Genomic DNA, 128,767 nt, shown 5'->3' with positions numbered 1-128,767 from the left:
CATACACATCTACACACACACACACACACCCACACACACATGCACATAAAGAGTGTTGTCAGTATCGAACTAGCACGTCACCACCTCAGTGATCGGTTGTCGTCTGCTCGGCTCCGTGAGGATTTGTGAGTTTCTTTCATTTTGTTCCGTACGAACATGTCGCTTCATCTGCAGCAACACTTTCAACTTCTGATTCTTCTTTTTATTGACTCATATTTGTTTGTTACTTCTTCACTTTTTCTTTTCAGGGCCGGTGACATTCAGCAGGTTTGCAAATGTGACTTTTATTAACAATTTGAACCCTCAACTTTTTGTCTGTTTTCGCCTGACGTCACCGGGCGTCACGAAGGGCGACTCAGTGCTGCCACCATCTGGCAGGTCTCTTACTTTACCAGTCTGTGTTAGGGGGAGTGTCAGACTAGCAGCCAATCAAACGTTATGAAGATAATGTGCAAAGATTTTTGTAATTATCATCCGTGTTAAATATCCTTGTCAGAACAGAAGTAAAACTACACTCACCATCAGTGTGTTTTTTAGTTTCTTAACTATAAAAGTTTTCTTATAGCGAGATAACCTCGACAGCAAAAATGTCAAACTGTTTCTATTATTCCTGCAGCGTCGTGCTCCCTGATAAGAACCTTTATTTCAGATAAACGCGAGCGACACAAAGCAACTTAAACTCCAGCCGCGACGATAAACACATTAGAAGACGGTGAAGAGTTGATAAGCTCGGCAGATTTGTGGGAGCTGAAGATAAGAGAAACTCCACATCACCGAGAGGCAAACAGATGAAAGCCAGCGGAGGAAGTACAGTCGTACGTTTGTTTACCTGCAGCTCAGAGTTGTCGTGTGCTGCTGATTAGACGATCACTGTTTCATTAGTCGGAGTCACAACAGATTAAACCAAGTGAGAGAACAACAAACTACATTTATTTACTCAGTTCAGGGGTTTGATGTTGTCGCACTAATTCAAAACATCAATGACATTAGGTGAATTGAGTGATCAGCTCCTGTTCTTTCAAAATAAAAGCATCTGAATTGACAGTGATCCGCTCCTGTCCTTTCAACATAAAAGCATCTGAATTGACAGTGATCCGCTCCTGTCCTTTCAACATAAAAGCATCTGAATTGACAGTGATCCGCTCCTGTTTGCAGTGAAGTCAGTGATGGACAGAAAAACGTTCATGGAAACATTGTGACACAGAAAGATAACATCAAGAATCAATATGAAGTTTGGTGGCTGGTAAAAAAACTTTTCTTTTTTTTGACTCATGAATAAATCTGAGCCCCAGTGATATTTGTTTCTATTTCATATTATAAAGGTTTGTTTGTCTTGGTTTAAAGATAAAGAACCGGGATTTGGATTCAGATCTGTTGTTTCGACCTTTTCTATGTTTTTAGTATAAAAAACTATTTATTTTGAGTCGCCCAGCAGAGTTTGTTTTTACGAACCACCTACAGAGGCATCATCTCTCTCCTCCACTTCACTGACTCACCAACGAAAATCCATGAAACCTTGCAAATCTGTATCTGAAGCAAAAAAAAGACCTGCAGAGAAATCCACATGCATGTTTGAACTCCGGAGGTTTGTCTGCACGCTCGTTAATCCTCTGAGAAGAAGAGCGTCGCGTCGCGGGAGCTGGAATCAATGGAGCGACAAATTAGCCCTTAATTAATAAATATTAGTATTCAGCCCGGCCGGTGCTGGAGGAGGAGAAACCTGTGAGCATACTAACACGACACTGGAGGAAACTGCTGGCTGGGGTGTTGCAGCAGAACAGAGAAGAGGAATGAAGTCAGGAGGTAAAATCAGCTGCATCCGTTTTTATTTGTATGATGCAACAGTTGCAGTGAAAGTTCTGAAAGTTTAAGGCCGAAAAACTCGGCCTTGAGGACAGAATAAGTTAAAACTGGTTCATTTAGGACAAAGTTGATTCACATGACAAATTACTGAGGATCAGCAGCAGACTGCTGGACGACAAAACTGAAGCCAAATCCTCTGGATCGCCCCCTGGCGGCTGGCTGTTGTAAAGATCATAAAAACACTGCCCCCTACAGGTCAATCTCATGAGTTCACCTGAAACAGGAAGTCACAGCTGAGCCTTCAGTACGGATTGGAATTTTCTTTTTAAATGATGAACGTTTGAACAGCGACTTCATCTGATCGAAGCTTCAAAGCCACAGAAATGTCTCAAGCTTCATTAATAATCAACATTACACATGTGAACAGACACAAGAAATAAATAAACCTTCTGTGGTTTGAGATGGTGAAGAAGTGAACATCTCATATAGTTTCCATCGAACGTATTTTTGCTCAGAGACGTGATGGACGGATCAGAAGAGAGACGACACAACCCAGAATAAATGTGGAAAGATGGACAGATTATGAAAATAGACGAGTGGAAGAAGAGAGAAAACAAAGCGAAAGTGGAACGGAGGAGGAGGATAAAAGTGAGAACATGTTGAGAAGTGAGTCAGCCGTCAGGGATAGATCTTCACCTCGACACTCAGGTAACTTCAAGTTATTTCTGAACACAACCAGTCTGAAGAAGAAACGACACAGGGCCAAACACCCACCGCACGCCGTGGGGGGGGGGGGCACGCCAGAGAGAGAGAGAGAGAGAGGGGGGGGGCAGGGGAAATAAAGACAGAGAGTGTGGGAGACGCAGAGAACAGGAGGCGTGGATGGATGGAGAATTGTATTTACTTGTATTATGGACATTTTACACGTCGCTCAGTGAACCTCTGTTTTCTTTCTTCTGTGGCTGTGGATCAGGGGGTACAGCGGTCATCCTGGAACCAGAAGGTCGGCAGTTTGATACCTGTCTTCCCCACTCGGCAGCTGAAGTGTCCGGGGGCAAGATACTGAAAGTGCTGGACATCGACACACGAACGTGCGTGTGAAGCTGTAAATAAATCTTCTGTAACCATTTAACTTCCTGAGTGAGTCTCTTGTTCTGCACATATGCTTCTCTGTGGTTTCCTCCCAGTGCCGGTGTGAAGAGGAGCAGATAATCTCCAGACTCTGGAACAGACTGAGGCTATTTACAGTCCGGCTCTGTGCTGCTGCTCCACATGAGTTTGTCTCTCTGTGTCCACAAGACACTGCCAGGCTCTGCTGCCAAGTCTGATCCATCTCATTAACAAACACGCCTCCCCCGCGACTCCCTCCTCCGCGCTGTGTCGTCCTCCTCCTGTGCGTCCCGCTAATTAGAGCTGCAGGGCATGTTGGGGGGGTAAAGAGGTAGAGGAATAGGAGGCTGAGTGTAAATCAAAGTCTCATTCAGGGGATTCACAGGAAGCGCTTGGTCGTCACACAACAGACGCTTTTTGCTGGCTGTCAACGCTTCGGCCTCAGGGAACCGGAGCTACGCATAAAGACGACGAGGCCGAGGTTCTGGGTTACTGTAAAAAACATGGCGGCCTCCGTAGAGAGGACCCCTCCCTGATGTAAATATAAAGTATTACACAATTTACACACACAAAACACACTAGTGAAAAGTCACTGGGATTATTTTATACTCAATTTCCATCAATAGATCCGTTCACCTGAGTCTTACACACTGGAGCTTCAAGCTGACGGACTCTAATAAAGATATTTGACATTTTAGCAAAACACAATAAATAAACTTTTGTACCATTCAGGAAGGATGGAACCACGAGGACCTGTTCAGACCTGGATCATGTGATTGTGTCTCACTTCCTGCTCCATATGCAAATAATCACAACCTTTATTATCAAGTGGAAGCAAAACGAACCAACGGAACAAAGACCTGAAGCTTGGTCCAGACCTTCAGGTGAGAAACGTCCTGAACGTCTGGACCGAGGGAACTTTCACACCTAAAGTTCACACACAGGTAGCAAGGTGAGGTTAACATTTAAATCAGAGTTCACAGTTTAAGGCAAATAAAAGATTTAAAAAAGGTAATTTAAATAAAATAAGGTGACAAATCTGTATGAAAAGATAACACATAGAACTGCGTAGAATTTGATTTTAAAGAACATTCACAGACTGAGGAGAACAGGTGACAATAATCCACCAGAATATTGTTCGCACAAATCACTTTTGTTAAAGTGTTAAGATCAAGAGAGAAAATAGAAAACGTCTCTGAACGTTTTTCTCATCATGTGAAAACGAGGCTCCATCGACATCACAGCGATTCAGAGAGAATCTCTAATCTGTTTAATCTGCAGGTGATCAGGACAACGCCTGTGTTCTACTGCCACCTGCTGGAGAGAAAATCTATCACACAAAATTCACATAAACCCAATTTGCTCACAAGTCCTTTCCTTTCTTTTTCATTTCCTTCCCTAATTTAATTTCTAACTTCCTTTTCCTTCCCTATCCTTTCCTATTCTTCCTGACTCCTTCTTTACTTTCTTTGCATATCCCTTATTTCCTTTCCTTACCCTCTTTCTTTCCTCCCATCTTTTCCTTTTCTTCCCTTGACTCAGACACAGAGTTTAGTGGCCAGTGAATAATTTTCTCTGTTTTATTCTTCAGTACATTTCAGATACAGCCGTTCTGCTTCGTATCAAAACAAATCGTGTTGAATCAACAGACTCGAGCCCGACACACTGACACAGGTGCAGGCTGAGCAATAACATCACTGGATCATGAGTTTTCATAATCAGATTTATATTTGATCATTTAAAGGAAAATTCAGTTCTTCTTTCAAGTTGAAACTTGTTGCAAACCCTGATTGACATAGCTGCTAAAAACTTAATAGATATTTATACAGTCCACTAACTCAGCGGCTCTTTGTGGTTAATAATCCCTGTGGACTGATGATTTGTCATGTCATCCCTCTTTAGTAACAGTCTGTTGATCACGTTACGTCTCTGGCTGCAACATCTGATCCACTCACCAGGGGAACATTGTTCTAAATGAATGAGGCTTAAATAGTTTTTTCTGTCGAGATGTAAAAAGACTGAATTTTCCTTTAACGAGTTTCCCTGTGAAGAAACATTCACGTTGGCACAGCTGATAAAATCCAGACCCGGCCGACGTTACAAAGTTAAACGAGAACCACACGCATGTTGAAATATTAAAAACACAAAACTGAACTAAATCTAAAATAGAACAGTGCATATTAAACGAGATTTTAAACATTAAGATGCATATTAATCAACAGATAAGGAGTCTATATTCGAATTTACCTATGGCCTGTACAGACTCGTCAAACCAAGGAGGTGACGCAAAGAGAGGAAACTGTGTCGTTGTGTGATCAAGTGACAGTTACGCCAACAACACACTGGATCTAAAGGAAATCGTATAAATTAGATTCTGCATCGTCATGCTCTATTTTCAAACTGTACACAATAAAGATGAAATACAACATTTACATTATTGCTTGACTTGTCATGGCTGAAGTTCAGTTATTTTTTGCCAAGTTGTATTTTGTACTTTGGACGTGCAGAGCTGTGTGAGGCTGACGGAGAAGAGAAAATGAAATCTGACGTAACGAGTCAATAAAATACCCAAAGAACTTTTACAACCAATAACTGGATCAATAGAGGAATATTACAGATATCGTTTTTAAAGTGTTATCACTTATCATGGATTGAAAGATGTTTGTGGTCGATGTGTGATTTGTTGTTTCATGTGTCTGCATAGTAGAGTCGGACATTAGCTGCATAGCAAACACAAAAATTAGGGGAACGTCCAACAATTGGGATACAGTTTAACCAAAAGTTGACAAAAGTTGGTGAGTAAAGAAATCGTTTGACGCTGAACGTGTCTGATAGATTTGTAAAGTTACAGCTGCTGAAGTAAATTCACTGGAAGTCTGGGTTCTGACGGTGCTGCAGCACCGCCTACTGGCAATGCCCTGTAACTGCAAAACCTTTAAATAACCAGAACATTGAACTAAACTTTCATCTGATTTTAAGCCTCACATTTTGATTTCTTTTCAGAAAAGATGCTTTTTAATCTTTTCATATTTCTCATCTCTATGATCATGTGGTTCTGTTATAAGACCTAATTGAGATGCTGCACATTCCTTCTGTAACACAAGCAACAGACAGATCTTCTGATATTTCTTCTTTGACACGACAGAGACTGAAATTATGACTTTAACAATCTGTAGTGTTCAGGAATCTTTTTTTTTACATTTTATATTTTTAGGATTCACGTCTCGAGGTGGAACCAGAGACTGAGATCGTTACTGTTTGAATGTTTTCACTGGATTTGGGAAATATAAAAAAACACAACTCTTGTACTACTAATATTTTGTTTCTTTAAATGTTAGCTCTGTGTTAATGTTTATAAATGTAAAGTAACCACCAGATGGGGCTACAGGCTACGTGGTCAGTGTGTCTGCTGGATGATAAAATCAAATACAATCAGATCATATGTCATTGTCATGTTTAGGACTCTGAATTCTACACTACCCATGATTCTCTGAGAGGTTTTGAGTTTGTTTGTAAAACTTAACTTTTTCGTTCATGATGTCGGACGTTAATCTTTTTTCAACAGGAGCTCAGAGAAGGAACCTTCATCCACTTTAAAAAAAATGATAAACCTCTCAAGAAAGTGAGGAAATAGAATGTATGTTCTTCAGTGAACAAACATCAGTGTGATAAGAGCTAACACGACGTGCTCCTTCTTTGACAAACATTAAGTTAACGTCATCACGTCGTCCAGGTTTATTTACAGTCTATGATTCAAATCCGTGTTGTCTGACCATCAATGATTCAAATTATCAGAACTTTATCTTAACTTCCACTCGACACTTTGAACATTTTATGTTTTAACTGGTTCAACAGATAAATGGACGGATTCTGATTCTCTGTCTTTTGACTGGTTTTCCAACGTTCGCCCTCGATCACAGTTTGTCCACGAGCTAGCTCAATAGCCATGTTAGCTCGCCAGTCGTTTCCAGAGGACATGTGAATGAAATCATCTTGTTGTAAGAAGAAGTTCTGAGACGAGCTGGTGACGGAAAAACAAACCCAGTTTCAGGGTGAAAACTGAAGTTTCAGGGTTAAGAGCTGAAACTGGTTCAGATACTCATGCAGGCGAAGCCAAACCGCCTGACTCCTCCCTGCATTCGAACCCGAGGCCGTGAGAGGAGACGAGTTCTGGTTTCTTCCTTCTCAAGGCCTCATCAGTCCAGGAAACGTGCAGCAGAGTCGTCACGTCCTCCATCACTGTTCAAACCGGCCTCCGTTCGCCTGAGTCCAGCAACTCGCCGCCGGTCGGCTCTGTGGAGCCATCGCCGCTCAGTCGTCGCTCTGCGGTGTAACTTCGAGGTCGGCACCAAACAGCTCCTTGTAAAGAGGAGGGAAGTGCGTCCGTACCACGTCGGGGTAGACGGTTCTGAACGCCGTCAGTTTCTCTGAGTGCCGACTGCACAGCGAACGCAGCGCTGCCACTTTACATCTGAGCTGAGGACAGGAAGTGACATGATGGTGAGTTCAGTCTCATTACTGTGTAATCTATTACATCTCAGCATATAATCTACTACATCTCAGTGATTGTTTGGCTGAGCTTGAGTGTGTTGTGCTGTAGTTCACAACTTCTCCACAGAGCGGCAGCGTGGAGCTATTTTAGATTCTGAGTTTCCACATTCTATAAATATTTAAAAAAAAGTTTCTAACAAAAAACGGATCAATGTTGAGGAACAATTCATTTAAATGATGCTGCTGAAACCTGTGTAGTTGGTGTGTGTTAATGTGTGTGTGTTGTTATTGTGTGTGTGTATTAATGTGTGTTTAATGTGTGTACCTTGTAAATAACTGTGTCTCCTCTGTGGTTCTTCTGCAGGACGTGTTGCAGAGCCAGCTCAGTTTTCTGCTGCAGCTTCTCCACCTGCAGCTTCTCCTGCAGCCAAGAGCGGTCTGCACACACACACACACAAACACACAGACACACACAGACACACACACACAGCTGTGAGACGGCTGCAGATAATGATAAACGGACTGGAGAGAAAAAAAGTGAAGAGGCGAACCTGCCGAGAGCAGAACGAACGCTGAGAAGAGAGCAAGCTCGTCCTCCATCAGGTGCAGTGAACACAAGCTCTTAGCAAAGTCAAACACCGACGTGATCAAATCATCACAACCTGGAGACACACACAAACACACACAAACACAAGAATGCTTAGAACCACAGAAACATGACATTATCCTCGGTGAAATGTTTGATTGAAGCCACAGAAAGAAACTAAACTTTGAATCTTTCGGCAAAAACCTCATAAACATAAGACGTCAAAAGTATCATAGTAAGTCATATTAATATTAGAGTTCTCTAATAAAATTATAGTATTTTAAGGCAGAACATTTGTGAAGTATAGCAAATAAAAGTCGAATAGAAATATCACAATATAGGAAGTCACAAAAATGTAATTGTACTGTCACATAGAATGAACCAGTGGAGTAACTGAGTTAGCTGGAGTATAACCTCTGTGAGTTAGAACCTCCTCCTCTCACCTAACGCTCTGAAGACGTCAGGACCTGCAAATTTCCCATCAAAGAAAACGGTGTTGTTCTGCGAGTCGAACACTCGACACATCCGGACGAGGACGACCTCCAGAGATCCTGACGGAAACAGAACCTTATGATTAATAATGAGTAAATGCTGATGGTTATTTAAAGACTAGCTGCTCAGACCTGGATCGATCAGTCATCACTAATTAAAGCACATTTGATTTTAAAAAGAGATTATTTCCACGTATGAAGTGAAAGATTTGTCAAAAAAAATAATGGGAAAGAAGAGGTTTGTAAAAACATCCACAAATGTTCAGAAGAAGAAAATTTAAATTCCAGTTAATGTCTCTTCATAGGTCTAACGCCTCTAACCATATATTTGATCATGTAAAGAAGTGACCGATGTTAAAGTTACTCTCACCAGCTTTCAACAGCACGATCTGATCATTCTGGCAGAGATCCATGAAGCCGTCGATGCGTTTGGCGAACTCCACCACGTACTGGATCGCCTCGGTGATCTTTACGGCGCAGAGCTGCCACATCACCTCCCTCGGCTGCACACAGGGAGAAATCAAAACGACGTACAGACAGTACAGTTAAAACACATCCTCCGTACGGCCACGCCACTTCTTCAGTGACGAGGCGGGCTGGATGGTTAGCATGCTAACTACAAGAGAAGAAAAGATGTCAGAGGAATAGGATTTGTCCTTCATCACTCAAGACGATAACTCTTGACGAGAAAAATCATTTTACGGAGCAGGTTTCTGATTGATCGACAAGAGACAAGAACACAGGACGTAAAACTGACTCCGCCTCCTCTCTCCTTACATGATTTGATTGGCTGTAGCTTGAAAAGTTGAGCTTTACTCAACTTCCATCGAGCGCAAAGCAAAAAAGGTGAATTATCAGAACCACAACACATGTTCTCACCACATTCAATTTGAATGAGCAGCGTTTCCATTGAAGCGTTCAACTCAAACATGAGAGTTCTGCGTTCAATTTAACACTGGCTATGTATCAATAGAAAAACGTACAAAAACCTTTAATATAATAAAGAACGATAAAAAGGAATACATTTCTCAGATGCACCATATGACTTTACAAACAGAAACAGTGACCACACCTTGCTCTGGTAACTCTGCACCTCGTCCTGCAGGAAGTTCTGCCAGCTCATCTGCTGCAGCTCCTCCCTCAGGTACTGACACGTCTCCAGGTGAGATTTGGAGATGATCTGGACCAGATGATCTGAAATAACAACATCACACTTTTATCGTACCGCCCTGATTTCACTTAATTCATATCAGGAGGTAATGCTTAAATGTTTGCCACACGTTTAGTCTTATTATTTTGTATTTATTCTTTAGTTTTATTTGTTTTTGATCCAGATGTGTTTGGTCTCACTTCTTTATTTACGGTCTGAGCCTGGTTTAAACCACATCCTGACTTTAATGATGCTTTTAACATCCAGTTCATCGTGACCCAGTAGACGAGTTTGATGCGTCACTGCTAAAGATTAAATACTGAATGAAACGTGTCTGTGCTGTTGTCAATTGTTTCTGCATGAATGAATGAATCGATATGAATACCAGCAGACAATCCAGATTGTTCGGACCAGGTCTCAGTGTGTGGACGATAATTTGAGAAAAGCTTTTGTCAAAGAAAAGAAAATTCTCTCGGGACAAAGAGAAGAAGATTTCCCACAGCGAGCGCCCGCCACGTCCCAATCGTCCCTAATTAACAGAGAGCTAATTACCACACAGAGATTTTAATGAGCTGTGAAGATGAGTTTCCAACCTCCTGCTATTTTGAACCACCTCTGTTTGCCCCACACACTCCTCTTCTCTTTGTCTCCTTCGTAATTCTATTCAAACAACTTTATTTATCCCAGAAGGGAGATTTTAGTTTCGCAGTCCAACAATCACAAAGAAACTGAACCAACACAATCAGCAGCAGCGTTCAGACGTCAGCATCCAGAGCATAGAAAACACAGGACCTGCTGTCGTCCAACTATCTATCTATCTATCTATCTATCTATCTATCTATCTATCTATCTATCTATCTATCTATCTATCTAACTATCTATCTATCTATCTATCTATCTATCTATCTATCTATCTATCCGTCTATCCATCTATCTGTTTTGAGGCCTGTGACCCCCCCGCTTAATTCCTGCTGCTCACCCAGTTCGGTCATGGACTCGCTGGGCGACGTGTCTCCATTGGTGAAGGAGCAGTATGGGAAGAAGCCGTTTCCGGACCCGTAGTCGCAAAGTGGCTCCGGTTTGATGCCGTTAATATCCAGTCCTGATTGGTCAGGTGAGGGCTGAATGTCCAGGTAGAACAATCCTCCTCCTCCCTCCCCTCCAGAGTCCGTCTGTTGGTGGAAGAAACACTCGATTTAAAAACTGGAATAACAATCAATTCATTTCAGGTCACGATTTGTTCTTTTCTGTAAAATGACAAAAACCTTGGATGAGACAGATCCTCCTTCGGGGGAGTTCTGCTCCATGTAGCCCCCGAGTTCATCAGGGAGCTCAGTGAGGCCGCCGGAGGAGAGGCCGTATTGGGGGGAGAGCGGCTCGGCGTCCCCGGGGCTCGGGCTGTTGAGGCTGGGGTGGGACATGAGGAGGGGCCCCTGCTGCTGCTGCTGCTGCTGCTGCTGCTGGAGCCGGTGTTTCTGAACCTCAGCGTACAAACTGTCCCGCTGCTTCTTCGACATGCGACCGAACTTCACCGCTGTGGATATAGATATATATATTAATATTCAAGTCATGACATGTCTCAATAGGACGCAGAGATTATGCAGATTGTTGACGTGATGCATGATTATCAGATCATCTCTCTGTTGTTTGTGGAGATTGTATTTTTCAATCCATAGTTTTGTTCTTCTTGACCTTTGAGCCAAAAAAGTTAATGAAATAACTAAATGTCACATGTTCATAAAGATGATAAAGAAGTGAATCAGCCACAGAGGGAAAAACTTCCTGGAACATTTGCTCCGACTACACGTTTCCCACACACCTGACACATCTGCTGTGTTTTGTTTGTGCGTCTGCAGACTTACATCTTGCAAACTGCTGACCACCAGATGTTTCTGCAGTTGAGTGTGTGTGTGTGTGTCTGTGTGTGTCTCACCGTCTCGGGACATGCCCACAGTCAGACATTTCTGCAGACGGCAGTGCTGGCAGCGGTTTCGGCTCGTTCGGTCGATCAGACAGTTTTTCTGGCGAGGACACGAGTAGGTGGCGTTACTCTGCTGACTGCGTCTGAAGAAACCCTGCGAGAGGAGGAACAGGGGTTTCAGTCAGTGACACCAGGGTCAGACCTTCACTCGTCTTTACACCAGGTTTTAAAGTCTAGTTTCTCCCAAAATCTCCTGCCTCCATCGATTAATCTTCAAATCTCATATGACGTCACTTTGACCTTTGACCACTGAAATATAATTAGTTCATATTTGAGTGGAGGATATGTGAAGAAGTTGAAGGCAGACTTGAGATAAAAGTTTCAAGTTTTTTACTTTTTACAATAACATTGTAATCTGCTAATCCTTGAGTTCAGGTGAATGTCAGCACCGAATTTGAAGAAATTCCCTCGGCGTTCTTGAGATATCGTGTTCACAAGAATGTGACAGACCGACGAACAACCTAAAAAAAGCTTTTGAATATTGATGATAGTAGGAGGAATTAGATGTAAATGGTTCATGAGAATGGAAATAAACTCCTGTTTCAAAGATTTAAAACATCAACAGATGTTAAACACCAATGTCCCTTTAAAGGTCAAAGTGTTTCTGAATGAAAACTACAAAATTTCTGTGTTTTTCACTAAGATGATAAAACAAATATTTTAACTAAATATGAAAATAAGTAACAAAGACTTTTTCCCCTCAAAATGAACACTTAGTGAATATCAAACCAATCTCCGTTACAACCTCTGAGAGGAAGCAGGAAGCTCAGTGTCAAACAGGAAGTGACATGGTGTCGAGGAAGGGGCGGGGCTTACCTTACAGCCCTCACAGGTGATAACCCCGTAGTGAATCCCTGAAGATTTGTCTCCACAGATTTTACAGGGAATGATTTCAATCTGAGCTACAGAGAGAAAAACAAGAGAAACTGTCAGAGATGAACAACAACAACAACAACAACAACAACAAAACATCTATCAGCAACTGCACCTCAAACTGTCAGGTCTGTCAAAACAACATCATTGCATCATCATCATCACTACCATCTGACATCAGACGTCATGTCACAGACGTCAAACATGTGTTCAGTCGTTTGTATGAAGAATTGAAGGATCGGATGAAATGTGAAATCAGAATCGGGTTAAGTTCATCAGAGGTAAAACTGCAGCGTCTCAACTTTCAACACATGGACAGTATTAATACACACAGACGGACGAGATCCACTCACACAGGCTATATTTAGAGGAGGCACGTTATGTAAGTGTGTAGCCACATGAACACACACAAACTGAAAACAAAGTGGTGGAGTCTGAAGCAACGTTCGTCTCACTGCTGCTTGAACAACACACAAGTTTCCCTCCATATGAGAACAATATTACTAATTCCACAAATGTCCGTCTGAATGTGGAACGAATATCTCACAAACCCTTCCTCTTATCGGCTTCACACTGGGCCAGTCCGGTGTCTATCGCCCTCCCCCCCACAGCGATGGATCGACAACCTGACCCAGTGAACGAGGATCTACATGTTTAAGTCAGTGAACAACAAGAGGAGTCGCGTTAACTGAGAGTTTTTCAGCTGAAACAGCAAAACACAGAACAAACAGAGACAGACGAGAGAAAAACCTCGACACAACTCGTAATGTTGAGGATATTCAGACTCGAATATCATGTTTGTTTACTTTAAAAAACTTTATTTTCCAGATCTACGCTGTCATACAGACATGTGACATAATGTGGCCAATCAGCACAGACGTAAAGGCTGTTGATCACTTTGAAGTAAATCGTGAACGTCTTTAATATCAATGACAACAAAAATCATCAGATCGTCAATGTGGATTTTAAGAGAAAACAGTGATGCTAAAACTTCCTGGATTTTCAACCATCGAACTTCAAGCCTCAATGAGACAAAAATCAGTGACTCACATTATCTGGTTCAGCTGCTTCACTTCCCCAGTCTTTCATATGCATCTATATGTCCACAGTTTATTATAGAAACTGAATGTAGCCTCGACGCTAACACAGTCTCCTGATGGTTGTAATGAATTTGGTCAAAAACGAGGGCAGAGGTTCAGAAATCTGGAACCAGGCTCTTAAATCTTCACACCAGCAGGGGCTCAACTCACAAATCCCAGAGGACACAAGGACACGGTGCGATAGATTTGGGACTGTGGTGTTCTTGCTGAAATCTCCAGCTGGTCTTTGGCAACTTCACTTCATCATAACTGTGCAGCTGCTCCATGAGAAAATAACCACAGACCCACGAACAGATGTTCACCAAGAAGAAAAAAGCTTCTTCTGGGACTTCGACCACTTTGACTGAGAGAAACACAAAAACCTGTATCATCATTATTTCAGCCTCTGTTTTCATTTGAACACGTTATCAGTTTTAGATCATCAGGAGCAAAAAGCCCAGGGGCGAGCACAGATCTCTGAAAAAAACACTGACTGTAAATAAAGATGGACGACATGACAGATCCCAAAAAGTGTCACGATCTCCCACTGGTGGTTGGCTGCGGTATAAATCCTGAGTTTTAAAGTCCTTCAAACGGACAACTTTGAAAACGCTACTAAACTCAACGTACAAAAACTGAGATGATTGGAAACAATAATATCGACACTTCCTGATTGGTTAACGATGTTAAGCCTTGATGTTACGATGACTGAGCCTTGGTCCCCATGACGTCAACTGGTCCTGACAAGTTCAGTGTTTATCCTGGAAAAAACTCCTTAAGAGGAAACAGCTATGACTCCACACACACACAAGTTTTTACTTCTGTCTTAGTTAGGATTCATTACATATAAAACGTACATTAACTGACCTAAACCATCACAACTTAATGCCTCAACCTACACTAAACCTAATTCTGAGTCTCAAACCAGGTCTTAAACCTGATACAGCTCATTAACGTGGGTCTGACAGTGAGGACAGGGCAAAATGTCCTCACTTTACTAAAATGTCTTCACTTTACCAAATTGTCCTCTCAGTAGGTCCTTGGCTCAAACTGGTCCTCACACAGATATCTGTACAAGTACACTCACACACTTCGCCTATGCTGCAGTAATTAGTTTCAACATCAAACGTTACATTGAACAAAGCAGGCGACTGAAATTAGCGCCAAGGTTATTTATAATATTTAAATTATTTATACAACTGCGAACAAAAACATCTGGATCTGGATCATATAGAGGTAGAAAAATAGAAAAATAAAAGACTGAACGAGGCAGAGAAAGTAAATGTGAGAACGAAGACTGAACCTAAACATCAGGTGTGAAAGGTTCCTCAGACCAGTAGAGGTGTTCTAGGTCCGGATCAAACTGAACCGGGGTTCTGTTGGTTTGCAGCGAAAACACTTTGCAGGAGAGTTTGGACTTTTGGACCAATCACAGGAAGTACAGACAGCATTAAACAGTAGAAGAAGAAAAAGAAGAGCTTCAGTCTGCACCTTGTCTGTGATTGGTCCGCTTCTAAGTGTTTTTGCATCCGATGATCGATCAACTTGCTTATTATTTATTTATTTCAGACTGTGAGGTCTTTAGTATTTTTATTGAGAATAATTTATGGATCTTGTGGAAATACTCAACATATTTAGAGGATATAAAATAGTGTGGGTGAGATTTGGTCCAGTTTGATTGGATTCAAGGGAGTTTATGGAGATATGAGCTTGACTGTGTGATAAACTATTTGGTTTCATTCATCATTTATCTATAATTCAGATAATCAGATAAATTCAATTTTTATTGCAGTTTGTCTTGAAAAATTCACAACTCATCCATCATTAAAATACTGAATGATTGACTTTACTAATTGTTACTAAAGTCACCCTTACCCTATACAAATTATGTTTCTGTGAAACCATCAAAATATTTTCCATGTTTCAATCACAATTACACAAGAAGAAAATAGAAGAACTGTTTATATCACAATAAAATTAATCTTGAGTAACAGACATTTGTTTTCTGAGAAAGGTGATCGACATATTTTCTGACGTTTTCTGACTAAACAAATATAGAAATCAGCATGTTGAGATTGTTATAGTGATAGATGTTGTGATATTGATTTTCCTGCAGCTCACACTGACCTTTGGTTTGATGAGTGAAATGTGACAACACGTCGTCTTCTCGTCCGCTCAGCGAGTCTTAACATCAGCGGAGCCGAGAGGAAATTGTTTTAATGACGCATCAGCTGTCAGAGCAGCAGCCGTCACACTCACAGAGCTTTCATGTTTGTCTCTCTGCGACGAGGCTGCTGTGTTTATCAGAGGAGCGTTGGACCAGCGGGTGACTCTCCCTCAGAGACCTCGTCCTCTCTCCTCCCTCAGATAAAACAACGTTCATTCTCTTATGTCTTCATTTCTTCTTCCTCAGCATGTTGCCGTCAAATTAAGAGTCGCATGCGACTGTTTGCCTTTGGCTGCAGATCCACGTCCTTTCTGACTGAGGCCTTCAAAGCTTGCTGGGAAACCTTTCCATTTATCTGTTTTTTCCTCCTGAACTTGTGTCCTTGGAGTCGAGCGGAAGGTTGAGAACCGCAGGACTCAATTTAACATCGCACTTGTACCTGCACCTGTATTACCCACAATGATACTTAACCTCAGACAGCTTGGTGGTTTGGGTTTGTGACTACGACACAGACTGTAAATAAAAATGGAAAACATAAAGGCTCCCCCTGGTGGTTGGCAGCTGTCAACTACTTTGTAGTTTCCATGTTAGCACGACTAGCAGGAAAATTAAAAGTTAGAGACACCTCAGTGTAGAAATAGTGACTTGATCAATATTATATCCGTAGTCTAATTAACATGTTGATCTAACAGCTAATGAATATTAGCCATACCCGCGTCTGCTGGTTCACTACCTGTCAAAGTGTTTTTGTTGAACTTTTTTAAATATTGGGTTCATATTTGTATCATGTAATAGCAACAAAACATGATTCATTTGCTAACTATGAGTAAAATGTTTCTTTAGAAATCACAGAGATGGTTTAGCATCAGTTCTGTTCTGCTGCAGTTCCATGATCTCTCTTTAAAACCAGCAGGACCTAATGTGTGTTATCCTTTGAACTCGTGGGGATTAAAGTCCAGTTTCGACAACTCCTGGTCAAGGTCTGTTTTTTCCCTTTATCTATTTTTAACTGTCTGATTATATTTCAGGTGCATTTATAGCTGCTTGCATCTTGATTGTTATTATTACAGCTCTACTCTACCCAGTTCATAATGCAGGTGTCTGTTTGAATTTCTTCTACAAAAGGAGGATGACATTTCTTCCTCGTGGTCTGGTCAGGCGAGACCAGACCACTCTTGTTTAATCTCCTTGGCTAGATTTCACATAATCTCAGTGTGGATGAAATAACGCCAGACATATGGCACATGGAGCGCAGACACCCTTATTAAGCCTATCGGCAGATGAAGCAGCAGCTTGTTCCTCAGCCACAGTTGGTGGTTCAGTTGGACACTTCTCACAGTAAGTGTCTGCTAGACATCCACATACATTTAATGTAAAGTTTCAATGTCCAATGACCTAATAGTCTCCTGCAGTGAAGTGTATTCCTTTACTTCAGAGTAGTGTACATTTGAGACATGTACAACGAAGTCGGAACAGAAGAGGTGTTCTGGGTCTGGATCAAACTGAACCATGGTTCTGTTGGTTTGCAGTGAAGACACTTAGTAGAAACAGAATTAAGCAGTAGAAGAAGAAGAAGAAGAAGAAGAAGAAGAAGAAGAAGAAGAAAGGAACAAGAAGCAGCTGCAGACCTCACCTCCGACGATATAATGCTAGGTGGAGGTCTGTAGTACTGTGGAGTACTGTACCTGAAGGTTCTAATGCTAATCCCATCTTGATGTTACAATGTGAACAAAATTAAGCTCTTCATTAATTTCCTCAATTCAAACAGAAAGACCCCCCAACTGACAACATGCCCAAGTCAGACGCCGTCTACAAACCAATCAGAGTCAAGTGTAGGTAGACGCCGCCCACTTGATGATGACAGGACGTACGATTGTCAGAAAAGTTGCTTTAGTCCCTAAATTACAAAGTGAAACCAAAACTAACAAATCAAATGAAACTATGGAACAAACATGAAGCTTCAGAATCTCTGGAGAGAAAACGTCCTGAACATGAACACGAAGCTTCTAATGAAACAAAGAACATCTCAGCCTCTCGACTCCAACACACTTCCCTCTCTTCTTATCTCCACCATCTTTGCTCTGAGGCTGTTTGTGAAATCCTCTGTCCCGCACCAACACAAACTAAAATGTTATTCTACAGTAATTACGCTCAGAGCTGCAGACGAACACTGGAACCGCCACTTTTCCCTGTGGATGCGGCAGATGCTCATGTATAGATTCCACTGAATAATGTGTAACGAGCAGTGTAGCAGTGCTAAAGTGAAGGCTAATGAGCTGCAAGGATTTTATAGGAGCCACCGCTGTTTACACCAAAAATGCTAAAGCCCGGGCAAAACAAGTCCCTGATGGATAAATTATCCAACGCACAGAAAATAAATAAAGTTTTTCAGAGACGATCAAAGAGGGACGAGAGAGGAGGCCGTGAAGACGCCTCTGTGCTTCCAAATGTGTCAAGGTTTACTGTGGAAACACAAAGTCAACCCCCACCACCCGCTGCAAGTTTACTTCAACTTTTACTTTCTGCTTTTTCTCGCTCCTCAGTTGAATTATCTACATTCAAATGTTCTGGTTTCCATTGATTTTTTTAATCAAACGTTGCTTCTTAACATAGAGATTTAAATTTGAACATGTGGCTTCAGTTTCTATTTCAGTTCACAGCATCTTCACGAGAAATATTATTATTAAATATTCAAAAACTATTTTTTTTTTTGAGTTGCTGATGTAGAAGAGATGTCATCACCACGATGCCCGCTCCGCCCCGCCCCCCTCCCTGCAGAGGACAGTTAAATAATCTCCTGACTGTTTGTAATCCTGTGACATAACAGCCTGACTGTGTTGTCACACACAGACACACACACACACAAAATTAGACACACACAGACACACAAACACTCACTCACAAATACACACACCAACACACACAAACACACTCGCGATCGTCATATTACACTGACTTAGATTCATTTCCTGGAGACTCTCAAGCCCCCAACATGAACCTTGCTTGTTTTACATTGTGGGGACTTTGGTTTTGAACTCATAAGGAAGACGTGTCCCCATAATGTCACTGTGTAAACACATGTTGATCCCCACAATATGATAATATCACATCTGCTATTATACATGGACCACACTCTCTCACACACACACACAAACACATACATACACATACAATATTAGGCTCTTTCCAGCTCTTCTTTTTTCATTAACTTTATTCCAGACTTGTCTTTGCATTGTTCACTAAAGTTCTCATTTCTGTCAAACTGACTGCAGCAGATGAGCTCAGGCGTCTTTAGGAAAGTTGGTGTAACAGTGAAGGAGGAAGAATCAGTTTGTGGACGGACCATGAAAATAAAACTGGGCGAGAAAAACACATTAGAAAGTTATATCCTGGGATCAGACCGGTTCTCTTCATCAGGTCTGAAATCAGGACTGAAAAACTCAGATCCGTGAATTTGAAGTTCAGGTCAGACAGTTTATTATTAAATGATGTTAACATAATAATCCACATCAGCGGCCACAAAAGTCAACCAAACTGAACTTATGACTTTTTCTTTTCGTGCAAAAAGAAATCATGTTTCATACCAGAACGGAGCTGGAGCTGACACTCCATGTCAGTAGGTGGCCGTAATGTACTACTTTCTTATTTACCAACTTCAATCTTAAATTCATATAAAGCCTAATTTCGTGCATTAGCTCCTCCCACATTCATGGACATCAGCGGTTCCATCTTTCAGTTCAATAATTTATTGGCGCTAAACTTTTTGGGGGGGTTAGTGGTAATTTACTGTTATAGAACAGGCACCAATACCTCATCAGTGGAAAAAAGATAAATGTGCGGGAGGATTAAATCAAGAGAAATTGATAAGCAAGACATTTCATCTCCGGTCCACCGTTCATTCTGCGCAACCTGGAGCCTCGAGTTTGGCTTTTATGTTGACATTGGACATCCTGTGCTTTATCTTAATAAACATAATTTACTAAATGAACATCAGCTGTTTGAAGAAGACTTGAAACTAGAGATACGGACATAAACTCCAGAGGAAGATGTTCACTGACGTTATAAAGTCATTTTCTCATAAACTTCTATTTCTATTTATCTATAGAAACAACACTTCATAAAACATCATGTTATATTGAACAAGAAAAACCAAGAGAACTCTCCTCAGGTTCATCGCTCTCCTCCTCGCTCCCCTTCTATCCTCCTCTCCTCTTCTCATCTCCTCTCTCCTTCTCTCACCTCCCCTCACCTCTTCTCTCCTTCTCTCACCTCCTCTTCCCTCCTCTCACCTCTTCTCTCCTTCCCTCTCCTCCTCACCTCTTCTCTCGCCTACTCTCACCTCCTCTTTCTTTCTCTCCCCTCTTTTCACCTCTTCTCTCCTTATCTCTCCTCCTCTTTCCTCTTCTCTCCTTCTTTCACCTCCTCTTTCCTGTCCTCAACTCCTCTCTCCTCCACTTTCCTCTTCTCTCCCCCTCTCACCCCCTCTCTCGTCCTCTCTACTCCTTACTCCTTCTCTCACCTCCCTTTTCCTCCTCTTTCCTTTCCTCACCTCCTCTAATATCCTCTCACCTGTTTTCAACTCCTCTTATCTCCTCTCACCTACTCTCACCTCCTCTTTCGTCCTCTCTCCTTCTCTCACCTCCCCTTTCCTCCTCTTTCTTTCTCTCACCTCCTTTCTCACACCTCTTCACAGTGGAATTATTTTTTCATTTTCCCAGAATAGAATTAAAAAAAGAGAGAAGGTTTCATGTTTCCAACCTGAGAAAACACGCGTGAAACTAAACAGTGAAAACAGTGAAGCTCCAAACAAAGACACAAACAGAATCTGGAATAAAAAGCTGCTCATCAACATCACCCTGTGACACAGAGTCAACAAAACATCTAAGATTGAGCTCAAGTTTAAAAAACTTCAGCAGTGACAAACACACACAGACACACACAGACAGACAAACACACTCTCTCTCTCTCTCTCTCTCGCTCTCTTACCTTTCATGGCAGAAATATAAAGTACATATTTGTCAGGCCTGAGTTTCAGGAGGATCCTTGTTGTGTCACCAGCAGCAGCTCCTCTCAGCTCTGACATCATCCTGAGCTGCTGCTGCACAGCATGAGCAGCCATGTGACCGTGACGTCGCCGCCCAGCCCCGCCCTCCCCCGGCCTACCCTCTCTGATTGACATATCTACCAGCCAATGAGAGGAGCCAGATCTGAAGGTTGTTTGTGTTTTAAAGAACATGTATTGAAAGAAGAATATTGATATTTGTATTTGAAGGATTAACGGTTGTTGTTTAAATTGGCTTTATTTACCAAATACCACAAAAATGTTTTCCCCTTCAGAAATTTTGAGGGACGTAGAAATGAATCAGCAAAGGAAACAGAGTCTTTGAATTGTTATCTATGGAAATCTATGACACAAGTTTTAATAATATTCTGTCCTGCATATTCGTCCAGATGTTACAAGCCTCATATACTAAGATGATTTTGATTTAATATGTTAACACGCACACATGATTACCATGTTTAGAATGTGTCCTTTGTAACCAATATGAATGCCGTTAATTCTTGCACAGTTAAACCTCTGCAAACCAAACACACCAATCAAGTCGCTCCGCCAACATGACGACTACGTGCTTCACCTCCACCACGACCAGTCAGGCTGTCACTGCAAATGTCTTTGTTTCTCAGCGTCACCATGAACCAGGAGCAATGATACCCATGTTTGTGACCCATTAAAACATCCATATATTTTTAACTGTACAGGCAGGATTCATCATACACTGAGTAGATTCAGACCAACCAGCTCCAAAAATATAATCCTCTGGAGATACTCTTTAAACGTAACACACAAGTTTGGTGAAAATCTGTCTGGGTTTTTTTCCAGGTCAAACAACCTCGATTATCTCATAAACATACCAGTGTTACACAGGTTTCATAGTGTAGTGGTCATCACGTCTGCTTTACACGCAGTAGGTCCTGGGTTCAATCCCCAGTGGAACCAAAGATATGTATTTTGGCTTGTCTGAAAGCCAGGTAAAGCCAGAGCGGACGCAGACACTTCCTACACATCCATGAAATTGTTAACTATTCACAACAGAGCTTGTCAGCTCTAGACTTATTAGGAGGGGGTTTGTGTTTGTGACAGAGGCTGAATGAAGAGTTGCAGCAATGGACAGTCCGAGGAAGAAGATGTTTAATTAAATTTATCAACCTGAATTTGAGCATAATCCATCTCCTTTAAGTAAACACATTGTGTGTTTTATCCAAACACGACAGGAACATGAAACTAGCAGCTTGTATATTTTTCTGGAACCATGTGAAACTTCTTGGCGACCAGTGGCCCCTGACTTCCTGTCGACCTTGTTGTGACAGTGACGCTGACACGAAAGAAACAAACTAACCACATTTACTCACAGATATCATCACTGAAGTCATTGGATTGTTTATGGTTTGTGTTTCTCACGTCAGGACAGAGAGCAACACCCTGATGAAAACAACATCACATAAACACACAAAACAACCACATGGCGTGAGCGCTGCCACCTCCCGCCTTCGCTGCGGTTCACATATAAAACAGTTTAGAGAAAAAAAGAGGGAGATGAGGTATAAAGGAAGAAAAGAGCGTGAAACAAGAAAGGAAACAAACCACAAAGAGACGAAGATAACAAGAGGACGACAAGGCGAGTAAATAAAGAGACGCTGTTTCAGCAAAAAAAAAAATCTCCACCAATCACATGCTGCCATTCTTCTATACAGCAACACAAAACTGAGTCAAACTCTAGATTCTTCATCAGTTCAATTGTTAAATAGCTGAAGTGAGTTTGTCTTTTTATTCATAGTTAATTAAAATAGATTTTGTGGTTAAACTGTAAAATATTTGTATAAAATATAAACAACAATTAAAATATGAATTTCATTTCTTTGTGATAAAGGTTTGATAACGTGATCTCATGAATCACTGACAAGTTTTAAAATGAATATCGGTCGAAATATTAGAATCAGCATCAGCCCCCCAAAAAAACCCAGTCAGGCTTTAAAGTTGACAATAAGTGTCCTTATCTAAACATGAAGTGACATCAGGATCTGAGGGATGTTGAAGGACTGGGACTCTAACTTGAGATAACAACTTAAGACCAGTTTTATTTTCTGTCGACCTGCTAATACAAAATATTTGAATTTGTGTGTCTCATCTGCCCCATGTTTTTCCTGTATCTGAGCCGTGGAGAACAACAGAACTTCCATTAAAGCTAAAGGTAAATAAGACGTAACTCAGCAGTAACCGAACGAGCTGAATGATCCCACACTGCGTCTGAGCTGTGAGCTTCGGTGAAAGTGATTAAACTCTGTGAAAACAGCCGGCCTCAGTTAACACCAGCGCCCGAAGACCGAGCGACTCCTGCTAGCAGAGAGAAGAAAGTGAGCAGCAGCAGCAACTTCATTCTTCCTGTAAATTGGCAGAACATGAGTAGGATTTACGCTTCGAAAGGCTCGACGTCTGGCGGCGGCGGAACCGTCCCCCCCCCCTCCCCGGGTCAATAGACTCCCAGCAACACGTTACGAGTTGTTTGGAAAAAGCCTCCATGGCTCCCGGAGGATCAATGATTCTCTCTGCGATCATCCCATCCTCACATTCATTATCCGTCTCTATCAGCTCTAATGAGAGCGACTCGACTGTGGCAGCGCTCCCCCGTCACACATTTATCCTTATCTCCCCTGAACACTCACCGCTCAACACGTCCTCCTTTAAAAACTACTTACAGACAGGAGGAAAGTGTCAGAGCCCCACAGAGACCAGAACAACTCCTCAACTGCGGTCACTCCCCCTGCCCTCAGATTCAGATTCACTCTGTACTCATTCACAAAGTAAGAGATTCAAATTATATCAATGGAAATGAGCTTATATTTTTGAAAAAATTTCAAACACTGTCAAACCCACCGAAGATTATCCACTTAAAGATGGACAACATGAAACAAAGAAACTTTCTCAGATATAAACGCTCTTGCCCTGTTGACCTCATCAGAGCTAAGGATTCTGGGAAATCAATGCATCTCCTGGACTCACAATCTGAAACATAAACAACTCTTTCTCACCCACGTCCGCAGGAAATAGTGACGGCCACATAAACCAGCAGCTTCAGAACAGATGAAACAGGAAACAAGGAACTCACATGTGTGCGTCTTCTTCACCGCCACCGACAAACCTGCAACACAGAAGAAGAAACAGTTGATCAGCGATTAACGATCAGAAATCTGCCAGAAAACTAAAATATACCATTAAAGTGAGTATCTGTTTATAAATCAAACAGCTCCAAAAACATAATTATCTAGAGATACTCTCCCAATATTCTTATATTAAAATCTGTCCTTGCTCAACTTTCTCATTAAACATGACTTTGATACAGAGGTTTCATAGTGTAGTGGTCATCACATCTGCTTTACACGCAGAAGGTCCTGGGTTCAATCCCCAGTGGAACCAAACAACTCTTCTTTTGATTGACATGGAGCCACAACTCTCTTTTAAAGTGAGAATAAACACTGATCATAACCAGACTATAAATACTTCAACCTGAGTCCACTTTACTTTTTTCATCCAAATCAAATACAACATGCAAGAGATTTTATGGGAAAATAACTAATGAGGGAAAAGTATAAATTACTAAATTCTATAAATAGGTTTCAGTATCTCATTAAACATAGCAGCTCCACAGAGGTTCCATAGTGTAGTGGTCATCACGTCTGCTTTACACGCAGAAGGTCCTGGGTTCAATCCCCAGTGGAACCAGAATTTATGTCTCAAACTCACAAATAACAAACAATCCAAAAGACTCAGGTTTTAACAAAAAATCTTGTCTACTCACTTTTGTTTTGTTTTGTATTTGTGAAACAAAAAGCATTAATTTGTTAATGTTGCTTTGTATTTGTGTTTTCAAGTGAATGTCAGGCAATTAGTAAAACAGGTTTTGTTTGTTTGCTGAGTTTTGGCATTCATTTAGTTTCGTATAGGCAGGGGGCCTCTTGTTTGGCTTCATCTCATTAAGGCTCTGATGGCCACTTGTGTATTTTTCCATTTAAACAACATGGACTGTAACTAACAAAGGAAGTTGTGTGATGACAAGAACACAATCTCTTTGTTGTTAAACATTAATGTTTTGTGACATCAGTAATCAGTGAGTATCAGACATATGGGGATTGAACCCAGGACCTTCTGCGTGTAAAGCAGATGTGATAACCACTACACTATGAAACCTATGTTGTGCTACCACGTTTAATGAGATAGTGACCCTGTTTATAGAATTTATTTGGTAGAGGAAACTCTGGACTGTCAATTTCAAAAAGGGAAATGACATCACACAATTTCACAACATTTAAAATGTTGCACCAATCCATGTAAATATAATATCCATGTAATATAATATAGTTTGATTCTAGTCTAGTAAGGGCGTTAACTTTGGGATGAGTACGCTCCCTGCACCACATACGTTAATCACAGGCTTTGTTGTAATAAACTGTTACATTTGTTTTCATCTAATAAATATCTTGGACGTCATGTTGGATAAAAGTGTTGAGGAGGAAATCACTGAACGTGAATCTGCTCCTGTTGGAGACGCCTGAAGCTTCACACTGATCGACCTGTGATACAGAGAAAACCTGAGCTGAGGGAAAAAGAAAAGGAGAAATAAACTACCCAGTTGATTTCATTGATCATCAAACGCTGACCTGGAAAATCTGATCTAATGTAAAAACTTCCTCAGCAGGAAAACACTTGTGTGTTTCTAGGTCCAGCGTTGTCGTCGTACATCTGCAGCGACCTTTGCCTCAGTAAATGAATGGTGCTCACAAACACACCCCCTGCACACGCTTCATATTTCAAAGAGGTGATAACAGCTGCTGTCTTCATGCACCTACACAGCTTTATCATGGGATCTAGGCCAGATTAGAATATTCATTATCTCTGACCTTTTCAACTCCAGGCTGCAGGAGGAGAAGCTGCAGAAAGAACATGTCAGTGAGAAAAAGGAGAATGAATGAACAAGACTGAGGAGGTGAAAACCGACTGATGAGCAGGGCTGCACCTGTGCATAAGTGGGGGGGGGGCCTGTTTACATGCTGGGCGAGGGGCCCCTTTTGTGGTTGTTCTGCAATCTCCAGTGAAGCAGCTTCTGTTTGTATGAAGCGTTAATCAGCTCTGGTTGATGTGAATAAATAATGATTAAATGTTTAGTTGAACCTTGATGCTTCTGTCTTTCGGAGTCTGTTTACTGAAGCTGTGTCAGGAGAAAGATGAGCGCTCAGTCCTGCAGGCGGTAGAAGCTTCAACCTGCGCCGTGAACAACTTGTGTCAGCGACTCTGACGTCTGTTAAAAGACATGAAACGCAGCAGGCTGACAACAGCGATGGAGAGAATCTGTCTGTCTCCCTCTGAGCCTCCGCACCGATTACAGCTCACGCTTCTTATAATTGTTCAGAGCGAGCGGCTCCTCGTACCAATTATAGTGTATTAGCAGCAGCCGCCAAAGTCATTTCACCGCCGCTCATCAGGGAGCTCGAAACAAAAAAGAGGAGAAGAGGCAGAAAAAAGAAACAGCCTTCGTCTCGCTGCATCAAATGAAGTGAGGATTTAAGATGGTGCAGATAAAATGAGATTTAAGGATTAATGACAGAAGGAAGTGAGTGAACTTTCAGTGACTTGTTTTAAAGTAACAAGAGGAAGTGAGTTAGCGCAGCGGCTGAGGACGACAGAATCTAATAACGAAGAAAAATGACCCGAGTTCACAATCTTTAAATTCATTATTTATGTTTAATAATACTTTGTATAAACCTGCGTTTAATAAAGATTTACGTAATTTCAGTCCATATTAATTCTCTGTATTAAAGACTCATGAAGAACTCACATCTGTCAAACGCACAAACAAATCGATCTGAAACTGTTTCCCCCAACGTCCCGAACGCGACAGGAGTTGTGGTAAACATTTCATTAGGAGAGAGTTCCTGAAACAAAAATTTCTGAGCCAGTTGCTTTGTATACTTTATACTGTCAGACAACAGCAGGAAAATGTTTGATGAGGTTTCAAACAGTTGACGGACGTAAAACTGGAAGAACAAAAATATCTCAGAATGAAGAAGAGGACCCGTACACATAGAAGACGAAGACTTAGAAAGATGAGGGAATTCCAGAGCTTTTGGTTTTTGAATTTATACTTCATGTCCTGAACTATTAGTTGAAGTTCAAATTAAATATAGAACATATGATGAGGTATAATCAGTGATTTAGGTGCCTTAAAAAACTGTAGAGGCCTCAACTGGAGCTGGAGTTCATGAGCTAATAAGACAAGCACACACACACACACACGCACACACACACACACACACACACAGCTCCTGGTTGTTTCCTGTCTAGCCACAGTAACGTTCACTGACACCACACAGAGCAACACTTTAAAGAGAAGACGCTTATCACCAGCAGCCAAACACAACTGACACACTGCTGCTTCAACTGAAGACGGTGCCAAACTGATCTCTGCAGGTACTTGAGCCGCCAAAAAGACGACACAGACACACTGCACTTTATCCAGAATGTTGATGTGACGACTGTTTACCCGAGTCCGGTTCCCCGTGTCAACACTGACACAATGTGACACAATAACACTGAGTGTATCAGGTTTGTGAACAGGAATCTGCAAATCAGCTCCTGAAACATAATCATCTACAGATTCACTCCAATATTCACACGATGTAAAAAAAAACTGTCCGTCGTTGTTCAAATATGGTCCAGTAAATATTTAAATATGATTTAAATACAGTTGTTTCATAGTGTAGTGGTGATCAGGTCTGCTTTAAACGCAGAACGCCTGGGTTCAAACCCCAGTGGAACCAAACTACTCTCCATTGATTAATTTATATCAATAATGGAACCACACCACTCACTGATCATAACCAGTAAATAAATACTTACACCATAATCCACTTTACTTTGCTTTCATCAAAATCAAGTTCAACATCAAAGAGATTTTATGGGAAATTAACTAATGAGGGGAAAGTTAAAACAATTGTAAAATAGACAAGATAAGATAAGAAGTCCATTATTAGTCCTACATTTGGGTAATGTGCAGTATTACAGCGGCAATTTATAAGTAACATGCAAGACTTAAGTGTAAGGAATATTACAAAAAGATAGATTTGAGTCTCTCAGTTAAGGAGGTTGCATAACATGGGTTTCATAGTGTAGTGGTCATCACATCTGCTTTACACGCAGAAGGTCCTGGGTTCAATCCCCAGTGGAACCAATGTTATGTTTTTGTCGTGTGGATAAAATCATTAAAGCTGGGTGTCATGTAACTATGGTTACATCTCTAGAATAGCTGTTCTTCAGACCAGTTTATCTCATACTGGTTATTTAATTACCTTTAAGTCTCCTCTGAATCTCTGTTTTGTCCTCGTCTTTGTTTTTGTGTGATTTCTGCAGAACAGACACCTGCCGTAACTGAGTCAGACCTGTTTTACTGTGTAATGTTATTTTTAATCCTTTCCTAAATGACAAATAAACAAATAAATAAAATGATCTGAACACATCTCTGTGTGATTCAGACTCTTTCATTTCTTGCAGTAACCCTTCAACCTGCCAATAGTTTGTCTGTTAATAGATACATACACAGAAGCTAAACCAACTTGTGGGATATGAAACCAGACTGGACATAATGTCCTCCTCTGTTTTATGAGATATCAAAGTGTGGATCAGCTGAACGTGCACATCACACCTGGGCCGGCAGGAAGACACGTCCTCATCACACAGGTCTACTCTTATCTCCCATCACAGAGAATCACATGAAGCAGGTGAGAGAAACACGCTGCTTGTTCCACTTCTGATCAAAAACAGGTTCACAGATAAATATCATCCAGATGCTGCTGTAAATATTTACAGCTTCCACAACATTGGAATGATTCATCATGTTTAATCATTATAATGATGTTTCATGTCTGCAGAAGGAGACTAAGGTCAGAATACTACAAATATCCTATGACTATATAAAGGTTCAAATAATCGGAAAATTCTCTTTGTGTGTCAGTGTCTTACTCAAACGTACGTCTTAATTCTGGTTTATATTGACGTGGTAGTAGTACAGTAAAATTAAAACTCCTGAAGAGAGGTGTTTGTGTTCACTTTCTTGTTGCTCTGCTTTGGTCTCCTCCACCTCCAGAGTCTTAGTATATGGTTCTACATGAGCCAAGGTTTTAATGTTTGTGTTTAAAAAATATTGATCAGAGCTTCCACATAATTTTTTGATTTTCCGAATTTTGAAACAGCTTCAAACATCAACATCGCTCTGTGTAATAAACAGGGGAGATGGATTTAAAATGCGCTGAATGGAGCCTTCCTGGCATCCATCTTTTCAATTTTCAGGGGGGGCGTCAGGCTGAGTTTAAGCACTCTAAACTGGTAGACGATAAGTTAATCCTTTTATCCGTGTCATTGCCGCCGGGCGACTGAAATAAATGCTGAAGTGGGAGTTGAGAAGAATCTGGTTAAAGAGGAAAGTCGACAAGCTGAAGCCGTGAGAGAGGAGCAGAGAAATACTGCTGAGAAACGAAAAGGAATCAAAGCTGATATTTGTCTGCTTCAATGAGACACGTGGGTTCATCATGTGTCGCGGCAGCAGAGCTGAGGTCACGCTGAAAAACTATCGACTCAAAATAAAAAAAACGGAGTAAAGCTTTAACCTCAGGGACTAAATCCATGTATATCTCCATCGAAAACTAGTGGTGTGTCTGTGTAACTGCAGAGAGACACAGCAGCGAGGGCCTCAGCTCCGGTGCAGACTGAGGGTCGATCATCAGTTTCCAACACTCGTCTTTATCCTTCTGCAGCAAAGAGCTGTGTTGACCAATCAAATGCAAGAGATTATACCCACCAACAGACCCTATGTTCCTTTATCGTTAAGCTTACACTTCATCTATCAATTCAAACTTAACTTCCTTTCACTGCTTCAACTGGAGCCTTTCACTTTTACTGCTGCCGTGCCCTTGAGCAATACACTGACGCCTAAAAGCTCTACAGCCTGAGCTCAGTCTGACATGTTAACACAGACACTTCTGTCTGCTCTGCCTGCGTCCGGAGATAAATCAGTGTGTGAGTGAACAGGTGTGACAGTCGTTCATCCATCCTGGCGACCGTGCAGGCGACTCACGCGAGCAGCAGCAGAGCGGCTGAATCAATCACACAATGTCTCCAGACATTCAGGAGCTAAAAACAGGAGAGCGGAGGCAGTGCGAGGCCGACTGCTCGTCCCTCAGGACGCTCTTGGAACTTCTGAAATATCTGTGCTGCCTTGAAAGGCCGCGAGCTGCCGCACTCTCAGGTCCGCCGAGAAAAATGGATCCAGAGTTTGTATTGCTGCTCCAACAAATGACTCAGAACAAGATCAAGGCTGTTTTACAGCACAAGCCTCCTTCACACCTTCAGATTGTTCACTTTAGTCTGAGATTAGTTTAATCTGCAGGTGAGAAATGGCGGAAATGATTTTTCCTCTTTAATTAGTGACTCTCTCTCCTCGACTCTGTTTCCCTGCTGAATTAACTGCGCTGATCCGGAGGAACACAGATTGATGCTGTTGGCCTCATTGTTAGCCAGTGACCAATTGTGTGATGGTATGTGGTGGGTGTTGTAATTAATATCTCCCCGGGCTCGGGTAGGACACGGAGCAGAGCAGCAGCAGCTCCAGCACATCTTCATCTTCATCGACCGAGCCGCAGCTCGCCAGGCCAGGTGAGAATCCATCATGGCTATTATTACCTGAGGCTCGGCACTGCATCCATCACACACAAACACACATTGTTCTTTCTTTAGATGTGAGGAAATTCCCTCACCCTTATCACAGATTATTCTATATACTATATAAAACGATAACTAAATGAAGATGTTTCCCAAATCATTCCTTTGTAACTTTCATTGTTTATTATAAAATTCCAGTTAATCATCACTGAAACACTGAAAAAAATAAATAAAAAATAGTCTTTTCCTTCTGAGTTGTTTATAAATCATGGTAACAGACTGAGGCTGAGTTTTGGAAAATGATTTAGCAACGATGTTCAGTTTCAGTCACATTGGCAGAAAACAAGAAATTCGACTTTTGTGTGTTAAAATAATTAAACTTTTAGGCAGCGTTTTAAAAAGCTGTTAATTTACAGGTTGAACCGAGGGTAAACAGCTGTCACCGTGGTAACAGCAGCTGGATAACAGGGTCACTTCAGCTTCCATGAACAGCCCAAGGCTCGAACCATGAGGCCGCTTGTTATTAACACACAGGCTGAACATGAAACCCTGGAGCAAAGAGAGGAAAATGAAAAACTGGTTGAAAATGTTTGAACTGAGCGAGTAGAGACGTAAAACGACTAGGTCAGAACGTAACTGATGCTCAACTTACATTACTCCAACTTTGATTGAAGATGATTCATGGTTTTGAAGCTTTGCAGCGTGAGGAGGTAAAACTTGGTGTAAAAGTCTGAATCACATGATAACGTCCTGTTTTCACGGCATCAACATACAACCAACTGACCGGAGTTCAAGTGTAAACAAAATGACTTTGTTAGTTTGACCTGTCACACCCAGGAATAAACCAGGAATCAAACCTTCTTGCTGTGAGGCAGGTTCCTGTGTCTTACAGTTTCATGCTTTAAAATAAGAAGGTCCTAGGTTCGATCCCCAGTGGAACCATTGAGCTCTCTTATGACTGAATTTAACACAAATGTTTGACTGCTCGATATGATCCTTCAAATCCCCCAGGCCATCGTGTTTCAGGAGGTAAAGTGGTCGTTTCATAATCACATACTCTGAATCTGATGCTGCGACATCAGACTGTGAATGACAAACATTCACCACAGGTCTGAGTCACTAAATCCGATTGTTTCCTATTGTGGAAACACTGATGTTTCTGTCCAGTTTCTATACGTCCAGCGTCCTGATTTAGTTTGTTGTTAAACTCTACAAAAAGCTCGGAGGCTTCGTGTTACATTAATGTTTCATCAGCCACGAACCAAAGAGCAACAGAACAAACAAATCTCCATCAGAAGCCTGAATTCAGCGTTTGGTGCATCTGCCTCTGCAGCATCCAGCTGTCAGAGAAAATCAAAGACTGAAGCATCTCTGTTCAACTGCAGCCAAGAAAAAAAAAAAAAACCCAGTGAGAAGAATCAAACGGAGATAAATCCCATCAGACGAATCCGAATCTGGAGCCAGAAGAAAAGGGCTTCACAGGCTGGAAATCCAGAATCTGCTGGAGGAGTAGAGGTGAAGACTAAACAGCTTCTCATTGGCTGAATCTAACCCCGACATTATCCTGTGAGTGTTATGATGAGCACTTTATTAGGAACACCTCCTAGGCCAGGTAATCTCATAAAGGAAACATCTTAGATTCTGCTCCACAGAAGCTTCAACTCATCATTTCTGTGGATTCAAGCTGCCAAACTCCAGCTTCACCACTTACTGAAGGTTTTCTACTGCAGCGGCTCCGCAGGAGAAAGAACGATATTGCAAATACAAACAATGAATTCTGCATTAGGCGTCTGGGCTCAGCGGCACAGAAGGGGTGAGGAGTTCATACAATCTAAGATGAACCGGTGTTGGCGCCTCCATGTCGTCAGCGTGTGACGGATGCTAAACAAATACGAACGAGGACAGCAGCGTTGTTATGTCTTCAGTGTGAAACCTGCTGCAGATGGTTTGTGAGGACGACACAAGCGTCTCCTCCTCCATCTGCTCCCAGCAGGCCGAGCAGGTGAAATGTCACAACTCCACCCACCTCGCTGCAGGGAGGTGAGAGCCAGGACAAGGAATTAAACGCACCCTGTCGCACATCTACACTTACACAACCTCATCACTGTTACCATCACTCACACATTGAGGACATTTACATGTTATAAACGCCAGAGTGACTCCTCCTCCTCTCTCCAGGTCACAAACGGTGAGGAGCAGCTGAGGAGGGAAACAGTTGACTGATAGTCCAACACATACATTCACACGGATTGTGTTGAAGCTGCGTTCAGCCTCCTGCTCCGTGTTAATGCATCACAGTGAATTAAAATCCTTCAACGCAACATGTTACAATCAATTGCTGCTATATGATTCATTTTGTAAAACCAAGATGTCGTCTCCTGACATGCGGAGCAGCTTCTGTCTGATTCCGAGAGGTGCCTCAAAGCTTCTTATAAAAAAAAAAACATGTTCACATTCTAAATTAAAACCATTCTAAAGAAAAAACAAATGTCTCAGATGCAGAGTGCACATTTATTTAAAATTTTTAATGAACCAAATGTTCCTGGGAACCACCTACACACCCACACACACTTATTAACGGAATGATGACACACTTTTTTTCTGATAAACAACATGTGGCTGAGAGATAACATACTTACTGGACTATGTGTGTGTGTGTGTGTGTGTGTCTGTGTTATATCAGTGATAATATATCTGCCTCAGGAGGAGTTATTAAACTCAGGATTTGACCGCTGACAGCTTGTTGTTGTTGATGTTGTGATCCAGTTTCACTCCGGTTTGGTTCACTCAGCGTCTGAGAGTAAAACTTAGTAAAGTTCGTCTCAGAGCGAACACACACAATCTCACTTACAGGCGTCTGTCACCTGAGGACAAAACGTCCTTGTGTCCTTCTGTAAAGACTCCCCTGCTCCTGTCGACACTTTGTGCCATCAATCATTGTGTCTGTGTCGACTTTCTCACCGAACGTCTCATCTGAGAAACACAAATGAATCAATATCGAGAGAAACCGCTGAGGCCCCGCAGGGCGAACGAGTGAGAGGAGAAATAAGCAGAGAGAGAGAGTGAAACATGACTTTGACTTCAACTTTAGTTCACTTTGCTCAAAGTTACAGGAAACAAAGCATCAGAAGTTGATCCATCACGACGACCTCCTTCAGAGAAATGATTATACAAACGTGTGTGTGTGTGTTTGACAGGTCAGTCTAAGAATACCAGCATGGGCCGAACCCTCCTCTGTAAAAAATAGGAGAAATCACCACATCGATCACTAGCGGCTCAAACGTCGTCCGACTTCCAGGCAGACGACTCTTCGCTCTCCTCTGTGGAGACGAGCGAGGATCAAGGTGAGAGCTGCCGCTGAGCAAAGTCTCTGCCAAGGAGGAGAATCGTTTTTCTGGAACTTTAATCAAGTAATTGGGTTTGTACAGGACAAATTACAAGGAATCAGGACTGTAATTCCTCCATGATATAAAAAAGGTTGAAAGTTTCAAATACAGAACAAGAAAAGAGAGTGATGGTTACTAGGGAGAAACAAAAAGGAAATACACTTCCTTTTTGAGTAGTTAAAAAAAAGAAGCTTCCTGGTTTCAGAGCAAGGAAGGAAGAAGCTTATTAAAGGAAGAAAAGGAAAAGAGACTTTCTATTTTAAGCAGAAGGAATAAATTAGGGAGCAGGGAAACAAACTTTTCAGGATCAAGATTTAGGGAAGAAATATGTTTTCTTGGAGCAGGGGGAGAGAAGCTTCCAATTAAGGGAGGAAGGACGAAACGATCTTTTAATCAGTGAACATGAAACGGGGAAGCGCCCGAAGAATCAGAGAAGGAAACTTCCTTTTAAAGAGAAGAGCAAGATTCACTTTAGTATTTTCTGAAACCAAGCAACCAACTGCACAATAAACAAACTGCTTGTTTTTAAATCATGACCAGAAGACGCAGACAAAGCTCAATGTGATTTCTGTGATGGGAACTATAAACACTAAACACTAAAAACTGTTTATTGTTCAATTGAGCAGGTTACGAGGCCGGTCACAGTCGTCAGGTGACTCATGAGCTTGTTAGATTAACATAATTTTCTGATCTGAGTCTGAAGCTTCATGTGTTTGTTCCATAGTTTCATTGATCTGTTAGTTTTTGTTCCACATTGCAATTTTGGGACTAAAGAAGTTTGTCCTGTGTTCATCAGCTACGTGGGCGGAGTCTACCTATACTTGACTCTGATTGGTTTGTAGACGCAGTCTGAAGTGGGCGTGTTGTCAGTTGGGGGGGCAGTAGTTGCTGTGGAATTTTGGACATGACAATATTCTCCAGTACAAATGTAATGTAATATACAATATACATAATATATATAGTGGCATAGTCTTTCTGTTTGAATGGAGAAAATGAATGAAGTGCTTCATTTGGTTGCCATGGTAACATCATGATCGTATCATTAGCAGCATCAGCACCTTCAGGCGCAGTACTCTAAAGTACTACAGTACTACAATACTCTACAGTACTACAATACTCCACAGTACTACAGAACAAACACACTTCAGTTCAAATGCACCAAATGAACGTCCTGGTGGTTCAAAATGATATCATTGGATGTGCAGACTTCTTCTTCTTCTATTGTTTAATGCTGTCTCTACCTCCTGTGATTGGTCCAAAAGTCCAATCTATCCAAACAAGTGTTCTCCCTGCAAACCAACAGAACCATGGTTCAGTTTGATCCAGACCCAGAACGCCTCTTCAGGTCCGACTAAATGTTTTGGTGCTGTGTGGTTGCTGGAAATAACAATGTCTTGTTGATGCTAGCTTAGCATAATTACTAGCATCAGAGTCTATACTGTCAAATTTCTCTATAAACAGTATAAAGTTCATGTTCTGTGGGTTTCAGAGGCAGTGAATAATCTCAATTAAATTAAATTAACGTGTAAACAGTCGCCTATAATACAGAGAAATCAAATCATTTGTGTGTGTTAGGAGCTATAAACAGACACACAAACACAGTTTGTCACCTTGAACACACTCATTTCAGTTTTTCTGTAGATGAAGAACTAAAGAATAAGCTGAACAGATTTCTGTACAACACACTGCCGCTAATCAGAGTGCGCACACACACACACACACACACACACACACACACACACACACACACACACACGCACACACAAACATATACAGTTTTTTCATCTCGGAGAGAAAAACAAACATCTTTGCATCATGTGTGTCTCCCTGGTGGATACACAAGGAGGAAAATAATCAGACGCAGAAGAACTTCTTTCATTTTTTCTGCGTTTTCAGAGTCCTGAGGGACACACACACACACACATCTGATGGTGAGCTGCTGCAGCCATTAAAAAAATATTCATCCTTGAGTTTTTCGCGTAAACAAGCTAATAAACTTGATTCACATTCGTCAGTTTAACATAAATGAGAGACTAATAATAAATCCAATCTATTTAAAACGATCCCGGTTTATGTGATATAATATGTTTGTGAGTGTATGCGTTTGCTGGTCCGTGGAAGACCCTGAAGTTACATTTTTAACAGTGTTCACAAGAAGAAACCGTCTCAATGAGCTGAATACACAACTCAAAGAAAAAAATTAAATCAGACTCACTGGCCATCTGGACTTTCCAATAAAAATTTAGGATTTTGGTAAAGGGACACATTTTTGCTCTATTTCTGTGACGTTAATCAAAACTTAAACAAGTAACGTGTGTTAGAATCGTCAGCAACACTCGCCTGCGGTGATTCCTGCTGCTCACATCGGCTCATTCAGACCTTCAGACGAGTTTTTACTGGGGAGATCAGTACAAGACTGAAAATGAGCCTCGCTTTCCAGCTCTGTCTTCACTGAAGCCCGTCATTGATATTAATCTCATCAACACGTCTGAAGAAACCAGAAACAGATAAACTCTTGAAGCTAAGACTCTTCAGTGTTTCACTGACGTAGACTGAACACAAGTCTGTTCTGGTGTCTGAGCTGCACTGAACCTTTTTTTTACGTTTTTACTCAAAGTGGATTAAGAGTTAAAGAACGACTCGAGGCTTTGTGTCTGAGATTTTTGCTCAGGTTTAGAATCAAAGTACGAATTTTGTGACGTGACCTGAGAAACAAACGAATTGTTTTGGTGCCGCTAACACTCGTCGCTGTGGGATGTTCAGCCCTGATCTGACACTTCACCTCCAGCGTCTTCAGCTTTAATCCGACACAGGAATTTTTCCGCTCTACATTTCCTCGCCACCGCCCAGCGTCATGCCACGTCTGCGCCGAACCAATGAGATAAACACTTGTGACTGATGAAGACAATTAGTGTTTCCACTCTGTGCGCGAGAACAAAGGCAAGACAAGAATAGCTTCGTATGCAAATCAACCCCACATCCACTCCACCTCCATCGATGCCGGAAAAAACGTACTGACATCAAAGGAAACGGCTGACATGGCTGCGACGGGGAGCGAGACGCTGATCAGGGCTCACAGACGTATAAATGATGGTTCCCTTTAATCCCGCAGGGAAACTTCACCCAAGCGTGCGCACACACACACACAAACACACACACACACACACAAGCACACACACACACACACACACTGAATGTATGTGGTACCATTGCAGAGACGGAGAGAAACGAAAGACACCACCGTATCAGCAACTCCGTGAGGCTGCACATCATCCATGGAGGGTTCGCCTTCATCTTCATCTGCAACCGTACTAACATGCTAGTTAGCCTGCAGCTGCTATGTTCAGACGCATTCTCACACCAGCTTTGCATTTTGCATCACAATCAAAGCCGCAAGCGCGTCTGCGTTGACTTTTGCAAAGAGGAACTTCCCTTGAGACCTTTTTCAGCTGGTCATGGCCCTTCAGATACTGAATACTGCCCAAACTATCCCAGGATTCATTATGCTTCGGCGAAAACAGTTTTAATAAGAGGTCATGATACCGGTAACAGACACTAACTAAAACTAATTAAAGTCATGTAAAAAAATCAAGTGATGAGAGTAAGGGTGGGGCAGGCTGGTGATGCTGAGGACGAAGGAGCGGCCCTGAACTGGGACACCTCCATGTTAGCAGAGGGGACATTTACCAAACTACACAAATCTAAGCACACATTAAAAAAAAATTTCTCAAAGCTGGTTTTAGGTAGTTTTTATTTTCAAGAGATCATCTTTATGATTAGTTTGGTTTTAATTAGTCATTTGACAATTCAAAAACAGGCTGAAAACTCATGATTGACAGCTGACACAGACTCCTGATTCTTCAAGCGTGTGGGAGTCAAAAGCACGACCTCACTTCTTGATAACTACTGAACAGGTTCTGGCTCCAAATGACATCATCAACACAAGATGGCAGCGGGGGTCTCTTACTTGCTTTTTCGATATGATCACATAAAAGTGCGAAAAAATCTCTGTTTAACGAAACAAAACTTCTTCAGGCTCAAAATGCATCTGAACCTTTTATTAGAGGAGGAAAAATACATTTAAATTTAAATTTAATTAATAAATCAGTTAATGGTGAGGCTGATGAAAATGTGCAGCAGGAAGGAGGCAGATAAGGAAACGAACCGTTAGGATTGAAGGGTAAGACAGAATCTTTATGATTGTCTTGCTATCAGTCGCCCGTCACTCAGACAGATCGTCCTCATAATTTCATCATTAAAGACTCAACCTTCATTTTATCTGAAGAAGTCAGCGATGGAGGAGAATCACAAACCATCTCACACATGGGTACTGTCACATCACAGTCGTCATCTGAGAGCTCCGGGTTTTAATAAGCTTAAGAAGTTTGATTGGGGGAGATTTTAGGGTCTAAGAAAGACTCAGGTTTTAGTTCAATCCAATCAGTCAGTTATGGTGAAATCTTTCAGGTCAGTTACGACTCTGGCCTCTGTTCTCTTCTTCTGCATCTGATCATGTGATCGCAGCTCTTTTCCGTCTGATGCTGCAGCAGGATCGAGTTCCGACAGCGATAATTAAATTTCCACAACAGCTCTTCTCTGTCTTTATCAGGGGGCAACAAGGCGTGTTCAGCCAAACAGGCCCAACGCTGCCGCCAACACGCTAATTAACAGCTGGCTTCAGACCAGAGTGAGAGAAACTCTGGGTAATTACCATCAGAGCCCAGTAATTCCCCTCATGGAGATGGTGGAGGAGGAGGATGAGGAGGAGAAGGGGGGGGACGGTGATTTGTGATCAGAAGTCAACAAGTAAAAAACTTGAATGAAATGTTTCAACTGGATTTTCATGTCTTGTTCGATCAAAGAAAAATACTCATAAAACCTAATATATTTCGTTGGATTAAATACAAAATTAATAGTTATTTTTCAAATTTCATATTTACATTCATCAGCATTTTACACAAAGGGGTCACTATTTTGATTCGCCACCAACATTCAGTCAATCAATCTGCAACAAATAACACATAAATATCAGTCCCATAAAGACGTCATATTTTTTCATCAAGTTTTAAAATTATGAGAACTTGACAAATCTAGCTTTTCTGAGTGATGACCAGCAGAGGGCGACTCCAACAGAAGTTGCTGTAGAAGTTTATGAGAAATAATTCTTGATTTATAACGTCAGTAAACATAAGGAGTTTTTGTCTCAATTTCCAGTTTCAAGTCTCCTATAATACAATATAATGTGCATTGTATAAATGATGGTCTATTTAGAGTGAAATATATGGCAGCAGAGAGAGCTTAAAAAAAAAACACATGCAAATATAAAAAACACGTGCAAATTAGGGGTGAGAAATTGCAAAAATGTGACGATCCGATAGTTTTGCGATATTTGGGCAACGATACAATATCATGGCTATTCTTAACATATTGCGATACAGCAAGTACTGCGATTCAATTCTGCGATATATTGCGATTCATGTCCCCCCATATTATTCAAAGGCATTACAAAAAATTGTGAAAATGTCACATTTAATTCTGTGAACAACATCTTCTGTACATTAACTGAAGTGCAAAAACTAAGAAATGGTAGTGCAAAAACTTTGTCCTCGAACATTCAGGACACATGACCTTTGTAATTATTTTCTGAAAAGGAGACCTCTCACATGAACGCTGAGCTCCCAGCACATAACTTAAAATTAATAAATACAATACAGTAACATAAAGCAGAAATAATAGAGTAACATAAACCTGAGAATAATCATATAAATAAGAGTAACTTAGAGCTTAAATCAAGTTGAGAAAAATAAACCAAAATTTGTAAATAAAGTATTCAAAGTGTCGAAGTGTCCGCATAGTTCAGCAAAGAATTAAAGGAGCCTTCATTCTAATCTTTCATCAGATGTTCTAGATCCATTCATAGCAACTTCTGACAACATTGGATTTACAAAGCTTTTTCAGCAGATTTTCTGAAGGACCAAAAATAAAATGTTCAACTCCATTCGGGAAAGTATGTCAGCAGCCGACTATGGAATTCGAAGTTAGAGAACCACGTACCTCTGAGCAGGTCCAGAGGAGAGTCATCCCCTGGAGAGTGCAAATAGACGTGCAGCTGAACAAGGCAGAGAACGCCTGGAAGTCTTCAGGGATGAGAGGTGTTCACAGCCAAGCAGTTGCAGAGCAAGAGGAGAACGATCCAGAGCAGGTCAACACCCAGGAGGTGTTCAAACTGTTCCACAACATTGTCAACAAATTGACCCCCAAAAGCTTTGAACAGCTGGTGGACCAGGTGACTGAACTTGACATTGACACAGAGGAGAGGCTGAAAGGAGTCATACAGCTCACCTTCGAAAAGGCCATCTCCGAGCCAAGCTTTTCAGTGGTCTATGCCAGAATGTGCCACAGCCTCATGAGGGTAAGTGCCTTTTGGAATCTTTGAAATTAAGGATATGAATGTTTGTGTGTAGATACCTGAGCTTCGATAGTGACCAAAAAGCTTAAAGTGTTTGTGAGGAAAGGGTTCCGAGAGGGAACACAACATGTTTCTGTGATAAATGATGGTGGACTAGTGGCAGAAACATGGACTATGGGCAGGAAAGGTCTCTGGTTCGTCTCTGGTTCAACTCCACGGAGAAACAACAAAAGACGAACCTGGATTGATCTGTCCACAAATCCAAGAGGATTCTCCCTACCCTGTCTAGTGCCCCTGAGCAAGGCACTTTACTCCCCCAACATCTACTCCCCGGGCGCCGTACATGGTCGCTCACTGCTCTGTATGTCCTGCACCAGATGGGTCAAAAGCAGAGGTTACATTTCCCTACCTGCATGAGTGTGCCTGTGCATGTCTGTGCATGTGTTTGGGACAAATAAATGCATCTTAATCTTAATCTTAATAACTACTACACATACACAAAAAACTTTAATAAGAATGATATGATAACCCTAACCCTGCAGTTGTGTTTATCATTAAAGTCCTAGTTTACACAAACTCTACCAGGCTGTTGACATATTTCTGTGCCAATGATCAAAGTAACGGGATTGAGGAACTGAGCAGTAGACCTCCTCCGACACGTTCATCAGAACTCTGACGACCGTAATCTGCCGGTCAACAATCATCTGAAAGTCAAGTTCTTCACATTCCTTATGAGAGAATGTAAATAACACACTGAATGTAATGAAGTGATGGTCATGAGTGAAGTACACAAAGTCAGTGAGGGAGTTGACCAACAGCGTTTAATGAGGCTTTTGTCACTTTTACCTCAGCAGGTGAAAACTACTACAGCGTGGACTGTGAACAGATCAGGTAGCGAGCCACACTGCTGCAGGAATACCTGCAGGATGAGGAGACGCAGCTGCAGGCTCTCTGCGCCCTGGAGGCCCTGATGGTGCAGATGGATCAACCTGTCTGAGTCTCATTACTCTTATATTTAAAGTTCCCTTTCAGACGCCCTGAATCTGTTTCTGTGCACAGTCTGTGTTATAGTTTAGTGCAGAAATGATACTCACACAGTTCAGATGTCTCTTCTTGTTCAGTTCTTAGGTCTCAGTTTTAAATTATTCTTTGTATTATTGTATGAATGATATTAATTGTTTTAAATATTTTCAAACCATCAGAGCTGCTGCAGATGATCTTCTTCTGTCTTTAGGACCAGGACGTCTGATAAATTCACTCGTGAAATCACGTGGCCTTTCAAATCCTTTCAATGATGGCAAAGCAATAGGAACTTAACCCCCACTCTTGGTTTATAAAAATAAAGTAAAAATAAAAGCTGTCAAACATATTTTGGTGTTTACGCTGATTAAACTGTGCCTGACGCTGTCGTATCTTTTTAACAGCAAACACACTCAGAGCAGTTCAGAACCTTTAGATCCCTCACGTCAGCTTTAAAGTCTGACCTTTGATCTACCAGAGGGAAGGAAGGTCAACTCTGCTGTCAGTCAACGGAAAACAGACGTTTTTTGCTGGAGCTGGAGCTGGACAAACAACCATCACAGGTCGATTCAGTTTAAATGAGCTGGTTTTTACTTAGACCCGTGACATTTGATTATTAATCAATTATTTTACAACTCTGGAGTCTGGCACAGATATGACAGCATTTTAAACAGATCACATGATTATACAGGATTAAGATGATTTGTGTTTCATGTGCAAATTGTGCATCATTGTGTGTCCAAGACATCTAGACCTTTAAATGTGATGCTATATGCACAGATATATAATATTCATACTAAGATGAACAGGAGGACGGAGTGAAATCCTTTCAGACGTACACATTCGAAAAATAAGTTCAAGATGCCTCGTCATTCAGGAGCAGAAACGCTGTGTGAGGTGAACTGATGCAGTTACACTTTATCAACATAAATATATAATATATGTATTGATTCAGAGGTCTGACTCCAACAGAGTCACACTATCTGCTCATTTCAACACAGCTCCCAACTCACTGTGAGTTTTTTCCTTCTCCTTGAACAGCTCTTACGTAATTGACTCAGCTCCGAGAAACCCAATGAAGCTACCTCTTCCCCTCTCTCTCTCTGGAGAAACGTTTCTGTCTGTATCAGTAACCGACTTCACAACTTCATCTTCACAAACACAAACTGAACCAAACCATGTTGTCATAGTAACAGGCCTCAGCCTCAAACTGCAATTTTACTGTTTTAACCGTTTCCATTTTTACCTTTGACCAGTTCTTCAAAGTGATGTCAGATACATTCACTCATTCATCACTTCATTACTGCTGAGACACTTGAAGACGTCAGCGTCCAGAACCAGAGTCAAGGCTAGTTAGACAATAGATTGTTAGAGTAGAGCTGAGGAGCTGCTCTCAACACATGAGTCTTGTTCCTCCATCGGCCAACCACACATCAGAACAGTGGATAGTCTGTGATTGGCTCATGTGCAGGGATGGAAAGGACCTAACTCAGAGGACCAGAGATGGAGAAGGAGTGTGAGCTCATATGATTGAGTCCAGAGCCAGAAGAAGCTCTGTAGACAAACCTTAGTGACTGAGTTTGATTCTGGATGTCAGGGGTTATCAGTGGAGGTCATGTGACCTTTTCACAGATAATTTGTTTATAAATAATAAAATAATACTTTTTTATTCTAAGAATTTTAATTATTAACAGATATCTGTCTGTCTGCTGAGCTGAAACTGGTACACATAAAAAACACCTGCAGTAAAATACACTTCACTCCTTCAGATGAGATCAGAAAAAGTCTATAAACTCCAAACTGACTCATATCTGTTCATACAAACATCATGAGAAACGCAAATCTCCAGCTCAGCTTCAGTCAGCGGGTCTCAGCTCTGAATGTGTCCGACTCTCAGTCACCACCAGCGGCTTCAACAACACCAGAGTTCAGGTCACTTCACAAACTGCTGCGTTCAGGTGTCACCCGGAGTCCTGCGCGTAAAACCAGTGCGAGGACGCATTGTGGCACCGCGCGCTCCAACACACCGGGTGACTTCCAGCTGCAGCCCGACACAGTCACATCATCACCGCTTATAAAACCACCAACCACCGCTCCTACCTTTGCTGGAGCCCGAGCTGCACACTCTCCTGCCCGGCGCCTGCTGCTCTCTGCCCCGCTCAGCCTCCACACTCAGCGGCGTCTCTGTGATCGGTGTGCCCGGCTCAGAGCCGCTCCTGCCAGGCTCGCTCCCTGAATCCTGCGGGGGCGACTCCATTCATGAACCGAGAGAATAACACTGCACCTCGATCAAATCCCGCCCTGAGTTCCGTGGATGTTAAAGCAGCAGAAGTAGAACCGACGAAGGGAACCGAGAGCAGGCGGAGCGGTGTGTTGGAGCAGCGGGAGGAGCGCGTCTGACAGGCGGCTGTCAAAAGGCTGCTGCCGGCGCCATTAGAGGGGAAGACGCCGGGCTGACAGTGAGGGTGGGGGGGGGGGGGCGCTCTGGAGGGATCGGACCCGAGCAGCTGCTGTGGATCCAAGTGAACCAACACACATCTGAGAGAGAGAGAAGTTCACAGCTGGAATCAGACATGAACTTGAGTTCAAGGGAATGAAACTGAACTTCATCCCTGCCGTTTAGATTCATGTTTACATATGATCGCACACATTTAGTAAATAACCTATAATAATAATAGTGTTTAAAGAAAAATTGAAATAACTCTCCATGCCATAAATTGTTTCAGTAAAATAATGATATTATAATATTAAACATTATTTAAACAGCATGTTTTAAAAGCAGAGTTTACAAAGTGCTTTTACAGCAAAGCCTGAAAAGTAAATATAAGAGAAATAACAATCAGCAGGATTCAATGTCACAAGGTTGTGTTTAACTTAAATTATGAAATATAAAGCTGTGTCACATGAAGACTTGAACACATAAAAACAGTCATATGACAATAAAAGGAAAATAAAAACACAGTTGAAAACTCGACCTCACACGAAAGCAAGTCTTTAAAAATGGGTTTTAAGAAGTGATTTAAAAGTCAAATTTGATCTTGGAGCTGTTTTGTAAGTCAACTATACAAAAAGACCAAACAAGGACTAAAGTTCATTGTCTGTTATACACCTGCCTGTTCAGAAGCTGTTTGTCTGTGGGGATGCTGGTTAGAGTTTTTCTTTCTGTAACTGTATAAGTTCCTTCAGTAATCAATCCTTCAGTAATTGAGCTGCAGCAAATAAAGACTTGCTGCTGCTTAAGGAGAATTCACGAAAATCTGTAAATAACAAGTGAGTAAACCATCGTTAAACTGCCACAGCTACACTAAGATGAACGGTTCTACAGATGAGACAGAGATAAACAGTCATATGTAAATATTGTGTCTCTCTGAGCCTGTTCAGTCACGATGTTTCAGGGGCCACACCACCTTCGGAGGCCATATTTGTCAACGTCACAGCGGCAGAGCAAGACTGTCCTAATTAGAAAGCTCCTTGATTCCGATTCTCTCTGAGAGATGGTACATCGGATTGACACAAGTCGACTTTATGATGTGATTATTGTAAAGTATAAAACAAACTAGGTCTATTATGCCATCTAATCAAAGTCATCATTAAGGATTGGTTTTAATTTTGCTTGGACCCGATCTGCTGTGTTTCCGCCTCCCTCTCCACCTTTTCATCACCAATTTCCTTTTTGCCAAAAGCTTCATAATGCCTAGAACATTTGAACGGGAGGATATTGCTCCAGATTTCATCACTTTAATTAGCTCAGATGAAATAAAAGAGCTGGATATGATGATTATTTGGAGCTGAGGCGTTTGGCAGTCGTCTCTCGCCTGCAGTGAAAAGCCTCAGGAACACACACGTTACTCTCATTTTAAAGTCACCGCGGGGTAAAGAAACCGCCCACCTGCTCCACTCTTCTGCTACTTCTAAACTGCTCTCAGATCTCAGACAAGAGACTTTGTAAACTGTTGTTTTTCATGCATGAAGTCAAATCTTATCAGCGAAGGAAGTTTTCCTTTCTTCAGCATCACACATGGATTGAGCTTCACACAGTGTGAAGGATTTTTGGACATTTGTGTTTAGCCTGATCGGAAACTGTCTCCTGCAGAATTACATCTATTCATATTCTTAATAATGAGAAGAGGAAGAAAATCAGAAACTTCGAAATTCAGAATTTGCTTGAATATTTGCATTTATGGGGTTAGATGTAGTGTCGTCCATTAACCAGGTCGGTGGTTTGATCCCCTGCTTGTCCACCATGCAGTGCCCTTGTGCAAGATAGCGAACCCCGAGTCACTCATGATGATGGCTGTTTGTTTGTTTTCATGAAAAATGTCCTGAAACACAAGAATATAAATACACGACCATGCAACAAACATTTAGGAGACTGTGTAACTTGTGATTTTTGGTTGTTTGGGATATTCCAATAGAACTTTAGGGGGTCTAGTGTCACAGAAGGTTCTGATATTCTGTTCCTTAAGAGGTTCTGCAGTCAGTTTTCAGACATTTTGTATGTAACAGCTTTTTGAGGAGATTCTGGTTCTTTAAGGTTTTATTTAGGTTCTTGGGAAGGTTCCAGATTCTTCAGGGACTCGATAGGACATTGAGGTTCTAGATTATTTTGAGGTCAGCCTGTGTTTAAAAGTGTCGGATGGATCTCTGGTTTACGGTGCAAAAAGAATAATATTTTTTGTTCCTGCTTGGATCTCGCACAGCTGTCATAAGATTCTAGGGGGGTTCTCAATGAGTTCATGCATTTTCTTCAGGAGGGTCTATGTAGAAATTCGAAGTTGTCATTAGGAGGATCGACAGCTCTGCATCTATTTGAAGAGCATTCATTGTAGTACATGGAAGGCTACATCCATAGACACATTCTCTGAATAAAATGATGTGTTCTGGCTCTGTATCAGTTTTAAACAAAGTCCACAGTAATGTGCCTAAAAACGCACATAAAGTGATCACTGACGTATACTGGGAATGCTCGAGTAAGTATGAAGACGCACATGATCTCTGTATTCAGGATGTTCTTCTGAAACATAAGTGAAACATGTGGTTCCACTGAGGATTGAACTCAGGACCTTCTGCGTGTAAGGCAGACGTGATAACCACTACACCATGAAACCACTGTACAATTTCTATGTTCATCAAGTAACAGGAGCTTGTTTGTACAATTTATTCAGAACATTTGGATAGTTTGTTCTGTTGCAGAGCAGCACTGACGTCTCTCAGCAAGAAGGTTGTTGGTTTGAATCTATCTGGGAATGAATGTCTGAATATGTATATTAGACACATTGTTTCCTCCTATGTGTCTGAGTGTGGATTGTTATATTTTATAAAACAGGAGTGAGAAGGACTTTCACATTCAGGTTATAGTCAGAATTATCTGTCCTTTTACGTCACTTATTTCAGCCATAGAATTGGTTCCACTGGGGATTGAACCCAGGACCTTCTGCGTGTAAAGCAGACGTGATCACCACTACACCATGAAACCACTGATTGTATTTGTCATTGACAGTAGCTGACTTTTGTCTCCAGCAGTGTGACCCTCTCTGTGTGAATCAGAAGAGTCTGAGCTCCTGATCATCACTTCAGAGGTGCAACAAACATTTTCATTATCTCTTCAGGTTCACAGCAGGGACACAAGACACCACACAGGAAATGAAGCTGTTGCTCTGCTCAGTTCACTGTGTTCTTCATCTTCATCATCATCATCATCATCATCATCATCAGCGAGTTCAGACAGGTGAATCAGGCTGAGATGATTTTGACTTTGTAGCATCATTCACTTCCTCTGGGTTCAGCTGGGTCGGGTGGAGATCAGGTCTCAGGCTGAAGTCCAGAGTTATGTTGAAAACATGATCCAGTAACTTTTATACTTTTAATACTTTTATACTATACTTATACTTCGATACTTTTCCTTTTAAACTCCTCATTGTCAAAATAAAATGTGAAACTGTATTTATCAACGCAAATAATTGGATTATTAACGATAAATTATTGACGGATACATCTTTTAAGATTTGGTTTCGGTTTCATGAAAACACAGAAACATATTTTCTGTTTCTTCAGCAAATCAAATGTTCAGTCCTATTGGAGTCACTGGCGTCGCTCGTGCAATCGCTCTTTATTACTAACAACTTTCAACTGAAGAAGTCGATCTTTAAAAACTACACATTTCCAACAAGGCTCACTACGCCCCTGCCTCCTCCATGTTAGCAGATTGGACGTGGACCAAACAAAAAACAAGCAAAGGTGTTTCTTTCACACTGATAATTTCAATTGTTAAAACCAGCTGAGACCAACTCCTTTTTGGTCGAGCATGTTAATTAAAAGGACCTCGATACCACAGCTCCATTGACCCCAAATTACGTCAGAAGCGCAGGATGGCAGCGTTCGCTATGTTGGCTTCAACGTCGTCTATCTTTATCTACAGTCTATAAACATGTGAAGAAGTCTTCCTCTGTAAATGATTATCTCTGATTGGACAGATTGTGTTTGAGCTAGTCAAAATTGGTTATAGAAACAGTTGAGTTACATATGAACCAAATTTCGAGAAGATGGTGTTAAGATGCTTTTAGTTTTTGCCGTCACTGCATTTTCATCCCATGTCCTTTCCTGCTGGTGGAGACACTGTTCTGCTGCTCACTCTCTGTGTTTTACATACTTCAGACTTAAAAAGATAAAAGATGAGATTTGTTTTTGTACAACTTCATGATCATCCTGATGAGGCTCGAATCATTAAATACAACATGGTTCATCCGTCTCTGACATCCGAGCCTGTTTCCTGCTCTGATCATCTGCTGTGATAAATAAAAGCTGAGCTGATAGAAGAGCAGTGATCAGAGGAAACTGAAGCCGCTACAGCTTCGTCCTCTCACAATAACAGAGCGTGAGTCATCGTCAGATTAGCAGCTCAGTTCAATAATTCAAGGCTCCTCTGTAAGCATGAATTATTGAGTCTGGAGACGGTGTCCTGCTCTGTGAAACCACTCGACTGAATATTTAAATTTGAATACATTCATCGGAAAAAGTGCCTTTGATATGATGACGCCTGTGATTCCAGGCACTGTTGTATCAAGAGCCACTCAGAAGAAATGCAGTTTCTCAGAAGTGATTAAAGCTGATGAACGACACGTTAAACTGTCGTACAGATTTTCAAAGAGAATCCAGAGTTATGTTGAGGAACATTGGAGACATCAAGAAAAACAGTGAAGGTGGAATTTACATTGAGGAATAAATACACAGGTCCTGATAATCTCATCTGAGAATCTGCAGCATGTCTGGTTCTCAAGCTAGAATGTCAAATTCATCAGGAGAAATGTGAAACTCAATCTGTAACTTTCATTGTAGAAGGATGTTGGTCAAGAAAGAACTCGCTGAATCGCTTTGAGATCTACTAAGTCACATTCTAGCTTCAGAGGAAATACTTTAGTTATAAAGATAATCTGAGTCAGTAATCAGAGGCATTAATGTGATTAAATCTTGAAAAGTAAGGTTGATGGAAGTGTGTCCTGTGAATCATTTGTGTGAGTAATATGAATCCAGCACAGGAAGGATGATATAAAAATGTTAATATGATATTAAAGGTTTGTTGTTAGGTGGAGACGTAAAGGACGGTGATTTGTTCTGGGGTTCTGTTGTTGAACCTCCACAGACCGGAGCTGGTGTTAAACTCAGTGAGATTCAGATGCTCTGACGTTCCTGTAACGAGACGGAACCATCTGCCCACCATCCTCTTATCATCTTCACATGCATCACTAATAGAGTGTCACAATCATTTCATCACACTCAGCCCTGATGAAACACAAACTACAAAGGGAAGTTTTAAATTATAATGCTGCACATTAGCACTCACTGAATATTTTCTTTCCTTTTTAGCCGGATGCATTTTAATAAGACGTGCTGCATAAATTTGCATTTTCTGAAAACTACTCTGTGTCGGAGGAGAGTTGAACACAGACACATGTGAGGAAGGAGGCTGAGGAAACTTGACTGCTGCTTAATGTCATTTAACTCTGCTGCGTTTTAATGTTCACAGTCATGTGAAGATGTAGTTTTCCTACTAGAACTATGTTATATTTGACATGATCACCCTCTGGTGAATTTTCAGACAGGTTCGCTGCCTACATCTGATTTAAAAGGTCCAATGTTGTGTTCATTTTTAAAATGATGACAATCAGATCTTTGTTGGTGAGATTAATAATGATAATGCCAACTTCGTTGCCCTGAGCTCAGTCTAACAGGCTCACACTGCCTGGTTCATCAGGGGCCCAGTATCCGTGAAGCCCACCTACCACTTGGATGCGAGGGCGGTGTGGCCTAGTGGTTAGAGTGGTGGTTCTCCATCAAGAAGGTTGCTGGTTCAAACCCCACTCTCTCCCATATGCATGCCGAAGTGTCCTTGGCAAGATACTGAACCCCTAAAAATGGTCCCTCATGAATGTGGATGGCCCGAGTTGCCTCAGGAAGATTTGGTGGTGATAACAAGTTCTCACAATGTTATAGGTTTTTATTTGTTTCGATTGAGGTACCTCCTGTGGTCGAAGTTATATATTGTACTTTTCATGAAAGCGTAGCACGAAAGCATCCAATGAACTTTGGAGTCTGAGGGTCACGCCTCCTCGTTTCTGAAACTTTTTTCTTCTCTGTGACTTCATCACAGAGTTCGAAGAATTTGAAACACATTTCTCTTCGATCACGTCATCTCGTCTTCACTCTATGAAGTGAGACTATATTTGAGCCACAGATCTTGTTGAAGAGTCTGATTGCAGCTTCCTTTTAGGACCCATGTCACTTGCAGCAATAAAGAATTTTAATTTGATATGTTCATATTGAACCTCACAGTGATTTTATTAATATTGTAAATTAATTTGAATTTGAGGGGTGAAAGCTGTGCTCTACTTCCTGGTGTTTTAGCACCACCTGGTGGCTTCTTGGGTCCATGAAAATAACAACATCACAGATAAAACACTCAGGACGTTAATTTTATTATTAATTAAGTAATATTCTTATTTCTCAAATAAAACAGTAAAAGCTGTCATGATGAAGTTTCTATTTGTATATATTTCTCATTAGGTATTTAATAATTGCTTTGTGGGTCACAGAAGATCAACGTTAAAGGCAGTAGTAATTAAAGGAGTAAATAATTGTTTCGTTAAACTTTTTGAGCGTTTCAAAAGTTACTATCAGTCACAGCAAGATCTGAAATGTTCAGAAGCAAAACTCAGCATACCAATGTCATTATAGTTTTAGTAATATTCTTAGAGGGCTATCTATACATCAATCTATATATACAGTATATACCTACTTTTAACTAGTTACTACAATGTAGAGCCTCTAGTTAGAGCTTTTCAATATTTACTATCTCTCATAGCAAGACCTGAAATGTTCCAGAGTGAAACTCAGCTTAATGATGTCCGTCACTCCCGGGGAAGGGGAACCTTTTTACTTTCTTTTACAGTTTGTATAACATCCCCAGAAGACCATACCAAATTACTGAACACAAATAGTACTAACCTTCTCTGATGTGACGGCTGAAGTTTTTCTCTTTTGCAAGGCATCAAAGTAAAGATGATGATGATTTGCACTATTTTTAACGGAAAATAACTTTTTGCACATTTGTGTCATCTGCACATCACAATATGTTCTCATATTTATTATAAAGTTTGTTCTACGTGTTCGTAGAATCAACCTTTACCTCTGCAATTTACTTCATAGCATTTCTACTACATACGCCGAATTTTTCATTTAATTTTAAGATTATATATTCTTGTCTACTTTACTCTGAACCTACCCACTTCTGTAACAACTGGATTTCCCTGGCATGTGGATCAAGTTTTATCTTATCTTATGATGATGACGGTCAAGATTAATACAGTTCAAGTACTAGCTCTACATAGCTAGTATATATATATATATATATATTTATGTACACTCACCGGCCACTTTATTAGGTACACCTTGCTAGTACCGGGTTGGACCCCCTTCTGCCTACAGAACTGCATTAATTCTTCGTAGCATAGATTCAACAAGGTGTTGGAAACATTCCTGAAAGATTTTGGTCCATATTGACATGATAGCATCAGGCAGTTGCTGCAGATTTGTCGGCTGCACATCCATGATGTGAATCTTCCGTTCCACCACATCCCTAAGATGCTCTACTGGAATGAGATCTGGTGACTGTGGAGGCCATTGGAGTACAGTGAACTCATTGTCATGTTCAAGAAACCAGTTTGAGATGATGTGAGCTTTGTGACATGGTGCGTTATCCTGCTGGAAGTAGCCATCAGAAGATGGGTACACTGTGGTCATAAAGGGATGGACATGGTAAGCAACAATACTCAGGTAGGCCGTGGCGTAAAAACGATGCTCAATTGGTACTACGGCGCCGTCAGTGTGCCAAGAAAATATCCCCCACACCATTACACCACTATCACCAGCCTGAACCGTTGATACAAGGCATCTATCTATCTATCTATCTATCTATCTATCTATTCATCTATACATATATAAATGCATCTCTCTATCTCTCTATCTATCTATCTACTGTATTTATCTATCCATCTATCTATTTATACATATATAAATGCATCTATATATTGAGGACAAACACATTTTCCCAGTCAAACACTCTGGGACACAATGGATTTACAAAATATATTAATTTATTGATTTCAGATCTCTTAGCAAATCACACCTACTTTTAACTAGTTACTACAATGTAGAGCCTCTAGTAAGAGCTTTTCAATATTTACTTTCTCCAACAGCAAGACCTGAAATGTTCCAGAGTGGAACTCCGCATAATGATGTCTGTCACTCCCATGGAAGGGGAACCTTTTTATTTTTGTTTTTCAGTTTTATATAACATCCTAGAATTCCATACCAAATTACTGAACACAAATAATACTTACCTTTGCTGATGCGACGGCTGAAGTTTTTCTCTTTGGCAAGGCATCAAAGTGATGATGATGATGATTTGCACTATTTCTAACGGAAAATAACTTTTTGCACATTTGTGTCATCTGCACATCACAATATGTCCTCATATTTATTATAATGTTTTTTCTACCTGTTTGTATAATAAACCTGTGCCCCTGCACTATACTTTATAACATTTCTAAAACATACCCAGCAGTTTCTATTTAATTTTACGAGTATATTTTCTTGTTTACTTCATTTTTCACTACCTGCTCCTGTAACAACTGAATTTCCCTGGCGTGTGGATCAAGTCTGGTCTTATGATGATGACTGTAAGGATCAATGCAGTTCTAGTACTAGTACTTGCTGTCTCTCTCTCTATATATATATATATACACACTGTATATCCATTTATCTAACTATTAATTAAATTCTGTAATATCATATCCAGCTATGAGGCTAAGGAAGAACTCCATTCTTCTCTATTCTAGAATCTATCTATCTATCTATCTATCTATCTATCTATCTATCTATCTATCTATCTATCTGATAACTTGATGGTATACTTGTAGTAGTATGTACTCACTGACGTGAATTCCTCTTCATCAGCTCACTGCGTCCCGTTTTACGACAGTACCAGTGTGTTGACGGCAGGCAGACGCTACAACATCCAGCAGCATGGCGGATGTGTGTGGTCCCGGTCCAGAGGAGACTTTAGCGGGAGACCAGGGGGGTTCCGCGGCGGGAGGAGACGGTGAAGCACCGGCGGCTGCTGCGCGGGACTTACCCGTGTGTCTGATCGTGCTGGGGATGGCGGGGTCCGGGAAAACCACTTTCGTTCAGGTCAGTTAGCTAGCGCGGCTAACGGCGGCTAGCGACACGAGTCAGGCTGGGGACAACAACACGGGACAGCTGGTGGTTTAAAAAAAAGTTATTAACTGAAAAGACCCCGGTGCGTGTGACAGGAAGCAGCTGTTCTCATGCTCGGTATCTTACCGGAGACTGTCGGTTGTATTCTGTTAGCTGCAGGTCGCTAATGTGCTAACTGTAGGTAGACAGGTTAGCTGGTATGAATCTGTCAGCAGGAGACTATTCATCTGTCAGCTACATGTTATTAATATACTAGCTACAGGATATTAATATACTAGCTACATGTGATTAATATACTAGCTACAGGATATTAATATACTAGCTACAGGTTATTAATATACTAGCTACAGTTAATTAATATACTAGCTACAGGATATTAATATACTAGCTACATGTTAATAATATACTAGCTACATGTAATTAATATACTGGCTACAGGTTATTAATATACTGACTACATATATTTAATATAGTAGCTACATGTTATTAATAGGCTAGCTACAGTTTAACAGGTTAGCTGGTATGAATCCGTTAGCAGTAGTCGGCGATTTCACAAAGTTGTAAATTTACCGGATACGACAGGGTAATGACGGACTGTTCTCGTTATCTTACCGTTGACTGTCGGTTGTTGATCGTTTAGCTGGAGGTTATAGTTATGCTAGTTATAAGTTATGTATTTGCTACCTGTGGGTTCCACGGTTAGCGGTGATGACTCAGCTAGACGCAGGTTGTCACCTGTTAACCGCTGTGACGACATTTCTGATTTATCTACAAACTGCGACACTTGAAGGTTCAAACTTTACAGACGAGCTTCTTCAGTAAAACTCGTGTCACGACACTTACCTCAGTTTGAAGAAACGCGTAGTTGTTCAGTTGTTCAGTTTTTCCACTCACCGGGTCTTCGGAACCAGAACGACGGTTCTGTCTGAGCTTTTCCCGCGTCCGGGTCCAGACTGACCCATACGGTGTCCCCTAGGGTCAAAACGCGATGACATAAATCCAAAACAGCATTTTGTGTTTTGGTTTGACTTTGAAGGCCACCGTAGTTGCAGGTAACGAGCAGATGATACTGTTCGTCTCATTATTAAATCTCATTTTTAGAGTCAAACTGTAGTTTACTGAGATCGTCCACTGTAAATGAAGAGGGACGACATATATCCACCTCCTCGGGAAGTTAAGCTAAAATGTCTTGGATCCAAACGCTGCCGTCTCACAGAATGACCTAATTTAGAGTCAGAGTTTACGCAGCAGCCATCGTGGGCTGGAGTCGTGGTATCAGACCAATTATGAGTCAATCATGACGTCTCAGCAAGTGTCTTTATTATCAAATAACTTATTAAAACCAAACTTATCGGAAACATAAACACTTGAACAAACATCAGTGTGGTGAGAGCGACATGAAATGACAGACACCATCTTTGAAACATTTGTCTTGCGTCTACCTCCCGTCTGTTAACATGGAGAAGGAGTGTTTTATGACGCATACTACAGCCAGCCACCAGGGGGTGATGGAGATGTACTGGTTTCACCTTAGAAAACTGTTATCTCTGTTTTACGCTCAGTTACTTTTCTGTTCTCCAGAGGCTGACAGCTTACCTTCACTCTCGGAAAGCTCCTCCATACGTCATCAACCTGGACCCTGCCGTCCACGAGGTCCCCTTCCCTGCAAACATCGGTGAGGACCCGTCTATTTCCTGGACAGAACATACAGAGAGTGAGCAGTCCCTCCTGGTCGCTGTAACCTTCAGTGTGTGTCCTCTCTCCTCCAGACATCCGGGACACTGTGAACTACAAGGAGGTGATGAAGCAGTACGGCCTCGGACCGAACGGAGGCATCGTGACGTCGCTCAACCTGTTTGCTACGCGCTTTGATCAGGTGACCAGATAAAAGATCTGAATTAAACAAACTAAAGCTTAGGACCATTTAAAAAATACAGTTCTGTTACAGTTTCAGACAAATCATGACAAACAACCGACATACTGGACTGAGATTATACATGTGATTAAACATGTGTGTTTGTGTTGTGCAGGTGATGCAGTTCATAGAGAAGAAGCAGCACGATCACAGGTCAGTATCAGTCTCTGTCGAATCTGTGCAGATCGGTGTCCTGGTGGTTTCTGTGAAGCTTCTGACATTGTCTACATCCTCATCCTCCTCATCCTAGTCTAGTGACAGTTTCCTGTTTGACCTAGTGGTTGTAAATGCCAAATAGATTTAGTATCTGGTTTATTGTTGTGTCTGATGATCTTTGACCTCTGCAGGTACGTGTTGATTGACACCCCGGGTCAGATTGAAGTCTTCACGTGGTCGGCGTCTGGAACCATCATCACAGAGACTCTGGTTGGTCTACACACTGCACGTTGGCTTTTTATTCTTTACTGATCACCTGACAGTCATTTAAAAAGCCTTGTGTTTGTGTGTGTGTTACAGGCGTCGTCTTTCCCCTGTGTGGTGATCTATGTGATGGACACGTCCCGCAGCGTCAGCCCTGTCACCTTCATGTCCAACATGCTCTACGCCTGCAGGTACCAGGCTGAACCCACTACAGAGGCTTAGATGTTGTTGTAATTTAAAATGGACACAAGCTCATCTGCTGTTTCTTTCCTTCAGTATTCTCTACAAGACCAAGCTGCCCTTCATCGTCGCCATGAACAAGGTGAGGTCACTTCCTGTCTGCTGTTGCACTTTTGACGCGGAGTTTATCTTGACTCGTCACTCGTCCTTTGCAGACGGACATCATCGACCACAGCTTTGCGGTGGAGTGGATGCAGGACTTTGAGGTTTTTCAGGACGCTCTGAACCAGGAGACGTCGTATGTGAGCAACCTGACGCGATCCATGAGTCTGGTGCTGGACGAGTTCTACACCAACCTCAGGGTGAGAGCAGCGGCTCAGACCAGAACTTTATCAACTTATAGACGCGTAACTTTATTTAACAATTCAAACTCAGGAAGACTTTAAAAAAGAAGTAAATGGAAATAATTTGGAGTCTGAACAGGAAGTCATCTTCTTTTTGACAACGTCCAATCAGATTAGATTAGATTAGATTCAACTTTATTGTCATTGCACAGTACAAGTACTTATACAACGAAATGCAGTTTAGCGTCTAACCAGAAGTGCAAAAAAAAGGATTTAAAGTGCAGAGTATTGTGCGTATATGTAATGTAAATAAATAAGATATGTAGAGTAGCAAATATATATGGAATAATACAGTATTGACAGCTTTTGTTTGATATAAGAACTATGAGCAGTAAGTAATATATCTGAAGTAGTACAGTATTAACAGTATCAATCAGGGCACTGGATCTGATCATTGTGTTAACAGTGGTTCAAAGTTAATGACAGAAACGTTCTGACAGTGTTTTCCCTGTGTCTGCAGGTGGTGGGCGTGTCCGCAGTGGCAGGAACGGGATTGGACGAGCTGTTTGTTCAGGTGGAGGACGCCGCCAAGGAGTATGACAGGTCAGTGGGGGGGGGGGGGGGGGGTTCACTCTCCTGCTCATCACAGCACTGTTAGAAATTAAGTTTTACCAATCAATAAATGTTTTTACTAAATAATACAGTAATTTACAACTTTGCTAAATTATAAAGTAATTCATCAAATTATAAGTTAAATCTTTAATTAATTATAAAACATTTGTAATAATAATTATTATCTCTGCAGCCTGATGACTGGAGACCTTTCAGGCTAACGTCACATCTCAACTGTCTCTCGTTTGTCTTCCTCTTCCTCAGAGACTATCGTCCAGAATACGAGAGACTCCGCAAACAGCTAGTGAGTGTGTTTGTGTGTTTTCTGTCTTTTCTTTCCGTCTGTTTGTCCTTGTTTTACCTGACGTTCTGTCCATCAGGCCGATGCTCAGAGCCTGAAGCAGCAGCAGCAGCTGGAGCGTCTCAGGAAGGACCTCGGAGCCGTCAACATCACCAAGACACCTGCTACAGGTAGAGCAGCAGCTCAGAGGGAAACACTGGGTTTATTATTTACTCACAAGTTCCTGAAAATGTTATTCTTCACAAAAACTTTGTTTTACTTGTTTTAATATGAATTAATGAACTGGTCGAGAAAAGATTTTCTCTGTAGTTGAAAACTCATATTAAAATTCGGCTTTGAAAATAATATCTTTCTGTTTTCTCTGACACTATTATATAAAACGTCAAACATTTAAAATCATATAAAACATCTTGTTTTTGCTGTTTAATGCCGCGCTGACACCAGAGCTTCCAAAACACACTGTCTGTATTTTGTTTGTTTGATTTTTCACACAAAGAAAGAGGAGACTACAAAAATCAAACTGACTTTTCTACATGACGCAGACAAACAAAAAAGTCTCGTCTCAAGTCGAACACACTTTTGCTGTAATTGACGAGTTGACCTCCTGTCCACAGAGGACCTGCACATCGCTGGACCCAGTGACCTCATCATGACCCGTGGTAGCCGTGATGATGACGAGGAGGAAGAAGAAGATGAGGACAGTGACACGGACGATATTGACCACAACGGTGAGAGAGAAGAAACACCTGCAATGACACAGAAACATGTTCAAATCATATTCTGACTCTTGTTTCACCGTATGAAAAAAAAATACGACGACATAGAAATGTTATTTAGATTTGAATTGCATTATATTGTAATTAAATACGTTTTTTATTTCTATATCTTGACTGTAAGTGATAACCACACTGAGAGTTTAGACAGAGGTTTGTATCTGCGGTTTCTGTCACAGTCTGAAGTAATTTCAACCTCAAACGACTTGAAATGAAAATATTTAATCATTTTCCATCTGTTTCACTGTGGTGGCTGCTTCCCTCCTGCAGAGGGCGGTGTACACCTTTATAAACTAAACCTCATTGATTCACCTGAATAAACAGAAAACATGAACAGCTTTGAATCTTCCTTTTCAATCTTTCAGTGACGGAGGAGAGCAAAGAGGGCGATGCTTTCGGAAACTTCCTGAAGGATAGGAAGGAAGTGATTCAGGTCCGAAACAGGAAGGATGCGATACCAGACGGACACTGACCTCTGACCTCTGCAACATGAATGTGACCTGAGCTTTGAGTGAACGGTTTCCCTCGCTGTGGTACAGACTATTACCTGGAGCAGATACTGTGGATGTACAGATGTTGGACGACATTTATCTGAGCGGAGCTTCCTGTCTGATCAGGTGGCCTCTGACCCTGTGATTGGCTGCTCCTCAGTCCTTCCTCATTATATAAGTTATATTTTTATATCAAAGCAGAATCTTTTTGTTTTTCTCCACTGTCGGTGTTTGTAAAAGAACTGAAGGAATCGAATAAAACTTTTAGTTCAGATGCTTGTGTGAGACTCGACCTGATTCAGTGACGGACAGTTCACTGATCAATAATCCTAACGATCAGGACTGGAGGGTCTATCAGCTCTAATAAACCTGATCAACATCTGATCCTTGTTATGACTGAACGTTCTACACTGTGAACACTTTGCTGATCATGGCTCCTTGAAAAGTGGAAAATCCAATTATCAGAATTTTTCATTATCTTCTTATAAACTCATGATTTGGAGAGGACAATGGCATGAAAGGAAACTATCACATCAGGAGGAGTTTGACTTGATCTCTGCTGTTTCTGATCGGTGAGGTACTGATTAGTGAAGCCATCAGACAGAAGCCGAGTGTCTAACACAGACGGAGGCTGTGGTCGTGTCTTTGTCTCATTCATGTCGGAGCTCGTGAATGGAGCCAGATCGTCCGCCCACCGACCATCTGCCAACGCTCTGCTCTGCTGTGTCGCCTCCACACTCCGGCAGCGCGGTCTGACTGAAGAGCGGCTGAGTCACTTTGTTGTGAGTGGGGAAAAAAACTGATGAAACGAAAATCAACAAATTCATTAAATACTGGAACAACAAGAAATCTTCAGTGAAAACTTTTATTCAGGTTTAATTGTAACAAAGGGAAATCTCCAGCAGACGAGAACTTTCCACACTTTGAACGTTCATCTTGGCACAAAAGACCTTCAACGTGCAAAAGTCCTCATGAAAAGTGACATTCACATATGAACCAGGTGTTTATTAAGCATCACATTGTTGTTTGTGTCCTTTAAACGGTTCCATGAGAAAGAGATGATGATGATGAAACGTTACAGAAAAGAGAAACACACGAGAACTTGTTTTAAAAACCAGGGAGAATAAGAGTGAAAACCATTTTATTCAGTTTTTATAGTTTATTATGTTCCATGTTTACTGAGGAACATAAAGAGTCTGACTTCAATCTGCAGGAAGTTCTACATCTGTACAAAAATACACAACTGAACGGACGTTTTCTCTGCCGCTCCACAAGTTTTTATTCAAAGATCCAAACACAGCGGACACGTATGTGACATGTTTTACAGCACGTGTTACTCAGTCGTCAACGTTTCGTGTGATGATTGTGGAACCAGGTTCACTGATCCTCAGACTGTAACAATGAGATTAAATAAATCTCAGAAACAAAGGTGGTAGAAAAAGTATTGATAAACAATGTGAAAGTTACTGTTTCAGATTTGTCTTAAATTTTTTAGGCTCAATCAGCAACAGCTTCCAAAAGCTTCCAACGATTTCAACCATTCACAACTTCAGTTTTTCATGTTTTCATCTCCTCGTAGTTTTTTGAAGTATTCTGCCAATTTTGCAGTTTTATAAAGGAGCTTTCACACTGCGTTTCTCTCTCTTTCTCTCTCTCTCTCTCTCTCTCTCTCCTCCCCCCCGCCTGCAGCAGTGAATCACCTCAGCTAACATTCAGCCCACACTGCTGTCTCCTCTCTCTCTCTCCTCCTCTGCTCGCTCGCCCCCCCTCTCCTCTGCCGTGGGCTCCAGCCACGACCAGCAATAGAAACACGGAGAGTCACGACGTCTCGCCGACACAAATCACACACACACACACACACACACACACACACACACGCACACACACACGCACACACACACGCACACACACACGCACACACACACACACACACACAGATACACTGGTTTTAAATCCCTCCTGAACATTGAGTGTCTTGCTCAGGGGGCCCTCAGCAGTGGTCATGAGTTGGGATTGAACTCACACCTTTGTCTCACACGAACCATCTGTTAATCTGGGATTCCTCAGAGTCTTTACTTATAAAAACTTCTTCTAAGATTCTTATTCTCGTGATATTCTATCACTGATCATTCTAACACTGGAGGCCTGGCCATCAGCAGCAAGGCCCAGCCACACCAGAGCTGGGTATTGAGACAGCACACCTCTGGTTAGTGGATGACCCGCTGTACCTCCTGGGCACAGAGTCACATGGTTCCTCCACCAGCTGAGCTGTAGTCTGTTCGACTAGAGGATCAATAACAGTGTTAAATTAAAGTTCAGTTGCTGCTGCTCAACTTGTCTGGACTGTTGACTGAATAACGCTGGATGACACGACACCCCCCAATTCACCTGGATCGCCCCCTGGTGGCTGGCTGCTGTAAATATACCTCACCTCATCCATGTTACCAGAAGGCTCATGGACCAAACGAAAAAAATTAAATGTTTCTCAAAAGATGGTTTCTTGTCATTGTAGGTAGTTCTTATCACAGTGATGTTCATTCAGGTCTCCAGTCCACGATCCAGATGTTACACTCGATTACATTATCGAAGTCACATGGCTTTGTTTTGTTCAACGGCAGGAAGCAGAGACACGTCGTCCATCTTTCACCACAAATCATTGAGAGAGCATCAGAGCTGCCTGACAGTATCTCGGGTCACCAGGGAGGAGATAAATGAGTGATTCACATCAAGAAATCTGTATTATCCCGATCAGACTAGGACAAAACACACAATCAAAGAAGTACAATGTTAATAAACACAATATAAAGGTCACAAAGTCAATAAACAAATGAGCTTTTAAATCAATTCATCCTGTATTCAGGCCGAGTGAATCTGAAGAAACAGAATCTCTTTGAACAGGGATGAGTCCGACAAGACCTTCTTCAAAGATCTCCTCCTGTGAGGATGAGGAGGGTCAGTCAGGGATCTCCCTAAACACTCTAATGAAGCCCTGCATTCAGTTTTAATTTCTTCTGGACAATGACTCAAACCAAAAGATAAAAGTAAACATCAGCACTGACTCGATAAAACAAGAATAAAACATTTGAGTTAAAATCCACGATAAATCTACGGAGCTTCCGATAAAAGTACATTTGTTTACAAACAGCATCCACATGGGCCTCAAAGGTCCGTCTGTTAATGTGCAAAGATATTTATATAAGACAAAATGAGATCATATATTATATTATGCAGGACCTATTGTACCTTTATTCTATTGATCAGAAAATGTGTTTAAGATATTTATAAAACACCAACACACCTCAAGACCTGATCCACATCATGAGTCATGTTTTTCTCTCTTTCTCTCTATCTGTCACATTATGATGACATCACTGTGTTGAGCTCGGTGCACTGACCTCATTCTAAATGACATCATTGCTGAGACTCCAGAGATGATGTCATGATTATGACTTCCCGTTAGTGCTCTGCTACAAACCCCGCCCCTTGCAACCCCCTCTTCATAACACACTGCTGTTCTATTCCATTCCAATCCGTTCTGATTTATTCTGTTCTGATTTACATTCCCGAACAGAAGCAAAACACGTAAATAAAGCATTGTGCAGGAGATGTTGTTTATGCTCAACACGCACACACACACACACACACACACACACACACACACACACACACACACACGGTGTGGCTCAGAGCTCTCAGCTGATTGGCTGCAGGTGACATCATCAGTTGGTATGTGGAGGTTTCTCTCGCTCCTCTTTGCTGCAGCATCTCACTCACCTCCATGTGCACACACACACGCACACACACAAACACACACACACACACACACACACACACACACACACAGACACACACAACAATACCGTTGCATACATGACCCATGTGTGTTACAGCTGCTCAGCATCCAACATGTCTGAAACCCAGCTTGGTCCTCACAGAGATAGAATCAAACAGACTCACACATAAACACTGCAGCTGCATTACCTCATCTGGTTCATTGAGAGGAGGGGTGTTCTACTCTGGTGCATGATGGGAGCTGTAGTTCTCTGCTTTCATTTTTGTTACATGTGCAGATTTGATGATTGTAGTCAGTGTCGCGTTTACTGTGTTGAAAAACACATACAAATAAAATTGAAAATATAAAGCTAATATAATGATAATACTTTTTTAATCTTCAGGCTGAAATTAAACTGATGAGAACGACCTGAAATAACAGAATCCATTTAAAGCTGCTGCTCACTTGAGGATAATCGTCCCGATTTCAAATCTCGAAACGTAAAAATCAAACATGTTTGATTATCAGGTCAGAATATTTCAGAAGCCAGTAAAAGCGAGCTGACCGGGAAGTGTCCCTTTCCGGAGGTTGAGTACTTGAAGCCGATTCCGTCTTCATAGCCAGGACATTGTCATTTCTTTTCTATTTTGTTTTCTGGTTAAATCTTTCATTATGTCTGTGGTCTCCCACATTTTTAAAATCTTTTACAGTTTAAAATCCTCAAGTGTGTTTTAGTTTGGTCCATTAACCCTCTGCTAACATGGAGGAGGTGGGCTTTATGACCTAAACTGTAGTTAAATACTTTGGCTTCTTTTTCAGGAGCTGTCATATCGTCCATCTTCATAATTTGGACGTGATACATCGCTGCATCTACAGGTGCTGTACAGCAAGTTAATACCAATGGTCACAACGATTGTTTTACAAAACGTTTTCCTCTGGAGAACAGCATCAAGATGAAAGTGTTCATGTCAAGAACGTTTCTGCTGTTGTTAAGAAGCTGAAGAGTGACAGACAGAATGAGTTCAGCTGCTGACTGGTGCAACAGATGGAGGCGTTCACACGCACACACACACACACACACACACACACACACACACACACACACACACATGGAGTCAGGATGAGTAACTGTTCATTCTCAGCCAGTAAATTTAGTGCTGACATTTCCTCAGGAACATCAAACTGACAAACAGATCAAACTGGATCAAAGCAGTTCATCCAGTTTCTTTTTGGTTTCTTTTATTAAATACGTTTAAATTCTGTGTGAATGTTCTTTGCATGTGTTTGTGTCAAAGCAGCAAAACCCTGAGAACTGGAGGAACGATCCAGGTCAGAGGTGTGACCTGCAAACAGCAGCAAGCACACAAAGAGAGCAGGTCAGTCACAGGTCAAGATCACAGACGATCAAACTACAGACAATGTAAAGGAACGTTACAAGAACACTGACCAGGAAAAGTATGAAACTGGGCAGGTGGAGGCACTGGCAGCTGATTGGGAGCATGTTCCACCGGTAGGAGGTGAGGAGATGTTAAAATTATATGAAACTAAATAAGTTAAGACTAAAAATCACATATATATATATATACACTGTTTGTGTCTGTGTGGTTATTTGTATATTTGGTTCACTTTATGAATAAATATAATTCATTCATATAGGTTCTTCACCAGGAGGAAATTAACACATAGTGATTTTTAACGTGTTTATCTTTTAATATAAAATTCTGGTTCGCAGATGTATATCCTGCTTTCTGTGCTTTTTACAAACATGATCTTTGTGTGTTTGTGTGTTTGTGTGTTTGTGCTCAGTAAATGTATCATGATTCTAAAGAACAGGATTATCCTTCTGAACCCACTCTTCCCCTTCTTCCTCCTCCTCCTCCTCCTCCTCCTCCTCCTCCTCCTCCTCCTGTATCTGATTGGCTCCCAGTATCCCTGGCAGCCAATCAGATGGCTGCTGGGTGATGTCATGCAGCAGGCTGCCTTGGTGCTGATGCTGCTGAGCTGCAGATCCTCAGTGTGAACAGAGAGAAGAGAGACCAGCATCACTGCAGGGTGAGTGAGCCGCACACACAAACACACACAGACTCACTTTTACCTTTATTTGTTGTTTATCTGCTGTGTCGTTGATGTGTATTTGATGTTTAGTTGTGCACATGTTTGCTGCAGCAGCTTTTCCTCAGATTCCAGCAGCACAGACGAACAGATCAATATGTTTTTTTCTGTTTTTCTTCTTCTATCATTTGTTCATCTTCATCTTTTCTTAGCTTGTTGTCTTTGTTGCATCTTTTATTTTATTCTTTTGCATTTTTTGTGAGTTTAGTTCTGGAGCTTGGCTCTGCAGCTGCTGCGCTTACTGGCAACAATGACATCATCGCTCAGTCCTCATGCACCCGCGCACTGAAAAACAAACACACATACACCACACACATAGACACACAATGTTCAGTTAGAGAAGCATCAATCTGATGACTATAACAGATTAATATTTTTATTGTTTTTTGCAAAAAATAAGGATTTGCTGTTTTTCAGGTTTTCCATCATAAGAAGCAATTTTAGATATTTGATGTAAACTTATATTTAATGCTGGATATCAATCACTTAATTCAAGATGTGAATAGAAGATATTAACATAACCTCTGAGTTCATAGGACATCAGTTTAATGTTTTAGCTCATTTAGTTAATGAGTGACCCCGAGGTTCATGATGATGTCGATTCTGACACCGTTCATCTTCACTGCTGCTGGACTCAGGTTCAGTGTTTGAGCAGCTGCATCTTAGTTCTGGATCTAAACTCCTGCAGAGCTTCGTGTCTGTTTGCTGCTGATCTAGAACTTCAAACCTCAGAGGACGATTCTAATCTGAATCTGAAGCTTCTGCTGAATCCATCACAAGAGAAGCTCAGATTTCTGTGATTGAATCATCGACTTCAAAAGAAATAAACAAAAACAAAATCTCCCCCCTGAACAAAATCTCTTGTTTGAATTAAAATGATCATTTCTCAGTCTCTAAACTTGTACAGAAACTCTATCAGAAGTACAGAGTTCGCAGGAGGCTACAGAAACGATAGATCCCATGATGAAGTGATGCATTAGATCAGAGAGATGATGACGTTTCTGCCTGTGAAGCTTCACTCACACTGAAGCATCTCAGTGTTTCCTGCAGGTTGAACAGATTCAGTTTCTCCTGAGTTTGACTCGTGTGATTGTCTCTGTCCTCAGGACCTGACTCTACCTCACCACAGTGTCTTTGACTGGAAACTGCAGCACCATGACTCTGGCAGGTAAAACTAATCCCTGATCCTTGATTATTGATTTTCTGAATGAATTGTTCAAGCTGATTGTTTTTTATCAAATGTGTCATCTGCAGTTTGTATCTATGCTTGTTTCAGCATACAGACAGAAGATGCGAGAGCTCCCCCTGGTGTCTCTCTTCTGCTCCTGCATCCTTCCTCAACCCAGAGACGCAGTTGAAAAGAAGGATGGTCAGTCCTGCTCTATTCTATTCCTTCTATTCTATTCTGTTTTGTTCTGTGCTATACTATTTTTCTTTCACTTAGAATCATCTGAATAAACAAAACCTCCATTTTCCTGCAGAGTATTAAAAACTAAAAAAACAATTTTTCTATTATCCTATAATCATAACAAGTGGATTCTAGTGAAGCTTAAAATCTGATAAATACTCTTAATTTAATTTAACATTATTTAGAAAAGACGCTGACAATATTTTACAATTATGCTCATAACTACTGGATGGATTCATGTTCTCCAGAGAAGGAATCGCTATCAGTTCACCTGCTGCTGCAGAACAAATTGTCTTAATTTCACGTTCTCCTGTTCTTCCTGCAGCGGGCGTGGTGGACTTGAACCTGTGCAACATCCGGCACATGGAGGTGATCGAGCTGAGCAAGCGGGCGAGTGGCCAGGCCTTCGAGGTCATCCTGAAGCCGCCCACCTTCGATGGTGGCCCCGAGCTCAGGGCGACCACGCCTCCTCGCCAGAAACCATCGCTAGAGGAGATTCAGAAGAAACTGGATGCCGCACAGGAGAGAAGAAAGGTATGTGAGGGGAACATTAATGTTTGTCATGCTGACTTGTTGAGATTCAGTGTGATGGATAGACTGGCAGAAAAGTAGTGGCACTAGAGTCGATCCCTGAGGAACACCTCCAATTATTTTACCATCTGTTCAGACTCACCCAGCTGCCAGCTCTCTGCTGTATCAGCACAAACTCTGTTGCCTGATGTGATTGGAAACTTCTGATTGATATTAAAATTAACCAAACTAAACCCAAGTTCTTTTTGTAGAGAAATAAACGGATAGGAAGTCACTGTAAACTCTTTCTCCCTCTAGTGTCATGAGGCGGAGCTGCTCAAACATCTGGCCGAGAGGAGGGAGCACGAGCGGGAAGTGGCTCAGAAAGCTCTGACCAAAGAGCGGCAGGAGCATCGCGCCGAGGCCGACAAGCAGCAGCGGCAGATGCACCTGAGCGCCTCACAGGAGGAGGTGAGGACCCAGGAGCTTCTGTCACGTTCACTCGCTCACTGAGACCATTCATGAATCTGTGACTGAGTTTGTGCTGCTTTGGTTTGTGTTTCAGGACAAGCACAGTGTGGAGGTGAGGACGATGAAGAGGAGGAGGAGGAGGAGGAGGGTTGGTGGGGAATGTGGCTAGCCTAGCTTAGCATAAAGACTGGAAACAGTTGGTTCATAAATAAACCTACCAACACCTCTAGAGGTCAGTAATGGACTTGCACTAAAACAAATGGACAATGGAAGAAGACAAAATAGTTTGGGACAAGGGAACAAGGGGTAAGATCTGGGGCTAGTATTAGTGTAGTCCCTTACAGAGAGTAATCTATTACACAGTAATCATAAGAACACAACAGTTGAGATGCAGGAAGCCACAGTGAACGATGTCTTAGCCACAATTCCAGAGACTTAATCAAACGTTGGTTTGGGATAAAAAAAGCCAGAATCGTGAGCTAATTAATAATTATATAAATCTTTTACCAATCATTTTTGATCTCCAACAAAGCTAAACTAAAACAACGTAGAGATGCCACTTAAAACATGATGAAGAAAAGACGGATAACTGACAAAGGAAGCACACATATATACGTCTTATATACACAAAGTGGTTGATTGAACACAAGTGAAACACGTGAGGAACATGTGCAGACGATCACAAGAGCAGGAAACAGGACAAAGGCAGGAAATCAAGTTACAGATAAGGAAGGAATATCATTTCAAAATAAAACAGGAGGCGGCAAAGTCAGAGGGAACCAACGTTAAAGTCAATGAACCAAAAAGGAGTCCTTATCCAAAAGTGTCCAACAAAAGAAACACAGAGTCCAGAAGCCAACAGGATAAATTGGTTAACTCTCCTTCCTCTTCTCTTCTTCCAGGTGTCTTGACGGCCTGATCACAACACAAGCTGAACTTTCTTTGGAAGCCATTTTAGGGGCGGATGAGCTGAGGATTGACCTCGGCGCTGCTCCGACTGGGAGGTCAACAGGAAGAGACCCTGGGAACATAAGAGAAGAAGAAGCATAGAGGAGGACCGAGGGCGGGTCCGAACGGTCGACTTCCTCCAAGCAACCAGGAGATAAACTGTGAATGAGATGAACGACAGGACGCTTCATCAGTCGATGCTTCACAGGACTTTTACTGTGCCGTGTTGCCATGCCAACAGTGCCAATGTGTTGATGTGCGTGTGATTGTGCGTCAAGGAATCATCACGAGACTGGAAATGTGTACACGACCAACCACGCTGACCCGACATCCCTCTGACAGAAGCCGGACTCAAACCCAAACAAGCCAAAGGATGTTTAACCTGAATCATCTGGACCGTCTGCACCTGGAAATACAGCTCACCTGAGTGAAACAGCTCCACCTGCTGGACACTTTCATTCACTTCACCTACCGTTCAAACAAGACAACAACGTTTGAAAGGTTTAATCTCTGAAGTGTGTTTTTTTTAGATCCAACCACGGCAGAAGGCCACAAAACCAAATCTGAGTCAATCACTACCTCGAGTCAGAGTGAAACCACACGCGACAAAAAGTCGACTAAGTCCAGAGATAAGATGCTGATGAGCTCAGTTCACAGACGATACCGAGAGATTCCCCAGGTCGAAACTAATCACAGTCAAAACACCTGAAAACAGCTTCATGAGAGTAATGACCAGCAGGGGGCGACTCCACCAGCTGTTTCCATCAGAGTCTATGTGAAAATGAGAGAATACCACCGTGTGAATGATAGCTAGTACCATCCTATGGGTGCAGGTCCCAGTTGTAGGTGGGCGTGTCCTAAAGCTCTTAGTCAAGCTCCTCCCCCACCCCCCCTCCCCCCGTCGGAAATTGATTTTGAAGCATTAACAACAAACAGACATCATCAGGTTCCTGCAGAAAGCATCTCACCAAACACTCTGGGGATTAATGAATGAATCCTACTGATGATCAACTGATGATCGATTGTGTCAAGTGTTTACAGCTGCAGCATTGTGTGTGTGTGTGTGTGTGTGTGTGTGCGTGTTTGTATGTTTCCCTGGCAACTGTATAGGAGTCAGAGCGTGATGATGATGATGATGATGATGATGATGATGATGATGATGATGATGATGTTGATGATGGTGATGATGATGTTGATGATGATGATGATGATGATGATGATGATGATGATGATGATGATGATGATAATGATGTACAGAAATCACTTTATATTTTAAACTCAACAATAAAACGATGACACTTTTCATTGGTCAGTTTCTTTATTGAATCAACACATTTGAACTTTAAATACATTAAAATTAATAAGACATCACTTAAATAGAATGTCTTTCAAAATAACTTAAAGCATAAATACATGAAACACATCCAATAATAATATTACGTTGTGTAGTTTCTCCAGATAAATAAAATAAGATTAGATTCAATAAATATAGGAATAGGATTAATAATCAGAGTCACAGAGCAGCATGAAGGCGTCACCTCATCAGTTCTAATCAAATACACAAATAAAAGTCTAAACCACAAGATATTAGCTGCCAATTATAAGAAGAATGTGTAGTTATTTATCAATAAGATGATTTGTGATATTGTGTCGTTCAAATACTCAGTTAACCTTTTAGATACTGATGTACGATCATGTTTTCTTTATAAGTTTAAAGTTTTTGTCTCTGGTATCATGGCTCCTCTGGCTGAATCCTCGGTTTGACCCGTGACCTGGTCTGGACTCACTGCTGGTGTTGGATTGTGGGTCGGACGCAGGTGCAGCCCACGGCTATGATGCGGGACTCCAGCTTGTAGTGGTACTTCTCCGCCGCTGCTGACTTGACCCGTCGCAGCATAAACACATGGTGCATTATGGGTCGGGACTCCAGGCTCTGGTCCTCCACGCCCTCCTTGTTGAGACAACCCTGCAGCAGACAGCGGGCCTCCGACAGCATCGGGGGGAGGAGAGAGGCGTCAGGGGAATTGCTGAGGACGAGGGAGGAAGAGCAAAAAGATTTTAGTTTGAATGTTTTACATAATACTGTGACTGTTTGTTCTTATGTCTTTGTGAGGACCACGTGAGCAGACCCTACAGAGTGAGGACCCTTCAAAGGCTGGTTTGAGGGTTAAGACTCGGTTTTAGTGTTAGAATTAGGTTTACGTTAAGTTTGTGTGTGTGTTTGTATGTGTGTGTGTGTGTGTGTGTGTGTGTGTGTGTGTGTGTGTGTTTGTGAGTGAGTGTGTGTGTGTGTGTGTGTGTGTTCTTACGTGTACGTCCATGGGGAGATGGAGGAGTTCTCCAGTGATCTGATGATGGTGGGAGGAACCAAAGCTCTGGGGTCCAGTTGCAGGGGGACCATTCCTGCCGCAGCATCATGAGTCTTATTGCGTGTCTTTGCTGAGTGTTTTAATTGGCCGCCTGCTTTCGGCATCGCTCCCACCTCGCTCATCATCATCATCATCATCATCATCATCGCTACAACACAGGCAGCCTGAGGAGGAAGGTGAAGAAGTTTCACTTTTGTTTTCGTGTCAGAAATAAAATAAACTTCATCAGGACAAAATAAAAAAGCTACTTCATTTAAAATGTAATTCAATTTTCTGAAGATAAATACATTTAAAGTTTAGAAAAACATCTTCATGAGCAGCACAGAATGTTTTTACTAAATCATTAAGTTTGATAAATCAATAAAGTAAAAGATTTAAATCACATTAACCATTGAATAAATATATGCAACCTTTAAAATATATTAATATATTAACATATTATAAAGTCATATCAATAAACATAATATAACACATTAATTCACTACATAATGATACAATGTCACAAATATACTTTAAATAATAAATGTATAAATGTAATTAATATAAAGTTTGAGTTCAGCTTTATAATTTCTCTTTACTTTCTAAAAAATAAAAACCTGAAGTTCAATTATATAAAATATAGCGTATTAACAATTATTTGAAATATATAAGTAAATTGTAAACTAATTCAGTAAAGTTTATTGGTTTCATGTTCACTTCTCCTCGTTCAGCCTCCAGGCATTGATGTTTCTAAAGTTAGATAAAATTATTAACGGCAATAAAAAGCAGTTTTATGAAAATCAGAGATAAAACATTTTATAGTGATTCATCTGAAATGTCTTTGCAGTATTATTCTATTCATTCGTATATATTCGAGATCAAACACTTCGAAACACGTAGTTCTGGGCTAGCGTCGTTATTTACGACTTTTAAAACCTGTGGATGAAGAATCAGCTTCACTCACCGTCACTTTGTTCGAGGTCGATGTTAGAAACATTCTGAATTCGTCTGCTTCTCACGTCGTCTGTGTTCGCTTAGCTTCTCTTCGGTTCACAGTTCGGTTCCCAGGGTTCGGATGGAGGTGCAGGTTCGATGTCTTGTTGACTGCTGCTGGTTCTTCTTCTTCGTTGATGCTCTGGTGGACGTCGATTGAGGCTTTTTATCTTGATCGGTGCTGATATCGGACGTCCTCCGATGATGTCACCTTCTTTGTTTCTGAACCACACAAACCACCTGCAGGATGATGGTTGACATACTTTCCCACTTTCATGATTCATACTTGAAATTATTCTGCAGTGAAAAGTTGCAGCAATCATTAAATAGGTCGTCTTTCCTTCCTCAGTCTCCTCGTTAAAACACTGAGTGATACATTTTACATTAAACCTTTACAAAACCTGTCTGATTTCAGATTTGGGGTCAATGTGATGGGGTCTGTTCGGGGGGAGGGGGGGGGGCTGTCATGGAGTCACCGCAGTTTGTCCACTACGTCACGCTGAAATTCAAACACTCGTTCAATCGTGGAGGGAAACGTTAATATTCAACCTGTTTGAATTGAATCTGGCTGTCTGGGGTAGTTTGACTGATCCGACAGGGGGCGCTCACGAGCAGCTTGACCTTTAACACACCTGACCGACCAGTAAAGTAAAACAGTCAATGTTACATTGTTTTGCATGAAAACGAAAGACATTAGCAAGTAAAGCTGCTCTGACCGATTTAAAGCTATTTGATTTATGGATAAAGTGATGGCTGTGCCACGATGCTGAGGATTAACAATAGTTTGGAATTATTAGTATGTTAAACTTCTTATAATCATGAGAAATTATTTGAATCAAACATAATGAGTTGGCACAACTTAGAGTAATTTTCTTTTACGACTTTGAGTTTTTGTCTCAATTTATTTTTCTGTATTTGATAAAAGATTTTAGTTTTCAGAAATTCAAATGACAGTTTGGGTCAGATTAAAAGTTTCAGCTGCTTTAACGTCTTCAATGTTGCAACCGGAGAAACTTCAGGACAGTCTGACGTCACAGTGTTCTGGTGCGGGGCCCCTGCTCCCTCCCCGCCCCTGACTCACTCCGGGGCTCGTCCCCTCTTTCTACATCCCTGCAGACTTGTTTCGGTAGCATCCGTCGTGTGATGCAGGAAGTGAGCGTCTGACCTGGTTTACGGTCGTGATGTGACTCAGGTTGCTTCATGTGTGTTTCAGCCCACGCTGCCGGCTCGCCCCTGACCTGGTTTGATTGACGGATCTGAGGGAGATTTCCTGCGTCTTCAAAAACGCTTACAGGCCAATTGTGAAAGGAAAAGTGTGGCCGCACTGAAATGCTTTTATTCTTAGTGAGATATCTAACGTTTCTGTTTGTGTGTGTGTGTGTGTGTGTGTGTGTGTGTGTGTGTGTGTGGGAAGTATGAAGAGTACAAATTTAAATTCAATTTACAAAGTTGATTTAGATCAATAACTCTGAGGTTTGTTGGAAAACCTTTGACTTTCTAAGATTCTCACTACTAGACAGAAGATCAAAGACTGGAAACACACACGCTAAGTAGGTGAAGTGTGTGTGTGTGGTTTGGTGTGTGTGTGTGTCTCGTTCACAAGATGCAGATTTACGTAGCCTTTATAAACTATATTTTTTACTTGTTCAGGTAAAAATAAACTTCTTAATGGTTTTAAAACAACGAAGACTGAACGTGTGAAGTCTTCAGCTGCTGTTTTTTAAATATTGATATCACTGAGCATCTCACACAACATATGTTATATTGACAAATAACCCGAAACAGCCGACCAAAATGCTGCGATGAGTCATAACTACACTGTAAATAACCCATCTCACCTAAATCAGGCAAAATACTCACAGTAGCGCCCCCTGCCTGTATTTCTAGACTTGATTTGATTTCGTAATTTTCTTTATTTTATTATGAGACTGACGAGAAAAGCTGACGAGCTTCCATCAGGTCTGTGACGGAGCCTGTGAGGGAACCAGCTTCAGCTGAGTTGAAATCTAAGACGAAGCGGTTTCCTCTGGCGCCCCCCACAGGACAAGTTTCAAACAGCTTATAAGCAGAGTAGCGATGTCTCCTCTGCTCCCTGCAGGCGTCGCAGGAGAAGCTGCTGCTGTCGAATGCATTGAGTTTCCTGCTCAGACTGAAAAGCGCTGACGGCGTTGACAGTAACCAGATCAAGAACTGGAGATTAATCAGAGCTGCCGCAGGTTTCCTCTGTCGACCAAATCAGGTCAGAGGGAAGATGCTGACGGCTCAGATCTCAGAGTCGACCACATCACAAGCAGACCACAGCACACGCCTCCGCTGTGATGTCACAGCACCAGAACCTCTCTGACGACCACATACAGAGACAGCAAGTTCTGTCACATTGGTTCATTGATTTAAAATCATCTAGTGTTCACTATTTAGTATATTAATCATAGAAATCCTAGAAATTCTTAGAAACAGTTAAAACTAGAACATTTGTATTTTAAAGCTTACTTTTTTGTGTTGAGTGTTCTTAAAGTGTAAAGTGTACTTTTCATTCCACATGTCACAGTATCTATCATAGCCACCAGCTGATTGATGACTGATTGTCAAAAGTCAGAGATTTGTCCTGAACCAACAACGGACGTTTCTATACGACTGAATCAGAAAACACTTGGAACCAGAGGAGACTCTGATTCATCTGTCCTGCCCACACGGAGCTCGACTGCTGCGGCCTCCACCTCCTGACATACACAGTTAGCACCATGCTAACAGAGAGGCTAACGGCTAGCAGCACACTATCAGAATCAGAATCAACAACAATATAAAAACAACAACAATATTGAACAACAATATATACAGTAAGAGAGTTTCGTGCGGTTCTAAGGTGCATTGATTGGTGATAGTGCCAACAATATAGAGATATAAATTATGTGCGAGGAGAAGGGGGGGGGGGGGGGTCAGCAGAGTCAGTGTGATGCAGGGGGCTTGTTTGTGAGCCCCACTGCCATGGGGGAAAAACTGTTCAGGTGACGCAAGGTTTTAGTCCTGATGGCCCGGAACCTTTTTCCGGACGGGAGTCTCTGGAACAGGTGGTGAGCGGGATGGGAAGGATCAGAGATGATCTTGCCTGCTCTCCTACTGGTCCTGGAGTGGAACAGGTCTAGGAGAGCCGGCAGGTCACAGCCGATGACCTTCTCAGCTGACCGGATGATCCGCTGCAGTCTGCCCTTGTCCTTGGCAGTGGAGGCAGCGAACCAGACGCTGATGGATGAGGTGAGGATGGACTCAATGATGGCTGTGTAGAACTCAACCATCACTTTCGTCCCCAGGAATCTGAAAGACTCCACTGATTTAACTTGGGATTCACACATGGTGAGGGGGGGTTTGAGCTGGGCTCCTCCTGAAGTCTGCTACCATCTCTACAGTTTTTGAAGCGATCAGCTCCAGGTGGTTCTGGCTGCACCAGGAAGCCAGCCTCTCAACTTCCTCTCTGTAGGCGGCCTCGTCCCCATTGGAGATGAATCCAATATGGGTTGTGTCTTCAGCAAACTTCAGGAGTTTGACAGAGGGATGGCTGGAGGTGCAGTTGTTGGTGTAGAGGGAGAAGAGGAGAGGAGAGAGCACACAACCCTGTGGGGCTCCAGTGCTGATGGTCCGGGGCTCAGAGACAAGCTTCCCCAGCCTCACGCGCTGCTTCCTGTCGGTCAGGAAGTTAGTGATCCACCTGCAGGTGGGCTCAGGCACGCTCAGCTGTGTCAGCTTGTCCTGGAGAAGAGCTGGGGAGATGGTGTTGAATGCGGAGCTGAAGTCCACAAACAGGATCCTGGCGTAGGTGCCAGGGGAGTGGAGGTGCTGGAGGATGAAGTGGAGTCCCATGAGGACTGCGTCGTCTACGGACCTGTTGGCTCTGTAGGCAAACTGCAGCGGGTCGAGGAGGTGGTTGGTTCTGGTCTTGAGGTGGGTCAGCACGAGGCGCTCAAAGGTCTTCATCACTACGGAGGTCAGGGCGACTGGTCTGGAGTCATGAAGGCCTGTGATCCTCTGCTTCTTGGACACAGGGATGATGGTGGATGTTTTGAGGCAGGCGGGTAGAAACACATTCAGCCAGGGAGGTGTTGAAGATGTGAACACTGGAGACAGCTGATCCGCACAGTGCCTCAGTGTGGAGGGGGAGACAGCGTCTGGTCCACGGCCTTGCGGGGGTTCAGACTTGTGATTGGCTCACACCCTTTAAACGTTAGATATTTTAGACTGACACAGGTATGGCTGTAGTAACTATTGGATTTATACCTCTCCATATATTTTAACTCTTGACTTTGGTTGTTCAGGTGAATAAAATGTTATTTTTATCGGGCCAGATCAGAAAAGACATTAACTCAAGACACTTTACACAGATGGTCGAGAGCAAAGTGAGAAAAGTTTCAAACAAAGTGAAATTATTACAAGAAACAGTGAAGCTGCTGTTGAGACCAACAGATGTTCATTCATCAGATGATAAAACCAGATATTAATTTAAAAGTTTCAAATATTGTAAAATGTGTAAATCCAAGACTTGATGAGATAAATGGAAATATTCTACACTTTTTACAAAATTTTCTCCAAATTCTGAGGAGGATTTGAACTATATGAAATCTATTATGGAATGAAATTAGGATTCTTTGTTTAAAGTCGTGATAAAATAGAAAATTTAACAACTCAACCGACAAAGAGGCTGTGAGCCGACACAGATTTGTATCTCCAGAGAATCGAGTCAGTTTGAAATCTACAGAACAGGATTAGATCTATGTGAGAAATTATTTATACTGTTCATATACAATTTATCATTATTTTGGAAAATGAAAAGGACATTTTAAAGAAAGTCAGAATTTTATATTAATCTCAGAACAAATCAGTCAAATTCATGGTTACTCAGCATCTTCATGTAAATCAAGTTGTGAGACGGTTCCCAGACTTGTGACCTGAGTCATTTCTGTTGTTTGATGTTATCAGTGAACCTTTGATTCTACAGAGTGTCGCCCACAGACTCTTCACCTCCAACACAGATGAACCCGAGAGATTACAGGAATCTCCCTGAAGCTCTGCATTGGTTATCAGCTCTGACATGGCTGAGATCTGAGGGTCGCACATCTTCATAAATGGAGCTGATCTCAGAGCCATTGCTCTCAGAAGCCGGACACGAGCACAACATGAGGCTGAGACGCAGCGTCGGAGAACTGCTGGTGAGCATCGCCTTCATCCACTGACACCATCCGATGACATGTTCCACAGGTCGTCTCACAGCTCGGAATTTATCTGAGATTCTGTCAAATAAATGAAAACTGAAGCGCAAGACAATCTACTTTCTAATTCTACACATGTTTGTCTTTATGTGGAACAAACATCTCGAGAGGCGTTCATCTTATCAGCTTCACACTCGGTAAAGTTCCTGAAAAGTTCAGCAGGTCCTCAAATAAACTACATTATGTAATTCTATTTTAAAAAGTTGAGATTTTGCGTCTGAAGATTGTGTCGGTTGTTTAACAGAAATAGTCGACAGCTCAGCAAATCATTCAAACTGATATATAAACCACAAACGTGAACAGTGATAAAGTCAGTTTCATATAAACTCTTTAATGCAGATAAACCAGGTAGGATGAACACAAGGTTTTATTACTTCGCTCTGCACAATAAACTGATTATAAAAAGATAAACTTTAAGAAGTGACAGAATATTGTAGAGGAGTTTGAGGACGACTCAGCGACAAGGACAAATTCTGAAGTATCGACACAAGACAAGAGAACACAACATCACAACACACTAACGTTGACAACACACACTGACGTGGTTAAAAACATTTCCTGAATTTAGAGTTATCATCTGTCATCCTATCCACAGGTGTGTTGCACTGCATTGTGGGTAGTCGTGTCCTCCTCCTCCTCTTCTGGGGTTACAGCTTCTCCTCCTCCTGGATGTGACTCCATGTTGTCGTTCTCCTCTGAGGTCTCCTCCTTTTCTGACGGACACACCAACGTCAACAGGAGGTCTCTGTCTCCGTGGAAATGGAGGTCGGTTTGACAACACACACACACACACGCACACACACACACACACACACACACACACACACACACACACACACACACACACGCACACAGAGTGTCTGTATTTTCACTGTGACCTGATGGTTCTGCTGTTGCTGTGTCTCCAGGACGTCCACCGTGAAGACCCGGGTCCCCTCCACTCTCTGGGAGGCCGTGTGCCTCGACGACTTCTGCTCGGGGCTGGACAAACACCGGCTGATGTCAGTCCCCGTCTACCAGAGCGTCCTGGTCCTGAACCGCCCGCAGGGGGCGCTCTGCTACACCGCGTCCTACCTGTCGGTGGCCGTGGGCTGCACCTGCGTCAGGGCCAAAACCAGCCAGAACTGAAGCTACAGCTCAGAGAGGAGAACATTCAACATCTGCTGATTGGTTGTGTTGATTTGTGTGATTGTGTTTGATCCTCTGACAACTCTGTGTAATTAAAAAACACACAAAATGAAACAAGTCGACTTTACTTTGTTTTGAAAAAAAAGCATAAATGTTAAAAAAGCATCAGAACAAAATGTCTTCACCTAAGTCAATGTTGTAAAAGAAACTATCGTAAACAGTTGTGTATGTTTAGTTTGGTACAGTGTAACAGTGTAAGAGTGTAACAGTGTAACAGTGTGTGTGTGTGTGTGTGTGTGTATGTGTCTCTGGTGTGTGTGTGTGTGTCAGCAGTGTGTCGAGTCTCATGACGATTGAAAACCTCAGCATAGAAAAAGTCATTCAGACAGAAATTAGATCTGATTAGTTGAAAACAAGAGTACGTAGTGTGTGTGTGTGTGTGTGTATGTGTGTATGTGTGTGTGTGTGTGTATGTATGTGTGTGTGTGTGTGTGTGTGTGTGTGTGTGTCACCTAACATGTGACAGTTGTGGCTGTGCAGCAGGACCTAGCAGCAACAGCTCAGTTCCAGTTTCTAGAGCAGAACAGAAGAAACTCAGGTAGGTTCAGGTATGCTGTGACCGGTATGGAGGATGATCAGTGCCCGAGGTATTTTCATCGGTAAAGAAAAGAACGTTTCCATGTGGCACTGATCCTCCTCCGTGGTCATGTGACATTGTCTGTACTTACAGTCCTTACCGCTTTCACCTAATTTCATTTAATTGTACATTTTTCACTCAGAAAAAGGAGCAGAACTCAGGATCAACTCCCATCATGCCTCGGGTGTCGTTCGCCCCTCCCTCTCTGTGCCTCACCTTTCTCCCTCTGCTGGAGCGCCTCCTCCCCTCCCTTCCCCCGACGGTGCGAGACGTGGACGTCCCCCCTCTGTTCCGGGAGCAGTTCATCCTGTCCGGGTATCGTCCGGTGGACTTGTCCTGGCGCTGTTCTGTCCTCAGTCTCTTCCAGATCCACAACGAGACGCTGAGCGTGTGGAGCCACCTGCTGGCCGCCGTCTACGTGCTAGTGAGGTTCTTCATGTTCGCCGTCCTGCAGGGGGGGGTACTGACAACGTCCTGTGCTGTTGGTTTGACCTCCTCAGGTTTGTTCCGCCACATGTCTGACCTCTTTGACCTCTGACCTCCTCAGGGGATCCTGGGAGTCAGGCTGCAGGGCCCTGAAGGTCAGGACTTCTCTGTGGACGTGACCTCGCTGCCTCTGGTTCTCTACGTCTTCTCCGCTGTCACGTCCCTGAGCTGCAGGTGAGTCAGCGAAGAATCTTTAAGTGTCAGAAAAGAAAACAGGTTCTGCTGACGTCCACCAGCAGTTTGTGATAATTCTTCTGCTTCATTTGAGTTTAGAACGGAATTAAAACTAACTTACTCTGCCTCCATCCCCACCTCCATCAGCTACAGGTCAACACAATGGTTCATTTGATGTTTGAATCCAATGTTCTAATAATATTAATATTTAAGACACCCAAGGACACATTCAAATACATCATAAATAAACATGAAAAAAAAAGAAATAGTGGAGCAACTCTCTCATGAATGCAACATATGTGACACAAGAGTATTACAATTTAAAACCAAGGTTGAAAGCAGATAAGTGAAGGAGATGTTGTCTTTGGTAGACTGAACTAACCAGAGGTTTTAAGTTGGGATGTGAGGTGACTCTGTCTTTTATGTCTGTGTTTGGTCTCCACCTCCTGAAGTCAGGCTCTTCACTGCTCCACATGTTCTCCAGCTGTTCTGAGTCTGCAGCTGGTGGTCAATGGTCAGACGCTGATTACAGATGTTTACAGTCATGTGCTGCATTAGGGTTGAAAGTGATTGATGAGAGAGTTGCTCGTTGCAGCGCTGCAGTTCGCCTGCTTCACTCCGAGCACACGCACCACTCCCTCTTCTTCCTGGAACACGTGGGCGTGGCCGTGTACCAGTACGGCTGCGCTCTGGCTCTGTGTCTCTACAGCTCTGACACCGCCTGGACGCAAAGCATGCTGGGACAGGTCAGTTCAGGTGTCTTACATCCTTCCTCGGTCGCTGACATGATGCGTTCAGGTGCACTGATGAGGCAGGTTGTTCTCAGATCTTCCTCCCAGTTGTCGCCGTAGTCGTCTACATCTGCTGCTACGCTGACCTTCATCTCCACCGACCGTACCCGTGGCACAGGAGGATCTGCCAGGTGGTTCCGAGGGGCGTGGCCTACCTGCTGGTCATCAGCCCGGTCACCCAACGCCTCGCCAGCCACAACTGGGCAAACACTTCTACTCTTCCTCTTCACTTCCTGCAGGTGACGATTCCTTGTCAACATATAAACATAAATTCACTTCTTGTTTCGACTGAAAACAACTGTCAAAATGTTGTTGCATATAAACGCACTTCTATCTTTTCTCCACCAGGTGGCACTGTTTCTGCTCTCAGCCGTCTTTTTCTCTTGCCCCGTTCCTGAGTGCTTCTCCCCCGGCCGCTACGACATCATCGGCCACAGCCGCCAGCTCTTCCACATCCTCCTGTCTATCTGCACACTTGTCCAGCAGGAGGCGCTGTTTGAGGACTTCCTGTGGCGGCGGCAGGCGCTAGTCAGGGAGTTTGGAGAAGAGCGCCTCCTGCTGGCCTGCGCCTCCTTCCTCGGCCTGATGCTCTGCTGCGTGATGACGGCGCTCATCATAAAGAGGAGAACTCATGTTCAGCTACTGAAAGAGGGAAGATAGATGAAGAGATGGGGGGGCGGGGGCGTTGTGCACCCAAGCTTCAGAGTGGATTTACATATAATCATAAATATAGAAACAAGACGGTTCCTGTTTTGAGTTTGCACTTTGTACTCCAGCTGCTTCCTACAGTCCATCCATTCATCAGTCCTCCAGTTCCCTCTGTGACCCAGTGGAATAGACTGGACCGATGGATAAATATAGATATAATAAAAATAACATCATAAAGTTCCTACGTAAATATTGTAGTTTTCTAGAATGTTTTTCATTGTTTAAAAAAAGGATCCAACAGTTAATCAGCATATTTGTTTGGACGACTTGTTATCCCTGAAATGAGTTGGTCTGTTGAGGACATGGACATTCAGCAGGACAGAGACAAAAGACGAGTCATGATCTGCTCCCTTGAGAACATTCTTCATTTTGTTTCCTGTTATAAATTGAGAAATCTGTTCCTATTTGTTAGTTGTTAGATGACTAGCTGTTGGTTTGCTCCTCATGAAGAGATTTGCTGAAACCAGTAGATGATCGTCCAGTCTGAAGAGACACCGAGGTTTCTCATTGGCTGCAAGCGCTCTTGGGCCCAAAAAAACGATCTTATGTGGATCTAAAAATAAATCTAACAAAACAGGAAACTGAGAAGAAAAGATCAACACATCTCAGAAGTGAAGCCTGAACGCTGTTATCTCTCTCTCCCAGTTCCCCACCGGCCTCGCTCGGCCAGTCAGGCAGTAAGCTACAGTTGCAGTGTTCGGGCGGAGCCGCAGATAATGTTTGAGTTTCAATTTGAGTTAGACTTTGATAAGAGGATCACAGCTGTTTGTACTGTGAACTGAACTGCATTTATTATTCAAAGAGAAAATTATCATTCTTCTTCTTGAGGTTTTCTTTTACGCAGTTTATTGTCTGTCCAGTGGGTGGCGCTAGAGAAAAGATCAAAGGCTTGGAGCTGGAATGTGGTTTGGACAGTTTCACTTAATCAGACTTTATTTATAAAATGTTTCATAGAAGTTAGGATCAAAGTCCTTCATGACTGAATGAGAACACGGGCAGTAAAACAATTGTAGTAAAAACACAGTGTCTGAGGTAAAATACTGAATGTGATTTTAAAAACTACATAAATTTATACAAGTGAATAAAATACGTAAAAGTGGATGAGGTTAGTCCCTAACGCGAACCAGCTGAAGTCATTTATTTTTGTGTTGCTAGCTCGCTGAGCTGTGCGCAACTTTTCCTGATATATAATACGAACCCTTCCATGAGACTACATTGCGTTATTTGGCGTTTGTGTTGCCGTTGCCAACACAACGTGTATATTATTGGGTAACAGCGATTTGTGGGTGTGGTCAAGTCACTTGAACCTAAGATCTCTTTTGAGATCTTCACCCAACTCCAACCTAATCGCTAATTTTCAGACTCAGACCATGAATATAACTTCCTTAAAAGAAAGAGCAAATAACTTCTAGACAGAAACATGGTTATGCTTTTTAATTGTTAAGCGTAACGAGGCCACGTTAGCTCGTTAGCTGCTCGAAAGGTTTCACTTGTGAATTTACACAAGTGCATAAAAAACAAAAAAGCTAGAGAGTTGAAACAGCTGCTTGTGATTTGCTTTTTTTTGGTCAAATGTCATTTGGCCAGTAACAACATTCAACAGTCTCCTCCTATTCAGACTGTTGAGGACGATGTGAGCTTCTTGAAGACCAGAGAATAAAAACACCAGAAAACAGGAACAGAGAATGTGAGGAAATGCAAATACTAGGATATATAATTCAGAATGACACAAACCATCAGTGTTGACTTTACAGTTCATAAGGCAAGAGGAGTGCCTCTGTCCTGTGTGTGTGTGTGTGTGTGTGTGTGTGTGTGTGTGTGTGTGTGTGTGTGTGTGTGTGTGTGTGTGTCTTTAAGCAGCTCAAACAGCTCAGTGTTTGTTCAGTCTGTCAATGAGTAAACCTGCAGAAGGAACACCTCCCCCCCCCCCCCCCCCCCCCCCCCACACACACACACACACACACACACCCACACACAGACTGAGCTCATAGCTGTCACAGGTACGGTCACACTTTATTTCTTTATTCATATAAAGTTTTTAACTCTGTAGTTTAATGTATTTTGGACGTTCACATTTCTGTCGGATGCTGAGACTCCATCAGTCGCAGGTTGTGAGCGTTGCTCTTCTGTCCTGATGCTGATAATTATTTTGTTATTTACTTTTAAAGAGCCAGTGAACAGAACCAGTTGCTCCTGCTGCAAACACAATGTACTGGGATATGTACTCAAACACAGTATTCTGGTTTCATATCTCCTGAGGTCGAACAGAGTATTTTAACAGTGGTGGAACTTATTAATATATGTACAACTTCTTTATACTGTTGAACATCAGAGTACTGAATCGTAGTTTTGACCATTCAAATTTGTAAATTAAAGATTAGATTATGAAGTATTAAATATCATGAAGTAGTAAATTGTGATGTTTTTTTATGTGTGTTTGTAATTGTGTTCTCTTGTCCTGTGTCGATACTTCAGAGTTCTTCTTTGTCGTTAGTGAGTCGTCCTCAAACTCTTCATTCACTTCTCATTGTTTCTGTGCAGAGCTTTTCATAAACAGTTTATTGTGCGGAGTGAAGTTAGACAACTTTGTGTTCATCCCACCTGGTTCATCTGCGCTGAAGATTTTAGAATGAATTTCTTTCATCAAATGAAACTGAATTTTCTTTATCACTCTTCACGTGTGTTGTTATATTTAAGTTTGGATGATTCACTGAACTGATGTTGTTGTTTCATAAACAACCAACACAACTTCATACCCAAGTTCACAACTTATCAAAATAAAAGCTCTGTAATGCCGCTCAGTAGAACGCATTACAGCTACATTTAACTCCGAAGACAATTTGAGATTCTATGATTGTATGAGTGAGGTTGCCATGGTGGAGATAGAACTCCTCTTTGTCAGTCCGATATGGTGAAATGAAAAAATCTAAAAATCTAAAACTAATTATAAAAATGATTAAATATCAAAAACCTGAGGTCTGACCCGGTTGTTGCTGTGGTATATATCTGAGGACCTAGAAGAAGACACCTGGTCGCCTCAAATTTTGAATAAATAAACATTGGGTATTATGATGTGAATTTATCGCAGCTCTCTGGACGTGTTTGTTTTGTTGATTAAACTGTTGCTTATCTGAACGAGGTAAACATGCAGCTCCGTCACGTTTCTTCAAACAGGAAGTAACGACACAGTAAACTGTTCTCAGCATTTGAACTTCGACCTCCTGCAGTCATCAGTCATGTTAATGAGCAGAACGGCAGCCGTCACTAGTTTCCATCAATAAATGTAGATGTACATCATCAGACTGTGTTTGAGTCTCTGGTGTTTGTAGTTTTATTTTAAGGACGTCACCTGTTTCCTGTTTTAAACGTTTTTCTCTCCGCTTGAAAAAACTCTGACCAAACAGCCTGAAGCACATTTTCCTCTTCCGTCTCATTTCTCACGAGTGTCTGAGTGAAATAAAACAAATATATTTATTGTAATGTATTCAAACTGGTTTAACGTCTTTACTTATTCAAATCTCAAAACAGTTACACATTCACCGTGGAAACCTCCGAGCTCTCGTCAAAGACGTCGTTCTGATGAAGTGCTAGAGTTTCTAAACTTCATCAATAATATCAGATCAATTAAAACTCTACAGACGATTGATGACTTTATATAAAGACAATCAGTGACTCACACTCCTCTTTATTCTGGATGATGATCTGTACAAAGACAACATGGCTGCTGTGTTGATTCCATCAGTGAAGAAAAGTCTTTCCTTGAGTTGAACTCAAGGAGGCGCAATCTGGATATTATACAGAAGTACATACACAAAACAAATCTGTATAGAGGTTTTATTATTTAAAAAATAGAAAAAATTCTACTGTCACTGCTCATGTGAAACTACCACGAGTGCAGATGTAGATCATTGTGTAACAGAGGAAACAGGTGTGTCTGAGCAGTTTGTTCACGGCTCAGGACGACGACGCCATCAGTAAATCTAAGAGGTCGGACTGAGGTCAATCATTACATGACTCACATCCTGTTCTCCCTCCCTCTCTCTCTTTCTCCCTCTCCCTCTCTCTCTCTCTCTCTCTCTCTCTCTCTCTCTCTCTCAGGGATCATGGCGGCAGTTGGAGCCGGGGTCATTGGGGTCATCGGGTCTTGGTCCCTGTCCTCGGGAGTCGTCGGGTCCTTCATCATCCTCCTCCTCCTCTCCATCCTCCTCTCGGCTCTGTGCAGCGAGTGCAGCAGGTCTGATCCACATTTAAAGCAACACTATGTAACTTTCACTGAGCACCAGCGCCCCCTGTAGCCACAGGTGGTGATTAACTCTGTTGGGCTCAGTGTCTGAAGCGATGAAGTGGTTTTCAGTGGTGTCGTTCCGCTCACTGGACACTGGATATTACCCATGATCCTCTGCTTCCAGGACCAGGAGTCTGATGGAATTCTTCATATTTTAAAAGTTTCACACTGAATATTGAAGATAAACTTCTAAGACTTTTAACAGATCAGCTTTACACTTAAATTTGGAAAATGTGTGGAGAATGTCCGAGCAGACGGTTTGATGAGGTTTCTAACGCGTGACGGGAGAATCCAAATATCTCAGGATGAAGAAGAGGAGCCGTACAGATTCAGTCTGAATCCTCGACCACAGATTAAATTGAGTTTTTACTTTAGATGTAAAATGTGAATCTGTGATGATATTTGTTCTGTTTCATTTTTAAAACTTTAACCTCACTTGTTCTTCTTTCTTTCATTTTCCAGACGTTCATTTGAGCTTCAAGATTCAGAGAGGGACGCAAATCCTTCAACTCTGATCAGTGTGGTAAGAGACCTTTGACCTCTGAGCTCTGAGCCTGTGTCTGATAATATGAAAGACAGATCAGAGTGAATGTTAAATGTTGTGTTTATCAAAAGGTGAAACTTGAGGAGACTTTAACATCGAGAGACAACCCTGTGATCAGTAAGATTCAAAACGATGAAAAAGGTGAGTGAGCATCTGAGCAGCAACGAACTTCACCACGAACAGATGAACGTGTGAATCTGAGTCAGGAGAAAGAGACGGAGACCAAATTGAAACCAGGTTTCACATACGTCTCCTGCTCTCTGACATAAAAACACTTTTCATTTCTGTGGTTTTCAATTAAAACCTGAAACCTGAGAAACTGAAACAAGAAAAGAGCCAGAAACAGAAAAGTCGAGATGTTTCTCTTAAAGACATAAAGAAAACCCAGCTCAAAGGTCACAGGAACACTGTATTTGAACTGGTTCAGGTGAACAACACTCACATTATATTTTAAAAGATCAATATAATATTGAGCTTTTATTGTTTATATAAAAACATTATGGAAACTTTTGAAAACACTGAGACTTTTATTAATATTAAATCGATTTTTCACTTTAATTTTATTTTTCCAGATTTCCGTCCTTCTGAAGGAAACTTAGTGTCGTTCCCTTCCTGGAAGAGCCACCTGGGGGCGCCACAGAATGGCCAAGGTGTGTTAACACACACACACACACACACATGTTCCTCACTATGTTTCAGGGTAAAACTGAGGCAGCAATGCTGTTGCTGTGGTTACCTGCAGTTTAAACACGTGATCACATGATAAGTGTTAACGGACACCCGACAGCCAATCAGAGAGCAGGGTTTCTCTGTAATAACGATGTCTCTGGGCTATTGGCTGCTGTAAATACCAATCAATCAATCATCCACGACATTTCTCTCCATAACTTCATGTGTTCACCAGACACAAGTGATGTGACGAATCAAACGTGCAACATCTGTTTCACATTAAAGTGTTAAAAAAATAAAATGTTACTTTAGGAAATTAAATTATATCATTGTGTGTGTGTGTGTGTGTGTGTGTGTGTGTGTGTGTGTGTGTGTGTGTGTGTGTGTGTAGATGTTCTGACCAATGGCAGTGCAGCAGCAATGGAATCATCTCTTGCTGCTGGTACGTCATTGTCCTGTTTTAAATAACCTTAATTGTTATTTATTTCAAACACTGAAGTAGAAACTACATTACAAAATACCAATGATGCATGTGTGTGTGTGTGTGTGTGTGTGTGTGTGTGTGTTTGTGTGTGTGTGTGTGTGTGTGTGTGTGTGTGTGTCTAAAGAGTCCAGGGCTGTGGCGGAAAACTCAGTCCAGTTCACGACGTGGAGGAGCCACCTGAGGGCGCCAGAGCAACAAGGTGAGAAATAGTGTTTGTAGAAATAATAACTTAAATCAACTGCTCAAAAATATTAAGGCAGCACTTAACGGTCACAGTGTGAAACCAGGTCAGTGAAACTTCAACTTGTGTATTTAGGAAGAACAAGTGATGTGAATCAGTTTCAACTGCTCAGGTGCAAACGACAGTGACAACAGGTGCAATGGAGGCAAATCAAGACCAGCTCCAAACTGGGAGTGGCCACTGTGCACAGAAGAGTCAGGTTCACACCGTGGTGAACGTGATGCTGCTGTGACATCATCTATGACCAGTTGGGTGGTGGGTCAGTGATGGTCCGGGGTTGAATCCTCAGACTGACGCTGGTGCAGTGGACGCTCGGCCTCACAAACTTTATATCAAATTATTCTTATTTTCTTTCGTTTCTCAACTGAGCATTTTTCTGGTTCCAGTGTTTAATTAAAGATATGAAGATGAACTAGTCAGCTCAGGGAAATAAGTCTTTATGAGAAATAGGATTTGAGAGTATTAGTGTGGAACCAGGGGGAGTTGATTGGCACAGCTGAGGTTAGTTAACCAATTAGCTTCTTGTTAGGCAGCAGGAGACACATGAAGAAGAAGAGGGACAGAATGAAAGTGGGCCGAGCCGAGTTGAGCTGAGACAACTTAGGTTGAGCTTAATTCAAGGGGCTATGTGGCCTAGGGGGTAGTGTGGGCGTTCTCCAACAAGACGGTTGCTGGTTCAATCCCCACTCTTCCCCATCTTCATGCTGAAGTGTCCTTGGCAAGATACTCAGCCCCTAAATGGCCCTTCATGAATGTTGAGTGCACTAAAACTGTAAGTCGCTTTGGACAAAAGCATCAGTTAAATTAATGTAAAGTTTGCACCTGAACAAGGAAGAATAAAACCTGAAGAAGTGACTGGTTGGTCTCTGGCTGCTGGTGGAGACCCACAATTGGAGAGGTGAAGCCTTGTATGTGATGCTGAAGAGCAGAAAGGATTTTTCAGAGAAAAGAAACATCTGCATTCATATAACTTATTTTGAGTTGAACTTTTAACTTCCTATTTTTTCCAGTTTTTTCTATGTTTTGCTGCATTTCTGAGTTTGTCTCCATGTCCGTACACATGTCTGTCTCCAGGGGACGGTTGTCTCATCATCCACACACAGGACGGCTACAAAACTCTAATGTTACATCTAAGAGTTTTTCTCTCTGTTTCGCTCCGCCCACTCAGAACCCAACCACATCTACCATTCCATCGGAAGAGGGCGGACCGACAGCACCACCGTGACACCGAGGACCAATCCTGACCAGGAGGGCGGCGACAGAGCTCGTCCTGATGTAAAGACGCTGGAATTTAGTGAATTAAATTCAGTTTATGCTCAAGTCAGCAGGAAGATGAGACAGGCTCCGCCCCCTGTCCAGACACCTGTGGTGGCACAGGTGAGGGAGGGAGAGGAAGGGGAGGAGCCTTCACCTCCGCTGCCTGACAGAGAGACGGAGTGATGATGGAGAGAGGGACGGCAGCTAGAGGACAGAAAAATGAAAGACTAAAGACAAAAAAGATAAACATGAGAGACAATGGATATCAGAAAAAATGGATTGATAAGATTTAAGGAGAAATTACAGGAGAAGAACAACGCGGGATAAATAAAGACAAAGGATGAGGATGAGACACAAAGGAAGAGAAGAGACAAATGAAGGACAATGAATGGAGGAAAAAAGACAAGGATGAAGGACACATGAAGGACGTGAACACAAGACAGAGACGTGTAAATCACAACTCAATGTAAATATAAAATTATTTGGATTAAAAAGGGAAGAAACCAGCTTTAAATCAGAGCCTAGATTTCCAATAATGCAAATACAGCGTTTTCATTGGCTGAGAGATCTTCATGTGTAAAGTAGTGGAACAGCCCTTTAAAGTTTTATAAGTTATATCGTCATTAAACTTTTCCTTTGATTTCCTTTGTTCCAGATGTTTTTCAAATCATTCTCAGATAATTCAGCAGATTTAATGTTTATTTTACTTTAGAGCAGAAACAATTTGCTGATTTAATTTATGTGAACATTATCGTGTGAAATGACAGAAACGGTCTTTGACATTTGTTTAATGTCTACTTTGATTTTTTTAGTTTAGTCTATGTCCTGTGTACCAACATGGAGGAGGCGGGGTTCATGACTTATACTGCAGCCACACACCAGGGGGAGATCCAGTTGATCTGGCTTCACTTATAGGCCTCAGTTCTGTGTGTGTGAGTCATTCAGAGGTCACATGATGCTGCTGGGTCATGAGTCGATGTAACAATGTGTGTGTGTGTGTGTGTGTGTGTGGTGTAACATCCTGTTGTGATCATCTGACTCAGTGGATGTTTCTAACAGACACGTTCTGCACGTCGACCATCTTCTCAAACGGAAAGTCCTTCTGACAGACGACCTGGAGGTGAACCCTGAAACCTGGAGGTGATGAGACAAGAAGACGAGAGAACTTCAGCTTTGAGTCACAGACAGAAAATCGAAATTTTCCATTTCTCGAGAGGAAGTTAAACCACAATGAGAACACGGAGTAAAAAGCTTTTTGGATTGAAAATTTGTATGCACCAAATTTTCAAGAATATATCTGACGGTTCCAGCTCCAAACGTTCAGATCACTGAGTCTGTTTAAAACATCAAACTAAAAAAGACCAAGTTGATGTTGACTGAAGTTTTAGAGACTGAAAGTTTAAAATCGCTGCTGGACCCGTTTGAGGTTTAAAACTCTGAGGTTGAGTTTCAGTCTGGACGAGATGTTTGGAAACAATGCTGTGGACTCTCAGCCTCCTGCTGGTTGGTTCCTTTAGTCACAACGTGGTCTTCTCTGATTCGTCAGGCTTCGATCAGATGACCTCCTTCCTGCCTCAGCCTCAGCTGCCAGAGTAGAAACAACATGGAGACTCAATCCCAATGCTACTGACCCTGTTGTCTTTGTTAACAGATGCTGCTCTGTTCCGTCAGCCAGACGGCAGCAGGCCAAAATGTTTATGGCTGGGGTGAAAGGGGTCTTTAATAACCCGGCTGCTCTTCTTCCTGCACCGCTGGGTGTAGAGGTCCTCTATGGATGGTACCGCTGTCCTGGTGATGTGCTGGGCAGACTGCACCACCCTCTGTAGAGCCTCACGGTTCAGGGCGGTGCAGCTGCCACACCAGGCGGTGATGCAGCCAGTCAGGATGCTCTCTGTGGTGCATCTGTAGAAGTTGCAGAGAATCCTGGAGTCCATGTGGAGCTTCCGCAGCCTGCGGAGGAAGAAGAGCCGCTGTCTGGCCTTCTTCCTGATGGAGTCTGTGTGATGGGTCCAGGTCAGGTCATCAGTGATGTGGACCCCGAGGAACTTGAAGCTGCTGACTCGCTCCACCGTGGCCCCGTTGATGGAGAGGGGGGCGTGTTCTTCTCCTCGTCTCTTCTTGTAGTCCACGATCAGCTCCTTCGTTTTGCTGAAGTTGAGATGGAGGTTGTTGTCCTGGCGCCAAGATGCCAGGGCTCTGACCTCCTCTCTGTAGGCCTTCTCCTCGTGGCCGGTGATCAGGCCTATGACAGTGGTGTCATCAGCAAACTGGACGATGTCGTAATCAGTGAGTGATGTCATCATCGGCTGATCAGACAGAGGTGAAATGCATTGTGGGTGATTTGATTAAAATGTAAATTCACTTAAAAGAGGAAAGGTACACTAGACCCCCAACACACATACACACATACACATACAAACACACACACACACACACTCACTGATCCAACATGTAGTAATAACTTCAGGCTGAAATAAGAAACGCTGAGTCAGCTGACGGAGAAACACTAATAATCACATGATAGAAATAATAATGGATAATGTGAACGACCTGTCCAGCAGCATCACTGTGATGATATCCGGTGATTTAACACAATCATGTGATCATGTGATCAGGCGTCGCCATCACCACCAGAGATTTGTCCTATTTGAGATATTTTATTTTATCTTAATCTGACGGGGATGTGTCGTCCATCTTTAGTTACAGTCTCATTCTGGATCATCAGCAGCTGATCCTCTCACAGCTGCTCAGAGTGAAGATTCACACTCATCGTTCACTAATCACGATTAAACACAACAACAGTAAAACAGGATTAACAAGAAAACATGTAAATACATGTTACTGGTTTGAATCCTGATCCACATTAAGAGTCAGCAGTGTCAGCACGTACACAACGATGTGACTTGAGCTACGTGCTGACACACACACACACACACACACACACACGCGCCGGGAGAAAGAGGGCGGTTGAGAGAGGAAGGATCACAGTGGGTTATGTAATCATCAGGGCTGATCCCCACCCACAAGTTGCTCTGTGTTACTACTGTTATTGCTGCGACACAGACACACGCACACACTCACTCACTGTACACACGGTGATAGTACACACACTGACATATAGGCATGCTGATACACACTATACACACGTGCACACTTGCTACACGCACTATACACACTGCACACAATAACATTAGATCTTATATCAAATCCTGCAGCTGACATATCAAGACAGAGACACAGGAATCTCTCCTCACACACACTGACACACAAACACACAAACGCACACACGCACACGCACGCACACACACACTCACACACACACACACACACACACACGTATATATTCACATGTGCTTACTGTGTGTACATGTTGCAGCTGATTGTCTTTACTTTAAACATCATGAAAATTGTAACAGGGATGTTTTTACTGCACAAACACACACCCACCTACACGCACACACACACACCCACACACACACACATTTATATGTGAATACTATCTATAGCAGAGTGTGTGGTTCCATTTCTCTCAGTCAGTAAACAACAGACCTCAGTGGGGTGTGTTCCTCCAGGGTTGAGCTCCACCAATCACCGTCCCCCGCCCTCCCACGTGGTTCCCTTGTTTACTACAGACCCAGGAGCAACCGCGGGGGCTGCTGGGAAAACCCGGAGCAGGATCAGCTGATCAGACTTGGTCAGGGTTTACACAGGAGCAAACTGGTGTGAGGTTTCAATCGGGTTCGTTAATCTGCACGTGGAGGGAGAATCAGTCCAGATGAGGTTTAATGGATCAGGGACCTCTGACCTCTGACCTCTGACCTCTGACCTCTGACATCAGTCACGATGACTTCATATAATCTGATATTTTCTCTCTGGCTTTCATTCACAGGATTTTTACAAGGGTCACATTCAGTTTATGTTATATATGAGCAAATATATAAGAGATGTTTACAAAATAAAAGCACTGATTAATGGTGTATAGAGGAGACTGTGTCTGTTTTGAGGAACCATGTAGATTTACATGATCTGAGGTTCAAAATAACATTTAGAAAGCTGTTCAGTTAATAAAGTCATTTAGTGCAGAATCTATTAAAACCTGTTAAATACAGACACTGATTGTCTGACTATAAAGACGATGCGTCTCCACTTCTTCTGGAAATAACGTTTGAATGTCTCGGATGCAAAAGCTGCCGTCTTGTGGTGATGACATCATTCAAAGTAAGAGTCTGTGCCCCGCCCACCCGACCCTCTCAACCAATCACGGTCAGTCTCAGCTGTCAGTCATGACGTCTCAGCCATTTTTTATATCGTCAAATCATCTCAAACATGAACATGTAAACAAACTTCAATGTGATAAGAATTATTTAAAATGACAGAAACCATCTTGATGTGATTTATCACCTATACTGCAGCCAGCCACCAGGGGGACATCCAGACAGTTTGGCTTCTCTTACAGGAGCTGTCATGACGTCCATCTTTATTTACCGTGTTGTGTGAGGGTGGAAATGAACAACCTGACGGTGGCGTCTTCACACGGGTCGGTTCAGCGGCCAGACAGAAAAATAACAAATCATCACACGTGAGAAAATACATTTCTTTTTATTAATACAGTCTTTTTTATTTTAAACATTTACTACTGACAAACAGTAAAAATAATAATCGTTCTGGACAAATGTGTGTGGACAAACCAGAGCAGTAAAAGATAAACTCCCTTCCGGACGTCCAGGTCTGATCCGGTCCAGGTTTTCTATGATACTGAGGGTGTTCAAACTGGCACACACACAGACCCACACCACGCTCCCATTGAAGACCAGTGGACACATCCTGACCTACTGGAAGTGTTGTTGTTGTAGTGCTGCAGACTGAGACTGTGCAGGTACGTGACAATACAAACACACACACTAACACACACATACACACTGTACTTTAGTCTCACTTTTGTGTTCCTGACTCGTGTTGGTTTTGCAGATGATTGAAATCATGAAGTGTTGTTTTGCAGGAACACGTTTCCTCCTCAGTTCTTGTTGTGACTCAGTGAAAGTGAAGACGAGTGAAGCTTCAGTTATTGGACTCAAATTCTCCTCTTCATCGCTCAGTCGCTTGTTTTTCTGCAGAACTGAACATTTTCAGCTTTTCTCAGAGTCTCGTGGTTCTGTTGTTGACACTGAGGGAACAGTTGAGTTGTTGGTCTGTTGTTAACACTGAAGGAACAGTTGTGTAGTTGTTGTTCAGTCTGGTAACTAAAGACAAACACTATCATTTTATTTTGGAGGCTCGCAAATGAAGTTGAGAAAATAAGAGTCCGATTTGTGGCCGTTGTTGTTCACTGAGGACATTTATAGAGAAAAGGGTAAACTCAGGAGGAAAGGATTGTGATTGGTCCAGAGCTCAGTGCTGCAGACAGACAAGGGGGTGTGTCTGTACTGTACATGTACTATATGTGCGTATTTATACTGCACTGAATCAAACACTTCACTTTTTACTACAAATAAATATTCAACAAATCACTGATAGTCAATTCTTTCACTATAAGCATTTTCATTTAAAAGAGTTTAAAATAATCATGTAGTATTTCTTAAATATTACTTAAGTAAATGTTTGAATGTAACACTCAAAGTAATTACAGTGCAAGTGCTTGATGTAGTTACAGTATTACAGTAAATGTTCTGTAATAACGTTCACAGTACCACAGCAAAAGTACGGTAGTTACAGTAAAATGACTTGATGTAGTAACAGTACCACAGTAAACACTCTGTAGTACTGTAGTACGTACTGATCTGTTTGTTTTGTTCTAGAAATCAGTTTTTTTAAATACTGTATAATTTGAAACAACTCACACAGACACAGCTACAGTGTTCCACCCTGAGATGGAACCGGTTACAGAAATACTCAAGTTAAGTACTGAAATAAAGTACAAGTACCACTGAATGATTCCACTTGGAGTACTTTTTTTTTTTTTTTCATCTGTCTGTCTGAGTCAGCTATTAACTGGAAACCAACTCGGGGGGGGGGGTCATGTTCCATCATGTTGCCACTGCGACACAGTGAATGGATGTAATTATCATCATCAGATAAAAAAACATTGATCCACAGTCGAGTCTATGTGGTCGTTTATTTGAATCCTTTAGCTGCTCAGTTAGTGACTTAAGCTGCTAACACACACACACACATACACACACACACATACACACACACACAGACACACACACACAGACTGTAAATGACACTGCAGCCTGTGACTCACACAGATCGTCAGATGTGTGAAACATAAAACAGGTCCAACCGTTAAACTTAATCCAGAGCTTATTTTTTCCCAGCAGCCACTGCTCCGCTTACATTTTATGTTGGGGGGGGGGGGGGGGGGCTGTGTGTTGTGTGGGGTGTGTGGTTGTGTGGGGTGTTATGTGTGGGTGTGTGTTGCAGGGTGGGGGGGTGTGGTGCTGACCCTGGTGTTGTAGAAGTCTTCAGCTGCAGTTTTCAGTCAGTTCTTCACAAACCCTCTGAAATCGTGTTTTTTTTTTCTCAGTTCTTTTAAATCAAACTCACATTTGAGGCGTTTGCTTCTCGTCCTGAACTGAACGGTAACTTTCTTTCTCCGGCTCAGTTTCTCTCCATGTGATTATTTTAAGGACGTTGAACGTCCCACAGTGAAAAGCTGCGACATTAACGTGTCTCCTGCTGAGGTCTGAACATGAGGTCGGATGAATTATGACTTGTTCTTTGATTGCTTCTTAATTTAAAACATCACATCTCCAGTTTTAGGCCTTTTCTTCACTGCTCCTTGTGTTTAATCTGAAATGAGTCTTTACACAACGATTTCTTTTAGAAACAGATTTATAATTTCACTTTGATTACTTAAATACAGAGAACTGATAAAAGCAGTAGAAACCAAAGTGTGTCAGTGATGTGATGTTCCACGACTTGTCCTGAGAACTTCTTCAGTTGTCGTTATGAATTGTTAGGTTTACTGACCTCTAGTGGAGGGATGTGGACATGCACGTTCAATTAACTTTCATGTCGTGTCCTTTGATCTCCCCTCCACCTTGGTTCAGACCAGAATGTCTCAGAGACTGAAACCTGTTTCAGGCGTTCATGTTGTCCTCAGAATGAGCTTTAATAACTGTGATGTTTTGTCTGGCGCCACCATCAGGTCAAAGTTTTAATCTGACAGATTCTTTAGTTTTTGAGCAAACACCTGCAGACCTCACGATGCTCCTTTGAGCCTCAGCAGTAGAGTTGCCAGATGTACGATAATTAACGTATTAGAACGCTAATTTTACCCTCTGTACGATCAGTAGTGCATGATGTACGATAATTTTACCATTTTGTTTAAAATACGATAATTTAAACCTTCTGTTCCGATATTTCATCGTTTCCCATCTGGCTGCTCAGCCGAGCTGGTGGTCAGGGACATTTAGCAAACTAAGGTGGTTAACAATAATTTTTCTAAATATCAGTATCATCGTTAGCATGTTAGCATGCTAGCTGATGTTAGCATGACAGCGTCTAACCTCTGAATCTCACGCAGACCGACGGACATGTTAACAAAGACCCGCCTCGGGAAGCGTTCTCCATTTGGTGAGTCGGTGAGCGCCACCTGCAGGACGCCAGGAAACCACACTCACCTGCAGACGGCTGAGACCATGGCACCCGCAGCAGGACCACAGGCCGGGGGCCGAGTCCGACGTCATCCCGGACTGAAGGTGCGAACAGGAAGCATCAGGTCTCACCTTGTTCTGCCCAGGGCAGCTTTGATTGACGGGTGTCTCAGCCAATCCCACTGAGCCGTGGTGTTTGTGTCCTCCAGGTGTACTTTCAGTGCGGAGGAGGTGAGTGTCCAGGTCGGGTGGATCAGCTGGACCTGATGAAGAGTAAAGACTCTGAGTCTCATCCCTCCTCCTCCTCAGTGCCTCCGTCCAGCAGCAGATGTGTCTCCTCCTGCATCGACGTCCCCAGGAGGTCAGAGGTCTTCTCTGTGTCCTGAAGCGTCTCCTCACTCAGTCCATTAAACAGACTCTAACTCAGTGTCCTCTCGTCCTGCAGCCAGGGGAGTCCACAGGACCTGGACATGGACGAGCTGATGGCGGCGCTGGTTCTCAGCAGTTTGTCCGGCAGCCCGTTGCTGCACAGCCCGGCCAAGCCAGAGCCGGCAGGTACGACAACAACAACAACAACAACAACAACAATATCAAGAGTTAGACCTCCAGTGTCTCATGTAGATTTCTTTAGAAGAAACTTCCAAAATTAATAATAAATAAATACATGATAGACAATATTTTCATAATTGAAATTAATTGAGGCATTAATGAATTCATAAAATGGCCTGAATTGATATTTATCTTTTAATTGATGTATAGATAATATATAAGTGTTTTCGTTTCTTTATCTTTATATACAGTAAATACTGTATTTTGTGTTTCAGCTCCTCCGATGGAGTGCGGGGGGGGCGAGCTCTCTGACAGCAGCAGCGGCTACTGGAGCGTCGGCCACGCCATCGGAAGCCCGGCGCCCTCTCCACCAATCACAGAGCCGGACGCCAGCCCGGCCCGGCCCCCGGACGAGGGGCTGGAGATGGAGCTGGAGCGGTTTGACGAGCCGGCGCCGCGGAAACGCAGGGTGAGAGGTCGTGTTCGGTTGTGACGTGTGAAGGTGACGCGGCCCGAGCGCTGATGATGCGTTTCCTCCTGCAGAACTCTGGGAAGGTGGCGTACAGGTGTCTGTGGCCCGCCTGCGGGAAGGTGCTGACCACAGTGGTGGGAATCAAACGTCACATCAGGACAACACACCTGTGGTAAGACACCTTTCTGCCAAAAGGTTGAAGGAATAAGAACGAATACCATTTTAAATTGTTTTGTAATGTTTATAACATGCAGAGTTTGTTTCTTCTTCAATGAATCATATTTTTTAATCCTCCATTTTGAATTTAGTGTTCATTTTGATCTTTTTCCGCTTGTACGATCTCCATTCTAGAGACTTGATTCCAAAACATTGTTGTTGATAATTTCTTGTTGAATCTTATAGACTGTTCAAGTTAAGACCTAATGAGCGTGTCTGACCTCTGACCTTTGACCTCTAACAGCCGCGGCAGCGAACACGAGCGCTGTTCTCGCAGCGAGGAGGATTTCTACTACACCGAGGTCGCCCCGCGGCAGTCTCCTCCCCAACCTATCCTCGTTGGCCCCGCCCCCTCCTCACCGACCATCTCACCTGCCCCCCCCTCCCCACCCCCCAGCACTGCCCCTCCATCTCCCCCCTCCTTGACCGATGACACTCTGAGTCGCTCCGCCCCTTCCTCCTCTGGCCACACCTGGCAGGTCCAATCAGAGCACTCCTACCAGGTATGGCGGGGCTTATCAGTGATTGACAGTTAATGTTTAAAATATATACATTATGAAATAAATTTAAGTTGTAACATAACAGCAGATTGTTTTTAATCCAGTCTTTTTACCAAAGAATCAGATTTTTTCCTTAAGCTGGTGAAAAATCTGAATAAACAGCTATAAGCAGTTTGTGTTTTCTGCCACTTAACTCTAACATGTGATTGGTTCTTTAGGCTCATGTGGTTTCAGAGGCAGCGGCAAACGTGACTTCCTGTCGTTGGACAGCTCCGCCCTCCACCTGCCACAGCAGACAGGTAACCTGTCAATCATTTTTATCAGTGATTGGAACCGACACACTGCAGCGTTTGAAGAGGCACGTTCAAGATTGTTAAAACTTTAGTCAGACGCAGAAACTGTGAAACTTAATTCTTCATCAACAGAGAACAAACATTGTCAACCTTCCTGAGAATAACACACAGACACACACATAATCCTGTGTGTGTGTTTGTGTGTTTGTGTGGTCACTGTTTTCACTGATGTGCCACAGTCATGGTGCAGTGCTGCCCCCTGCAGGCTGTCAGGTTGTTTGCTCCCCCACTTTAACACGGACTCTCCTTTACAGGGTTTGGCGTTTCGGGTGCGTTCGGTCAGTGTAGGAGAGCAGTGGCTGCAGCACCAGAGCGCCCCCTGCAGGTCAGTACGTATATTATTCCTGATGATTCTGTGGGACGACGTGGTCTGTTTAAAGGCCGTGAAGGACCTGATCTGGAAGTGGAGATTTGTGCCTCACAGGATTAAAACATGCTTTGATTTAAATTATAGACTCAAACAGACACAAACAGTTTTAAATAGTCTGAAAGAAAAACGCAGATCAATCCAAAATCTAAAAATCAAGCATGAAAAGATGTTTTACTCTGAAGAGACTCAGGATGAAAGGCAGAGGTGCTCTTAATGGTGTTAACAGTGATGCTCTCTCTGTGTGTAGGAGGACTCGTGGTGAAGCCAAGAAGTGTCGTAAAGTTTACGGCATCGAACACAGAGATCAGTGGTGCACCGCCTGTCGCTGGAAGAAGGCCTGCCAACGCTTCCTGGACTGAACCGAGGAGGAGAAGTGGGACTCGTACTTTCTTACATCTGAATCCAGATTCTTTTTATACTCTTTCTACATTTGCTAAAAGTGTCTTTTTATTCTTGAATGTGTAGTTTGTAGCTGAACCTGTTTTAATGAAAAGATTTGAGGCAGCTATGATGTGACCTTTGACCTTCGAGGCAGCTGAGCGTGTTTTTGCATCCGGTCGACTCTCCTCGGGTTTTCTGGAAAAAAAACAAACTGCTTCTCTGTCAGGATCAGAGAAATAAACAATAATAACAATAAATATGTAAATGAAGAAAAAGCCAAAATGTCCCAGATCCCAACACTGGCATCTTGTGGCGATGACGTCATTTGAGTCAGAGTCTGTGGTGATTGGGGGATGGAGTCCACGGACATGAGGTCCCACGCACTCGACCTATTGAGAGGCAGTCTCACCTGTTAGTCCATATCCAGCCACCAGGGGGCAGGCTGCAGTGACTCGGCTTCACTTTTGGGAGCCATGTCATGTCGTCCATCTTTATTATCAGTGTTTGTATCAGTGTAAACGCTTTGACCTGATTGGTTGAGACATTGGCGTGTGTTTAATGAGCTGGTGGGTTATCTGCATTAGCCCCTGAGCTAACTGACTGGGTGCTGGTCGACTGACAGTCAGCTGGATAACTGACAGTGAGCTGGTTGACTGACAGTGAGCAGGTTACCTCTGAGGCTTTTATCCCTCTACAGTGACTTTTTATTAAACATAAGGACATGTCAGTGTAAACAGCAGAGAACCGAGAGGAGAAAGGATTTCAGACACTGTTGGGATGGACCATCACTAAAGCTCCGCCCCTCAACGCGTCCACTCAGCTACGTCAGGTGTCCACACGACTCGGGAGTTTTTAAAATGGCTAAAAGTGAGAAGTTTAGAATCGTTGGTCTCGTACTTAGAAAACTCTGGGGCTGCGTTTCAGTCTTGATGCAAGGAAGCAGAAATGTTTGGAAACAATGCTGTAGACGCTTGCTGATTGGATCTTTCTGTCATGATGTAGCCTTCGCTGATTGGTCGGGCTCCTGTCACATGACAACCAGCATCAGCCTCAGCTACCAGAGTAGAACACGACACTAGAATCAAGTGTTACTGACCCAGTTGGCTTTGCTAGCAGCTGTTGTGTATTTCAGTTCTGTCTTTTTCAATGACACTACTTCGTACATGTGGAGGAAGCCAGATGTTATAACAAATTTTGATAACTCTCGATTGACAACCAAATAATTCCTGTTTTACCGACTCGTGCACAACAAGTGTACGTGAGTTTTCGGGCGTGTTAGACGGGGACTCAAATTGTTGCGGAGCCAAGACACTCGTGAGGACAGGGACTGGTTTAGTCTGAAAATGTCTTCATACGGATGCAGCCTAACTTGTCCCCACGCCCTGAGGGACCTGGGCCCCAACGGGTCCCGGGTCCAAACATGGTTCATTCTATGTAATTCTTTTTAAACCAAAATGGTGCTGGACAAAATGCCAAACTAAAGTCTTCACACGGCAGCTCACAAACTAAATGGTGATGTCACAGCAGGACGAGGTTCATCTTCACGTGAGGTTTGACTTGTCGTGCGTTGGAATCACAATAATTTGCTTTCATTCTGAAGCCGTCAAACATTTCATCTCATTGGTTTGGTCTCGTTAACGTCCTCGGTGTCTCCACGGAGACTTCGTACACCTCACTGTGAATATCCTGGTTTCATTTCAGCTCTTTGTTTGAAGGCAGAAGCCACGTCCACTCCTAAGATGCAGCCTCATTCAGTATTGATCCACATGTTTCATAACAAGTAATAACACACTTATATATATTCCTACATATCTCCTTTATCCTGGTGTGTATACAGATATATATACTGGGTCCATATAGACAATAATGAATATTCTTTAAGTCTTTAGAAGGCATCATTAATGCAGAACTAGGTTCATATGCAGTAAATGAGAAAAGTTGTATTTATCTTCTACCTGTTGGTGCTTTGTGTAAATGTTGATCATTGTAATCGTTTTTTCAGATGCACTCTTTTATACATGTGAAATCCTGATGTTCTTTTAATAAACTGAACGTATTGAAAAACCTTCAGATTGCTCCGGTGTTTTCTGGAAGTCGAGTTCCAACAATAACAAACACGATATCCCAGAATGCAACATGAAGGTAGCGTGTGATCAGCAGTTACTGAGCAGGACACGCTCAGTCCTCATGTTAAAACCACAAGAGAAGATCCATCAAACCATCAACCAACTGGAGTCACGGGTTCAGACACAAAACAAGTAACATCCTCATTATTTCATTTACTGGATGAAACTGCAGTAAATAACCGGACACCAAGTTTTAAATAAAGTTTTTATTAAAGATGATTGAGCTCAATTATAACAGCAACTGATCAAACTCCTGTAAACTGAAAATAAAAACAAACAGTGACTGGTCCACTCTGACACAAACACAATCTCACGCGGACACACAAACACACACTCTCACACGGACACTTACAAACTCACACACACACACACTCACTCACTCACACACACACACACACACACTCTCACACACACACTCCGCTCTGACTCTGCTGTAATAAATTATATGTACAGTCCAGGTCCGTCTGTGGCTCCAGCCGACACATGATGAGTCGTCACTCAGCAGCAGCCGAGCCACAGTCTGCAGAGAGAGATGTTAAATTAAGAATTAAGATTAAATAACATTAAAATTGTGTTATATTAACTATTGATAATTAATGCTAAATAATATTGATGAATAAATAATGTAGAATATTAAAAACAATATGAAGATATATCTACAATATAAAATATTTAAAGTATTCTATATTGATCAAGGTTTTACTTTTCAATACAGTGTTAATGACAAAACAAATACATTATTAAAACTAACATTTCAAATTGTGGGAACTGATGTGCAGAATATAGATATATTGTGGGCACGTGTCATGTGTCTGTTTATATTTGTGTCTTTATATGAATGTTTACACGTCTTAGTTCTGCTGCTCGATCGACATGAATGGAATCTGTGAGAATCAATGAGCGGGTTTGAGAAACTCAACAGAGACTCTTCAGGTGAATTCACAGGTGTGTGTGTGTTTGTGTGCGTGTCTGTGTGTGTTACACTTACTTATTTATCATTCTTGTTCTGGGTCGACTCACTCTTTCCGTCACAGGCAACGATCTTGACCTTGTCGACCTTCACCAGGTCGGTGACCTCTCTGAACTCCACGTCATTCAGAACGAATGTCCACACGTTGTCACAGAACCTGTAGGTGTTCAGGGAGCCCTGCAGGGGGCGACACACAACAGTTCAAACACGACTGGTCATGTGACAGCGATTGTGAAAAGTCAAATCAGGAGTTCACCACCGACGAAGAGGTGGAACCGGTCCTGACAGCAAGAGGAAGAACTCACCCTGAAGTTGACCCGGTTGCGGACTCTGCTGGCGAGCGCCGTGTTGATGGCTTTGTCAAACTGGAGGAGGACCTGAAGAGCCAGCTGGGGGGTGATCTGCTGCGTCTTGAGAGAGAGAGAGAGAGAGAGAGAGAGAGAGAGAGAGAGAGAGAGAGAGAGAGGTTTAACATTTCTGCTGTATCCGAACCACACAATCCCAAACCCTCCCATGACATCTCCGGTGGTTTGGAGCTGGAGCTGTTTGTTGTCGAACCGTTTGTTTGTCAGCAGAAAAACACAAACACTACAGTGACCCAGCAGCCAAAACACAACTCAGTACACGTCGGCACAAATCCACACAATTTGTGCGTTTGTTTAGTTTGTTTAGTTCTTGGAGCCACGACCCTCTCTCTATCTGAGACCTGGAGGTCGGAGCTGGGAACAGATTCTTCTCCTCATATAAAGCATCGTGTGTCGGGAGGTTTGGATTGTGATGTTATTTCGTGGTCGAGGATCTGGATGAATCAGCTGATGATACAGGTTTTGTCTGACATGAGCTCCTCTCCTACATCCGAGCTGAAGGAGACCTGTATTAAAAGGCTTATTCCTAAATGTACATGGTGTGCCAGGTCATCTCGCTCTTTTAGCTCTATTACTATGATTATTATTGATATATGTATTTTAACGATTTGTTTGCTTGTTGTGAATCATAAGTGCAGCATAAATAAAGTTAATGTCGTGAGCAGAACAACAACAACAAAGTTAGCTCCAGCTGTGACAGTTCACACTGACTCTCTGTTGAGCTGCGGGTCAGATTCCAGCTGCAGATCCTCGACATCTCGACTTCAAACACAGAAACACGAGATCAAATCTGTTCCGGAATCAAAACAACACTGAGTTAGCCCGCAGGGAGCTAACCAGGCTAGCTGTGGTCGTTAGCCGGGAGCTAATCAGGCTAGCTGCGGAGCTCGGGCGGGTGAGAGTCACCTGGATGAGCTCGTCCAGACTCTCCTGCAGGCTGTTTCCCAGCGTGGTGTTCCGGTACAGCTGGTACGCCATGACGGGAACAGCCGAGGTCTCAAACAACTACAGAGAACTATCCTACAAACACACGCAGAGCGATCAGAGCTAGTCCGGCTAACACGCTAGCTGCTTCCCTCCACTACGATCAGCCGAAAGCGCAGGAAACAAACAACACTTCCGCTTACACTTTTCAAAATAAACCTCGACTCCGAATACCTCACACCAAGGATACAACTTCTACAAAAAATACAACTAAAGCTACTACTACTACTGTTACTGCAACAACTTTTTATACTACTACTTCTAGTGCTACTACTACTACTACTACTGCAACCACTAGTCTTACAACTAATACTGTCTGCTACTAATACAACTACTACTCTTAGTACAATTATTATTATTATAACCATAATAATTATAATAATAGTAATAAAAATGACGATGATGGTAATAATAATAATAATAATAATATTAATAATAATAATAATAATAAGTCGTTTTGACAGATAGATAGATAGATAGATAGATAGATAGATAGATAGATAGATAGATAGATAGATAGATAGACAGATAAATAGATAGATAGGTAGATGCTTTGTTGATCTAATAGCAAACAAATCAGCCAAACAAAGTGCATTCGAATAATAAAGAGCCAAAATAAGTAGTACGGAAGCTGTAAAGGACCAAAACAGCCTCAGACAATAATATTTTTTCTATACTATTTAAATGTCACTTCTGTTTTTTAATTCATGTATTTTTTATTTAATATTTCTCATTCATATTAATCATTTATCACCATAGTTATTGGACTCACTGAGGTTTAAAATTATCTCAGTAAACCTAATTAATTATTTAATTAATTTAGATAATTGATGAGCCATTGATGGTGAGCATCAGCCTGAAACATTTTAACTTATTCATCTTTACTCGTAAGAAGCTGTAAAATAAAAGGAGAATGATGTTAAGCAACTCGCCACTAGATGACAGCATCACATCAAATACTGAACCCCCCCTCAGTTCAACTCTCCTCAGTGTCTCTTCTTCTGTGGAGTCTCCCATCTCACACCTTCTTGGCTTTTATTTGGACTTCCTGTGTGTTGTTGATTTTAAATATAAATAATCACTTAAATCCACTTCACCAAACAACTAATAAATTATACGATATAGAACTATTATTATTGACTGATTGGGGTGTGTTCGTCTCATGTGGCCTGACATTACTTTACTTATTTGTGATCTTTTTATTTCTCTACTGATTCTACAGAAGACCTCCTTTATCTACCTGAGATGTTTGCTCTTTACTTGATTATTGTTGGTTTGAACATTTTTCAGATTCTTTCTTTTCCTGATCCTAGTGACTCAAGCCTGCTGACCATGAAGCTCCTGTTTAAAACATGTGGTCAGCAAAGAACTGCTGCTGTAGTCTGTGATGTCATAGTGTGTGATGATGTCACAGTGTGTGATGTCACAGTGTGTGTGAGGATGACACAACGCTCGGCTGCTGCCCTCAGCGTTCCTGTCTGATGGATGAGTTCTCTGAGCGTCGTGAGCGGCTGTTTGTTAATGAACAGATCTGTTTCAACCAGACCCTCCCCTGACCTCTGACCTCTGACCCCTCTCCCTCTCTACACGCTGAAGACAAATAAAACGCAGCAGGTAAATACAAGGCCGCAGCAGAAAACCCAATCATCTCCAGGGAGGGAGTGTCAACAGAAAGTAAACGATTAAAAATGATCCATGAATTTAGAGACGTAGAGAAAAAAATGTGTTTGTGTCTTTGTGAGAACAGGAAGCTCTGATGATGATGGATTCACTCACTCACTCACTCACTCACTCACTCACTCACTCCCTCACTCCCTCACTCACTCACTCACTCTCTCTCTCTCTCTCTTACTCACTCACTCACTCACTCACTCTCTCACTCACTCTCTCACTCTCGCCCTCTCACTCTCTCCCTCTCACTCACTCACTCACTCACCCTCTCCCTCCCTCACTCACTCACTCTCTCACTCACTCACTCACTCACTCACTCACTCACTCACTCACTCACTCACTCACTCACTCACTCTCTTACTCACTCACTCACTTTCTCCCTCCCTCACTCACTAACTCACTCACTCACTCACTCTCTTACTCACTCACTCACTCACTTTCTCCCTCCCTCACTCACTCACTCACTCACTCCCTCTATCACTCACTCTCTTACTCACTCACTCCCTCACTCACTCACTCACTCACTCACTCCCTCCCTCACTCACTCACTCACTCACTCTCTTACTCACTCACTCACTCACTTTCTCCCTCTCTCACTCACTCACTCTCTTACTCACTCACTCACTCACTTTCTCCCTCCCTCACTCACTAACTCACTCACTCACTCACTCTCTTACTCACTCACTCACTCACTTTCTCCCTCCCTCACTCACTCACTCACTCACTCCCTCTATCACTCACTCTCTTACTCACTCACTCACTCACTCCCTCACTCCCTCCCTCACTCACTCACTCACTCACTCTCTTACTCACTCACTCACTCCCTCACTCACTCACTCTCTCACTCACTCACTCCCTCACTCACTCACTCTCTTACTCACTCACTCACTCACTTTCTCCCTCCCTCACTCACTCACTCACTCACTCACTCACTCACTCACTCACTCACTCACTCACTCACTCACTCTCTCACTCTCTCACTCTCTCTCTCTCTCTCTCACCCATCAGAGGGGCGGAGCCTCGGAGAGGATGCTATTGGTCCACTTGTGATCTGAGCGGCTACAGGAAGTGAAGGTCACAGAGTTTCCCATCAGTCACCTGGGTAATGACCTCCGACCGGACGAGTGAGTCGTCAGCAGGTCTCTGTTCGTCAAATCGCTTCCGTGCGGTGAGGAGAGAGATCGATGTCGCTCGGCCTCGTGGATTCATCTGTTTGCATCTGTCTCGTTAGGGGGCGTCGTCTCAGAGGAAGGTGTCTGCAGGTTTCACGGGTCTTTATTCAGAAACACACAAAGTTAATGAAAGAGAAGAAGAAGCTGCACATGGTGCCGAGTCCTTTAAGATCTGTTCTCTCCCAAGTTCCTCCTCTGAACTTTTGTAAAAGCCACAGAAACACACAACAGGTGTTTACATGACGTCACAGTGAAAGAGCTGATTCATGGTCACATGGTCCTTCAGCAGAGCACAGACATAAATAATTCAGATTTATACTCTTGTCCCCTGTTAACATGTTTTATTGATTCACCTTCTCTTCATCATTACGAGTCCTTCTGGGTTTTATGAATGGAGCCGTGTTTGTGGGTTCGGACCTGCGGCCTCGTGATGGATGGTCTGAGGGAAACAGTGTTTAATTGTTTAGTGTTGATCAGTATGTGAGTGTGTGTGTGTGCGTGTGTGTGTGTGTGTGTGTGTGAGTGTGTGAGTGTGTGTGTGTGTGTTAAACAGCTGATTAATGGGAGGCTGCGGCTCCGTCTCTCAGTCTTATGTTAATGAGCTCATTCAAAATGCAGATTCAGTCCTCGGAGGCCGCTCACAATTAATTGTTCTCATTGACTCGAGTAATTATTTGTTTGCAGATTTAATTTGGAGATTTAGACGAGTCATGTCGAGGCCACGTGATTTGTGTGTGTGTGTGTGTGTGGGTGTGTGTGTGTATTTGTGTGGGTGTGTTATGTAATCCAGACCTGCTGCAGAAATAATGAAAACTTCGAAGAGACTCAAGATTCACCTGAACTTGATATTTGTTTCCCGAGATGATTTCCAGAAATTAGATACAATTCGAGGACAATGACAAATAGTGTATTTAAACTGTAATTGGCACAAAGGATAAAAATGTTTTTTTATGGTGGAAACACATCTGGGAATAATGACTCTCAGTGGATGTGGGGTTTTATCTATAACTGATCTGAGGTCAAACCTGCTGCTGCTGTTCTTCAGCACATTAAATATAAAAATCAGTTGATAGTTCACGTGACCCCTCGTCTCACCTCAGTTTCTACCTGAACACAAACCAACTGCTCACAGAGGAAAAACTAACAGAAGATAAAATGTGAGTGATTCTGATTAATCAAAGCAAATAACAGATAAACTCAAAAATTAAGAGCAGAAGTTATGAGGAGATATTTACAGGATATTAAATCACTTTTTTTAATGAAATATTATTTGACATTTTATTAATGATGCTCAGTTATACTGAGACTAAACCTGCTCACCAATGTCATATTGCTGTGTGTGTTTGTGTGTGTGTGTGTGTGTGAGTCCTCAGATGAAGACAAACACACTGTGTGTTGTCTGTGTGATTTTGGTGGATTAGTCCTTTAATGAAGCCGCTGTGATCTCACAGAACAAACATGGCGTCTCTCATTAGTGGAGCTGGATGAGCTGCTGAGGTTGAACTGAAGGTGAAGCTTCATCCTGTGAAGCTTCATCCTGTGAAGCTTCATCCTGCAGGTGAAGCTTCATCCTGTGAAGCTTCATCCTGTGAAGCTTCATCCTGTGAAGCTTCATCCTGCAGGTGAAGCTTCATCCTGTGAAGCTTCATCCTGTGAAGCTTCATCCTGTGAAGCTTCATCCTGCAGGTGAAGCTTCAACCTGTGAAGCTTCATCCTGCAGGTGAAGCTTCATCCTGTGAAGCTTCATCCTGCAGGTGAAGCTTCATCCTGCAGGTGAAGCTTCATCCTGCAGGTGAAGCTTCATCCTGCAGGTGAGTCCATCACAACAAGAAACTCTCTCGACCTGCAGCTTCTATCGGGACATTAACACGTCACTGAAAAACTGAAAGTGATTTAAAAACCAAACATATAAAGATGAGATAAGAACATGAAGTCAACATGAAGTCAGATGATTGGTTCAGATTTAGAGTTTCATGACTACAAGGCGTCAGTGTGTGAATGAAGTGATTTGGATCTATTTAGTTTCACAATGTATTTTATTTTCAAACAGTAAAATAAATTAACAACAATATTTTATTTTATTTATCAGCATTTAAACTGAAGAACTAAAGTCAAATTCATAAACAAACTGGAGTTAGACATGTTTTTACAGTGCGTGTGTGTGAGCATTTTTGTGTGTCTGTGTGTGTGTGTCTGTGTGTGTGTGTGTGTGCACGACAACTGTCCGAAAAAAAATTAATAACTGTAATTCAGCTTTTTTAAATGTGCCACTTAATAAGAGCTGAGACATAATTAAATTTGTGGCCGAGTGACCTTGAGAGTTTAAACATAAAAACATGATGGATGGAAGGAAGAGACGCACACACACACACACACACACACACACACACACACAGACACTTGGAGTTCTCTAAGTAGAGAAATCTTTCTGTATAAAAACTGTTCTTCATGTTCGGCAGTCGTTTTTAAAGTTGAATCTGTTTCCCTGCAAACAGCTGTTGTTGTTACGCGGCGTCTTGAACCTGTAAATGACTTCCTGTCGCCGTCATGTGACAAACCTCAGAAAACGAGACGTTAACTTTCTTCTTCTTCTGTCTCTGCGCCGTCGACTCCTGCCTGAGATAACTGGAGTCGTAAGTCATTCCTTCACACTCGACACCGCCGACCTCCTCTCACAGTGTTTTATGAACGTAATCAGACGCATCAATCACGGCGAGGCGGCGAGGCCTGAGCTGATCCTCGCGGTCTGGAATTAAATGGCCCTCAAGACTAATGGAGGAGCCGCCTGAGCTTCCGTCTCCTCACTCGTGCTCACTCACTGCTCACTCACTGCTCACTCACTGCTCACTCACTGCTCACTCACTGCTCACTCAGTGCTCACTCATTTAGTAATCTGATTACACTGGTTCACGTCCGGTCCGCTCACTCGCACCAGACCTGACTCCAGGTCCAGGTCTTATCTGATCAGGTCTCAGTACCACACGTAAAAGATATTAATTTTAAATGTACACTCATAAGATTTAATAAAAGATAAATGCTGTTTGAGGATCTTATAACTGATGAGTTCAGGTCCACTGCGGTTCTTCTTTCTCACACAATCCAGAAATGAATCCTCGACTCATCTGAGGAGGAAACAGCTGATCGGTCACGGTCTGGAGGGAACGCCACAGGTGAACAGGAAGTCCTCACACGTCCTAAACATCAGACTTAAACACACCTGCACGAGTTTTCACAAGAAATCACGGGTAGATAGGCGTGAGCTCTGGTTTAAAAAAACAAGATGGCGCCGGAGAAAACGTCCAACTGAGGCTTCAAACCAGCAGGTGGCAGCACGGTGGGTCGATACCCACTCTCAATGTTCTAACGATGTCAAAGTGTTTGAGACAGTGATGTCAGGAGTGAAAGATCATGTGATGCACATTGGTCAATAAGCATGAGCTGCAGTACCACAGTTGACCACTGGGACAGGACGTGACAGGAAGACTGAAACAGGGTCAGTGAGTTAAACTCATTACTGTCGAAACTGACATGATAAACATGCTGTGTGTGTGTGTGTGTGTGTGTGTGTGTCTGTGTGTGTGTGTGTGCTGATGGTTGGATGGACGCTGCACTAGACGATGTGTTCACTAACAGGAGGCGACACAATAATCTGCTCGTTGGTCGGTTTAACTGGATCGTCAATACTGTATCGACTGAAACGTCAGACACACCGAGACCTTCATTAACCTGGCATCAGTCTGAACACACACAGACACACACACACACACATACACACACACATACACGCACACACACACACACACTGGCTGCGTGTGTGATGAAGCTGCAGTTTTTCAGTTTCCAGTACAATCTTACTTCGTTAGTTTAAGTTTTGTTCTGGGTTTATTTCATACATTTTTAAATGTTGTTTAATAGTTAGAGAGTGTCTGAGTGACGCAGCCTGAGACGTTTCCAGATGCCGGCAGCAACAGGACAAAATGAGAAGAAGTTTTTGTGAAGTTCAGGTTTTATAAACATAAACATCACATAAATGAATGTTTGTGTAAACTGAGCCGGTTCCGACCCTCGGGGCTGTGGCCTCTCTGATCGTCTTCAGGAACCCGTCACAGGATAACAACTTCCTCTCGGGTCGGACTTCACAACCACGAGCTCGATTTTGGTTCCATCGCTGCTCTGTGGTCCCGCGGTCCCTGAACACATCAGAGCTGTAATGCTGACGGTTCAGGACCCCCCCACCACACACACACACACACACAGACACACACACACACCTTGTTAAATCCCACTTGGTTTGCGTCCCTCGTCCTCTGACAGTTAAGGAAGTGACGAATGGCCATTATTATGGAAAGAAGGTTACTTTTATACACGGCTTGCGCCGCTGAGGGGGGGGCGCCGCCGCCTGCTCCATCACTGTCAGGGAAACTAATGATAAGATATCATAAGACACAGGACGGCCATGTTAAGATGGAGTGGCCTCCCACCGAGCTTTCATCAGCCGCCGTCTGTCTGCGCTCAGCATTCATCTTGATTCTGCAGCCGCTCGCACTTCTTCTGCTGCTCGGCTGCAGAAAGCTTCAAACACTCGCTGGAAGAATCGACTCTCACAGTTCAAATCTGAGATGATGATAAAAGTGACGCTTTGAGTCTTTGTTTCTGCAAACGTCCCTGAAGACGCCGCTCGGTGTTTGGACATCAAACCTTGACGGACTGACGGGGGGGGGGGGGGGGGGGGGGGGGGGCAGAGATAAAGTTTAATCAAACAGTTTCATCCAGAACAAATAAAAGAATCAGAGCAGAAACAGTCGAGTCTGAATCGAACGTGTCTTCTTCTTCCACCTGAACATCACGTGAGTGTTTCTGAGACTTGAGAGGATTCTCTTCTTCATGTGGTCACTGTGACCTTTGACCTCCACAATTGGTATGGACGGAGGTGGACTCAGTTTGGACGGAGGTGGTGTCAGTGTGGACAGAGGTGGACTCAATGTGGATGAGGTGGACTCAGTTTGGACGGAGGTGGTGTCAGTGTGGACGGAGGTGGACTCGGTTTGGTTGGAGGTGGACTCAATGTGGACGGAGTCGGACTCAGTTTGGACGGAGGTGGTGTCAGTGTGGACGGAGGTGGACAGACGTGAAAGTAAAGAGCCGAAGCTGAGGAGGAGAGTAGTAAAGTTTCCTTCTTGTTGAAACTCTGTTAATCCAGCGTCTTTGTCCTGTTTGACGGACGGATTAGAGGCTGTGATTGTTTTCATTGAAGTTTCCTCTGAATTAATTGAAAGCGAGAGACGTTAATCTCTAGAAAAACACTTTCAAACAAACGTCCCAGAGTTTCCACCGGACGACTCGCGGACCGGAGCCGAGGTTTGGGGACGTGTTTGAAGAGGATTTGATTTAATTATCAGACGCACACAGGAACCAGGCTTTTAAATCAGAGTTAATATCAAAACAAAAGCACATGCTAATCTTTGGATAATTGAATCCTTATTTATGAGACAACTTTTATTTGTTCTGCTGCAAATTAATGAGACCAAGTCGAACCTCGTCTTCTTTGAACCAGAAAGTTTCAGTCTGGCCTTCGCACTCAAACACAAAGTGACGGTTCATCGTACGGCGTCTCAGAGGGGACAAACGTCTCAATTAAAAATGACTTAAAGAAAGTGATTAGAAAACTACTGGATCTTCACATTTGGTCTGGACGTCTTTCTGATTTCTCTCCTCACAGAGTTTCCTGGGAATCTGGTGGAGGTGGAGATTTATGTTGATTTAAATCCAGACACACAAACAGGGAAGAAACATCTGGATCTGGTGGAAGATGCGTTTTTTTCTGCAGCCGAAGAAAAGAAGTGATTTGTTTAAAAAGAGGAAAGTGAAAACTACACAAAGCAGTTTGTGTCGTCCACCGTGTTTATTTACCCAGAATTCCTCCTGACAGATGTGGTGCGTTTGAATCTGCAGGACACTTTTCTCGTCTCCTCGTCTCCTCGTCTCCTCGTCTCCTTGTCTCCTCGTCTCCTCGTCCGGATCCTAGCGGCAGATCGTCCTCACGCCTCGGAGCAGACACACTCGCTGTGACTCACAAACGACTTGGCTGTGTAAAGACCATCATTTCCTTTTGTCCCGCGCCGTCCTCTGTCTTTATTATTGCATAACAGAAGAGTAAATACAACAGATTCATCCTCTCTAATGACTTCCTTGTCGGCCGTCCCTCCCTCGACACCGCGCTCCGCTGTGATGAATGTGGCGCGGCCCGGCGGGTCCGAGGGGGGGGGGGCGAGACAGAACAACATAACAAAAAGGTTGTGCTGAGATCACAGGAGGATTGTGGAGGGAAAGTGTTGTGTATCAGAAACATTAGGAGTGTCGTGTGTTATCACAGTCGTCTTCCTCTGGGCCCGGCTGGTAATAGAGCCGGCTTTACGACTCGTCTGCCAGCGAGCAGCCCGCCACCGCCGAGGGCCCTCGACCACCCCCGCCTTAATGCCGACCGAGCCTCCGGCCTCAGGGACAAAGATTGACATCGTCTGGAGAGCGGAGCAATCATCCCACCCCGGCTCACAGAGCATTTATGTCTGAGCCGAGCCCGCACAGTAAATCTTGACCTTACAGAAACCAGTTATTCCATTTTGCTCCCAGACGACTCGGGAGCTCCTGTGAGCGCCGCAGGCGGGGGGGGATTTCCTGCAGGTTATCTGTGGGTTTAATTCACCGATTCACAATCTGCTTCCTCCTAAAGCCGCAGAGGCCGAGGAGCGAGCGGCAGACACACGAGGACAGACTCTGGTGATGCACGATCGGACTGAGCTTCTGTCTTTCAGGTGAAACACTCTGGAGATCAGGTGAGGGAGAGATGAGCCGAGGATCAACAACAGATCACTTATTAACTCATCAGATTGATCAGCTGACAGGTGGAATCCCTGCAGGAAGAAACAACAGAGAGAAAAGAAGAGGAGACGGTGGATGAGTTTCTGTGGAGGAAACAGGTTAATAAATCACATCATAATAAAAGCACAGAAACACGGGAACAGGGATTTTCTAACATTTGATAATCAGCAGCTGAAGCTAACGTGAACATTATGAGGTTTGAACAAAATCCAATGTGAACGTGTGAAAGTTATTGTCCATCAGCCCTTCAAGAAGTGAAGCCTCTGGATCGCCCCCTGGTGGCCGGCTGCAGTTTATAAACCCTGCCCTCCTCTATGTTAGCAGGTGGGACATTGACCAAACTAAATGTAGACTGGATTTAATAAATGTTTTATAAAGTCAGTAACTGTCCTTTAGGTCGTTAAATGGGCTGAAAGGTGATGACGGAACAATGACCCTGACGTCGATACTTTAGCTTCATGTTTGTACAGTAAGAGGAAGTGGAGACGCGTCGTCCATCTTCTTTATGGACAGCGCCCTCTGCTGGGGACACACAGGCTGCTTCGTTACGTAGAAACACGATCGTGAAAGGAAACAGTTTAAAGAATTTACTGAACCTTATGTTTTTCCTTTACATCCCTTCTTATTCTCTCCTTCCTTCTTTTTTCTTCCTTTCCTATTTCCTCTCCTGACTCACTTGTCCTTCCTTCCCCTCCTTTCTTTTCCCTCTTTCCTTTGTCCATCTTTCCTTTCCTGAATTCTACCTGAACCCTCTCTTCTTGACTTTACGACCTTCTCCTCTGTGTAAATGAAGGAATAAAGGAACGTTGTGAGTTTTCCTGCTGATGTCTCCTCTGGTGGTGTTTGGCCGTCGTGTCCTGGGATCCGTCCCGACCCGAGCGTGGAGCTAGCGTCCTCTCCAGTGTCGTTTCAGCCATCAGGGCTGTGGACTCAGCCTTCGCCGGGAGGAGACGGCCTCATTTCCTCGTCCGTCCTCCTCCCGGGAACACGGCGAGCAGTTTAAGTGATTTCTCTCCGAGCTTCCCCATAAGTGCAGCAAATGTCCCCTTTAAAGCCTGTGAATTGTAAAACATGATGTCTGTGATGTTTCTTTTTTTTCCCCGACGAGTCTTTTTAAAAAGCTCAGCCATCACCGCCGCCATCCGAGGAGATGAGCTAATTAAATTGGTACATTTTACAAGTCTTACTCAATAAATCTGAATAAATTAACAAGGCATTACTAAGGCTGCTACATTAAATTTGCATAGTGCATTTAATGAATATGCAACCGCGAGTGAAAGGTCTGCCACTGTGAACCCGGCGAATTAGCATAACTACTTCCAGCATGTTTCTTAAATAATGCTCTCATTTGCACATCACTGAGTTGGCTAATTCTGGCTTCGGCGAGGGCGGCCTCGTAATTAAAGAATCCCACTTTAATTTTTAATGAAGTTTATGTTACATCAATCCTGACAGTAATGAGGGGGACGTGGAAACAAAAAGGCTGCTAATAATTAAATTCACAAACCAGTTTGAGGGATAATAACTCCTGAGGAGGAATTACATGACTAATTATTAATTAAATATTCATAGCATCATGCAGCACTGAGAGGCGGCGGCGGCGGTGGCGTTGGCTGTAAGCAGCCGTCCTGACGCCGGCAGAGCCCAGATGCCAAACGGCTTTTATCTGTGAAGGACCTGAGAGGCTGGCGGCGGCGCTCCATGCCGTCATTAACTGAGATGACCCCCGAAACTCAACCAGGCTCTAATTGGCAGCGGTTCAGTCTTGAAAAAGAAACAATGATAAAAGTGGTGATTGTGTTTGTAAAATAGGTAAATAAATAAACTCCACTCTATTCGGTTTCCTCCCAAAAGCATCACAGCTTCTGTTGGTGAAGGAGATTTAAACTTATCAAATATAAATAAGACGATCAATGGCTGTGAATAAAGACGACGACACGTCTTCACCTCCTCCAGGAATGAAGCCAAAATATCTCAGATATCGAGGTCCCGCCCACACACAGACTCAACCAATTATGAGTCAGACTCATCTGTCAATCAGAACGTCACAGCCCGTTTTTAGATCATCAAATTAATATAAAAACCAAACTGATCAGAAACATGAACACTTGAACAAACACCAGTGGGATTAGAACTACCTGAAACTCTGGTTGAATATTATATATCATTTTCCTCCTCCATGTTAGCAGATGGAACATGAACGTTAAATAAATGTTTCTCAAACACTTTCGGGATATTGAGGAACTGGAGATATGTCGTCCATCTTTATTTACAATCTTAGATTTTGTTCTTACTTTAAAAAACTAGTATTTGTATGTATTCATGAAACAAAGAGTATAATAAAAAAAAAAATTATGAATTAAAGTTGAGTTCAAACAAATCCAGGTCGGTTTTTAACTTCCAGTCCAGGTTTCCTCCTCACAGTCAGAGTCCAGGTCAGCTTTTACCTCAAACCTTCAAAGAAACACGAAGTGGACAAGTGACTCTGCAGGAAGAAGAAGAAGAGGAAGAAGAGTAAGAGGAAAGAGGAAGAAGAGGAAGAAGAAGAAGAGGAAGAAGAGTAAGAGGAAAGAGGAAGAAGAGGAAGAAGAAGAAGAGGAAGAAGAGTAAGAGGAAAGAAGAAGAAGAGGAAGAAGAGGAAGTAGACTGACTCCAGGCCTGTATCCAGACTGACTCCAGGCCTGTATCCAGACCGACACCAGGTCTGTATCCAGACCGACACCATGTCTGTATCCAGACTGACTCCAGGCCTGTATCCAGACTGACTCCAGGCCTTTATCCAGACTGACTCCAGGCCTGTATCCAGACTGACTCAGGTCTGTATCCAGACCGACTCCAGGCCTGTATCAAGACCGACTCCAGGTCTGTATCAAGACCGACTCCAGGTCTGTATCCAGACCAACTCCGGGCCTGTATCCAGGCCGACTCCAGGTCTGTATCCAGGCCGACTCAAGGTCTGTATCCAGACTGACTCCAGGCCTGTATCCAGACTGACTCCAGGTCTGTATCCAGACTGACTCCAGGCCTGTATCAAGACCGACTCCAGGTCTGTATCCAGACTGACTCCAGGCCTGTATCCAGACTGACTCCAGGTCTGTATCCAGACTGACTCCAGGCCTGTATCAAGACTGACTCCAGGCCTGTATCAAGACCGACTCCAGGCCTGTATCAAGACCGACTCCAGGCCTGTATCCAGACCGACTCCAGGTCTGTATCCAGACCGACTCCAGGCCTGTATCCAGGCCGACTCCAGGTCTGTATCCAGGCTGACTCGAGGCCTGTATCCAGACTGACTCCAGGCCTGTATCCAGACTGACTCCAGGCCTGTATCCACACTGACTCCAGGCCTGTATCCAGACTGACTCCAGGCCTGTATCCAGACTGACTCCAGGTCTGTATCCAGACTGACTCCAGGCCTGTATCCAGACTGACTCCAGGTCTGTATCCAGGCTGACTCCAGGTCTGTATCCAGACTGACTCCAGGCCTGTATCCAGACTGACTCCAGGCCTGTATCAAGACCGACTCCAGGTCTGTATCAAGACTGACTCCAGGCCTGTATCCAGACTGACTCCAGGCCTGTATCCAGACTGACTCCAGGTCTGTATCCAGACTGACTCCAGGCCTGTATCCAGACTGACTCCAGGCCTGTATCCAGACCGACTCCAGGCCTGTATCCAGGCTGACTCCAGGTCTGTATCCAGGCTGACTCCAGGCCTGTATCCACACTGACTCCAGGCCTGTATCCAGACTGACTCCAGGCCTGTATCCAGACTGACTCCAGGCCTGTATCAAGACCGACTCCAGGTCTGTATCAAGACTGACTCCAGGTCTGTATCCAGACTGACTCCAGGCCTGTATCCAGACTGACTCCAGGTCTGTGCAGCTGACGCTGTGTTTTGCCGCCTCGAGCCGTCATCATCTGTCAAAGTGGCTCTTAATGAGCGCCGGCGTCTCATTCGCTCTCCAGACACTGATCGCTCCTCTAATTAGCAGCTCTCCTGAAGACGCTGTTCGTTAACTAATCAGCCTCCGATTTGCTTAATCAGCGGTTTAATCTGAGTAATGGCTTCCTGCTCGCAGTCACTGGAGTGTGTCACCCTGTGAGAGCAGCTGGGAGGTTGTTTCTGGGATTGGTCCAAACGCCATGGAGAACACGAGGAGTCAGAGCTCGAGCTCCTGAAGAGACTTTACAGGGTTTTCATTTCAGAGTGAGCACCTCCTGCAGGGCTCAGAGGTCACTACAACCTCCGGATAATTAGTTTGTTGAGTGGAAGCAGAGCTGAGTTTAGATGAACTTATCAAAACTTGCTTTATGGATCAAGTTTATGAAAAGTACTAAAGCTACTGTACTTCCATAGGAGTAGACATACAGCTGTGGACAAACAAAAAACTGAACTAATAAATTAAAGAATGATTCGAAAAACCCTAAACTACAGCGACGACTGGTCCAGAAAGAAAGGAGGAGAAGGGTCATTAACTTGTTCTGTGCCGATTCAGATATTCAGATATTTTTGAAATTATTAAACAGATGAAATACTCTTAACAGTCTCTTCCTTATCTTCCTTCTCCATATTGTGAATAGTAGTGTTTAATTTAAAGTGTTGTGATTCCTTTAGCTCTGAGGAAACTTCAGATTTGTTCCTTGTCAGTGAGTCGTCCTCAAACTCTTCTACAATATTCTGTCACTTTTTATAGATTGTGTGCAGAACTTTTGATAAACGCTCCGTGGTGCAGAGTGAAGTTAGAAAACTTTGTGATCATCCTACCTGGTTTATCTGCTCTGAAGATTTTATACTTTTTCATCAAATGAAACAGAATTTACTTTATTACTGCTCACCTGTGTGGTTTATATATAAGTTTGAATGATTTACTGAACTGATGTTATTTTTTCATACGACTTCAGACCCAAGTTCACAACTTTTCAAAACTAAAATCTCTCTAATTCATCATTGCAGCAACAAAACAAACATTGTGCTTTTACTTTGAAGACAAAAACAGATGTTACTGACATTTGTAGATTTCAGCTTCAGTCATGAACTTTATTTAAATGTGTGAGCGGACGTTTCTAACAGTGATGACTTCCTGTGCAGGTTCCTGATGAAGACCATGCAGAGAGTTGAAAGCTGATGGGATCATGAACAAACTGAGGTAAGTCACATGGTGTTTGACCTTTGACCTTCCTCTGAGGTTGTAGTTTCAGACATGGAGGCAGAAGGATCAACTGAATATTGATTCTATGTGAATATTCACAGCGATTATTGGCATATTTAGAGTAAAATCAACTGTTAAGCACGAATGCATGATTTCCATCCAATGGGTGACGTGTCCTCAAGCTCTCAGACAGCCCCCCCCCCCCCCCCCCCCCCGCTCCTCCAAATATCAGTTAATACTTCTGGTTTCCAAAAACCAAAATGGTGCTGGACACAATGTCAAACAGGCTTCAGAACAGCAGCTCACGAACAAACTGGTGAAATCAAGGTGGGTCGATACCTGATAACGTGTGTGTGTGTGTGTTTGTGTGTGTGTGTGTTTGTGTGTGTGTGTGTGTCTGTGTCCACATACAAACAGTGTAATTGAGTGATTTACATTGTTGATAAATCAGCTGCTCATGAAGCTGCTCTAATAGAGAGTGTGTGTGTTTGTGTGTGCGTGTGTTTATTGGGGGGGTGGGGGGGGTTGTAGGCAGCCTGCTGGGTGGTAACGGCCATGACACGTTCAGTGGCACCCATTCATTTATTTCATAATAAGGGTCTGGATAACCTGCGGTGGCAGCGGTGGGGGTGGGGTGGGGGTGGTGGGGCAGGGGCGTGTCATTAATCCGTCACAAATTGGAAACAAGGCGGCGGATCCGTGAGTCACCAGCAGAGTTTAACCACACCCACTCATTATCTGATGTTTACTGTCTGAAGCTCGTCCTCAGTCACCAACGCTTACCAACATGGACGACCGTAAACAATTTAATATATATATGGTTTATTAAAAAATCAACAAGAGGATCAGTGACTGTATATAAAGATGATCAGTGACTGTATATGAAGATGATCAGTGACTGTATATGAAGATGATCAATGACTGTATATAAAGATGATCAGTGACTGTATATAAAGATGATCACTGTCTGTATATAAAGATGATCAGTTACTGTATATAAAGATGATCAGTGACTGTATATAAAGATGATCAGTGACTGTATATGAAGATGATCAATGACTGTATATGAAGATGATCAGTGACTGTATATAAAGTCGATCAGTGACTCTATATAAAGAGGATCAGTGACTGTATATAAAGATGATCAGTGTCTGTATATAAAGATGATCAGTGACTGTGTATAAAGATGATCAGTGACTGTGTATAAAGATGATCAGTGACTGTATATAAAGATGATCAGTGACTGTATATAAAGATGATCAGTGTCTGTATATAAAGAGGATCAGTGTCTGTATATAAAGATGATCAGTGTCTGTGTATAAAGAGGATCAGTGACTGTATATAAAGATTATCAGTGACTGTATATAAAGAGAATCATTGACTGTATATAAAGATGATCAGTGTCTGTGTATAAAGAGGATCAGTGACTGTATATAAAGAGAATCATTGACTGTATATAAAGCGGATCAGTGACTGTATATAAAGATGATCAGTGACTGTATATAAAGATGATCATTGACTGTATATAAAGATGATCAGTGACTGTATATAAAGAGGATCAGTGACTGTATATAAAGAGAATCATTGACTGTATATAAAGAGGATCAGTGACTGTATATAAAGATGATCAGTGACTGTATATAAAGATGATCACTGACTGTATATAAAGAGAATCATTGACTGTATATAAAAATGATCAGTGACTGTATATAAAGACCATCAGTGACTGTATATAAAGAGGATCAGTGACTGTATATAAAGATGATCAGTGACTGTATATAAAGAGAATCATTGACTGTATATAAAGATGATCAGTGTCTGTGTATAAAGAGGATCAGTGACTGTATATAAAGATGATCAGTGTCTGTATATAAAAATGATCAGTGTCTGTATATAAAGAGAATCATTGACTGTATATAAAGATGATCAGTGACTGTATATAAAGATGATCACTGACTGTATATAAAGATGATCACTGACTGTATATAAAGAGAATCATTGACTGTATATAAAGAGGATCAGTGTCTGTATATAAAGATGATCAGTGACTGTATATAAAAATGATCAGTGACTGTATATAAAGATGATCAGTGACTGTATATAAAGATGATCAGTGACTGTATATAAAAATGATCAGTGACTGTATATAAAGACCATCAGTGACTGTATATAAAGAGGATCAGTGTCTGTATATAAAGATGATCAGTGACTGTATATAAAAATGATCAGTGACTGTATATAAAGACCATCAGTGTCTGTATATAAAGATGATCAGTGACTGTATATAAAAATGATCAGTGACTGTATATAAAGACCATCAGTGACTGTATATAAAGAGGATCAGTGACTGTATATAAAGAGGATCATGAAATCATCCATCTTGTGGTGATGACATCATCTGAATGTCTCCTCCAATCCCAGCTGCAGGTTTAACACTTGTTTACAGAACTGATCAGAAGTCAGTCATACAGATGTTACAGATGTGGTTTATTAATTTTAAGTTAGATAAATATCTGTTTTAATATGATAAATCAAAGCAGAACCAGTCGCCACCGCTGCTTTAATTCTGAAACTCCCACCTCATCAGATTAAAAGACGAGGTGTGTGCGTGTGTGTCTGTGTGTGTGTGTGTGTGTGTGTGAGTGTGTGTGTGTGTGTGTGTGGTCTAGCTCTTTTCTCTGAGAGCAGCTGAAGTGCTGCCGGATGATGAGGAACGTGCTGAAGTGTTTCCAACAGAGCAGCTACTCTGCATTTTAAACACACACAAACACTCTCTCTCTCTCACACACACACACACACACACACTCACACACTCTTAACATGTCTGTTCATTTGTATCCCCTGATCTTCAAAGATCCTCAGTAACACAATGAGGGGAGGAATCACTCCTTAGAATATGTACGTCATTGAAGGATCAGTGATGATCAGTTATTTCTGATGTGAACTTCCTGTTCTGCTCATCATCAAACTCCTTTCACACGTTGATTTATTCATTTTTTTTGTCCGAATAAAACATGTGTTCACTGAACCTCAGGTAACTACGTGTATGTGTGTGTGTGTGTGTGTGTCTGTGTCTGTGTCTGTGTGTGTGTGGGGGGGTGTCTCTGCTTGGCTTGGTGACTTTTGGCTGCAACGTCTGAAACACAGAAAAACAACTTCGTAATATTTCGTTTCGGTGTTAGAACACGCACATACACACACACACACACACACACACACAGACTTACTGCATCTTCTCGATAATCAATGGTCAACTTTTTAAATATTTGCGTATTAATATTATTAATGATAATAATAATAACATAGAAAGTGTTTCATTCTGTTAAGTATTTATTCAAACACACACAATAAACAATAAACAAAAACAATAAAGTGCGTGTTCTCATCACTTTCTATTAGCTTAATTATATTAACTAATGACATAACAACTGTATGTTTTACACAATTATCATAAAATGAGTCTTTTACTCCAGTATTGACTTTCTCTCCTTGCTCTCTGATTGGCTGCTGTGTGACCAATCATAAACTGTGGCAGAGTGACAGAGGCCTTAAAATGTAATCTCCGACTTTCATTAATATTTACACACATACACGTATATTTATATGTTGAATGATGGGATTTGTGTATTTATATAAATGTCTGATGATGAACTGATTTTACAGTAGCTGATTAATATCAACGTTAATATGAATTAAAGTATTTTAACTGACAAACTGGAATTTATAAAAATGTAAAATTGTAAATCTGTCAAAAAGCATTTTAGTTTGATTGAAGTCATTGGACAATTTTAGAATATAGTCACAAGTATCATCAGCTGAAATTAAACGCTTCTGGAGTTTATTTCAATAAATCTTTTTATTTCAATGAACTTTTACCGAACAAGGAAAAAACTATATTTACAGGATATTTTGAAACAATGAAATAAATAAAACCAAAGATGCAAAATCTTCCAAACGAAAAAACGCCACAAACAAAATAACACGTCTTAAAAATCAATGCTGATGATTGGTGATTAATTCGAATTAACAATAATAATTATTTGTCTTAGTTAATTGGTTAATTTTTTTTTCTCTTGGTGGTGTGGTTTCTCTGAGTGTGTGTGTTTTCCGATCGTGTGTGTGCATTCTGAACGCTCCGTCGCATCCTCAGCTCACAGGTCAAAGGCCAGACGTGTGAAAGTGCCCCCCCCCCCCCCCCCCCCCCCCCATGGAGATATTAAATCGGTTCATCTTAATTTACATCATTCAGTCATCTGATGTGAAGCTGAATTTTAAAAAACAAAAACAAACATCGGCAGATTTATTTTTACTAAACAACACTTCGTCTTAAAAAACACAAATTGTTTTATACCAAATTATTTCTTTTATTCTCTTATTGTTTATTAATTATTGATTGCTCTCGTAAATCCATAAAATCAATCAGACAGACAATTAACTAATGACTCTCACATTTAATTGAATTACTTGCTAATGGGTCCTTTCCAGCCCCATAAATTCATTCAGAGCCACTTATGGTTTATTATTTATTATTATATTAATATTACTGTTATCCTGATAATAATAGTTCAATAACTTAGATGTTAAAATAACAAGATTCATGATGCAAGGTGCGGCTTGGGGCAGAAAGATAAAGATAAGAAATATGGATGAAGTTCAATCATCTGTTAGATTCTGAAAAGCATGTTTCTACATAACGTTTAAAATGCAAAGTATATATAAAATAAATATGTTAAATAAAGAAATTTAACACGCGAGACTGAGCCGTGAAAAGAATCTTTGTGTTGGTGATTAATGATGAACGAGTGAATGAAGGTCGATGCTCAGTCACGCGTCTCAATTAAAAACCAGCTCGTTGAATCCTGTGAGATGAGCGGCGCAGTGGTTTGAAGTGTCACTCAGGTTCAAAGAATTAACTGTTCAAACTTTATTTTAGGGGAATTTTGTTTAATTTACAAAACACAACAAATCTAAAAACCTGAAGAAACGAAAACCTTCCACAGAAAATCCCGTTAACGTGACTGTCTCATCTGCGTGAGTCAGCTGGAAACTGCTGTGCGTTTCAACGTGTTTATCTTCATTTAGTACTTTTGTGTTACTGTCTTATTGTGTCATAAAACATAACAAATGTTCGTTAACGAGCCCCAAACTGCGGCTTCATTTGTCAGTGCAACACACGTACACACACAACACACAACACAACATACACGCCGTGCGTAAAATGTTTCCAGACAGACCCACATACCTGCACAGAGCGCAGCGCCGACTCCAGCACCCGGGACTCGAGCCTCTTCCTCCGGATGCTCTCGGATCAGTTTGCCGCTGAGTCTTCAAATGAAATGACTCGTGTTGGCTTCATGTGAATGAATGGATCCACAGCGCGCCCCCGTCCCACAGCCTCACCCCCCCCCCCCCACCCCCTCCCTCCCTCTCCCCCTCCCCGTGCATCCTCCTCCCCCGGGCTGTGATCATGTGACGGTGAAGAAGTGGCCCATTAATGAAGCTCCTCTCCGGGGGTCTTCTCTGCTCCTGTCACCGCCGTCCAGCCCGCACACGGGACACAGCGACACCGGGACATGGAGGAGGCAGCAGCAGCTTAGCGCAGCTCAGCCGCGGGAAGGAGGAGGACGGGACACCGCGCTGCACCTGCCGGGGACCCGCAGCAGGCAGGCGGGGAGGAGACGAGCGACCAACCGCTGCTTCTGCAACTTTTCTACCAACTTGTCGGCGGAGTTGAGGCTCCACGTCCGCGCGTAAAATACGGAACCATGCGTCCCCAGCACCGGGCCAGTGTCCTCCCGTGCGTAAGGCACTTCTGAAGAGTTGGGAGTGTTGGGACAAAGTTTGTGAAAAGTGAGGCGACTCTTTCCCGTAGACTCGACTGGTCCTGACCCGGCTCGGTCCGGCTCAGCGGAATAATGCCTCGTCCGGGGAGGAACACGTACAGCGACCAGAAGCCCCCCTACTCCTACATCTCCCTCACGGCCATGGCCATCCAGAGCTGCCCGGAGAAGATGCTCCCCCTCAGTGAGATTTACAAGTTCATCATGGACCGGTTCCCGTACTACCGGGAGAACACGCAGCGCTGGCAGAACTCCCTGCGCCACAACCTCTCCTTCAACGACTGCTTCATCAAGATCCCGCGCCGACCGGACCAGCCCGGGAAGGGCAGCTACTGGGCGCTGCACCCGAGCTGCGGCGACATGTTCGAGAACGGGAGTTTCCTGCGGCGCAGGAAGCGCTTCAAGGTGGGCGGCATGCAGGCCACGGACCCGCTGGGGCCCAGCAAGCCGCAGGACGCGGCCCACTACCTGCAGCAGCAGGCCAAGCTGCGGCTCAGCGCGCTGCACGCCGCCGCGCACCTCCCGCACATGACGGGCGGATACAACCTGAGCTCCGTGTCGCAGCCGTCCAGCTTCAAACACCCGTTCGCCATCGAGAATATCATCGCCAGAGAGTACAAGATGCCGGGCGGCCTGGCGGCCTTCTCCACCGCCGGGTACCCGCTGCACAACCAGCTGACCCCGGCCTGGCCGCACATGTACGGCTCCGGGATGATGGACACCACGGCCCCCATCTCCATGGCCAGCGACTACTCTGCCTACGGCATGCCGCTCAAATCGCTCTGCCACGGCGGACAGACTCTGCCCGCCATCCCGGTGCCCATCAAACCCACGCCCGCCTCACTGCCCTCACACATCCCGGCTTTCCTCGCGAACTCGCCCCAGTCTCTGAGCCCCACGTCCCCGCACACAGCCACCGGGCAGAGCAGCCCGGCCGCGCCCGGAGAGGCGCTGCCCTCCTCGGCCTCGCTGCAGTCCGTGGTGGCGGTGCACTGACCGGAGCCTGGACTTTTCTCTTTTTATATATTAAATAAAAACACTGAAGGGAAAACGAGAAACTTCTCTAAAGCAGAGTTTTGTCTCCAGGACACGAAGATTTAACTCTGCGTGTTTTTCTGAGTGAAAGTGAAGAATCATCGAAGTTTCAACGTGTTTTCACTTGATGTAAAGAAACAGCAGCTTGACCTTTGACCTCCGACTGACAATAATCATGACAAACAGAAATAATTAGTAATAATTATAAACAGTTTTCATTTTCTAGATCTGATTCAAAACCACGTTGAGATGCAGTGTTTTTTGTTTCTTCAGTTTTTCCCTCTGGAGACAAATGATTCGGATCTTTTGTGTTTTTCAGTCTTTTCTCCTCAAACGGAGAGAAACAGATTCATGACTCTGACTTTTCTCTCTCTTTTCTGCCACAGAAGAAAAAGACGGTAATTTAAAAATGTGTATAAAACAAAAAAAAAAAAACAGAAAAATCTTCATCAAAATGCAAACTTGCTTTTATTAAACCAAATAATGATGCAGTTATTAGTTATTTTAGTTTTTTTTATATGGATATGAACAATCGCAGAGAAGAAGAGATTAGACCTGAATCATATATTTATGTCAGAGGCTCTGCACAGTGAAACAAACCCACCGCAGATATTTGACTATGAATGCAACGTTGGACTTTCTCATGCACTTTTAAAAAGATGAGCCTGGATGTTTAGAAGCTGAAGCCGTGTCGGTTTAATTGAAGGTTTTTAAAACGCTGTTGAGTCGAGCCGCTCTGTGTGTGTCTGTATTTGCTGCATGAAGCTCAACGTCAGAAAAAAGAAAAATACTTCAGTGTTTGTAATTTTTTTCTTTTCTCTTTTTCTTTCGGGCTGAAATCATAAAGCATGACCAACGGGCGTTTGACTCCCTGAGCTGTGACTGCTCATTCACATCCATTAAAAAAACCTTCTTGAGAAAACACATGTGAAGGAGTCTGTTATTATCACAACATCTGTGCACAGCTGGAGGCTGGTTTCAAATTCAACATGATATAAATACATATTTGTCAGCGGGTAAAAATCTCCAAGTGTTTGATGAAACAGATTTTTCTTATTTTTCTCTTTCAAACATGGTTTTTAAAAGTGAAATCCTCAGAACTGAACAAATCTAATTTCAAATCTGTCGTTCAAACATGAGAAAGATGAATTCAGAATTCAGTCGTCACATTCGACCAAATCACACGTGTAGTTTTATCGTGTGTTTTAATTCATCTTCACGTGATGATAATTTCATCGTAAATGAACCTGTCGGACATTAATCTTCATACGTCCTATTTTTAATGATATAAAAAGAGAAAAGCTGTACACTTTTAACAAGATAATAAATCAGTTCATATCTGTCAATTACATAATTGATAATTCACCTCAGCTCAGAGAAAAACACAGTTTGACTTGAGCAGAATTTTTATTCTTATTTTCCACCTGTCGCAGAACAAAGATTATTCCAAGAACCAAAGTGTCGGCCTCTGAGCATCTGTGACTGTCACACATTGAACTGACTCCACATCAGTTTCCAACAACACACTTTCTTCATCAAGCAGATCTCAGACATTTTATCTTTATTCATTTAAAGGAGACGATGCACATTGACTCAAATATATCCAACACGTAAAAGTTGTTGTTTGAATCATTTTTCATCTGCAGGTTGACGGTAAAAAAGAAACATGACACACTGACACATGTTTAAAACATACAGACATTTCACATGAATAATCAAAAACATGTCTCTTCAAACTAAAATAAAGAAAATTCTGGATTCAGGTTGGATTGTGATGATTTGTCAGATTAAACACTTGTGATCAATATATCAGCTGATCATCATTTAATGTTTATTCTGTTTCACACTGGGACCAGTCAGATGGTGGCTGGTTGTTGAAGTTATGACTTATTACAGCATGTTTTATTACAGCAGCGGACAGAATAAAATTTAATTTGGAACAAAACTCACAACATCACTGTAAATGAATCAGTTCAGGAGACTTCAGTTAAACGATATGAACACAAAACTCATGTTGTGATAATTGTGACAGACTTTTTTTGTTTCAAATTTTCATCTTGACTGAAACAAATATAAAAAGGATGATGGGATTTTCATTCTGCGTCTGAACCGACGTGTTTCCTGACGTCTGGAGAATAAAGATTGTGACCGAAGCGTCTCTGTAGCTTCTCTTTAAAAGTTTGTGTTTATCTTTATTTGTTGATGCAGTCGTCTGTTTATCTCTGAACATTTAGTTTCTGCAGCAGATCTTAAAAAGCTTCTTTTCATGAAGCGCCACAGTTTATTTGATCCTGTGAAGCGGTTTCATCAGGAAACTGTGACATCATCATATGACCTGTCCCCTGGTCCCTCGTCAATCACTGCAGCGCCTTCACTTTGAGTATGAATCATATTTTGATTCATTGTTGAGCTTCAACTGTAAAAAGCCCCAAACGCTGCATTATGTTCTGTAAATGTTCTGCATAATGATCTAATAATGATCTAATAATGATCTAGTAATGATCTAATAATGATCTCATATCGATCTAATAATGATTTAATAATAATCTAATAATGATCTCATAATGATCTAATCTAATTATGATATAACATGGATCAGAATCTGTGATCCTTTTGATTCATTAAAACACTTTTCTGCTTTTAAATCTGTAAAATATCCGATCTGTTCATTTTAGAGGAATTGAACATTTAAACATTCATCAACACAAACTGATCACTGATCAGTGTGTACTCCACAGTGAGAGAATGGAAACAATCTGAGTGTGTTCAAGGCTCTGATTGGACGGTTTGATCTGATGTCACTCAAATCTTGAAACTCTGGTTAAGAAGCCGCAGCAGAGACGTCGACATCTCGTACAATGAAAATAAAGAAACAGTTTTCCATCAGAGTCGACTTCAGGTTCAGATTGATAAACCTCGTCTGCGTCTTTAATATGAAATTCATCAGTTTTATAAACGTTTGCTTCCTGAAGTAGAAAATATAATAAGTGAGTGACTCTGTGAATCTAAGTTTAACTTCAAACACAGACAGAAAACTTTGATCAGGTTTAAATTATCACAGGACGACTGCTCGTCCGCAACAACCAAACATTTCCATTATTAATAATCCTTCTCTTCATCAGTCTGTTGTTATAGATTCAAATCTGTCTGATCATTCGCTGAAGCTAAACACATTTTATTAGATTTCATCTGAACAACTAGAAAATATACACATTGTTGCTCAGAAATTAAATCAATTAATCAAAGAATAATTTCTCCTGCGTGGGTCTGATCTAACTCGAGTCCAAATCGTTAACTAATGTCGGTGTTTAAAGGACCAATCAGAACTCCTCCTGGGTCACATGACGCTTTGATTAAAGTTAACGAAGGTTTTATCGTCTCCGACTCTTTTGAACACGTTCATCAGTTTCCGTTCAAGCTGCTGAGTTTGAAGATAAAAAGTAAAGTTGTCGCTCGTCTCCGTGTTCGTGATGTTGAACCTAGCGTGTCCTCAGAAGTTAACATGATGCAATACACACCTCAACAACAGGGGCAGTGTTGAGGCAGATACTTGCCGTTGTAATGACATCATTGATTTAACGTCTCGTCCACGATGACATCTCGTCTACGTTGATCACGGACGTTAGCACCGACTAACCTCCTCCGGTGTCGCTACTTTATTATTTGCAGAACCTAAATCTGGAAGTTCTGTCCGGTCTGAGTTCTGTGGTGCGCCCTCTAGTGGAATGATTCAGTACAACGAGTATGTGAACAATTCTTTAAATCACTTTTAAAAGCAGACATGTTCTATACAAATATAGTAATTATTATTATGTTAAATATCAGGCACAAAGCATCAGGTCATCGACATGAGGTGACGCTCACAGTGTTTTAGTGTTTCAACTTGTTTTCCTGTTTTTAAAACGTCTGCATTCATGAGATAATGATCAGGTTCGTGGTTAAAGTGTGTGTGAGTGTGTGTGTGAGTGTGAGTGTGAGTGTGAGTGTGAGTGTGAGTGTGTGTGTGTGTGTGTGTGTGTGTGTGTGTGTCTGGTGTGTGAGTGTGAGTGTGTGTGTGTGTGTGTCTGGTGTGTAAACACTGGCCGGTTTGTGGCGGGCGGTGAATTAGCAGCAGGCAGCGTCTGAGCGGCCGTGAGGGATTAGCCAGTTAACACCTCCCCGCTGCCAAACGCCATTGTGCTCCGTCAATGCATATAGGTCTTTGAGTGCGTTGCCGAGAGACGACGACTGTTGCGGTAAAAATGTCAGTTAGTGACACACACACACACACACACACACACCCTCACACACACACACGTTTAGTGACCACACACGAGTAAAACAAATGAGGTTTAAAGAGGAAAACTCTGCTGCTGTTGACTCAGAGAAGAAAAGAGAAACTCAACAGAAGTAACTCAAATATTTACTGAGCTAAAAGTGATCGAGTGAAAACACACGGAGGATTTTACAGGATTCAGATCGAGGTGTCGAGGTGTCGACCTGACGTCTCAGCTCGTTGTTATATATCATAAAACAACAAACTTATCTGAAACATGAACATCAGTGTGACAAGAACTGACTTAAATAATAAACATTTCATTAACTTCAATTTTCACTGCAAACCAGCAGAACCTGGTTCAGACCCAGAACTCCTCTCCTGCTCTGAGGAACATTCACACCTGATGTTCAGGTTCACACTGGACTGAAGAGTCTGAAGCTCTGAACCCAACCAGGTGTGAACGAGTCCTGAAACACGACCTGGGTTTTCCAGCTGAAACGAGAACAGCAGCTTTAACAGGTCTATGTGTCAGAG

The 128,767-nt window shown here is 42.4% G+C and overlaps 10 protein-coding genes, 2 long non-coding RNA genes and 6 other non-coding genes across 21 annotated transcripts; 11 read left to right on the top strand and 7 right to left on the bottom strand.

Moving 5' to 3' along the window:
- Nucleotides 1–7,343: 7,343 nt before the first annotated feature.
- Nucleotides 7,344–20,800, bottom strand: LOC133956844 (nuclear receptor ROR-alpha A-like). The gene is made up of 11 exons (XM_062392190.1): nucleotides 20,718–20,800; nucleotides 12,429–12,514; nucleotides 11,565–11,706; nucleotides 10,897–11,165; nucleotides 10,611–10,803; nucleotides 9,554–9,675; nucleotides 8,852–8,984; nucleotides 8,434–8,541; nucleotides 7,956–8,066; nucleotides 7,730–7,842; nucleotides 7,344–7,384 (listed from the first exon to the last, which is right to left on the bottom strand). Exons 1-11 carry the CDS (start codon nucleotides 20,722–20,724, stop codon nucleotides 7,379–7,381), a joined length of 1,290 nt encoding a protein of 429 aa, XP_062248174.1. The 5' UTR covers nucleotides 20,725–20,800; the 3' UTR covers nucleotides 7,344–7,378.
- An 856-nt stretch (nucleotides 20,801–21,656) lies between these two features.
- trnav-uac (transfer RNA valine (anticodon UAC)) lies at nucleotides 21,657–21,729 on the top strand. Its single transcript has one exon. It is a non-coding gene; the product is annotated as a tRNA-Val (tRNA).
- A 2,402-nt stretch (nucleotides 21,730–24,131) lies between these two features.
- trnav-uac (transfer RNA valine (anticodon UAC)) lies at nucleotides 24,132–24,204 on the top strand. Its single transcript has one exon. It is a non-coding gene; the product is annotated as a tRNA-Val (tRNA).
- A 233-nt stretch (nucleotides 24,205–24,437) lies between these two features.
- trnav-uac (transfer RNA valine (anticodon UAC)) lies at nucleotides 24,438–24,510 on the top strand. The gene has a single exon. It is a non-coding gene; the product is annotated as a tRNA-Val (tRNA).
- A 3,429-nt stretch (nucleotides 24,511–27,939) lies between these two features.
- trnav-uac (transfer RNA valine (anticodon UAC)) lies at nucleotides 27,940–28,012 on the top strand. The gene has a single exon. It is a non-coding gene; the product is annotated as a tRNA-Val (tRNA).
- An 18,333-nt stretch (nucleotides 28,013–46,345) lies between these two features.
- Nucleotides 46,346–46,418, bottom strand: trnav-uac (transfer RNA valine (anticodon UAC)). Its single transcript has one exon. It is a non-coding gene; the product is annotated as a tRNA-Val (tRNA).
- A 295-nt stretch (nucleotides 46,419–46,713) lies between these two features.
- Nucleotides 46,714–46,786, bottom strand: trnav-uac (transfer RNA valine (anticodon UAC)). The gene has a single exon. It is a non-coding gene; the product is annotated as a tRNA-Val (tRNA).
- Nucleotides 46,787–52,861: 6,075 nt separating this feature from the next.
- gpn1 (GPN-loop GTPase 1) lies at nucleotides 52,862–58,392 on the top strand. The gene is made up of 13 exons (XM_062392213.1): nucleotides 52,862–53,055; nucleotides 54,664–54,757; nucleotides 54,852–54,958; nucleotides 55,113–55,150; nucleotides 55,345–55,423; nucleotides 55,514–55,608; nucleotides 55,694–55,739; nucleotides 55,813–55,959; nucleotides 56,462–56,544; nucleotides 56,818–56,857; nucleotides 56,934–57,024; nucleotides 57,469–57,582; nucleotides 57,993–58,392. The coding sequence occupies exons 1-13, from the start codon at nucleotides 52,891–52,893 to the stop codon at nucleotides 58,097–58,099; spliced, it is 1,206 nt and encodes a 401-aa protein (XP_062248197.1). The 5' UTR covers nucleotides 52,862–52,890; the 3' UTR covers nucleotides 58,100–58,392.
- A 5,480-nt stretch (nucleotides 58,393–63,872) lies between these two features.
- LOC133957068 (stathmin-4-like) lies at nucleotides 63,873–68,600 on the top strand. Its single transcript, XM_062392500.1, has 7 exons — nucleotides 63,873–63,942; nucleotides 65,109–65,170; nucleotides 65,279–65,371; nucleotides 65,736–65,944; nucleotides 66,239–66,391; nucleotides 66,486–66,503; nucleotides 67,294–68,600. The coding sequence occupies exons 2-7, from the start codon at nucleotides 65,158–65,160 to the stop codon at nucleotides 67,300–67,302; spliced, it is 495 nt and encodes a 164-aa protein (XP_062248484.1). The 5' UTR covers nucleotides 63,873–63,942; nucleotides 65,109–65,157; the 3' UTR covers nucleotides 67,303–68,600.
- An 80-nt stretch (nucleotides 68,601–68,680) lies between these two features.
- il17a/f1 (interleukin 17a/f1) lies at nucleotides 68,681–70,790 on the bottom strand. Its single transcript, XM_062392489.1, has 3 exons — nucleotides 70,652–70,790; nucleotides 69,649–69,872; nucleotides 68,681–69,366 (listed from the first exon to the last, which is right to left on the bottom strand). Exons 1-3 carry the CDS (start codon nucleotides 70,682–70,684, stop codon nucleotides 69,123–69,125), a joined length of 501 nt encoding a protein of 166 aa, XP_062248473.1. The 5' UTR covers nucleotides 70,685–70,790; the 3' UTR covers nucleotides 68,681–69,122.
- A 5,005-nt stretch (nucleotides 70,791–75,795) lies between these two features.
- Nucleotides 75,796–77,569, top strand: il17a/f2 (interleukin 17a/f2). The gene is made up of 3 exons (XM_062392510.1): nucleotides 75,796–75,878; nucleotides 76,534–76,703; nucleotides 76,847–77,569. Exons 1-3 carry the CDS (start codon nucleotides 75,846–75,848, stop codon nucleotides 77,064–77,066), a joined length of 423 nt encoding a protein of 140 aa, XP_062248494.1. The 5' UTR covers nucleotides 75,796–75,845; the 3' UTR covers nucleotides 77,067–77,569.
- Nucleotides 76,938–78,173, bottom strand: LOC133957207 (uncharacterized). The gene is made up of 3 exons (XR_009921198.1): nucleotides 77,920–78,173; nucleotides 77,584–77,639; nucleotides 76,938–77,035 (listed from the first exon to the last, which is right to left on the bottom strand). It is a non-coding gene; the product is annotated as an uncharacterized LOC133957207 (long non-coding RNA).
- LOC133957169 (membrane progestin receptor beta-like) lies at nucleotides 77,867–79,866 on the top strand. Its single transcript, XM_062392632.1, has 5 exons — nucleotides 77,867–78,163; nucleotides 78,251–78,363; nucleotides 78,959–79,109; nucleotides 79,190–79,393; nucleotides 79,503–79,866. Exons 1-5 carry the CDS (start codon nucleotides 77,879–77,881, stop codon nucleotides 79,812–79,814), a joined length of 1,065 nt encoding a protein of 354 aa, XP_062248616.1. The 5' UTR covers nucleotides 77,867–77,878; the 3' UTR covers nucleotides 79,815–79,866.
- On the bottom strand, nucleotides 78,217–79,234 carry LOC133957201 (uncharacterized). The gene is made up of 3 exons (XR_009921197.1): nucleotides 78,746–79,234; nucleotides 78,485–78,555; nucleotides 78,217–78,357 (listed from the first exon to the last, which is right to left on the bottom strand). It is a non-coding gene; the product is annotated as an uncharacterized LOC133957201 (long non-coding RNA).
- Nucleotides 79,867–81,797: 1,931 nt separating the features above from the next.
- On the top strand, nucleotides 81,798–87,982 carry si:ch73-204p21.2 (uncharacterized). Of its 4 annotated transcripts, none has more exons than XM_062392419.1 (8): nucleotides 81,798–81,862; nucleotides 83,961–84,096; nucleotides 84,610–84,670; nucleotides 84,763–84,832; nucleotides 85,264–85,341; nucleotides 85,752–85,802; nucleotides 85,969–86,039; nucleotides 87,253–87,982. In XM_062392419.1, exons 2-8 carry the CDS (start codon nucleotides 83,966–83,968, stop codon nucleotides 87,523–87,525), a joined length of 735 nt encoding a protein of 244 aa, XP_062248403.1. In that variant the 5' UTR covers nucleotides 81,798–81,862; nucleotides 83,961–83,965; the 3' UTR covers nucleotides 87,526–87,982. The 4 variants fall into 4 exon arrangements, with proteins under 4 accessions (XP_062248403.1, XP_062248395.1, XP_062248421.1 ...); XM_062392411.1 differs by having other exon boundaries at nucleotides 85,969–86,043; nucleotides 87,254–87,982; XM_062392437.1 differs by lacking the exon at nucleotides 85,752–85,802.
- A 4,128-nt stretch (nucleotides 87,983–92,110) lies between these two features.
- LOC133956854 (zinc finger protein 395-like) lies at nucleotides 92,111–99,851 on the top strand. The gene is made up of 10 exons (XM_062392200.1): nucleotides 92,111–92,218; nucleotides 94,871–95,045; nucleotides 95,150–95,301; nucleotides 95,386–95,495; nucleotides 95,765–95,958; nucleotides 96,033–96,133; nucleotides 96,422–96,680; nucleotides 96,896–96,976; nucleotides 97,285–97,355; nucleotides 97,648–99,851. The coding sequence occupies exons 2-10, from the start codon at nucleotides 94,881–94,883 to the stop codon at nucleotides 97,757–97,759; spliced, it is 1,245 nt and encodes a 414-aa protein (XP_062248184.1). The 5' UTR covers nucleotides 92,111–92,218; nucleotides 94,871–94,880; the 3' UTR covers nucleotides 97,760–99,851.
- A 247-nt stretch (nucleotides 99,852–100,098) lies between these two features.
- On the bottom strand, nucleotides 100,099–102,354 carry gtf2a2 (general transcription factor IIA, 2). The gene is made up of 4 exons (XM_062392531.1): nucleotides 102,149–102,354; nucleotides 101,183–101,287; nucleotides 100,896–101,054; nucleotides 100,099–100,427 (listed from the first exon to the last, which is right to left on the bottom strand). Exons 1-3 carry the CDS (start codon nucleotides 102,218–102,220, stop codon nucleotides 100,896–100,898), a joined length of 336 nt encoding a protein of 111 aa, XP_062248515.1. The 5' UTR covers nucleotides 102,221–102,354; the 3' UTR covers nucleotides 100,099–100,427.
- Nucleotides 102,355–123,015: 20,661 nt separating this feature from the next.
- LOC133956933 (forkhead box protein B1-like) lies at nucleotides 123,016–124,003 on the top strand. Its single transcript, XM_062392306.1, has one exon. It carries the CDS (start codon nucleotides 123,016–123,018, stop codon nucleotides 123,934–123,936), a length of 921 nt encoding a protein of 306 aa, XP_062248290.1. The 3' UTR covers nucleotides 123,937–124,003.
- The last annotated feature ends 4,764 nt before the right edge of the window (nucleotides 124,004–128,767 follow it).

This window comes from Platichthys flesus, chromosome 1 (assembly GCF_949316205.1).
Source record: "Platichthys flesus chromosome 1, fPlaFle2.1, whole genome shotgun sequence".
Classification (NCBI taxonomy): domain Eukaryota; kingdom Metazoa; phylum Chordata; class Actinopteri; order Pleuronectiformes; family Pleuronectidae; genus Platichthys; species Platichthys flesus.
Note: the sequence above shows the minus strand (reverse complement) of the source record. Positions and strands in the feature narration are given on the sequence as shown.

Bases quoted from the DNA above. Each gene is read 5' to 3' on its own strand.
- LOC133957169 (XM_062392632.1), top strand. From the start codon at position 77,879: ATGCCTCGGGTGTCGTTCGCCCCTCCCTCTCTGTGCCTCACCTTTCTC. The intron at 78,164-78,250 runs GTACTGACAACG...TGACCTCCTCAG, and splicing joins TCGCCGTCCTGCAGGGGGGG to GGGATCCTGGGAGTCAGGCT. The intron at 79,110-79,189 runs GTCAGTTCAGGT...GGTTGTTCTCAG, and splicing joins CGCAAAGCATGCTGGGACAG to ATCTTCCTCCCAGTTGTCGC.
- il17a/f1 (XM_062392489.1), bottom strand. From the start codon at position 70,684: ATGTTTCTAACATCGACCTCGAACAAAGTGACG. The intron at 69,873-70,651 runs GTGAGTGAAGCT...CTTCCTCCTCAG, and splicing joins CGACCTCGAACAAAGTGACG to GCTGCCTGTGTTGTAGCGAT. The intron at 69,367-69,648 runs GTAAGAACACAC...CCTCGTCCTCAG, and splicing joins ATCTCCCCATGGACGTACAC to CAATTCCCCTGACGCCTCTC.
- il17a/f2 (XM_062392510.1), top strand. From the start codon at position 75,846: ATGAGGCTGAGACGCAGCGTCGGAGAACTGCTG. The intron at 75,879-76,533 runs GTGAGCATCGCC...TCCTATCCACAG, and splicing joins GCAGCGTCGGAGAACTGCTG to GTGTGTTGCACTGCATTGTG. The intron at 76,704-76,846 runs GTCGGTTTGACA...CTGTGTCTCCAG, and splicing joins CTGTCTCCGTGGAAATGGAG to GACGTCCACCGTGAAGACCC.
- si:ch73-204p21.2 (XM_062392411.1), top strand. From the start codon at position 83,966: ATGGCGGCAGTTGGAGCCGGGGTCATTGGGGTCATCGGGTCTTGGTCC. The intron at 84,097-84,609 runs GTCTGATCCACA...TTCATTTTCCAG, and splicing joins CTGTGCAGCGAGTGCAGCAG to ACGTTCATTTGAGCTTCAAG. The intron at 85,803-85,968 runs GTACGTCATTGT...GTGTGTCTAAAG, and splicing joins GGAATCATCTCTTGCTGCTG to AGTCCAGGGCTGTGGCGGAA.
- LOC133956844 (XM_062392190.1), bottom strand. The intron at 8,985-9,553 runs GTGTGGTCACTG...CCCTGTGTGCAG, and splicing joins TGCAGAGTTACCAGAGCAAG to CCGAGGGAGGTGATGTGGCA. The intron at 8,542-8,851 runs GTGAGAGTAACT...TGTTTCCGTCAG, and splicing joins GATCGTGCTGTTGAAAGCTG to GATCTCTGGAGGTCGTCCTC.
- LOC133956933 (XM_062392306.1), top strand. From the start codon at position 123,016: ATGCCTCGTCCGGGGAGGAACACGTACAGCGACCAGAAGCCCCCCTAC.
- LOC133957068 (XM_062392500.1), top strand. The intron at 65,372-65,735 runs GTCAGTCCTGCT...TTCTTCCTGCAG, and splicing joins CGCAGTTGAAAAGAAGGATG to CGGGCGTGGTGGACTTGAAC. The intron at 65,945-66,238 runs GTATGTGAGGGG...TTCTCCCTCTAG, and splicing joins CCGCACAGGAGAGAAGAAAG to TGTCATGAGGCGGAGCTGCT.
- gpn1 (XM_062392213.1), top strand. From the start codon at position 52,891: ATGGCGGATGTGTGTGGTCCCGGTCCAGAGGAGACTTTAGCGGGAGAC. The intron at 56,858-56,933 runs GTGAGTGTGTTT...TCTGTCCATCAG, and splicing joins AGAGACTCCGCAAACAGCTA to GCCGATGCTCAGAGCCTGAA. The intron at 57,025-57,468 runs GTAGAGCAGCAG...TCCTGTCCACAG, and splicing joins CACCAAGACACCTGCTACAG to AGGACCTGCACATCGCTGGA.
- gtf2a2 (XM_062392531.1), bottom strand. From the start codon at position 102,220: ATGGCGTACCAGCTGTACCGGAACACCACGCTGGGAAACAGCCTGCAG. The intron at 101,288-102,148 runs GTGACTCTCACC...CTCTCTCTCAAG, and splicing joins GTCTGGACGAGCTCATCCAG to ACGCAGCAGATCACCCCCCA. The intron at 101,055-101,182 runs GTGAGTTCTTCC...CGCCCCCTGCAG, and splicing joins GCAACCGGGTCAACTTCAGG to GGCTCCCTGAACACCTACAG.
- LOC133956854 (XM_062392200.1), top strand. From the start codon at position 94,881: ATGTTAACAAAGACCCGCCTCGGGAAGCGTTCTCCATTTGGTGAGTCG. The intron at 96,977-97,284 runs GTAACCTGTCAA...TCTCCTTTACAG, and splicing joins CCACCTGCCACAGCAGACAG to GGTTTGGCGTTTCGGGTGCG. The intron at 97,356-97,647 runs GTCAGTACGTAT...CTCTGTGTGTAG, and splicing joins CACCAGAGCGCCCCCTGCAG to GAGGACTCGTGGTGAAGCCA.